Genomic DNA, 144,179 nt, shown 5'->3' with positions numbered 1-144,179 from the left:
GAACAAGGTAAAATAATAACAGAATACAGAATGAAGTCTAACAGCTGCAGAGAAAGTGCAGTGTGGGTAGACAAAGAAGTGCAAGATCATAGTGAGGTAGATTGTGAGGTCAAGAGTCCATCTTATCATAATAGTTTCATAACAGTGGGGTAAAAATCATCTTTGAGCCTGGTGATATATGCTTTCAAGTTTTGTATCTTCTGCCTGATGGAACAGGGGGAGAAAGAGGTTTTGTGCCAAGTCCCTAATGAAATTCTTGATGAAGAGCCTAGGTCCAAAACATTGGTTCTTTATTCCTCTCCATAGGTGCATGACCTGCTGAGTTCCTCCAGAATTTTGTGTCAGTTACACTGACTCAACACATCATTGTCAATAGAATACTTAAATTCTGGAGTTTAAAACCTCACCTTCCTACCTTCAAATCAAGAATGTGACCCCTCTCAAACATCTGACCTCAAATAATTATACTCCTCCACTGTGGCCCTACCACTGTGCCTTCATCCTCAGAAGTAATTTTGTCAACAGAGGCACTGAGACTGAAATAAGTCATTCCTACTTTTTTTAAAAGCAGCATTTGCTACTTGGGTTTAAGAGATCAATACTAAGTTGAACATTAAGTAATAGCAGCAGCTTCTCTCCGAATATAATGATTGTCTTTAATACTCATGATGGCAGTGGTTTAATTCACAGCGAGTCCTGGGAGCATTAGGCAATCATGCTGTCAATGTAATGACTATTGACGATGGGGGCAAAAGGTAGATCAATAAAATATTGACTTGGATGTTAACTTTGCTTTTTGTGCGGAATGGGTTTCTATTCTAGTGCTGAGGTGAAATCAGCCATGAGAAACAGTTGCAAAGTCAGAGGTATCTGCCCCGATGCTGAGAATACAGAACCACTTTCACAATTTCTGCACCACTTCAGTAAATCCATTCTGTACGCAGAGGTGCAATTTTAGCTTTTAAGCTTTCAGTGGGTGAGCACTCTGTAAAGCAAGGAGGCAAATTGCAATGTGCACCACATTTAAAGTGTCTAATTCTCTGATTGATATATTGATTTGAAAATGGTGGCTTAACGTCAATAGCTCAGCTTTTAACCAACAGCAGGAGGTTCGAAATGGACACTCTGCAAATTAGAGGTGATTGTCTTGTTGTCAAAGTGACTGAGGAGCTGGAATCCATGCTGCTGCTGACAGCACTGTCTAACCACTAAGTAGCAGGTCCGTGGGTTAGTCTTAATTTAGAGCCTTGAAGACACAATCTATGGCTGACTTTGCAGAGTAATGCAGAAGGATTCTTTCATTGTCCTGTGTAACGTCCTTCAAGTTTCAAGAGATGATAGACACAGAAAGAGAGAGGAGACATACAGATACAAAGGGTGTCAAAGAGAGAGACACACAGAATGAGATTTAGAGAGACAGCAAAGGAAAAAAAAAGATACAGAGGAATGATACAAATTGATAGAGGAAGAAAGAGAAAGACAGAGAGATGTGAGAAATAGAGAAAGGGAGGCAAACAAGCAGACAGAGAGAAATTGTTTCTGAAATAGAGTAGAGTCATAGATAAGTACAACACAGAAGCAGGCTATTCAGCCCATCTAGTCCATGCCAGAAGCATTTAAACTGCCTAGTCCCGTCGACCTTCACCAGGACCATAGCCCTCCATGCCTCTACTATCCACGTAGCTATCCAAACTTGTCTTAATCTTTGAATTTAAGCTTGCATGCACCACTTTTGCTGGTAGCTCATTCCACACTCTCATGACCCTCTGAAGATGTTTCCCCTCATGTTTCCCTTAATCTTCTCATCTTTCACCCTTAAACCATGACCTCTGGTTGTAATCCCAGCCAACCTCAGAGGAAAAAGCCTGCTTGTATTTGCCCTAACTATACCCCTCATAATTTTGTATACCTCTGTCAAATCTCCTCTTGACCTCTATATTCTAAAGAATACAACCCTAACCTACTAAATCTTTTCTTATAACTCAGGTCAACCAGACCCGACAACATCCTTGTAAATTTGCTCTGCACTCTTTCAATTTTGTTTACATCCTTCCTGTAGGTATGTGACCAAAACTGCACACAATATACCAAATCAGGCATCTCCAAGGTCTTATACAACTTCAACATAGTATTCATTTCCTGTACTCAATGATTTATGAAGGCCAATGTGCCAAAAGCTTTCTTTATGACCCTATCAACCTGTGATACCACTTTCAATGTACCTGAATTCCAAGATCTCTTTATTCTACCACACTCCTCTATGCCCTACTGTTCACCATGTAAAACCTACACTAGCAGGTCCTATCAGAGTGCAAAACCTCACACTTGTCTGTATTAAATTCTATCTGCCATTTTTCAGCTTATTTTGCCAGCTCATGTAGATCCTGCTGCAAACCACGATAGCCTTCCTTGCTGTCCGCTACCACAAATCCCCTTCCCTCCCGTTCTTGGTGCCATTTGCAAAGTTGCTGATCCAGTTAACCACATTATCATCCAGATCATTGATACAGATGACAGTACCAATCCCTGTGGCACTGCACCAGTCCAAGGCCTCCAGTCAGAGAGGCAACCCTCTACAACCACTCTCTGGGTTCTCCCACAAAGCCAATGCCTAATCTAATTTATTACCTCATCCTGAATGCTGAGCAACCGAACCTTCTTGACCAGCCTCCTATGTGGAACCTTGTCAAATGTCTTACTAATATCCATGTAAGTAACATCCACTGCCTTGCCTTCATCCACTTTCCTGGTAACTTCCTCAAAAACCTTGATAAGATTGGTTAGACATGAACTGCCCTGCATTAAGCCATGCATACTACCCGACTACTCAGTCACCATCTATCCAAATACTGAGCAGTTTGGGTGAGTGTTTTAAAACGAGGATCTTGGACACAATAAACTTTTGTCAGGCTTCTAGCGGGTATCATGACAAAATCCGCCAAAATTTGGCAGAGTTTGTCATCAAGATGTCGATTAAAATTGATACTTGTACCCAGTTGGAAGCTCGGGAAGAGTTTCCTCATCATATATGCTGGGAAAACACTAAATCCTTTTTAATCTTGGACACATATTGCTCTGTGATTTATGGCTTATCTACAAAGTACCTTACCTGTGACCAGAGTAAGTGTTCCTCTCCATAGATACTGCCTAACCCACTGAGTTCTTCTATCATTTTGCATGCTACATCTGCAGAATCTCTTCTACTTATCTATGACCATCCACCTTATCTATTCCCACTGTGACTTTTTAAACCTCTGTAGGGTCTCATTTTTAGCCTCCTTCACTCTAGAGAAAACAGTCCCAGCATATCCAGTCTCTCCTCATAGCTCAAACTCTGCAGTCTTGGCAATATCCCTGGAACCTTTCCTGCCCTAAATTGGTTAATCACATCCTGCCTATGGTATAGTGACCAGAACTGCACACAGTATTCCAGTAGGGTCTCACCAATGTTCATAAAGCTAAAATTTTGGGCCATTACAAAGAAGACACACAAGGCCCTAAATCACTTAGAAGTTTCTGTAAATTTGTCATATCATTTAAAAGTTTGACAAACTTCTATAGATGCACAATCAAGAATATCCTGACTGGTTGGTCACAGCCTGGTATAGAAACAAATCAATCAAATCAAATTTAATTGTCACTCAAACCATACATGGATGAGGCAGTGTTCCTCTGGTGCTAAGGTGCAAAAAGATACATGCACATTCAAAGTAACTAGAAAGGAAAAACAAAGAACATAGTCACGTAAGAAATAAAAAAAAATAGACCAAGTTCCTGAGTGACAAACCTGCAAATTGATTGTTTCTGGTAGTACAGCCTGAAGTTCTGCCAATCCACCACTGGGGGCAGCACCGACAGGAGAGGCCACCCCCAGCCGAGCCCCAGCACCACTCTACAATGCAAGCCTGAGGACTGAGGCCTAGTCCTAGCTACAACCAAGATTGACACGGCTACCTTGCCGCCTGTCTCCCCACCAAACAAGGCAAGCTGGCCTGTGGCAATCAATGTCCAATGGGGTCCAGGAGTAAAAAAAAGTCTACAGAAAGTGGTGGGCATCACCCAGACCATCACAGGCAAAGACCTCACCACCATTAAGCAGGTCTACCAGGAGCACTGCCACAAGAAAGCAACATAAATCATCATGGACCCTTACCATACAGGCCATGTTCTCTTCTCACTATGACTATTGGGCAAGAGGTACAGGAACTTTGGCCCAACACTATCAGATTCAGGAACAGTTATTACCCCTTCAACCACAAGGCTCCTGAACTGGCATGGATAACTACACTCATCTCAATTCTTAACCTATAGACTCAATTTTAATGTGTCTACAACTCTTGTTCTCTAGTATTTTTATTTTTCTATTTACACGATTTGTCTTCTTATGCAAATGATTGTTTTCCAGTCTTTGTTTATGTAGTTTTCTTAATAAATTCATAAACTCTATTGTATGTCTTTATTTTCCTGTAAATTCTCACAAGAAAATGAATCTCAAGGTTGTATATGGTGATATATATGTACTTTGATCATATACGTACTTTGATTTTGACTTTGACTTTTGCCTGATTTCCTGATCCCCTCTAATCAGATTTTTTTCCTCTCATTTTCTGTGTCTACTGTGGATGAATTGCTTGTAATCGATTGTTGTAATTAATCAACAAACCCATTATCAATACATCATATGACTAACAGAATGGTGGAACCAAACTAGAGAGGATGCTGGATCAATTTTCAGTCGACCTCCACCTGAAACCAGTGCTGACTGAGCTCTGTATTGAAGGACAGGAGGAAAGAACAGTGGACTGTGGCTAACTTGACTGTTCTACACATTACTGGATCAAGTATCCTCAGAACCAGATTTAATATCATTGATATATACTTATTAGCTACACCTGCTCATTAATGAAAAATATCTAATCAGCCAATCATGTGGCAGCAACTGAATGCTTAAAAACATTCAGACATGGTCAAGAGGTCCAGTTGTTGTACAGACCAAACATTGGAATGCAGAAGAAATGTGATCTAAGTGATTTTCACTGTGGAATGATCATTCTGGGTGGTTTGAAGTGATGGGCTACAGCAACAGAAGACTACATCAGGATCCACTCCTGTACCTGATAAAATGGCCACTCAGTGTATAGAAAATGATAATCAGTGCAAAAGGAGAGCAAAATTAGTGTGAAGATACTCAAGAGTTTATTGTCCATTCAGAAATCTGTTAGTGGTCGGGAAGAAGTTGTTACTAAAATGTTGTTTATCTTGAGGCTCTTGATTGGAGTAATGAAGGGAGGACGTATCTTGGTAATGCTGACCCTTAATGAATAACGATGCCTTTTTGAGGAGTTACTATTTGAAGATGTGCTCAATAATAGGGAGGCTAGTGCTCATGACAGAGCTGGCCTCTGTGAGAAAGTCACGTGTGATTCCGATTTGATAAATGAGAGCACACGGCACAGAGAGCACCAAGTTTTCTGACCAGCTATTTCCCAGGCATTCAACACAAAGCATCTCATTTGTACCATGTCCCCTTTGGCTCCTGGTCCTTGCTGTGAGCTCTGGATTGTCTCCTGTATCCCATCAGAGTGCTGACGTACAACAAATGACCTACTTTAGCTGAACAAATGGCAGAGGTTAGAATCCATAAATCACAGAGTAATATATGACCAATGCCCTCATTTTAAAACACTCACCCAGCCTGCCATTAGTTCAGAAACAATCTCTTTGTCTGCTTGTCTCTCTTTCTCCCTTTCTGTGTCTTTTTCTTTCTGCCTCTCTCAATTTGAGTCATCCCTCAGTCTTTCATTGCTTCATTTTGTCTCTGAATCTCATTCCCTGAATGTGCCTGTGTGTCTCTGCCTCCCTTTGTAATATCTCTACATCATCTCCCTTTCTGTCTCACTATCATCTCCCTCGCCTTTCTGTTTGAATCCATCTTCCTCTCCATCTGTATAATCTCCCTTTCTTTGTGTGTCCTCTCTTTCTCCCCCCTTACTGTCTCCGACTCTCTCTCACACACTCACTCTCTTTCCCATGCTGTATCATTTATTTCTGTTTGTCTGTCTGTTTGCTGTTTCCTCTCTAGTTCTGTATCTCCTCTGTTTTTCTCTCTCTGCACCATTTCTGCCTATCATAATCTTCATGTTTCACTCACACATACACACACATTCTCTCTCTCTCGCTCTCTCTCTCTCACACACACACATACTCCCTCACTCTCTCCATCTCACAGTCTTTCACTCTCTCTCTCTCATTCACACACAAACTTGCTTTCTCTCTCTCTCTCTCATTCTATTTACCTGTTTATTACTCCGTCCTATCTGTGTGTGTGTGTGTCTGTCATTCTCTCACTCTTTCATACACACAACTCTTTCTCTCTCTCTAATTCAATTAGCCTGTTTATTACTCCATCCTGTGTGTGTGCGTGAGTGTGAGATTCTTTGCTTCTCTCTCACAGTTATCTCTCTCTTTCATCTACATTTCACTTCATTCTATGCTACCTCTCTCCATCTGTGAGTGATGTCTCTCTCAGTATAAGGCACCATTCAGTAGATGGTGGCAGACTCAGTGTCAATACAATGAGGTCGTTTCACCATCCACCACTCCCACTTATCTGGTCAGCTCGTCACTGCCGTCACATTTCCTACCTATCCTCTTCAGTCATTCATGGTGTGAAGTTCTCATCCATTTCCTGACAGCCGGTACTGGATTAATGAGAGTACATGTTCATCAATGAACCAGAGGTCTGTCCACCCAAGGTCTGCTTAGACAGACTTCCAACTCCAACCAGCTGTACAACAATGGGGCAGCAATCTTCTGGAGGGATACATAAACAAGAGAGATTCTGCAGATGCTGGAAGTCCAAAGTAACACAGATGAAATGCTGGAGGAACTCAGCAGGTCAGGCAGCATCAATGGAGAGGAATAAAGAGTTGATGTGTTGGATTGAGGGCCTTCATCAGGACTCATGAAAGGTCTGGGCTCCAAACTGACTCTTTATTCCTCTCCATAGATGCTGCCTGACCTGTTGAGTTCCTCCAGCATTTTACGTGTGTTTGACCGTGGGCACCACAGTAATGTCGCAGTCAACAAGAACACTGTTATAGCTCAGGACATCAGAGTACGTAGTTCAATCCCAGCGTCATTGGTAAGGAGTCTGTAATGGCTTCCAATGTGGAATGTGAGAGTTTTCCCCGGGTGCTCTCATTTCCTCCCACACTCCAAAGATGTACCTGGTAGATTAATTGGTCACTGTAATTTATCCCATGATTAGGACAGGGTTTAATATGGGTTGTTGGGGGTTTCAGAGAGCTGGATTGGCCTAACTTTGGCTGTATCGCAATAAAATAAAGTAACCTAATTCCGGAGGGACTCAGCAGGTCAAGAGGCATCTGTGGGGGAGAGGAATTGTCAATATATTGGGGCAAAGTCCTGGGTCAGGATGATGATGGAGTATTGATGGGGGGAGGGGGAAGCATACTAACACTAATGTTCAAGCTACTGCTCAGGACTTAAGGAACTGTGCAAAACTCTTAAGTACATACAGTGGCTATAAAAAGTATTCAACCCTTTGGAAGTTTTCATGTTTTATTGTTTTACAACATTGACTTATAGTGGATTTAATTTGGCATTTGTTATACTGATCAACAGTAGAAGACTTGTTCGTATCAAAGTAAAAACAGATCTCTACAAAGTGATCTAAATTAATTATAAATATAAAACAGTAAATAATTGATAGCATAATTATTCACCTCCATCAAGTCAGTATTTAGTAGATGCACCTTTGGCAGCAATTACAGCCTTGAGTCTGTGTGGATAGGTCTCTATTGGCTTTGCACATCTGGACACTGCAATTTTTCCCCATTCTTCTTTGCAAAACTGTTCAAGCTCTGTCAGATTGCATGGGGATTGTGAGTGAACAGCCCTTTTCAAGTCCAGCCACAAATTCTCAATTGGATTGAGGTCTGGACTCTGACTTGGACACTCTAAGACATTAACTTTGTTGTTTTTAAGCCATACCTATGTAACTTTGGCTTTATTATTGGGGTCATTGTCTTGCTGGAAAGCAAATCTTCTCTCAAGTCACAGTTCTCTTGCAAACTGCATCAGGTTTTCCTCCAGGATTTCCCTGCACTTTGCTTCATTCATTTTACTCTCTACCTTCACAAGCCTTCCAGGGCCTGCTTCAGTGAAGCATCCTACAGCATGATGGAGCCATCACAATGATTCACGGTAGGGATGATGTGTTTTTGATAATGTGCGGTGTTTGCCTTACACTGAACAACATTTAGTCTATTGGTCAAAAGTTCAATTTTGGTTTCATTAGACCATAGAACTTTCTTCCAATTGACTTCAGAGTCTCCCACATGCCTTCCGGCAAACACTAGCTGAGATTTAATGTGCTTTTTTCAACAGTGGCTTTCTCTTTGCCACTCTCCCATAAAGCTGCAAACGGTGACACACCCGGGCAACAGTTGTTGTAATCATCTCAGCCACTGAAGCGTGTAACTCCTCCAGAGTAGTCTGAGGTCTCTTGGTGGTCTCCCTCACTAGTCCCTTTCTTGCACAGTCACTCGGGTTTTTGAAGATGGCCTGCCCTAGGCAGTTTTACAGCTGTGCCATTTTCTTTTCATTCCTTGATGATTGACTTAACTGTACTCAAGGGATATTCAGTGACTTGGAAATTTTCTTGTATCCATCTCCTGACTTGTGCTTTTCAATAACCTTTTTGCAGAGTTGCTTAGAGGTTCCTTTGTCTTTATGGTGTAGCTTTGCCAGGAGACTAATGCACCAGCTGTTGGACCTTCCAGATACAGGTGTATTTTTTACTATCATCAGTTGAAACACCTTGACAGCACACAGGTCTCCAAAAACAGATCTCCATTTAACTAATTATGTAACTGCTAAAACCAATTGGTTGCACCAGTATGTCATAATCAAGGGGAGGGGGTGATTATTTATGCAATCAATTATTTTGTGTTTTATATTTGTAATTAATTTAAATCACTTGTTAGAGATATGTTTTCACTTTGACAAGAAAGTCTTTTTCTGTTGATCAGTTTAAAAAACGTCAAATTAAATCACTATTAATCAATGTTGCAAAATAATAAAACATGAAAACTTCCAAGGGGGAGTGAATACTTTTCAGAGGTAGTGTATATATAGCCAGTGTGTGTAAGACTTTTGGACAGTACTGTTGTAATTTTATGTATTGACCTTAACTGCTGCCACCCAAAAATCAAATTTCATGACATATGTGACTGATGACACACTTGATTCTAATATTGGTCTTTATTATGGACTGAGAGTGGGAAGAGGGCAGGGAGAGGGGAATCATGGTTGGGAAAAGTGGAAAGCAGAAGGGAGGGAGTGGAAGGCACCAGAGAGACATTCTGTAATGATCAATAAACTAGTTGATTGGAATCAGTGACCTTGCCTGGTGTCTCAGGACTGGGTGGGTCTGCACTCACGCCAACCCCCATCCCTGGTATTAGTTCTCTGTACCCATTCCCCACCCCCCCCAACAGCGTTCCACCCTTGCCATTCCCAGCATTCCACCCTTGCCATTCCCAGCATTCCTTGCTCCTGCCATGCTTACAGACTCACTCTTCGCTCCACGTGACAAAGACAGTACTGTTCAAAAGTCTTCGGCATCTAAGCTATATACAGTATACGTTATAGACTTTGGTACTGCACGTACATACACAATTACATGTTCTTGATATCACATTCTCATAGAGAGCTGTCAAGTTTGTTAATTTATCTTTTGCAAGCATCATTGTTTAATAGCAAATGAAACATCTCCTACAAAGCCCCAGAGGAACTCAGCAGGCCAGGCAGCATCTATGGCGAAGATAGAGAGTCAGTATTTCAGACCGAGACCCTTCATCAGGACTGGAAAAGAAGCCAGAAGAGGGAAGTGGGCAAGGGCAAGAAGTACAAAGTGGCAGGTGATAGATGAGACCTGGCGAGGGGGAAGGTGAGTGGCTGGAGGAGGGAGGCTGAAGTGAGAAGATGGGAGGCCACAGATGGAGGAGGTAAAGTGCTAAAGAAGAAGAAGGAATCTGATAGGAGAGAACAATGGACCATTGGTAAAAGGGAAGGAGGAGGACACCAACTGGAGATGATGGGCAGGTGTCCAGAAGGTTCCTCCTTCTTCAGCCCTTTACCTCTTTCAATTACTATCTCCCAGCTTCTTACTTTATCCCCTTCTCCCACCCATCCATACATCCACCCCCTCACGCGGTCTCACAAATCACCTGCCAGCTTGTACTCCTTCCACTCCCCCACCTTCTTCCCCTTTCCTTTCCAGTCCTGATGAGGGGTTTCAGCTCAAAATATCGACGTTTATCCCTTTCCATTGATGCTACCTGACCAGCTGATTTCCTCCAGCATTCTGTGTGCACTGCTTTGGATTTTCAGCATCTGCACGATTCCGTAAGTTTATGAAACATAGAAATCTACAACACATCACAGGCTCTTTGGCCCACAATGTTGTGCCGACCATGTAACCTACTCTAGAAGTTGTCTGGAATTTCCCTATCACATAGCCCTCTACTTTTTTTACAAGCTCCATGCACCTATCTACTAGTTTCCTAAATGACCCTATTGTATCTGCTTCCACCAGCTTCACTGGCAGTGCATTCCACACACCCACCACTCTCTGTGTGAAAAACTTACCTCTGACATCCCTTCTGTACCTACTTCCAAGCATCTTAAAACTATGTCCTCTCATGTTAGCCGCTTCAGTCTGGGAAAAAGCCTCCGGCTATCCACACAATCAATGCTTCTCATTATCTATCTACCATACCTCTCATTCTCCGTCTCTCCAATGAGAAAAGGCAAAGTTCACTCAACCTATTCTCATAAGACATGCTCTCGAATCCAGGCACCATCCTTGTAAATCATCTCTGCACTCTCTCCATGGTATCCACATCCTTCCTGGAGTGAGGTGACCAGAACTGAGCACAGGACTCCAAATCTTATATAGCTGTAAGACAGAAGAACTGTAATATGCAATTTCTTTTCCCAAGAGTTTGTGCACTGTGAGTAGGCATGAAATGAATGATACATAATGAATAAAATAATGTTTTCTATATATAAATAACCGGGGGCCTTTAGGGAAGAAATGGAACGAGAGTATGGAAGAAAACATTTCAGCAGAAGTGAATATCAGGTGGATGTGATTTACAAGGAATTTCCATTTACAGCAATTGATCACCACTGGTTCATCAGAATGGTCCAAGTTAACCAGAGACCATAAGACATAGGAGCAGAATTTAGCTATTTGGCCCATCAAGTCTGTGCTGCTTAAAGCAGATGCTTGAACAGTATAATGATGACTTTGATTTGTTGACAGCAATGTACTTGTATTGAATTATTGATTACACCTGAACAGAGCCCTGCACTGCCCATCGCTAGAAAACATTTCTGGACATAGAAAATAGGCCACTTGACCCTTCAAGCCTGTCCCAGCGTTCAATCAAAGTTCAAAGTGAAACTATTATCAAAGTATGTATACCATATACATCCTTGAGATTCATCTTCTTGCAGGCAGCCACAAAACAAAGAAACACAATAGAATCTACAAGAAAACCCACACAACAAAGGTGGACGAACACCTAAAGTGTGAATAAAAAAGTAAACAAATAACACACAGGTCATGAATCGCAGATTCCCCAGAAGTGAGTTCACAGCTATGGAGCCGGGTCAGTGCTGGGGTGAGAGAAGGGGAGCCCAGTGGCTGCAGGCCACAGCTGCAGAGACTCAGGACCCACACTACCAGGTCCAGCAACAGTCATTAGCTCTCAACCATCAGGCTCTTGAACCATAGGAGGTAACTTCATCCAACTCCACTTGCCCCATCATTGAAATGTTCTCTCAACCTTGTGGACTCACTTTCAAGGACTCTTCACCCCATGTTCTCAATACTTACTAAGTATTTTTTTTCTTTTGTATTTGCACAGTTTGCTGTATTTGGCACATTGGTTGTTTGTCCATCCTATTTGTCTTTCAATGATTCTATTGTGTTTCTTGGATTTACTGTGTATGCCCACATGAAAACGAATCTTAGGGTTGTATATGGAGACATATATGTATTTTGAGAGTAAACCTACTTTGAACTTTGTGTCTCTTTAATCCTGAGTGGGTGAAGCCGGCTCAGGAGCCCATCGGATAATATGATCATCGTTTTCCCAAACCAAACCTTAGGGCCTCCTTGATGTCTGTCCCACAGTGACAATCCTCCAGTCTTTCAAAACCCAGTAATATTACTGAAAGCAGGACATGTTCAAGGGTATTTATCCCACTGTTAAAAGTCTATTGAATGGTTCCCCAGTACACTTGATCTCATGATCTACCTCTTTGACTGCACCATACTGTCGGCCTGTACTGCACCCTCTCTGTATCTGTAACATTTTACTCTGCACACTGTTATTTCTTGTTGCTGGTACGACCTCAATGCACTGATGTGTTGAAATGATCAGTATGGATGACCAAGGTGCAAAGTTTTTCACCGTACCTTGGTACATGTGACAATTATAAGCCAATTTACGAATGTACACATTGGCTCAGATGAATCATCTTACACAGAAGAGATAAATTTTTAGAATAGACCAGTCAGAAAATGTACAGCTGCTGATGGTGATGGACATTTAAGGCCATGTCCTGTTTTGGACCAACTTGATTTCCTCTTTCTCTGTCCCTGGTTTTGTGGGTGGAGGTGAGGCCAACCTCAAAACAGAAGCAAAAACAGAAAATGCTGGGGTGGGGGTTGGGGGTGTGGTGAAACTCAGCAGGCCAGGCAACAACTGTGGAAGGAATGGTTCTTTCTCCACAGATGTGGCATGACTTGCTGAATGTTCCTTGGATTTCCAGAAGCTGCCGATATTTTGGACTGAGCTGTTCCACGGGCAGGTGAGCTTTCTTCTCAGAGGAAGACTTTGCCCTGACTGGAGGTTGTTGACAATTTCATTTCATATTAGAAAGGTTGAGAAGGTTGAGGACCAAGTACTGGCAAAAAATATTGGCTTTGATAGTATTGGTTTACCATTGTCACGTGTAACAAGGTACTGTTTCCTTAAGGTTGTTATAGCCAGGGTTAGTAATGGGGGTAAGCTCCCACTACATATTAAATGTTCCCAATGGTATGCACCTCAAATAGCTTCTGACAACCAAGTCCAGCTCCTTCACGTGTGGCATAGTTAACAAGCCCAGGAGAACCCTTTCTACTGACAGGAGGTGGGGCAAAGGCGGATTACTGACACCCTAAAATGAGTTGCTTCAGACAGATTGGGCTTGTCAGCCATGGTTGGCAGCTCATCTAGGAGAAGGAAAACTTTGATCTCAAATCTCCACGCCTTGCATCTGTACCCACTCCTGGGAAAGGACTTGGTAGTAAACCCAAAGGGGAAATTTGAACCTAGTATCCGTAAGGCAGTCCTACATTGAGATCAACACTGACTGGCAACTCTTGTGATGCCTCTGGTGCCAATCTGCATCGGTCTTTTCCGTTCCTTTGGATTCATCAGATGCGTGGAGATCTAGTGAAATGGGCAATAGCTTGCTCTCTACAAGGTACTCCCTAGGCTTGCTTATCCAGACAGCTAGGACACAACAGCCATGGTCAACCCTGACTGACGGTGGCCTCAACTCAACAACCAAGATACAGTGAAAAGCTCATCTTGCATACTGTTTATACAGATCAAACCATTACACAGTGCACTAAAGTATTTCCATGGTTCCAAAAGTAAAATTATAAGGATCAGACTGGAAAAGTAGAGAGTATGAGGTGGCTAGGCTAGAATCACTGAAGTTGTAGAGAGAGTTGATAGAGTAGAGATAGGGTAGACATACCTGTGACGTGGGAAGATAAACTTGCGCCTGAGCATTCAGCAAAGATTAAGAAACCATTATTGTTGGTATCAGTTTATTACTGATACACCTACCAAGATACAGTGAAGGTCTTGAGTCATAAAATTAGTTATTTTGTGGCAACAGTACATTGCAATGTATAATAATAACAACTATAAATTATCATAAGTATATATAAAATAAAGAAAATTAGATTAAATAAGTAGTACAAAAAGAGATGGAAAAGTTCTAAGGTAGTATTCATGGGTTCATTGTCCATTCAAAATCTGATGGCAGAGGAGAAAAAGCTGTTTCTGAAACATCGTGTGCGTGTGTTCTGGCTCCTGTACCTCCTACGTTCTTATACGTTTGCAAAGATATGGGATGACACCTAATACTTTAACAATCCTCTATAGATGTGTAGTGAATAGTATACTGACAAGCTGCTTCACAGCCTGGTATGGAAACACCCCAACGTCCTTGAACGGAAAATCTGACAAAAAGTAATGGATATGGGCCAGACCATCATGGGCAAAACCCTCCCCACCAATGAGCACATCTACATAAAGTGTTATCTTCTTGTTTTTGCCATCAGGAAGAAGGTACAAGAGCCTCAGAACTCACACCACTGGTTTAACAACAGTTACTACCCCTCAACCATCAGGCTCTAGAAATAAAGGGGATAACTTCACTCAACATTGAGTGTTCCCACAACCTTTGGACTCACTTTCAAGGACTCTTCACCTCAAGTTCTCAATAGTCATTGTTTACTTTTCTTTATTATTAAAAGAGCTTTGATGGGCAGCCAATCTGGACATCGGACGGTTTGAGAGGAGGGTCTTCATTCAGAACCACTGCCCACGGATAAAAGGCAGCAACATAATAGAATGTTGACCAGTGGCCAATCGGTGTTTGGGATTGATTAGTAAGAGAAAATTAAAGGAAGGCAGGAGCGAGTGCAGCAGCCATCGTCTGAGTGGACATCGTCAAGGTGGTGATCTTGAGGATTTAGCTCTTTGAGGCTGTAGTGAACAGAGGCTTCATCCAGAGAAACCAAAGGAAAGAAAGTTTTTTCATTAAAAACACAAAATGCTGGCAGAACTCAGCAAGCCAGACAGCATCTATAGGAGGAGGTAGTGATGACGTTTTGGGCCAAAACCCTTCATCAGGAGTGAAGTAACATGGGATGTTCGAGGGAGGATAAGAAGTAGGGGGAGGGATGAAGTAGAGAGCTGGGAAGTGATAGGCTGAAGGGAAATGGGCTGGGGGAAGGTGAAGAATTCTGGGAAATAAAAGAGAAAGAAAGGTAGTGAGGGGGGAAAAAGAGACAATTTCCTTCTCTTCTTTACATCTGCACAGTTTGGACAGTGGAGGTGCCAGGCAGGATAGTGAAATGTTTCTCTTGCAATCTGTGGGAAGGCAGGGGGAACTCCATGCTCCTTGTCGACCACAACTGTGAGAAGTACATCCAGCTGCAGCTTCTAACAAACCACGTTAAGGAGGACATGGGAAACTCAGTGACAGTCAGGAAGCAGAAAGGGGTTAAGGAGCCAGTGAAGAGTACTCCTGTGGCCATCGACCTCAACAACAGGCATATCACTTTAGATACCGTCAGGGGGAGGACCAAACAGAGGAAAGTCATAATGGGCGAGTCTCTGGCACTGAGTCTGCCTTTGTGATTCAGAAGGGAAGAGGGAGAAGAGGCACACTGTGGAGATATGGCATTAGTTAGTTAGAAGAACAGACAAGAGATTCTGTGGGCAAAAACGAGATTCCCAATTGGTATGTACCTTCTGGGTACTAGGGTCCGGGCTATATCAGAATCAGAATCAGAATCAGACTTTAATCGCCAAGTACCTGTGCACATCCAAGGAATTTACTTCTGGCAGATGTTGTCTCTCTGCTCATAACAATAATAATGATAAATATAAATGAAAATATAGATTATACATACAAGTAGTGCAATCCAAGTAATAGTTAGCCGACAGTTAACCGGCAGTTAACTGTTCAGCAAAGTGACCGCAGTAGGGAAAAAACTTCTACAGTGCCTATTAGTCTTAGTCTGGAGGGATCTGAAGTGCCTACCAGACGGAAGCAGTTCAAACAGTCCGTGCGCAGGATGGAAGGAATCCTTTATGATGTTCCCCGCCCTCTTCTTCAACCTGGAAGAGTACAGGTCCACAATAAAGGGCAGGGAGGCTCCAATGATGCGCTCGGCAGTCCTCACTGTGCGCTGTAGTCTGGTTCTATCCTGCTTGGTGGCATTCTTAAGTGGCAGGGTGAACAGCCAGAAGTCATGTTCCATGCCGGTACCAATGACGTGGGTAATATTAGTGATGAGGTTCTCATTGGGTGTTAAGGGAATTAGGTGCTAAGTTAAAGGGCAGGACCTCCAGGATTGTGATCTCAGGATTGCTACTCGTGCCACGTGCTAGTGAGGCCAGAACTAGGAAGATTACACAGTTTAATATGTGGCTAAGAAGTTGGTGTAGGAGGGAGGGCAGAAGATTTTTAGATCATTGGGCTTTCTTCTAGGGGAGGGCTTGTACCTGAACTGGAGGGAGACTAATATGATAGTGGGAAGATTTACTAATGCTGCACGATAGGGTTTAAACTAGAGTTGCAGGGCAATGGGAACCAGAGTGGAGAACAGTTAGTGGAGAGGTTGTGGAAGCAGGTGTTGCTAAGACTGAAGACAAAGTTAAGAATCAAAAGCATGGTGTGACTAATGCCCTGAGCTGCCTGTATTTCACTACAAGAAGTATTGTAGGAAAGGCAGATAATAGTGCTGAAGATGAAGTAACTGGTTTACAAATGGTGAGGAGAGGCTGTTGATAGGGGAAAATTACAGCCAACAGGATGAGTTGTAACGTTAAAGCAGGACAAATCAAAAAGGGTGAATACAGGGCAGAAGATATTGTATTTGAACGCATGCAAGATATGGAATACGGTTGGTGAACTTGTTGCACAGTTACGGATTGGCAGGAATGATGTTGTAGGCATCATTGATTCATGGCTGAAAGATGATTATAATTGGGAGCTTAATATCCAGGATACACAGTGTATCAAAAGGACAGGCAGGAAGGCAGAGGGGGCGGCATTGCTCTGTCAGTAAAAAATGAAATGAAATCATGACTTAAAGGTGACATAGCATCAGAAGGCGTTGAATCATTGTGGATAGAGCTAAGGAAAAGGGTAAAAAGACCCTGAAAGGAGTTATATACAGATCCCAAAAAAGTAGGAAGAATGTGGCCTAGAAATTAAATGGGAGATAGAAAATGCAAAAATAGTCATGGGAGACTTTGATATGCAGGTAGATTTGGAAAATCATGTTGGTGCTAGATTATAGGAGAGAGAATTCCTAGAGTGCCTACAAGATGGTTTTTTTTAGAGCAGCTCATGGTTGAGCCCACAAGAGGATCAGCTATTCTGAACTGGGTGTTGTGCAATGAACCGGAATGAATTAGAGAGCTTCAGGGAAAAAATTCCTTCAGGGCAAGTGATGATAATATGATCAGATTCACCCTGAGATTGGAGAAGGAGAAGGAGAAGCGGAGTAAAGAGAATTTTAAAGACATGAGAGAAGAGCTGGACAGAACTAATTGGAAAAGAACACTGGCAGTGATGATGGCAGAGCAGTAATGGCTGGAATTTCTGGAAACAATTTGGAAGGCACAGGATATATACATCCTAAAGAGGAAGAAGTATTCTGAAGGCAAGATAACACAACCATGGCCAGCAAGAGAAATCAAAGCCAACATAAAGGCTAAAAAGAAGGCAGGCAATAGAGCAAAAATTAGTGGGATGTTACAGGATTGGGAAGCTTTTAAAGATCAACAGAAGGCAACTAAAAAGTCATTAGTAAGGTTAAATTGGAAAATGAAAATAAGCTATCCAATAATATTAAAGAAGATATCAAAAGTTTCTTCAGATATATAAAGTGTGAAAAAGAGGCAAGAGTTGATATTGGGTTTCTGGAAAATGATGCTGGAGAGGTAGCAATAGAGGACAAAGAAATGGTGGACAAACTGGATTAGTATTTTTCATCAGTCTTCATGGTGGAAGACTATAACAGTATGGTGGACGTTTCTGGTGTCAGAGGTCATGAAGTATTTGAAGTTACCATAACTAGGGAGAAAGTTCTTGGGAAACTGAATGGTCTGAAGGCGCATAAGTCACCTGGACCAGAGTTCTGAAAGAGGTGGTTGAAGAGATCGTGGAGGCATTAGTAATGATCTTTCAAGAAACAGAATCTGGAATGGTTTCAGAAGATTGGAAAAATGCAAAGTCACTCCACTCTTCAAGAAGGAAGAGAGGCAGAAGAAAGGAATCTTTGGGTCAGTTATTCTGACATCAATGGTTGGGAAGATGTTGGAGTCAATTATTCAGGATGAGGTTTCAGGGTTCTTGGAGGCACAGGATAAAATCTGCTGTATAGACAAAGAAGATTCAATTGTGTACTGGGATTTTCAGAAGTCTTTTGACATAGTGCGGCACATGGGGCTGATGACAAGTTATGAGTCGATGGGATTGCAGGAAAGATTCTAGCATGGATAAAGCAGTGGCTGATGGACAGGAGGCAAAGAGTGGAAATAAATAGAGATTTTTCTGGCTGACTGTTGATGACTAGTGGTGATCCACAGAGAACCAATTCCTTTTAAGTTACGTTGATGTTTTGGATGATGGAATTACAAACAGGAGAAACTCTGCAGATGCCGGAAATCCAAGCAACACACACAAAATGCTGGAGGAACTCAGCAGGCCAGGCAGGCAACCCGAAGTGTCAACTTTACTCTTTTCCATAGATGCTGCCTGGCCTACTGAGTTCCTCCACCAGTTTGTGTGTGTTGCTTGGATTTCAAACATCAGCAGATTTTCTCTTGTTTGTGAATCATGGAATTGACGGCTTTTGTTGCAAAGTTTGCAGATGCTATGAAGATAGGTGGAGGGGTAGGTAGATTTGAGGAAGTAGAGAGACTACAGAAGGTTTTAGACAGATTAGGAAAATAGACTACGAAACAGCAGATGGAAAGCAGTGTCGGGAAGTGCATGGTCATGCACTTCAATAGAAGAAATGAAAGGGTTGAGTATTGCTAAATGCAGAGAAGACACAAAGAAAAAACTGAGGTGCAATCAAACTTGGAGTTCTTGTGCAAGACTCCCTAAAGGTTAATTTGCAGGTTGAGTCTTTGGTAAGGAAGGCAAATGTAACATTCGTGTTCACTTCAAGAGGACTTAAATATAAAAGCAAGGATGTAATGTTGAGACATTATAAAGCACTGGTCAGGCTTCACTTGGAGTATGGAGAGCAGTTTTTTGGTCTCTAACCTTAGAATGGATGTGCTGAAACTGGAGATAGTTCAAAGGAGTTTCACGAATATGACTCCAGGATTGAAAGACTTGTGATATGAAGAGTGTTGGCTACAGGCCTGTATTTGCTGGAATTCAGAAGATTGAGGGGTGACCTCATTGAAACCTATCAATGGTGAAAGTCTTGAAGAAGTGGATGTGGTGAGGATGTTTTCTATAGGGGGAGAGTCTAAGACCAGAAGACACAGCCTCAGAACAGAGGGCGTCTTTTAGAATGGAGATGAGGAGAGGGTTGTGGATCTATGGAATGCTTCACCACAGGCAGTGATGGAGGCCAAGTCTTTGTGTATGTTTAGGGCAAAAGGTTGATGTATTCTTGATAGGTCAGGGCACGAAGGGATACTGGGAGAAGGCAGGAGATTGGTGCTAAGAGGAAAATTGGATCAGCCATGGTGAAGTGGTGGACCAGACTCAAGGGGCCAACTGGCCTAATCCTAGCTCTGAACCTGTATCTTATGGTCTCATTATTATTTATTTATTTGTGTATTTGCAGTTTTTTTTTGTCTTTTGCACACTTCTTGATCACTCAGGTTAGTGCGGTCTTTCATTAATTATGTTATGGTTATTATTCTATTATGGATTTGTTTTTTGATGCCCACAAGGGGATGAATCTCATGGTTGTATATTGTGATATATATGTACTTTGATAATAAACTTACTTTGAACTTTGATGAGAAAAGGGCATGGTGATGGGATCCTTAAATTAGGCAACCCCATTTTGGTATCAATGTCTCTCATGGCCTAAATGATATGCAATTCATTCATTCATCCATTTATCTATCTATCCATCTATCTATCTATCTATCTATCTATCTATCTATCTATTTATTTATCTTTCTATCTACCTATCAATCAATTAATATATTGATGTAGAGTACAGAATATACCCTTTCAGCCCTTCAAGACACAGTGCCCAACAATCCCCCGATTTAATCCTAGCCTAATTATGGGACCATTTACAATGACCATATAATCTACCAACTGGGACATTTTTGGACTGTGAGAGGAAACCAGAGCACTCAGAAGAAACCCGCAGGGAGAACGTATAAACTCCTTACAGGCAGCAGTGAAACATGTTGAGCGCCAGACTTAATGAAACATTGACTCTTTCTGCACAGATGCTGTCTGACCCACTGGCATTTCTAATATATTCTGTTTTTATGCTTGATGTGAAACTCTGTCATCGAACTTCTGACACTTCAGCCTATTCCTCCTGAGGTGACTATCTGTCCTGCTGGGACAGCCTAATCCACAATAATCCAATCCTCATTCCAGGTTGAAAAATTCTGGTGTAAAGCACAGCACACGTGGTCTCCATTTTCTCTGACTCAGATATTGTGTTCATTTCAGAGTGCTCGGGCAAGCACGTAGCTTGGGATCTGCAGTCAGAAGCTGCTTTGGACGTTCAAAATAAATTCAATCTTGCCGCTGTGCAACCCTCTCAGTGGGAAGTTACAGAACCCTCTCAGAGGAACTCTTCAAAAGAAGCCAAAAAAAAACCCCACTCAAGTCCCACCTTGGCCAGCTGCCAAATACCTAAAACACTCTGAATAGTCCCCAGATACTAAAAATAGGCAAGATGTTAATAGGCAAATAAATTAAGAACTTAATATCTTTAAAAAGTCACCAAGCAGTTTAAAAATGTAATTGAATAATCCACAAGAGATTTAATATTTTGAAAAAATAATGAATTATTTTACATCAAAAATTGAAAATTAATAAACAAGTATTTGCAGATGAATTTTGCCAAGACCTGAGGGCCTGAGTTTCAGGGAGGGGCTGGGTAGGCTATCACTTTATTTTTTGAAGCTGTAGAATATCATGAGGGGAATTGATTAGGTGAAAGCATGCAGTCTTTTTCTCAAGGAAATGAAATCAAAAACTGAAGGGTTGGAGGAGAAAGATTTAAAAGGGATCCTTTGTGTACAAAGGATGTAGAAAATCTAGTTAAGAAGAAAAGAAAAGCTTATGAAAGGTTCAAAAAACTAGATACTGTTAGAGCTCTACTAAATTACATTGTTGCCAGGAAGAGGCTTAAGACTGGAGTTAGGAGGGCCAGAGGGACCATGAAAAGGCCTTGGTGAGCAGGATGAATGAAAATCCAAGATATTCTACAAGTATGTGAAGAGCAAGAGGATGAGCCATGTGAAAATAGGTCTAATCAGGTGCGATAGTGAAAACGTGTGCATGGAGTCGGAGGTGGTAGTGGAGGTACTTAATGAATACTTTGCTTCAGTATTCAGCAGAGAAAAAGACCTTAGCAATTGTGGGGATGACTTACAGCAGACTGAAACATTTGAGCATATAGACATTAAGAATGTGGATCTGCTGGAGCTTTTGAAGAACATTAAGTTAGATATGTCACCAGGACCAGATGAGATATACTCCAGACTACTGTGGGAAGTGAGGGATGAGATTACTGAGCCTCTGGCGATAATCTTTGCATCATCAATAGGGATGGAAGAAATACCGGAGGATTGGAGGGTTGCAAATGTTGTTCCCTTGTTCAAGAAAAGTAGTAGAGATTACCCAGGAAGTTATAGACCAGTGAGTCTGGCTTCATGGTGGGCAAGTTGTTGGAGAAGATCCTGAGAGGCAGGTTTTATGAGCATTTGGAGAGACATAATCTGATTAGGAATAGTCATCAATGGCTTTGTCTAGGGCAGATTGTGCCTTATGAGCCTGATTGAATTCTTTGAGGATGTAACAAAACACATTGATGAAGGTAGAGCAGTGGATGTCGTGTATATGGATTTCAGTAAGGCATTTCATAAGGCTTCCCATGCAAGGCTCCTTCAGAAAGTAAGGAGGCATGGGATCCAAGGAGACCTTGCTTTTTGGATCCAGAATTGGCTTGCCAACAGGAAAAGTGTGGTTATAAATTTTTCATATTTAGCATGGAGGTCAGTGACCAGTGGTTTTCTGCAAGGATCTGTTCTGGGACCCCTCCTCCGTGATTTTTATAAATGACCTGGATGAAGAAGTAAAAGGGTTGATTAGTAAATTTGCTGAAGACTTGTGTTGGGGGTGTTGTGGATAATCAGGGGGGTTGTCGGAGTTTACAGCAAGACATTGATAAGATGCAGAACTGGGCTGTGAAGTGGCAGATGGAGTTCAACCCAGACAAGTGTGAAGTTGTTCATTTTGGTAGGTCAAATTTGAAGATAGAATATAATATTTGTGGTAAGGTTTGGCAGTGTGGAGGATCTGAGAGTTCTTGGGGTTTGTGAGCATAGGACACTCAAAGCAGCTGAGCAGGTTGACAGTGTTGTTAAGAAGGTGTATGGTGTGATGGCATTTATCAACCATGGGACTGAGTTCAAGAGCCGTGAGGTAATGTTACAGCTATATAAGACCTTGGTCAGACTCCACTTGGAATACTGTGCTCATTTCTGATCACCCCACTACAGGAAGGATGTGGATACCATAGAGACAGTGCAAAGGAGATTTACAAGAATGTTTCCTGGATTGGAGGGAGTACGTTATGAGAGTAGATTGAGTGAACTTGGTCTATTCTTCTTGAAGCGACAGAGGATGAGAGTTGACCTGATAGAGGTGTTTAAGATGATGAGAGACATTGATGGTATGGATAGCCAGAAGCTTTTCCCCAGGGCTGAAATGGCTAACATGAGGGGGCATGGTTTTAAGGTGCTTGGAAGTAGGTACTGACGGGAATGTCAAGGGTAAGTTTTTCACACAGAGAGTGGTGGGTGAATGGAATGCACTGCCGGTGGTGATGGTGGAAGCAGATACAATAGGATCTTTTAAGAGCCTCTTCGGTAGGTACATGGAGCTTAGAAAAATAGAGGGCTATGTGCTAGGGAAATTCTAGGCAGTTTCTAGAGTAGGTTACATGGTCAGCACAACATTGTGGGCCAAAGGGCCTGTAATGTGCTGTAGATTTCTATGTTCTAGACCCAGGGTTTGATGAGTATATTGAACCATCTGCCAGAGGAAGTTTTTAATATTAAATGACATTTAGATAGGCACATTGAAGACAAATTTGGGCAAACAGGACTGCTAGATGGCCTTCTTGGTCAGAATGAACCAGATAAGGCCATGGCCTCCTCTGCAGCCACAATGAAGCCACTCTCAGGTTGGGGGAGCAACACCTCATTTTCAGTTCTCTAACTTCTGGTAATTATCCCCCTTCCTCCTTCTCTTTGACCTTCCACCTTATCTACATTCCCAAATCTGGATAAAGTCACCCCTCATCCTCCTTTGTTCCAGGGAAAACACGGGAGATTCTACAGATGCTGGAAATCTTAAATAATACACAAAATGCTGGAGGAACTCAACATGTCAGGCAGGATCTATGAGAGGAATAAACCGTACATATTTCGGGCACCTCTTCATCAGGACTCCCAATTCATTCTCTCTTTATAACTCAAGCTCTCAGGTCCCGGTGACCTCCCTGATGAATCTTTTCTGCACCTCCTCCAGCATTATGACATCGTTCCGAGAGATGGGCAATCGGAACATGTGCGAGGAGGTTAAGATGCTGGGGAGCGTTCCCGCATCCTTCCTGATTACTTCAGCCACTCGCCGCTCTGTATACGAATCTCTTGAGAAGAAGTTTCCCTCTGTTCATTCCGTAGTGAGAGCAACAGCGATGGGGGAGGAGGGCGGTGCTTGCAGGAGGGGCGATGACTTTCAGGGTTGGGAGGGTTGGAGTTCGTGTGTGGGGAGGGGGTGGAGAGAAGGGTCTGTCACGGCTCGGCTATAAAACAGAGCGCCCCAGATACATTGGTGTTTGTGCTCGCGGGGTGGAGGAAGGCGGTGCGACACTGGCCCAGAGACGAGGGGTGCGAGGGGAAGCTACCCACCAGGGAGACCGGACCGAGACCCATTTCTCTGTCACCCGGAGGCTGGGGCGCTTTCTCGCCGGCGGCAGCTACTTCTTAGCTCGATCCGCTCTCGCTCTCACGGGGACCGCCAGCTCTAAATTATATATATTTTTCCAAATAGTAACTTTAACGTAAAATGTCATTATCATTGGGCGAACTCTGTATTCCGTGCCGTGTCTGTGCATAAGTTTATTGCGCTTGGTTTGGGAAAATTGCGTTGCCTTGTCCTTTTTTTCAAACGGAATTCGCAAATTGCATTAATATTTGTTTTGCTGAGTTCTCTGGTTTTCATTGCTTCCTCTTTGCTAAATTATCCCGTTTGTGCTTTTGCCCTTTTTTTACGGATTTCAATAGTTGGCATTACGCCTCTTTAACGCAATCTCCAGTTTGCCTTTATCAGCATTATCTGATCTTGCATAGCCCCATTTTTTTTTTTTTTTTTGCGTAGAAATCTCGGACTGACTTTTCTTTTGCGGATTTCTCTGATTTGTTTTGCCTCCTATTTTTGCGGGTTACTCTGATTTGCATCGAGGCCACTTTTCTTGTGCCTCCGCGCGGTGGTTCGATGCTTCCTATCCGGTCGCTGGCCAGTGCGATGCTGGTGCTGAATGTGATCGTGAGCGGGATTCTGGGCAGCGGCTCCGCAAATCGGGTGCTGAGCGGTGAGTACACTCCTGTGTGTGTGTGTGTGTGTGTGTGTGTGTGTGTGTGTGTGTGTCCTGTGGGCACCTTTGAGACTGCAGAAGTCTCAAGATTACAAAGACCCGGGATTGTCATATAGTCATAGTGTACTACAGCTTAGAAACAGGCCCTTCGGCCCATCTAGTTTATGCTAACTCTTATGCTGCCTAGTCTCATCTACCCTGCACCTGGACCATGCCCACCGGCATACGTGCAACTATTCAGTCTTCTCTTAAATGTTGAAACTGAACCGGCATCCGCCACTTCAGCTGTCAGCTCATACAGCACTCTCACCAGCCTCCGGGTGAAGAAGGTCCCCTCATGTTCCCCGAAAACGATTCTTCTCTAACCCTTAACCCATGACTTCTAGTTCTAGGCTTACCCAACCCCAGAGGAAAAAGCCTGCTTGTATTTACCAAATCTATACCTTTCATAATTTTGCATGCCTCTACCAAATCTCCTCTCATTTTCCTGCACTCCTAAGTCCTAACCTATTCAACCTTTCTCTATAACTCAGGGTCTCAAGAAGTCCTAGCTCTGGTCCTCGTGTTGCATAAAGGGAGATCGTCACTTTTACTGCCCTGTCTGTATCAGGGTTAGATATTCAGACAAACCTGTCCGTGCCTGCCCACGAAGAGCTGCCAAGGTAGATCCCACCCCCCAGATGTCTGTCAGGACTGTCCTCATCCTCTGACAGATAATATACATAGATATATGGGAGAGGTTTCTGTCTCTATCACTCATCCAGATAGAGTGGTGATACATATGTACTTTGATAATAAATTTAATATGAACTTTGAACGTTGATATGCCCGCTATTAAAGAAAGCAGCTGTCCTTACTGAGTTACTCAGCCCTTGGTAACTGTGAGTCGCTGCTGCTGCCTTTGTGAAGTTTACATGTTCTCCCTGTGGCTGCATGAATTTCTCTTGGAGTGTTCTGGCTTCCTCCCGCTTGTTGGGATGGGATTGGTTTGTAAATTTGCCTCCCAGTGTGTGTGTGTGTGTGTGTGGGGGGGGGGGGGAGGTAATGTGAAATGTGAGAGAGTTATATGAATGGTTAATGGTCAGTACGGACTCATCGGGCCAAAGGGACTGTCTCCATGTGGTGTGACTCTAAATCTCCCTTTAGTCAGCTCCACCAGAAAGAACACTACATTCTCGCTAACTTCGGGATTTTTAAAATTTTCGCACTTAATAACTGCCTCATAATCACCCCTGTGTTGCCGCCAATATGACCTGACCCACAAGGGGGTAAATGTCAGTTGTGTAGTGTATCATGTGTTATTTGTGCTTACATGTTTGTATTTTTGCCGGTGTGACTTGCGAAAGTGTGATGATGTGAGGGTCCCAGTCAGTGTAAGAACCTCAAAACCCACCGTCAATCATTTAGAAACAGCTTCCCCCCCTCCACCATCAGATTTCAGAACGGTCCATGAACACGTAAACATTATCTTGTTATTCCTTTTTATTTGAACTATTTATGTATTTATTTTGTAATTTTATGTCTTTGCGCTGTACTGCTGCCACGAAACAGCAGATCTCATACAACAGAAGTCAGTGATAATAAAGCTGATTCTGAATCTTGTGCTGATGCCTGCCGCTAACTGGGTGATCCTCTCACCACGCTAATATGAGGGGGAATAATCTTAAGGTGGGGCGGGATGGTAACATAGTGGTTAGCTTAACACTTTACAGTACCAGTGACCTGGGTTACATTTCCACCACCGTCTGTAAGGAATTTGTATGTTCTCCCTGTGTCTGCATGAATTTCCTCCCAGTCCTCAGGTTTTTTTTCCCCACACTCCAAAGACATACCAGTTGGTAGGTTAATTAGTCATAGCAAATTGCTTCTGATTATGCTTGGATTAAACGGGTGGGTTGCTGGGTTCTGCCAGGTGAAGGGCCGAAACAGGGTGCTGTATCTCAATGAATAAGCAAATATATAAATTTTGGAAGACTGTATAGGCGGGATGTCAGAGGTGAGTTTTTTACCCAGAGAGTGGTGGGTGCCTGGATACCCTGCCGGGGTGGTGGTAAAGGTAAATATATTAGATGCATTTAAGAAACTCTTAGATAGGCACGTCAATGAAAGAAAATGGAGAGCTTAACAGGAGGAAGGGTTAGATTGATAGGTTGAAAGGCTAGCACAACATTGTGGGCTGAAGGGCCTGCACTGTGCTATGTTCTAAGGTTTAAGCCCTGTTCTGGAACTTCTTCCCTGTTTGACACCAGTGGGGATTGTGGGTTCAATTTCAACATTTATGAGAAATTTGGATCGGCACATGGATGGGAGGGGTATGGAGTGTGCTGAGTGAGTTCTGCACAATGACGCTGGCTTTCAAATGGGCTGTTAAACAACAGTGTGGTCAGATGTGAACGTCCTGTAGGTGGGTTTTGGGAAAAGAGGTGAGCTCCAATGAATGCCCTGGGAATTACTGTAGATCGAGTCATAGAATCATAGAACTCCACCACAGAGAAACAGACCTTTTGGCCCATCTAGTCCATGCCAAACTCTTAATCTGCCTATTCCCATTGATATACACCCGGACCAGACTATAGCCCTCCACACCCCTCCCATCCATGTACATATCCAAGTTTCTCCTAAATGTTGAAATTGAACCCTGAACCACCACTTCTGCTGGCAGCTCGTTCCACACTCTCACCACCCTCAAAGGGAGTGAAGAAATTCCCATTCATGTTCCCCTTAAATATTTCACCTTTCTCTCTTAACCCACGACCTCTGGTTGTAGTCTCACCTAACCTCAGTGAGAAAAGCCTGCTTGCATACTCCATCTGTACCCCTCAGAATTTTGTATACCTCTATCAAACCTCCTTCTGTGCTCTAGAGAATAAAGTCTGGAGCTATTCAGCCTTTCGCTATAACTCAGGGAATTACTTATTCCCCAGTCAGCATCACCCAGAACAGATGCACCCAGCCATGCTGACACAGAGAATGCTCACCATGCACAAATTGCTGCTGTCTTCTGTAAATTACAATGGTGGCTGCAGTTTGAAATTTACTGTGAATTGCTGGGGTAGCGAAAAAGGATTGGATGTATGCGAGTTCTTACATTAATGGTCCAAAGTTATTGCTGAGGCATCAAAACTCACTGGTTAAGTCAATTAGAAATCTGCAGGCAGATAAATGTTCCCTGTAAAACTCTGTGTGTATCATATATATGTACGTGAATAATATCATGTGTGTGTTCATGCCTAAATATATATGCAAGTATATAAAGAATATTTTGTGTATATGTGTGTGTATATACAACTCAGGTGTAAATGTATGTGTGTGTGTGTGTGTGTGTGTGTGTGTGTGTGTGTGTGTGTGTGTGTGTGTGTGTGTGTGTGTATAATGTGTGTATATTATGTATGTGTGATTTCAACTTTTAAGAGAAATTTGGATAAATTCATGAATGTCAGGTGTACAGAGGGGTCTGGTCCAAGTGCATGTTGATGGAACCAGGCAGAATCAAAGTTTGGCAAGGAGTAAATGGTCTGAAAGGCCTGTTTCTGTGCTGTAGTGATCTATGATTCTATCACTGTATAACGTGGGCATGTGTGAGAGAGAGCGACATTTCTCTCTATCACCCTCTATGTCATTCCTTTAGTCTGTGTCTCCCACTTACTATTTGTGAGGACGTATCTGTTACTGTCTGAATATGTGCATTGGCAAATACAGGGGTATGTAAATATGTGGGCATTTCTATCTTAGCCTCCATATAAATATCACACAGTACATATATTTGTTTCTGGCCATGTCTCTATATTACTATTTCACTGTGAGTATATCTGTCACTCTCTGGGTATGTGTATATATGTATATATGTGGGTACTTCTGACTTTTATCAAATATAAATATCTAAGAGCCCTTGTCTATGTGATTTGCTGAGCACCCTCTCCTCTCTCTCTCCCCCATTCTGTCCACCTCTTCCTCACCTCTCTATCTCTCTCTCTTTCTCCCCCTTCATCTCTCCTACTCCTTCTCGCTTTCCCGCTCTATCTGTCTGTCTGTTTCTCCCTCCTTTCTCCCTTTCTCTACCCCCTCTCTCCCTCTCCCCACTCTCCCTCTCCCTCCTGAATGTAGAGAATGATTTGAGTCTCCCATTCCCAAGTCATAGCCATATGGCATTGAAACAGGCACGTTGTCCTGACACATCATGCTGACCATTTTCAACTAAGCTAGTCCCATTTCTCTGTGTTTGTCCCATAATCTCCTCTACACCTCTCCTGTCTATAAAACTGTCCAAATATTGGTTAAACCTTGTCATTGTTTCCACGTCAACAGCTCATTCCATATGCCCATTACCGTCTATGTGAAAAGGTTTCCCCTCTGGCCCCCTTTAAATCTTTCTTCTCTCATGTTAAACCATTTCTCTCTCGTTTTAGATATCCCTGCCCTGTCACCTTGCCTACAACCTTGTCTAGCCCCACACCTTTTCAGAAACATCCACAGTTTCATTAGCTCTTGCTCGTTTAGACTGCGATGAGGAGAAATTTGCTTTGAACCAGTGGACTTTTCTAGCACAGAGGGCCGGCTCACTGATTCCATTAAAGAATGAGGTGGAGAGATTTCTAGACACTTGGAGGGTATGGGAAGAGAAAAAAATGATGCAATGGAAGATCAGCCAGGACAACATGGAAAGGCAAACAGAATCGAAGAGCTGAGTGGTGTACTCAGGCTAATTTTTATGTGTCTTCGCTTTGGGAATAGCAGGATGCTCTGCTAAGATTCACAAGCTGCACCTCTGCCCCACATCTCTATTTTGAGACCTTTAAAACGTTCTACAACTCATATCTTGGTGCTATTTATTTGTTTGTTTGTTTATTTATTATTTGCACAATTTGTCTTCTTGGTTGTTTATCAGTCTTTATTTATGTGTAATTTTCATTACTTATGTTGTATTTCTTTATTTTCCTACAAATGGCTGAAAGAAAATGAATCTAAACTTAGTATATGGTGACATACACTGTATGTACTTTGATAACCCTATAGCCAGCAGGCTCCTGAACCTTCATGGATAACTTCACTCACCTCAACTCTGAAATGATTCCATAGTCTTCAAGCTCACTCTCCAGAACTCCACAACTCATGTTCTCAGTATGATTTATTTTTTATTTGCACCATTTGTCTTCTTTTGCACGCTGGTTGTTTCTCAGTCTTTGTGCATGGTTTTCATAAATCCTATTGTATTTCTTTACTTTCCTGGAAATGCCTGCAAGAAAATGAATGTCAAGATAGTGTATGGTGACTTTGGTAATAAATTTACTTTGACTTTGATGGGGAACAGATGACATTTGGATTAGGACGTATGAGGGACGATCACAGGGTGGGGCTGGTACTTACACTCCTGTCCATTACAAACCAACAGTGCACCAAGACTGACAGGAAAATAAATATGTTCCCAGCTGTCAGTGTGACCTGGGGGCAAAATAATTTTGGCTTTAAAGGTTTGTAATCTGACACAAGTTAATTTCTCGCTGTGCTACTTTGTGCCGGCAAAATTCTTATCACTGCCCAAGGCACTTTAACAATCTGACATTTATATCGCAGGATTCCTGACTCCACAGTGCTTCTCTGGCTGGTTTTGTGTGTGAACACGATAGTAATGAGGTTGGCTGTGGTACATAAAATAATTCCTTGGGAAATAAGGCATGTCATATTTGCCAGTAATGGGATGTTAAGGAGCTGGGCCAGGACCACACAGACTGATGGTACAAGAGACTGCAGAAGCTGGACCCCACAGCAAAGGAAAAGCAAACAAAATGCTGGAGGAACTCAGAGTGTAAGGAAGGAAATGGACAGTCAATGTTTCAAGCCTGAAAAATAGGCCTGGTGACTTTACACCACTCTCACCCTGTGATTGTCCCTCATACATCCTAATCCAAATGTCATCTGTTCCCCATCAAAGTCAAAGTAAGTTAATTATCAAAGTCACCATATCTTCAGCCTGATGGGAGAGGAGAAGAAAAGAGACACTCCGGGGTGGGTGTGGGTATTGATTGTGCTGGCTGCTTTCCTGAGGCAGTGAGAAGTCTAGACAGAGTCCATGGAGGGGAGGTTGATTTCTGTGATAATTCTAAGGTGTGGCCAAAATTGTCTGGGGTTTCTTGCGATCATGGGCAGATCAGTTGCCGTGGCAAACTGTGATAAAAACTGGGAAGAGTTCTGGGGACATGCCACGTTTCTGTAGTGTCTGGAAGAAGGAGAGGTGCTGGTCGTGACATCAGAACATGCTATTGGTCATGTTAAATCCTAAGAACGTTAAACTCTCAAACCTCTTGAGCTCAGCATTGATTTTTTAAAAATTAAGCTGTAAGATATAGGAGCAGAATTAGGCCATTCGGTCCATGAAGTCTGCTCCACGATCAATCACGGCTGAATTTTTCTTTCAACACCGATCACACACCTTCTCCTTCTAGCTCTCGTCTCCCTTACTAATCAAGAACCTATCAACCTCCGCTTTAACTATCCCCAATGATTTGGCCTCCACAACCACATATGGCAATGAATTTCACAGATTCACTACCCTCTAGTTAAAGAAATTCCTCCTCATCCTAATTCTAAAAGGGCTGAGGTTGTCCCCTCAGATCCTAGACTCTCCTAATGGAAACACCCTCTCCATGTCTGTTCTATCCAAGCCTTTCAGTGACAAGTAGATTTCAATTGGATCACTCCTCTTACCCTTCTAAACTCCAGTGAGTACAGGTCCAGAGACATCAAATACTCCTCATTTGTTAATGCTCTCATTCTCGGAATCGTTCCTGTAAACCCCCTCTGGACTCTCTCCAATGCCAGCACGTTCTTCCTAGGAGGCCCAAAACTGCTCACAATACTCCAAGTACAGTCTGACCAATGCCTTATAAAGCCTCAGCAAGAAAATAGTCTATGTCTTTATTTCTTCTACCAAAGTACATGACTGTAGGCTTCCTTACACTATATACCATCTACTACTTCTTTGCCCATTTCCCCAATCTATACGTCCTTCTGCAGACACTCTGCTCACTCAACACTACCTGCCCCTTCACCTATCTTCATATCATCCACAAACTTGGAGGCATAGCCATGATTTCTGTCATCCAAATCATTGACATATAACATGAAAAGAAACTAACCTAATGCGGACTCCTGTGGAACATCACTACTCACTGGCAGCCAACCAGAAAAGGCCCCCATTATTCCCAATCTTTGCCTCCTGTCAGTCAGCTAATCTTCTATCCATGCTAATAATGTTCTTGTAGTATAACGGGCTCGAATCTTGTTTAGCAGCCTCATGAAGAACACCTTGTCAAAGGCCTTCTGAAAATCTGAGTAAACACTATCCAAGTAAACTCCTGCCTGTTATTTCCTCAAAGAATTTTGACAGATTTGTCAGGAAAGAGTTCCCCTTTAGGAAACAATTCCTTTTTATCTCTGTTCTGTAGAGACATCTTTGTATTCTAAGGCTATGCCCTTTGGTACTTTGGCCCTTTGTAAGACTGTGCACATTGATTGTTCTGCAGGTCAGACAGTTTGTTATGGAGGCCCAGAGCACCCGTGCTACAAGATTGCCTACTTCCAAGACCTGAGTAGGCGCATCGGCTTCAAGGAGGCAAGCCAGGCATGCGAGATGGACCAGGGAGCACTGCTCAGCATCAGGTCTCCTGACGAGCAGAAGCTGATAGAGAACCTCCTGCAGGACCTAACCAAGTCCGGCTCGACCCTCTCGGATGGAGATTTCTGGATTGGCCTGAGACGCAGTGGGGGGGGACAGACCCACAGCACCTTCAGTGGGTGTCCCGACCTTTATGAGTGGACCGATGGCAGTCCTGAAAAGTACAGGTAAGTGCACCAGCTCTGAACTGGAATTGGAATTGGACTGGTTTACAGTGCCTAAAAAAGTATTCACCCCCTTGGAAGTAATCACGTTTTATTGTTTTACAACACTGAATCACAGTGAAATTAATTTGGCTTTTTTTGACAGTGATCAACAAAAAAAGAACTTTTCCTGTCAAAGTGAAAACAAATCTCTACAAAGTGATCTAAATTAATTACAAATAATTAATATGACATTCCAAATCATTGCTGATTCAGCCAATTCGTTAAATGGCGTCAAGGTGTTTCAATTGATTGTAATTGGAAGGTCTTACTGCCAGTGAGTCAGTATCCTGGCAAAAACTGCACCATGAAGACAAAAGAACACTCCAAGCAACTCCGTGAAAATTTTATTGAAAAACACATGAGGAGATGGATACAAGAATAGTTCCAAGTCACTGAATATCCCTTGAAGTACAGTCAAGTCAATCATTAAGAAATAGAAGGAATATGGCACAGCTCTAAATCTGCCTAGAGCAGGCAGTCCTCAATGACCCCAATAATAAAGCCCAAGTTACACAGGAATGGCTTAAAAACAACAAAGTTAATGTCCTGGAGTGTCCAAGTCAGAGTCCAGACCTCAATCCAATTGAGAATTTGTGGCTGGACTTGAAAAGGGCTGTTTATTCACAATCCCCATGCAATCTGACAGAGCTTGAGCAGTTTTGTAAAGAAGAATGGGAAAAATTGTAGTGTCCAGATGTGCAAAGCTGATAGAGACCTATCCACACAGACTCAAGGATGTAATTGCTGCCAAAGGTGCATCTACTAAATACTGACTTAAAGGGGGTAATTACTTATGCAATCAATTATTTTGTGTTTTATATTTGTAATTTATTTAGATCTCTTTATAGAGATCTGTTTTCACTTTGACATGAAAGAGTCTTTTTCTGTTGATCAGTGTCAAAAAAGCCAAATTAAATCCATTGTGATTCAATGCTGCAAAACAAGAAAACATTAAAACTTCCATGTGGGGTATATAGTTTTTATTGGCATTGTATAACTGTCTTACTGACACTTCCTGATGGTAGTAGGTCAAAGAGATGGTGGGTTTGGTGGCAGGGATCCTCAACAAGCTTCAGGCTCTTTGTCTGCAATATTCCTGGTAAATGTTACAAATAGTGGGGAGAGAGACTTCAGTGATCCTCTCGGCAGGAGGAACCATTAATTCCCTTAAGCCATTCTGCTTTGAGCCAACTTGTAAAGCCCTAATCACTGAAGTTTAGTAACACTCTGGCCACTTCTATCACTTTGTAGTACAGAGACTTTGGCATGGGTTATCGGTACTTCAGATTTACCTCTGGCCTTCCCTCGTTGCTAGGAACTGGTATGCAGATGAACCATCGTGTGGCAGCGAAGCATGCGTGGTGATGTACCACCAACTGACTGCTCAGCCCGGCCTGGGTGGACCATACCTCTATCAGTGGAATGATGACAGGTGTAACATGAAGCACAACTTCATCTGCAAGTATGCAGCAGGTATGTACAGTTGACCTTCGAGCTGGGTCTCCACATCACTGAACCTGTTAACTTAAGGCTCCCCTTTTATACTTTTGCCTCTCCAAACCTGCCTACCACCTGGTGTCCCTCCTCCTTCCCTCTCCCCCATGGTCCACTCTCCACTCCTATCAGATTCCTTCTTCTTCAGCCTTTCACCTTTTCCATCCATTGCCTGCCAACTTTTCACTTCAACCTCTCCTCCCCCATCCAGCTACCTTCTCCCTCACACAGCTTCAGTTATCATCTTCCCGCTTGTGTTCCTTCCCATTCAAGTTCCAAGTTCAAGTTTAATTGTCATTTAACTGTACTCAAATACCTATGAATGAAAAAGCATTACTCCAGGGCTAAGGTTCAAAACACAGTACCGACAATCATGCACAACACAAGGCTCTCTCCTGGTCAGCTGTAAACAGGACACCGTGGCCAGAGGCTCAGTCCTCGCTACAACCAAGACCATGCACCATCTAAATCAATATTCTGCTCCCTTCATTTCCAGTCCTGATGTAGGTTCTAGGCCTGAAACATCAAATCTTTATTCCTCTCTATAGATGCTGCAGGACCTGCTGAGTTACCCAGTATTTTGAATGCATTGTTTGTCTACATCTACTGTGCGGGGTGCTGCAATCTCATTCCTGCTGAATAATTAGAATCGTCTATTATCAGTATTCTTTGTAGTGAATGTTTGGTAAGATGGCAGTGCGTTCGGTGCAGCAGCCTCTTGGGGGCCAACCAAAGGTGTATTTGTCTTTTATAAATGTCTTTTTTACAATTGCAAGACCATACAAGCCATTGAGAACTTCTACTGCAGGTCTACTCATTGACAGAAGAGTTGGACTTGATGTAGACTGTGCTACAGGAAAGTATCAGAGTTGGTGCGTGAGGGTGGCAAGCAGTCTAACAGTGAATGATTTTCTTGGACACTTCTCTTCTGATTGCAAGACCCTGTTGGGCACAGATAATATAAAACGCTGAAAGTCCATTTCCCTTTTTTATTGGAGTGACCGATGGTAGAGGAGCTGTGTGTCTTCAGATGTAGCATGCATTAGGCCTCCAGCCGCGGGCTTGCCTGTTGCTGTACTCCAGGAAAGGAGACACTAGAAGCAGTCTAGCACATCATCCACGCTTGGTTGGGGGCTGGCCTCTGCCATTGGTGCTTCCCTCTAGAGTTTGATCAGTGGAATGGCAAGCTGAATTGTGTCCACACATTTCTATGTTCATCTGTGGACTGTCAAGATGGCTTTATCATTGACAATAGCACCATCAATTTATAGGACTTGTCATTCAGGGACTTGGGCTACCATGTTCCTCCAGTTGTCAGCATTTGTCTCATAACCTTCTAAGCTGTTCCCATTCCAAGACAGTTATCTCTCAAGATAGCTTTCTCAGTGAAAATTGTGATTGGTTGTCCTGCATTAATAAGCAATTATCAAAATGTACATGATTGACCAAATTTTGTTTGACAGTACTGCCTTGGGTATACATTTGCATGAAGATTTATAAATGCAAGATATTCATCATTTTCTTTCTCTGATGACAGGAAGCACCCTAACGAATGAATTACTGGACCGCTCTGGGTTAGATTACGGTAAACAAATTAACAATATATTTGTATTACAATATCCTGCATGATTGGCAGTTCTCAGTCAGTGATGGGATAGTATACACCCTCTGGAGGGCACAGAGACACAGCTAGTAGAGCCACTGTTCCTCGGTGACAGAGACCCCGTTTCAGTTCCGTGTGGAGTTTACCTGCTCTGTTTGCTCTGGATGCTCTGGTTTCCTCCCACATCCCACAGATTTACAAGTGGCTAAACTGCCTTGGACATCTCAGTCGAAGAATCCATGGCAAATTGATTGGAATTTGTGGAGAATGAGGTCAATGTAACATTAGTGTAAATGAGAACGTGGGGTGTAATGCCCTTGAAAGTGAGTCTGTAGGTTGTGAAACAGATCAGAGTTGAGTTAAGTGAAACACTCACAAGATCACAAGACAAAGTAGCAGACGTAGGTCATTCGCCCCATTGAGTCTGCTCCACCACTCCACCTTGAGCTAAACTATTCTCCCAGCTAGTTCCAATTTCCAGCTTTTTCCACATATCCCTTGATACTCTGACTAATTAGATACCTATCAATCTCCTCCTTAAACACCATCAATGATCAGGCCTCCACAGCCTCATGTGGCAACAAATTCCATAAATCCATGACCCTCTGGCTAAAAAAAATTTTCCTCATCTCTGTTTTAAATGGGTACCCTCTAATTCTAAGACTGTGGCCTCTTGTCCTGGATTCACCCACGAGGGAAACAGCCTTTCCACATCTACTCTGTCCAACCCTTTCAACAAATGTTTCTATTAAATCCCCTCTCATTCTTCTATACTCTAATGAATACAGTCCAAGAGGCGACAAACGCTCCTCATATGTTAGCCCCTGCATTCCAGGAATCATCCTCGTAAAACTTCTTTGAACTCTCTCCAACATCAGTACTTCCCTTCTAAGATAGGGGGCCCAAAACTGCAAAGAGTATTCCAAATAAGGTCTCACCAGTGCCCCATAGAGCCTCATCAACACCTCCTTACTCTTATACACTATTCTTCTTGGAACGGATGCCAACATAGCATTCGCTTTCCTTACTGCCGATCCAACCTGGTGGTTAACCTTTAGGGTATCCTGCACGAGGACCCCCAAGTCCCTTTGCACTTCTGATTTTTGAATTTTCTTCCCATCTAAATAATAATTTGCCCAATTATTTCTTCTTCCAAAATGCAAAACTGGTACAGTTCTCAACATAGTATCTCATCTGCCATTTCTTTGCCCACTCTCCTAAACTGACCAAGTCTCTCTGTAACCTTTCCATTTCTTCAACATTTCCTGCTGCTTCACCTATCTTGGTGTCATCTGCAGACTTAGCCACAAAACCATTTAATCCATAATCTAAATCATTGATATACATTATAAAAAGAAGCGGCCCCAACACTGACCCTTGTGGAACACCACTAGTAACCGGCAACCAATCAGAATAGGATCCCTTTATTCCCACTCTTTGCTCTCTGCCTATGAGCCAATGCTCCACCTACTCCAACATCTTTCTTATAATTTTATGGGCTCTCATCTTATTAAGCAGCCTCTTATGTGGCACTTTATCGAAGGCCTTTTGAAAATCCAAATACACAACATCCACAGCTTCTCCCTTGTCAATCTTATTTGAGATTACCTCAAAAAATTCCAATAGGTTGGTGAGGCAGGATCTTCCCTTCATGAAACCTTGCTGTTTTGGGCCTATCTTGTCATGCACCTCAAGGTATTTCATAACTTCGTCCTTGAGGATCAACTCCAATAACTTTCTAACTACCAATGTCAGACTAATAGGTCTATAGTTTTCTTTTTGCTGCCTCCCTCCTTTCTTAAACAGTGGAACTACATTTGCGACCTTCCAGTCCTCCAGAACCATACCAGAGTCTACTGATTCCTGGAAGATCATTTCCAATGGCTCCACAATCTCCAAAGCCACCTCCTTCAGAACCCATTATTAACATTGGTTCAAGTGCCTATAGGATAATAACTTTTCCTGAGTGCTATGTGACCTAAGGCTCCAAGTAGTGAGAAGAGTGCATGGCTTGGATGGAGGGAATCCTTGATGATGGATGCTGATTTCTTGAGACAGCACTCCATGTAAATGTGCTCACTGCTGGGGAGGGCTTTGTCTGTGATGGACTGAGCTGCATCCGTCACTTTCTGTAGGCTTTTCCATTCCTGGGCATTGATGTTTACAAACCAGGCTGTAATGCAACTGGTCAGAATACTCTCCACTGTACATCTATAGAAATTTGTCAGAGTTTAAGATGACATGCCAATCTAAGCAAACCTCTAGAGGTGCTGGCGTGTCTTCTTTGTCATGCCACTTACGTGCTGGTCCCAAGACAGATCCTCTGGTGTAGAAATGTCCGAGGATTCTCTTTATCTCCAATCCCCTAATGGGGGCTGACTCATGGATCTCCTTTTTCCTCCTCCTGTATAGTTTTTTTTTCAAAAATTCTATAGTATTGCTTTATTTTTCTTTAACTGTCTGCAAGAAAGTAAATCACAAGGCAGTATATTTTGGTATATACATACATTGATAATAAACTTGCCTTGACATTGAATATTTCAATGTGCATGTGACAAGTAAAGATAATTTAATCTAAAATTCTGCCCCGTAGAATATCACTGAACAAATTGTTTTTTCTTCTCATCATTACTGAGATTAATTGCTTCTCCTTGAAAACTTAAACTGATTTAAATTCAATAGATGAAGTGACTGGATTTGAGATCAAGTCCTTAGACAGTTAGAACAAGCCCAAGATTACCAGTCCAGTTATGAATTAACTAACTCAATGTACATGTGACAACAAAAGTAAATTTTCCTTTCTGCTCTATCAGAAATGCACACAGGAAACAAAATAGTAGATGATACCTCATTTCCATCAGGAGAGAAATATCTTCAATGCCACAGATCTGCTCCCTCCTTAGCCCTTTTGTGCACATTCATCTCTAGAGTGACGCACAATAAAAATTTGTGCATTCCAATTACACACTGAAACCCACATCCCTGATTGCAGTTCTGCTAACTTTGAACATCCTTCTAGAGGCTTCACCTCATGACTTCACACCTCCAATCAGGGGCTGTTGACCCATCTCACCCTTATACGCTCCCTTGCCTAATTGGGCTCTGCTTAGTGGTTATTTTCCCCAAAACTTAATACCCGTAAACCCAATCTGCCCGTTAATTTTCTCTTTAATGCTTCTATGATTGTTATTGAATCATGATCTGAACTGGTTTTAAAAGATAAACATTAGGTTTATTTGTTACATCAAGTTCAGGTTTAGTGACATTGAACCCTGCACATGTATGCTGTCAAATGCTTTGCTGCTGCCTCTGCATGGGAGGGGCATGTAGGGGAGAGAGCTTTGGGGTTCTAATGTTTTTTGCTGTCATTCATTCTTTGGGGCTTCTGTTTTTGTGGATGTCTGCAACGAACAAGAATTTCAAGTTGTATATTGTATACATGTCTCTGATTAAGTGAAACTATTGAACTATTGAAATAAAACAATGTTTGTCAGGACCAAGTGTGCAACACAGTACATATAGCTCTCACATAAAAACACATAACTCTTGGTTCGGCAAGCAGCTTAATTTAGGGGAGGCCAGCACTCGGCTCGGCCAAACTTAAGAACTCTTGTTTGGTGTATGCTGTGCGATGTGTCCCCTGTTATAAATCAGTATCACGAAATAACAAACAGTACACAGTATGCAATTAAACAATTGAGCTTTATAATTCTTAATTTGACTATATGGTTAATAAAGGAACAAAAAAAAGATAAAAAGCCTATTCTCATGAAACAGTCTAATATGCAATGTTGGAACTCACTGATAAGGCCATTCGTCCACCATCAACTTTCTCCGAGCGTCGCTGACCTTTGGACCTTCGCTCCAAGTCCACTCCGTATGGCAGTCTACCAACTCTCTCCATTCCCATCTTCTCTCCTTATCTCTTCCCAGCAAAAGACTGCAAAATCCCTGCTCCCAGACCCACAAGAAAGAACAACATGCCTCTCATTGGATAGCACACATTCCAAAGCCCCATTATCTCCAGTCATAACCCAAACATTGCTGCTACAGGGAAACCATTACATTAGCAGTGAAAGCTTTATGTTACACACATAAAGTAATATTACTGTAAATAAATTAACACATATTAAACTATATTGCATAAGATTGACCTTTAGCATAAGGTGTATTTATGGCACAAATGAACAATATAACTCTACTTGTTCTTCATGTGTGATGAGACCTGGGCAGTGGCAGGGACTTCAGAAGTCTATTTCAAAATGTACATTGAAACATACAGTGCAATGTACTATTTATGGCAATGAGCAACACAGTCCAAGGGCTGTGCTGGGTTCAGCTTGCAAGTGACGCCAGGCTTCTTGCACCAACATAGTATGCTCACGATCTACTATGCCTAACCCTGTCTTTGGAGGTAGGAGGAAACTGAGCACACAGTCACAGGGGGAAGTACAATTTCTTCACAGAACAGAATTTAACCCTAATCACTGGTGCTGTAATGTTGTTGCACTAACTACGACACTACCGTACTACTCTTAGATTGCTTTTAGGTAATTGGGAGTATTTGCTTGGAACTCAAATGAATGGAATGAAAGCTTGCATGATTCTTATCTTGACCAGTTTCAGAAAATGCCTCCACGGAGCCAGAAGTCAAAGTTGGTGCGCCCAGTAATTCAGGGGATGGCCAGAAAGTGATTGTGACAGAGTCATCAGGTAACTTATTCCATCTTTAATAAAGATCAGCACACAAAATGGCGTAATAACTCAGCAGGTCAGACAGGTGCTGTTGAAGGGTTTTGGCCTGAAACTTTAACTGTTTATTCCTTTCCATAGATCAGAATCGGAATCAGGTTTATTATCACCGGCATGTGACGTGAAATTTATTAACTTAGTAGCAGCAGTTCAATGCAATACGTAATCTAGCAGAGAGAGTGAAAAAATGATAATAAATAAAATGAAGCATAGTAATAAACAAGTAAATTAATTATGTATATTGAATAGATTTAAAAGAATGTGCAAAAACAGAAATACTGTATATTAAAAAAAGTGAGATAGTGTCCAAGGGTTCAATGTCCATTTAGGAATCGGATGACAGAGAGGAAGAAGCTGTTCCTGAATCGCCGAGTGTGTGCCTTCAGGCTTCTGTACCTCCTACCTGATGGTAACAGTGAGAAAAGGGCATGCCCTGAGTGCTGGAGGTCCTTAATAATGGACGCTGCCTGACTTACTGTGTTCCTTTAGCATTGTGTGTGTGTTACTCTGCATTTCTAGCATCTGCAGAATCTCGTGCACTTTATGAAAATACTTCTTTCTTCCCTCCCTGCGATTGAAGCTTGGTATCGAATAATCTAACAACTTCTTCAAGCTCAGACATTTTCGCAGTAAGTTTATTTTCCAGACTTGCAAGTTTAGTATCCAGTTTAGTATCCAGAAGATTGGAGATTGCATCAAGAGATATAGGGTCTTTAGACGATTTCTTAGATACAGACATTTTAAGTTTGAAAAAATTAAATCAAGTATTATTTTAAAAAAGAAATAAATCATAAATATCAACCCATGTAATTAAGTACGAAAAGATTTGATTAAAGGGTGATTATAGCTTAAAAAATGAAGAGTGCCTAAAAGGCAGATGTCTACGTCGCCATCTTGAAACTCCTCCCCCTCTTCCCTCCCTTAAGATTAGCTTTTGATGTGACTACATTTCTATAGCACCATTGCATGATGTCATAATGCCTCTCAGCCAATTGTCTTTCTTGAAGCATGGATGCTACTGTAATGTTGAAATAAGGCAAATAATTGACACTCATTAAGCAATAACCAATTACTTCTGTGCTACTGAGAAGTCATTATTAGTCAATCACCATGGAGAATGCTCCTCCGAATTAAGTTGACCAAAGTGAACATCTGAGACCTTTTACCTTACTCATGAGAAACCATCACTGACAAGACTCCTAAGTTCCTAATGCGAATCATGTTTATTAGCATTGACTTAGAGACATAGAGTCATAGGAAAGCACAGCACAGAAACAGTCCTTTCAGCCCATCTAATCTATGCCAAACAATTTAAAATGATTAGGCTAGGGTTAAATCGGGAGATTGCTGGGTGGTGCGACTGAAAGGATGAAAAGGGCCTGTACCACACTATATCTCAATAAAATTTAAAAAAAATCCTCAGTGCAGACTCTCTGGAGTAGAGCTTAAATCTCCTCATTCAGAAGTGAGAACACCAGCAAAGAAGATGGCATATTGGAGAATTAGTACAAAATTCATCAGAATTTGTCATTTTACCTTGACCTGACTCCTAACTCCCCTCTCTGTCCTCAGAAACCAAAACTTAAAAAAATAACTAAATCTGACCCATGATCTTATTGGAGTCTGCAGCTCAGTATCATCTTGACCAGAGTGCAGCTCCAATATTTTCTGTTTTTATTTCAAGACGAGCCCCAGACTAGCTGTTCTCTACAGGTAAGCAATTTCTCTCCAAGCTCAGCAGGTGAAACCAGATTTCAAGTGATTTTGATGATGATTTTCGTACATTCTCTCAGCCGTGGCCATCAATGGAGATTGGCAGGGAGTGAGAAGTTGGGTCAGTTCCACTGCGGTGGTCCAAGGGAAGTTATTGACCTTGTGCTCTTGTGTTGTTTTCCAGGGATAATGCCCAATGTGGTGTACGTCATCATTCCCACAATCCCCCTGCTGCTGTTGCTGGTCGTTGCCATGGCAACTTGCTGCATCCAGATGCTGAGCAGAAGGTACATAAGGTATGTTGAATTCAGAAACAGAAACGAAAAAGGTAACAGGCAGACAAGTTGTCAGGACGCAGTGGGCTACATTTAAGATTTTTAAAAGGAAAGGCTGCAGAGATGATGGCTGTAAGTTTTGTCCAAAGTTACTAGACTCCTGGAACGGTATCTTAAAGTCATAAGACAAAAAGCAGTCCATGGTGGAAGATACTGAAAATATCCAAAAGAAAACATATAAAATAGCTTCAATTAGTACAGTAGAAAATGTGATAATCTCTATCATGAGAGCTAAGGTAATGGAAAAGCTACTGTGATTAATGTGTCGGGATAGGACTGGGAATTTGTATTGAAATGGATGCTGTAGATTAGGAGACCGCTTCCTTGAGTACCTATGCTCCATCTGCCAGAAAAAAGCAGGATTTCCTAGTAACCACACATTTTAATTCAACTTCCCAAACCCATTCCAACATGACAGTCCATGGCCTCCTCTACTGCTTCATCGAGGCCACCCTCAGGTTGGAGGAGAAACACCTTATATTCCATTTGGGTAGCCTCAAACCTGATGGCATGAACATTGATTTCTCAAACTTCAGTAACTGCCACTTCACCATTCTCCATTCCTGTTTTCCTTTCTCACCTTATCTCCTTGCCTCCCTATCACCTCCCTCCAGTACTCCTCCTCCTTCCCTTTCTTCCATGCTCTTCTATCCATCCTTTCAGATTCCGTCTTCTCCAGTCCTTTATCTCTTTCACCAATCAACTTCCTAGCTCTTTTCTTCACCCTCTCCCCTTCTAGTTTCACTTATCAACTACCACCTTGTACTTCTTCCTCCCCTCTCCCACCTTCTTCCTTTGACCTCTCATCTTTTTTTTCAGTCCTGATGAAGGATCTTGGCCCAAATCATCAACTGTTTATTCCTTTCCATTGATATTGCCTGACCTGCTGCGTTCCTTCAGCATTTTGTGTAGCTAGTTGTCAGAAGGTGGCATGACCGAGATGGTGGGGATCTTTGTTGCTGGAAGTTACTTTCTTGAGATAGCAGCACCTGTAGATACTGCCAATGCTTGGGCAGAGTCAACTCATCTCTGCAGCTTCTTGTATTCTTATACATTTGAATTGAAATATCAGACAAGGATACAACCAGTCGGGACAGAGTAGACCAGGGGTTCCCAACCTTTTTAATGCCACGGATCAAATACCATTATGCAGGGAGTCCGTGGATCCCAGGTAAGAATGACTTGTGCAATCTGACTAATGAAGGCTTTGCTGTTTCTCATTGTTTCCAGTAAAGACCGATCAAAGACCAGCCCCAATGAGTCAACATTCTGGATATCTCCAGCTCCAAAGAAGGATGATCAGGCTGATGTGTAGACTCACACAGGCTGGACTCAGCCATTGGATGGAGGCAAGGAGTGACCATCATACCATTCAGCCAATCCCAATCCATCCGACAAGCTCCCAGAGAACATCAAGCCAAGCTTGTCCTGGGGAATAAGGAACAATCACCCTGCCTTCAAAGAAAATGGACAGAACCATCTCCTTCCTTCCTACTGATGTTCCTTTTGGTTTCAAATTTAGGAATATATTGAGGAAACAATGGAAGAGATATAGTCGTTGACCCACACCACTGGAAGTGGGCAGGGAGCACTGATAACTCACAGATTTTGTATGCATATTGCACTGACTAAGGAAACTGGGGGCAGACCTAAGTTCAAGACTGATAGTTTTGGCAGAGCACACACCCTGAGAAGTTTGTATGAAGGGCGGTTGTGGGGATGGGAGAAGAAATGTGTTCTAAAGGCATGGCTGTGGATGGCTTTCAGAAGAGCTCGTATGTACACCTTAGGAGTATTTCCATATCCAGCCCCTAATGACCATCTTGTTAATGACCTACACCACAAGAAACAACAGTGACATCTAGAAAGATATGAGCAGAGGTCTGAATGCCTACACTATGAGGAAAAATTGTCCTCATAGGATGTGTTGGAACAGGCCATTCAACCCTTGAAACTTGTTCCACCATTCAATAAGATTATGGTTGATCGGTGACCTTACTTCATATACCCATCTTCTCCCAAATATTTTAATTAATGAGATTTATAAATCTGAGATTTAATAGTGATCATAATTGTGATCTGGGGAAGACAGTTTCAAACCTCCAACATCTTTGATGTGCATAGCTGTTTCCAAGTCCCACTTCAGAAAGGATTAGCTGGAATTTGTAGACTCCGCCTTCTAGGGGCAGTAGGTTCCATAGTGGTTAGCACAGTGCTTTACAGTACCTGCAACCCAGGTTCAATTCCCATCGTTACCTCTAAAGAGTTCATATGTTCTCTCTGTGACAGGTGGCTTTCCTCACAGTGCTCCAGTTTCCTCCCACAGTCCAAAGACACACCGGTTGGTAGATTCATTAGTCATTGTAAAATTGTTCCGTGATTAGGCTAGGGTTAAATTGGGGGATTGCTGGGCAGTGTGGTTTCAAGGGCCAGAAGGGGCCTATTCCATGCTATGTCTCAATTAAAAAATTAAAATAGTTCCAGACTCCCCTAAACAATTGAAATAATGTCTGCCCATAAACCCCATCAGTTCCTCTCACCAAATTGAAAACTTTAATTCTATTATCCTCAATTTATAAATTTAATTTGATAAAATTGTTTTATTATTGTTACATGTACATTAAAACACTTGGCTTGACAAACTGTTCATACAAATCAATTCATGAAGAGTGCATTGAAGAAATGCAAGAGATAACAGTAACAGATAGCAGAATAAAGTGTTACAGAAAGTGTAGTGTGTGTAGATAATAAGGTGCAAGGCCATAACAAGGCAGACAGTGAGGTCAAGAGTCCTCTTTGTTGTACTAGGGGACTGTTCAATAGTCTTATAACAATAGGATAGAAGCTGTCCTTCAGCCTGGTGGTGCGAGCTTTCAGGGCTTTGTATCTTGCCTGATGTGAGGATGAAGAAGAGAGAATGACTGAGATGGATGGGGTTTTTGATTATGCTGGTTGCTTTACCAAAGCATGGACATCTACAGCCAAAGATACTACAGCACAGAAACAAGCCCTTCAGCCCATCTAGTCTGTGCCAAACTGTTATTCTGCCTAGTCCTGTTGACCTACACCTGGATCACAGTCTTCCATACACCTCCCATCCATGTACTTATCCAAACTTCTTTTAAATGTTGAGATTGAACCCACATTCACCTCCTAAGATGAACTTGTTGCAGATTTTACCACACCTCCTAAGGGATGCAATACCTCAATCTTCCCAGACCTGATGAAGGGTGTTGGCTTGGAACATTGACTATTCATTTATTTCCATAGATGCTGACTGGCCTGCTGAGGTTCTCTTGCATTTTTTCTCCTGCATTTTGTGTGTGTTGCTCTGGATTTCCACAATCAGCAGAATCCCCTGGGTTTTCAATTTTCCTTGGCTAGGCTGCTTTAATTTTACTCTATTTGTCATTCCTTGGTTGTTACAGATTTCCCCTCATGGTAATTGAAAAAAAAAGGGACAAAAATAAAATGAGGTTTTTGCTTTGTCAGTCTCCTTGGGAGGAGCAGTGGACAAGATGATGTGGGCTGTGGTTAAGGGCTTGACAGCTCTCTGGAAGTTTTTAACCAATTACTCACCTAATCCTACTCAGTGATCTGATCCCAGGCATAGACAGCTCTGTTGCAGTCTCAGGCAAAGCTGTAGCGATCAATCATCTAAATTAGTTAAGTAGCCTTCTTGCAATCCCTTGGGACTGAGCATGACTTCACTGATCAGTAATTGGTCCTGAGGTTTCTGTGTACCTTGAGATAGAACAAGGTAGCGATGGGGCGGCATAGTATACCAGTTAGTGTAATGCTATTATGGTTCAATTCCCGCTGCTGTCTGTTCTTTTCATGATAACGTGGGTTTCCTTTGGATGGTCCAGGTTCCTCCCACATTCCAAAGTCGAACGGGTTAGTAGGTTATTTGGTCATAGAGTGTAATTGGATGTAATCTCATTGGGATGGAAGGGACTATTACTGTGCTGTATCTCTAAAACATTAAATTTAAAAGAGATGGTAATGAGAGAATTTTAAACAAAATTCTCTGAAGGATATTAAAGGTATAAGGAGTGTTATGAAAAGCTTAAGGGTGGTATTGGGTTTTTTGGGATTGGGAATTATTTTAGGAAAACTGGAGGAAGAGAAGAATTAGGGCAATGATATGGAGATTTGAGGTGGTGAGACTGGAGATGATTATGGAGATAGGGAAGGGGAGCAAGGACAAGCAGTGAGGTAATTATGAAATGAATAGTTTTAACTGTGAGGTCTTGGTGGTTTTGGAAGCAGAATTGGCATTGAGTGCAGCATAGTGGTAGTGTGGGGTGGAGGAGGACAGAGAAACATTGAAACAGGTAGGTGTTGAAGACGGTGTCATGAGCAAATAGAGTGAGGCTGACGTAGAAGTGAGCATGTCTACACATGGAGAGAACTGGGCCCTGGGATGAACTGAGGTGGAGAAGTTGTGGACATTCTGAAAAGAGTCTTGCCCCAAAACCTCGACTATCTATTCATATGCATAGATGGTGCCTGACCTGTTCAGTGCTCTCCAGCATTTTGTGTGTGTTGCTTTGGATTTCCAGCAACTGTAGACTTCCTTATGTTTACAGTCTGAGTAGTGGCCTTGGATTGGAAAAGAATTCTTGGGAAGGGTGTGGACCACCCACCATTGACACTGGTCTTCTTGATTTAATTGGGGTTCATAGGTTGAATGAGTCATTTTCTTATCCAGCAGCAGTAGATGGACCATCCAGGTCTTATCAGTGCACATCTGAGAGGTGGCCTCATGGAAAAGCATGGGAGGGAGAAAGGTTCTTCCAGGAATATAGATGGAGATAGTCTGACCAGTAATCAGAGTAAGAATGGAGCCAAGCAATAGTTACAGAAATGTGTTAGAGGACCACAAAATGTTGAGGTAGTAGTTACATCCTGTAGAATCAATAAAGAATTCTATAACCTGCTCACACCTTTCCATTCTGCTTATTTTCTTTTCCTTATGTTTCTATCTATGACCTACCTGTCTCTATCTCAACCTTCTTGTCTCACCTTTTTCCTTCATCTCTTTATAGAATATAGAACATAGAAAATTTACAGTACATTACATACCTTTTGGCCCACAATGTTGTGACAACCATGTAACCTATTCTAGAAGCTGCTTAGAATTTCCCTACCGCGTAGTTTTTTCTAAGTTCCGTGTACCTATCTAAGAGGCTCTTAAAAGACTCTATTGTATTCACCTCTACTACCTTTGCTGGCAGTGCATTCCATGCACCCAGCACTCTGTGTGAAAAAACTTACCTCTGAAATCCCCCTTTTTATATCGACTATCTTCTCTTAGTCTTGATTCAGGGACTCGGCCTGAGCCTTGACCAACCTCCATGGATAGAACATAGATCAGAACAGCTCTTGAACTAGCCCTATGACCCACAATATTGTATCAAGCTAATTAAGCTAATGATACTTTATTCCCTCTTCCTACTCATTGTCCTTTTCCCTCTATTCTCTGTATATTCATGTGCTGATCATATCTGTCCCCATCAAACCATTGATTTCTACCAGCAGTTTATTATTTTGTTTTCTATGTGTTGCATTACAAAGGAATTTGCAAGGACATAGCTTCTAAATTAATTGGACGCTGATGTCACTCAGTGTCCACACCATTTTATTAGGTACATCTGTACACCAGTTCCTTAATGCTAATATCTACTCAGTCAAACATGTGGCTGTAATTTGATGCATAAAAGCATGCAGATGTGGTCAAGAGGTTAGTTGTTGTTAGACCAAACATCAGAATGACTGTGGAATGATTGTTGGCACCAGATAGGGTGGTTTGAGTATCTTAGAAATTGCTGATCTCCTGGGATCTTCATGAGCAACAATTGTTAGAGTGTACAGAGAATGGTGTGTAAAACAAAAAAAAAAATCCAGTGAGCTGCAGTTCTGTGGGTGAAAATCCCGTGTTAATGAGAGAGGTCAGAGGAGAATGGCCCTACTGGTTTGAGCTGATAGCAAAGTGACAGTACTCAAATAACCACACGTTACAACAGTTGTACACAGAAGAGCATCTTTTAAGGCACAACCTTGAAGTGAATGAGCCACAGTAGCAGAAGACCATGAACATACACTGAGTGGCCACTTTCTTAGATATAGGAGATAACTAATGGACTGGTCACTGAGTTTATAACTTATCAATTCAGCATGAAACAGTTTGAAAAGAAAGAAATACCCTTTGAATTAATTACTATTTGTCCAACTGTGCTAAGGCCCACTTCCACCATTTAGCACATTCCTGTAAAATTCCTATTGCTGCTGTTATGATGTGTTTTAAATAACAGCTTCAAGTTAGTAGTTCGAAGGGGTAGTGCAATTACATTCACCAATGAAGATTAAAATGCGTCAGCATTCAGGCAAGCTCTGAACTTTCTCCACAGTATTCAGAGGTGAGCTAAAATAAGGAACTCCTGTATCCAGTCAATGAATTCTGTGACTCGGGCATAGACCCCTGGACTCTGGGGCAGCCCACATCCGTGCCCAAATGACGTCACTCCAGCCAGAAACCACTGATTGTCTTGTTTACAGATGAGGGGTCCTCCAGAATCTCCCTAAATGGAAAAGACTTGTATTTATATAGAGCCTTGCCAAGTCTCTCAGCCTGAACCTCAACTGCTTTGCCTACAGCAAGTTAGTTTTGATATGTCACTATTGTTATACTGACAAACAGTAAATTTATTAATTGATAAGAACAGTGATGGTTGACCTGTTTTGTAAATGATGGGACGTTGCCCCCAATAAAAGGAATTTCTTGCATTACTATGCTGTTTTCACGTAACTTTGTATGCTTTTCCACAGTCACAGAACAGAGAGGTACAGCACAGGAATAGGCCCTTCAGCCCACAATGTTGTGCCAAAATAAATTACTAATCAAATGGCCAACTAAACTAATCTCTTCATATCTTTTCATTTTCCTCACATTGATGAGTCTATCTAAACATCTCTTAAAAGTCATTAATGTATCTGGCTGTACCGCACATCCCAGACTCCCACCACTCTCTGTGACCCTCACATCTCCTTTGAAATTATCCCCCTCTCACCTTAAGTGCATGCCTTCTGGTTTAGACATGTCAAAACCTGGGAAAAAGATACTCCCTATCTACTCCCTCTGATAATCTCATAAACCTCTATCAGATTTCCCCTTAGCCTCCGCTGCTCCAGAGAAAACAACCCACGTTTGTCCCACTTCTCATTATAACACGTGCCCTCTAATCCAAGCAACATCCTGGTAAACCTCTTCTGCACCTGCTTCAAAGCCTCGACATCCTTCCTACAGTGGAATGGCCTGAACTGAATGCAATACACCTAGAGTTCTCTAATTGCCTCAGAGCTGGCCAGCACAGAAACAGGCCAATCAGTTCAGCAGGCCCAGTCTAACCATCTCACTTATCTACACTTGTCCCATGTATCTGCATTTGGTCACAGAGTCCCCACACTAATCACGCTTGCCTATATTAGGACCATATCTTTTTAAAGCCTTGCAAATTAAGTGTCTGCCTAAATGCCTCTTAAGCATAGCCAAGTCCGCACCTTCACTCCATCCGTCACAACTGGCAGGATTTCCTGGTGGCCACCCATTCTAATTTTCTTCCCATTCCCTCTCCAACATGTTGGTATATGGCCTCCTCTGCTGCTATGATAAGGCCACTGACAGGTAGGACAAGCAACACCTCATATTTCATTTGTGTAGCCTCCAACCTGATGGCATGAACATTGGTTTTTCTAATTTCCAGTAACTTCTCCCCCCTCTTCTTTTTGTATTTTTTCATTCCCCTTCTGGCTCCCCTCTTCCCCCTTATCTTCTCTTCACCTGCCTATCACCCTCCTCCAGTGCCCTTTCTCTTTTCCTTTCTCCCATGGTCCAGTCTCCTCTCTTTTAACATTCCTTCTTCTTCAGCCCTTTACCTTTTCCACCTATCACTTCCCAGCTTTTCACTTCATCCCCCTCCCCCAGCCTCCTACCTTCCCCCTTACCTGGCTTCACCTGTCATCTGCCAGCTTGTACTCCTTCCCTCTCCTCAACCTTCTTATCCTGGCTTCTTCCTCCTTTCTTTCCAGCTCAAATGAAGGGTCCTGGCCTGAAATGTCAACATTTTATCCCTTATGTCTGAGACACACCCACCAAGGACGCCAAATTTGTTGCTGCAGAAGCAAATTATTGTGACTGTGTTGAGTTGGGGGAGCTGCGAAATGGGATTTGAAAGTAAAAGTCACAACTGATGAAGGGTCTCAGATGACTGTTTATTCCTTTCCATAGATGCTGCCTGATCTGCTGAGTTCTTCCACCATTTTGTGTGCGTTCCTCTGGATTTCCAACATCTGCAGAATCTCTCATGTTTGGGACTTGAAAACACATTCCTTTGGCATTCAGATTTGGAATCCTTTTAAAATCTCCACATAGTAGACTATTGTGTACATAGTATTGTGTGCAACATAGTAGGTCATGATTATGGACACACTTTGCAGAGATTATCTGGGGTGGTAATTTTCCAGTGTTAAGGCCATACAACAAAGGAGCAGAATAAGGCCATTTGACCCATTGTGTCTGTTCTGTCAATTGATCATGACTGATTTATTTCCTTCTCTTTCTCATTCGCTTGCCTTCTTCCTGTAATGTTTGACACCCTAATGAATCAAGATCCAATCAGTCTCCACTTTAAATATGCCCAATGATGTTGCCTCCACAACTGTCTGTGGTAATAAATTCCACAGATTCGCCACCTTTTACCTAAAGGAATTTCTTCTCGTCTCTGTTCTAAAGGGACATCTTTGCATTCTGAAACTGTGCTCTCTGGTCCTAGACTCGCCCACTACTAGAAACATACTCTCTACATCTACTCTATCTAGGCCTTTTCAATATTTGATAGGTTTCAATGTGATTTCTCCCCTTTCTTCAGAAACTCAGAGAATGTCTCTCAAGGAATGAGTACAGAAAAAGAGTTGGGGCCTGCATTGATCAGCCAATCTAATTAATCCCATCTGCTTGCACATGGTCCATATTCCCTCAGTTTCTTACTTACTCCTTGCCTACACCTGCTCCTTTCCTCTTGGGTCTACTTTCTCACCAGCGGCTGATGTTGAGCACATTTACCTGGCACGTGTCTGTACCTCCTTCAGAATAACCAGCACACATCATGTTTGGTGTAATGTTATACTGCGGCAAATTTTCCTGGCACTTTTCATTGGCTACGAGAGGAATCTTCGCCTGCTGAAGGATAGGTGCAGATGGACCTGATGGAAAGAGCAATTAAATACATATGGTTAAGAAAGGAAAGAAATTCAAGCATGCGCAGAATCATGAAATGATCAAGAATAGGCCATATTGGTCTTTAAGTGTTTCTAGCCATTTATCTGTTTAACCACGCTCTCCTGTATGGTATTTACATTGTAGCCATTGAGTGTATGTTCATGGTCTTCTGCTGTTGTAGCCCATCTATTTCAAGGTTCAATGTGTTGTGCATTCAGAGAGATTCTTCTGCACAGCACTATTGCAATGTGTGGTTATTTCTTCCTGTCAACTTGAACCAGTCTGCTCTGACTTCTTTCATTAACAAAACAATGTAGCGATGTGCTACACATAGCGCTGAAATAACGACACACAGTCGGTAGGCTGTTTCGAGACTAATTTTTTCAAATTTCGCGGCGCTGGCATTTAATCCCAAGCGCCCGCCCTCTCCGGGTGGAAATGACGTCAGAGGTGCATTACCAAAGTCTCTCCCCGCATGCTGGCTATTTGTGAGCTGGTTCGCCTGCGCAGAAAGTGGGTCGCCACAACAACCGCTGCTCACTGGATGTTCTGTTTCTCACACAATTCTCTGTAAAGTCTAGAGACTTTTGTGTGTGAAAAGCCCAGGAAATCTGCAGTTTTTGATATTCAAAACACCCTGTCTGGCGCCAGCAATCATTTCACTTAGTCCACATTAGTTTCCCATTGTGATGTATGGTCTTAACCTCTTGACCCTGACTGCATGCTTCTACATGATTAGTGAGCTAGATATTTGCATTCATGAGCTGTGGTACAGGTTAACCTAATAAAATGGCCAATGAGTGTATACACCAAAAGTCTTCTGCTAACACAAGTAACTGATCAATTTTTTTTTCTGGGGTCTGGTTTGAATGTTACTTTGGGATAGTCTGCAAATTCTATTTTCTCATCATCCTCTTCACAAGAGGTCTCTCAACGTTAGCTTAATTTTTGTTGCATATTGCCTGTCAACAACATTGTGAGTGAGAGCAATTGAAATTCAATGGGGTGAAGTTCAGGTTCAAATCCAGTTTATTGCCATTCAACCATGCACAGATATACCACCATATACCACCAAAAAAAAACAATAATCCTCTGGGACCAAGGTGCACAACACAGTACATATAACTCACATAACATATAAAGTTACATTACCATGAATAAATTAACAAATAATAAGATGCATACATGATACACATAAAAAGTACAATGCTTCTGGTGCCTCACACATGATGAATCCCGGTGGTGACAGGGAGATCAGTAGTCTCACAGCATGGGGGAAGGAGTTGTTTCCCATCCAATCAATTCCTGTTCTAATGCTACAGTACAGCCTATGCGATGGTAGGGGTCAAAGAGATTGTTGGGCAGATGGGAGGGATCATTGACAATGCTAAAGGCCCTGCATATACAGTGGTCCTGATACTATAAGTATCTTTGATGGGTGGAAGACAGACTCTGATGATCCTACCAGCTGTCCTTGTAATCCTTTGTAAGGACCTGCGGTCGGATGTCTTGCATACCAGACAGTGATACAGCTGGTCAGGATACTCAATGGTGCTCCTGTAAAAATTAGTTAGAATGGGAGGTAGTGTTGAGAGATTCGGTGGAATCGCCCATTATGCACACTCCCGTAAACTTGGTGCTCCTAACTCTCTCCACAGAGAAACCATGTATGTGCTGGGAGGAGTGGTCAGCCTGCCCCTTCCTGAAGTCCACAGTCATCTCTTTGGTCTTGTCCATGTTGCAACTCAAGTTGTGCTCACACCTTTCCAGCAGCCATTCCACCTCCTGTCTGCATGCTGTCTCAGCATCATCTTTAATGAGGCCATCCACTGTGGTGTCATCAGTGAACAATGTTTATTTACTTAGAGATGTAGCATGGAGTAGACCCTTTCAGCTCTTCGAACCACTAGCTCTAGCAACCTCTGACAAACCTGATTAAACCTCTCCTAATCATGGGACAATTTACAGCGATGAATTAACCTGCTCCGTACTTCCTTGGACCGTGAGAGGAAACCGGAGTACCTGGAGAAAGCCCATGACTTCCACGGGGAGGACAAAGAGACTCCATTACAGATTGCATCAAAATTGAACTCTGAAATATGGAATGACCGGAGCTGTAGCAGCGTGACTCAGCGGTGTTACATAAACAATATGCTTCTGAGGTCAGTATGTTCTGGGGTTCAACCAAACAGGAACGCCATGATGTTCTGATTAAGGGAACCTTGATTTCAGGGAGTGCTGTTAATACTGCCCACACACAATTTCTGGCCGGCAGTAAGCAAAAGATCGTACCTTGCCTAAAGTTATAAAGAAAGTATATTTACCAGTTTCAGATTTATCAAACAGTTAATGAGATAAAGAAAAGGAAAGGGCCCATTACAGTTAAATCAGTCCAATGTGCTCATAACATTGGATCTCAAACTGGAGAATTTGGGGGTGTATCCCTTACTCATGGACTGGAGCCCCAGTCAGTGTGAAAGTACCCACCACAAATCAAACTTCCGTCAAAGTCCGTCTCAAACAACCTTGCTCTCAGTCAGGAGTACTGGCCTTTCCTCCTTTGAGTCATTAATCTACACAAAACACTCCTTCCAAAAGCATTTTGCCCAATCTTCCCTTGTGTACTGCTCTGCAGCACCACCAAAAATGGCAAACCAGATGAATGTCCATCCCAAATCTCTCTCCACCCAGCTCTCTCTAGAAACTTCTCCCATCCCACCACACTGATTGGCTGGCACAACGTTCCTAACTTGAACAACATGGCTTCTTATTTTCAACTGAAACCAAAACATTCTACCAGCAGGACACACTGCTTTTTCAGAAAACTGTAAAGATGAAATATCTACAGCAGAGCTGCAAAAATCTTAAATGGGGCATTACAACGAGATACCGTCTTGTAATAAATATATGATACAATGACCAAGATACTTCACAGGGTAAATAAAATTATTTAACCACTTTAATAACTTCCTGGTATAGCGCTTGATCTTACTCTAGTACCAATCTTTTCTGATGCAAGGTCTTTACTGAAACGTTGGCAATGTTTGCTCGTGGGAGACAAGCTGGGTGGTATTCATCTGTGGCTGCGCTTGCATGAGATGAGGAACTGCTGCATACTTGCTCTTGCAGAAACCTGGCTCCAGGACAATATCCTTGCACCATCAATCCACATGCTATGCCACTCGCAGACTTGGGCTACATTATCATATCTTCTAATATTTTTGTAACTGTATGTTTTTCTGCACTCTAGGTGCTGTGAGTCATGTGTGACTGTTGGTACTGTGTTTTTCACCTTTACCCCAGAGGAACGCTGTTTCATTTGGCCATATTCATTAGTATGGCTGAGTGACAATTAAACTTGAACTTGACAATTCCTTTCCTCCCACAGGATCTGATGAGTTCCGCCAGCAGACTGATTGTTACACTTCATCAGAGATCTCTGCCTGATCTCTACGGCACAGCCCTCTCTTGCCTCGGCTTACTCAGTCTATGCACTTACCACCTTGTATCATTGCACCCCAGCCAGCGATGGAGCATATCTGCCCCGGGGGGAAATGTTGCTTCCTGTCTGGGAGGCAAGCGGGTTGGATGTACTCTGGAAAAAAAAAAGTCTTGTTAGCAATCATAGCCTCTGCTGTTGCGACTGAAGATTTCCAGGCTTGCAGTACCTACTGGAGTTAGGTTCCTCACCTGCTATCAAAGTTGGCCTTAAGTCTTGGACATCTTCCACTTTAACCCCAGTTAAAATATTAACTCTTTTACTTTCTCCACTGTTTCCAAGAGTTTCTTTTTTTAATATTTTTGTAAAGATTAACTTTATGTACATCAAAATATACAGTGACAGGTATCATTTTCTAAGAATGAAAGGTTTATTGTATGAGCTGTGACTGAAGGCTTTTGGCCTGTAATCACTGAAATTTAGAAGAATAAGGGGGAATCTCATTGAAACCTATCGAATGTTGAAAGGCCTAGATAGAGTGGATGTGAAGACAATGTTTCCTTTTTTATGAGAGTCTAGGACTAGAAGGAACAGCCTCAGAATAGAGAGATGTCTGTTTAGAACAGAGGTGACGAGGAATTTCTTTAGCCGGGGGTACTGCTCTATGGAATTTGTTACCACAAGCAGCTGTAGAGATCAGGTTAGGGTAGAGGTTAATAGCTTCTTGAATAGTCAGGGCATGAAAGGTTATGAGGAGAAGGCAGGGTAATGGGGTTGAGAAGGAAATGGGTCAGCCATGATGAAGTGGTGGAGCAGATTCAATGGGCTTAATTCTGCTCCTATGTCTCGTGGTCTTATGGTTTTATTTGCATTGACCACCAACTCAGTCGGATATACGCTGGGGCCAGACCGCAAGTGTTGCCTTGCTTCAGGTCTACAACTAAACAAGCCTAAACCATACGTCTTTGGAATGTGGGAGGAAACTGGAGCACCCAGAGGAAACCCCCACTCGGTCACGGGGAGAACATACAAACTCCTTACAGACAACAGAGGAGCTGAACCTGGACCACTGGTGCTGTAATCGCGTTATGCTAACCATTATGTTATCGTGTTGCCCATCCAAATAGCTCCCTCAGTCCCTGTCTGTAGCTCTTACAGAGGTCTGAATGCAGGAGTTTACCTGTGTAGTTTACGGGGGATTCCAAGTGCAACAAGACAATGTCACTGTCCTTAGTTCTTTTATTGTAATGAGGGTTTATCAGGATACGATCAATCAGTTGGACCCGGGTCTGGGGGTAGGTGAGATTCATTTGGTTGTGGAGACCCAACACTGCCTTCCACTGTGAGGGTATGAGATTCCTCCTGAAAAACAGTAAGAAACTTGGAGTCAGTTATCAATTCCAGTCAATATGGCGCCTGGCTGCAACGTCCGTTGATCTTGTGGCCATGGGAGGAAATGGTGCATATCAGAAGTCCTGGTTGTGTCACCACTGACACCAGGAAGACAATTTCTGAAGAGTACTGTGGTCCATGAGGACAGATGAGAGAGAAGGTCATTTAGCTCAATGGCTGGTTTAATTGTGACAACAGAGTGGAGCTATGACCTGGGGAGAGTCACATACCGATGGGGTGGTGATTAGTACACACCTTGGTTACAGTCACGGTGCAAATAACTGTTTAACCCGAGCTAAAATGCAACAATAAAAGAATTTAAACATCCCACCATAATCCCTTGAAAGCATTTAAAAGCAAAAACAATGCATAGTGCTGGCCACTAGGAATGCTGGGGCAGGAAGTCAACCATGCCAGAGTCCAATGATTTTGGAATGATCATTTCTAATGCTGCCACAATCTACAACTCTACCTCTTTCAGAACCCTAGGGTGCAGTTCATCTAGTCTAACTGATTTATGTACCTTTAGGTCTTTCAGCTTTTTGAACACCTTCTCCCTTGTAACAGTAACTGCACCCACTTCTCTTCCTTCACACACTACAACATCTGGCACACTGCTAGTGTCTTCCACAATGAAGACTGATTCAAAATACTCATTTAGTTCATCAGCCATCTCATTGTCCCGTTATTATTTCTCCTGCCTCATTTTCTAGCGGTCCTGTATCCACTCTCATCTGTCTTTTATATTTTACATGCTTGAAATACTTTTACTATCCACTTTGATATTATTTGCTCGCTTGCTTTCATATTTCATCTTTTCCCTACTAATGATTCTTTTAGTTGCTCTCTGTAGGTTTTTAAAAACTTCCCAATCTCCTATCTTCCCACTATTTTTTGCCTTGTTCTCTCTTTTGTTTTTATATTAGCTTTGTCTCCCCTTGTCAGCCACAATTCTACTACTTTGCCATTTGAGTATTTCTTCTCTTTTGGAATACATCTATCCTGGACCTTCCTCAGTTTTCCCAGAAACTCAAGCCATTGCTGCTCTGCTGTCATCCCTGCCAGCAGCTCCTTCCAATTTACTTTGACCAACTCCTCTCTCATACCACTGCAATTTCCCTTACTCCACTGAAATGCTGCTAAGTCAGAATTTACTTTCTCCCTATCAAATTTCAAGTTGAACTCAATCATATTGTGATCACTGGTTCCTACAGGTTCTTATACCTTAAGCACCTTAATCACCTCCAGTTTATTACATAACACCCAATCCAGTATAGCTGATCCCCTAGTAGGCTCAATGACAAACTGCTCTAAAAAGCCATCTCTTAGGCATTCAACAAGCTCACTCTCTTGAGATCCATTACCAGGCTGATTTTCCCAATCAATTTGCATGTTAAAATCTCCCATTACTATCATAACATTTTGTTTACGTGTGGCCAAGTGGTTAAGGCATTGGTTTAGTCATCCAAAGGTCACTAGTTCGAGCCTCAGCTAAGGCAATGTGTTGCGTCCCTGAGCAAGACATTTTCCCACACATTGTTCTGTAACAACAAGCTATATCGGCCCTTGCCCTTCCCTTGGACAACATTGGTGGCATGGAGAGGGGAGATCTGTAGCATGGGCAACTGCTGGTCTTCCATAGCACCCTGCTCAGGCCTGTGCCCTGGAAACTTTCCAAGGCGCAAATCCCAGCCACTGTTGGGAGGCCTGTATTTAACAGCCAATAGGGTACTTCTACAGTTTCTTAACTCAACCCACAATGATTCAACATTTACTGATCCTATGTCACATCTTTCTACTGAGTTGATGCCATTCTTTTTCAGTAGAGCCATGTCTCCCCCTCTGCCTACCTTCCTATCCCTCCGCTACAACGTGTAACCTTGGACGTTCTGCTCCCAACTACAACCATCCTTCAGTCACGGTTCAGTGATGGCCACAACATCATACCTGACGATTTGTAACACAGCAACAGGATCATCCACCTTATTTCTTATACCCTGCGCATTGAGATACAACACCTTGAGTGCTGTATGCGCTACTCTTTTATATTTTGTCATCCCTAATGTACTGATATTAACCCTGCTGGTTACGACTAAGTCCCATCGCCTGCCTGCCCTTCCTGACAGTCTGACTGCATGCTCTCTTTACTTTTTTACCATCTGTCCTGTCCTGAGTCCCATCACTCTGGTTCTCCCCGCCCCCGCCAAATTAATTTAAACCCTCCCCAACAGCTCTAACAAATCTGCCCACGAGAATATTGGTCCTCCTCAGGTTCAGGTGCAACCAATCACTTTTGGACAGGTCATCCCTCCCCCAGAAGAGATTTCAATGATCCAAGAATCTGAAGCCCTGCCCCCTGCACCAGCTTCTCTCAGCCACACACTTATCTGCTAAATCATCTGTTTGTACCCTCAATGGCGTGTGGCACAGGCAGCAATCCAGAAATTACTACCCTGGAGGTTCTGCTTCTCAGCTTTCTACCCAGCTCTCTAAAATCTCCTTTCAGGACCTCTTTGCTTTTCCTTCCTTTGCACCAATATGTACCAAGACATCTGGCTGCTCTCCCCCCCACCCCCCTCCAAAACATTATGGACATGATCTGAGACATTCCTGACCCTGGCACCTGGGAAGCAACATACCATCCAGATGTCCCATCTGTGTCCACAGAATCTCCTGTCTGTTCCCCTCACTGTTGAATCCCCTATCACTACCGTTCTCTTCTCTCTCTTTCCCTTCTGCATCACGGACCCATGCTCACTGCCTTTTTTCCAGCCTTCTGTTGGTTTTTAGCTTCCCAGTACTCTAGTTTCTCACTAGTTTTTGGTCTATTACATGCTCTTTGGCTTTTATCTTGGCTTTGACTTCTCTTGTTAGCCTTAGTTGTGTCATCTTTCCTTTAGAATACATCTTCCTCTTTGGGATGTATATATCCTGTGCCTTCAGAATTGCTTTCAGAAATTCCAGCCATTGCTACTTTGTTGTCATACCTTCCAATGTTCTTTTCCAGTCAATTCTGGCCAACTCCTCTCTTATGCCTGTGTAATTCCCTTTTCTCCACTGTAATATTGATGCATCTGACTTTAGCTTCTCCCTCTCAAATTTCAGGGAGAATTCGATCATATTATGATCACTTGCCCCGAAGAGATCTTTTACTTTAAACTCTCCAATCAATTCCCATTCATTGCACAACACCCGATCCAGAATATCAGATCCCCTAGTAATCTCAACCATGAGCTGCTCTAGGAATCTATCTCATAGGCACACTAGAAATGACCCCTTTTGGAAACCGCCATCAACCTGATTTTCTTAATCTACCTGCATATTTAATTCCCCCATGACTATTGTAACGTTGCCCTTTTGGCAGGCAGTTTCTATTCCCTGTTGTAATTTGTAGGCCACATCGGTACTACTGTTTAGGGGTCTGTATACAACTCCCATCAGGGTCTTTTTACCCTTCCAGTTCCTTAGCTCTATCCACAATGAATAATCACCTTCTATCCCTATGTCACCTCTTTCTAATGATTTAATTTCATTTTTTAGCAACAGAGCAACACTGCCCCCTCTGCCTATCTGTCTGTCCTTTTGATACACTGTGTATCCTTGGACATTAAGCTCCCAGGGATAATCTTCTTTCAGCCATGATTCAGTGATGCCGACAACATCATACATACCAATCTGTAACTGTGCTGTCAGTTCATGGACCTTACTCTGCATACTGTGCACATTCAAATATAACACCTTCAGCCCTGATTTAGTCTACCTTTTACATTGCAACTCATCCTATTGACTGCTCTGTCAACATCCTTTCCTCACTATACATTGGCTCACTTCAAACCATCTACTTCATCTTCAGCACTATTATCCACAGTTTCTATACTTCTTCCATTGGAATATGATGAGGATTGTACCAGGGTGACTGGGGCTCTGAGACAAAGGCTCTATCTATTGCATAGACCAGTGGATTATTCAGTCTGCACTCTGATTTTGCTTTTCTTTGTACTAGCTCAGTGTACTGATGGTAAGTCGGTAAATTGGTTTATTTTTTTCCGTGAAAGTCTTGTCTCACATATTGTCCGGACAGATCAATTCATTACACAGTGTGTTGAGAAGGTACAAGGTAAAACAGTAACAGAATGCAGAATAAAGTGTAATAGTTACAGAGAAAATTCAGTTTAGCTTGACAATAAGATACAAGATCTTAACGAGGTAGATTGTGAGACTGAAACCCTATCTCATCATACTAGGAGACCATTATATATTTTTATAACAGTGGGGTGGAAGCTTCCCTTTAACCTGGCTGTACGTGTTTTCTTGATTTTACATCTCCTGCCCAATGGAAGATGTCACAACTATGGACGCTGCTTCAGGGTCCAGGTGGCTGAGCAGACAAGCTGCGTGACAGATTTGACAGTTGCGCTCGTGAGTATGTAGGTTCTAGCTAATTACGGTTTCATTGTGCTAGTATTTAACTCCTTTACTTTTGAGACTTGACCAAAAGCACAGTGATGTTTATGCTTCCTGCCTACCTTCATTCTTGTTCGGAAAAGAAGTCGACCATTTTGACTGTTGATGTAAAGGAACGTTATTCATTTAGTATTTAGTTATTGCTTCCAGCCAGAGTGTTGGTGTTAGCTTTCAGTTTGAGGACTGTAGTTAATGGCCTAGTGTTTATTGTTTTTCTTTTCCTTTCAATTCTTCAACAGGCCTCATTAAAGTCAAAGAAATGTCAACCCGCTTCAGTGTCTCTCTGTCTCTCTGCACTTGGGTCTTATCCAAGTGCTTCGACAAGAGGGGGAATGTAGAGAGAAAATTATGATTTGATCTGCATGGATAGTACACCAAGGAGTTTTTCACTGTACCTCAGTACACGTGACAATAATAAACGATTCACTCTTTCATCCTTGTTCTTGCTTCGTGCGCTAGTGTTTCAGTTTCTGTATGAAGAATGGGTTTCTCTGCAATCCTTTCTCACTGATAACGTGCATCAGCCCTTTCAAGCACCTGCTTACAGAGTTGGCTGATTGATTACATCAACCGTGGTCAATCCAGGAAGGGATGCCTTACCCGTACATGCAGTGGGCTGCAGAAACAACCCACTGCCTGCTGATCAGAGTGGCTCCACACAAGTGTCTACCGACAAACTGGAGGGACACAATCCATGGCCAAGAGCCTTCTGTCGCGTTGTTACCACCGACGATCCTACCGGCATTAGCCAGTGGCACCAGCACCCTCCCACAAGCTGAAGGGGAAAAATTACAGAATCAGGGCACCAGCACTCTCTGTAACTGGAATCATTGTGTATTACAGCATAGAAGCATGAACTTCAGCCCAACCCAAAGATCATCGAACATAATGTACAGCATAGGTGCAGAATTTGGCTATTCGGTCCATTGTGAGGGCTGCACTATACAATCATGACTGATTTTTTTTTTAACTCCATTCTCCAGTTTTCTCTCTATAACCCTTAATCCCCCTTATCAATCAAGAAACAATTAATCTTTAACTTAAATACACTCAGTGACAAACCTCCACGGCAACAAATATATCAGATTCACAACCGTCTGCTTGAAGAATTGCTAACCGAGCTACCCTTCTAACCTAGTCCCATTAGCCTGTGTTTGGTCCCTTTCCCTCCAAACATTTCCTATATAAGAAGTAATGGATACAACCCAGTCCATCATGGGTAAAGCCCTCCCAGCCACTGAGAACATTTATATAAAGCATTGTCACAGGAAAGCAGCATCCATATTCAGGGACCCCCACCACCCAGGACATGCTCTCTTCTCACTGCTGCCATCAGGAAGAAGGTACAGGAGCCTCAGGACCCTCACCACCCTGTTCAGGAACAATTATTACCATTCAATCATCAGGGGATAATCTCACTCAACTTCACTTTCCCCGTCATCGAAATGTTCCCCTAAACTATGGACTCACTTTCAAGGACTCTTCATCTCATGTTCTCAATGTTTATTGCTTATTTATTTATATTATTATTTAATCTTTTCACTTTTGCACAGTTTGTTGTCTTCTGCACTCTGGTTGAAAGCCCTAGTCTGGTGGTTGTTCATTGATCCTGTTATAGTTACTATTCTATAGATTAGTTGTATATGCCCACAAGAAAATGAATCTCAAGGTTGTAAATGGTGACAGGCATGTACTTTGATAAGAAATCGAATTTTAACTTTGGACTTTGAACAAGTGACTTTTAATTATTGGTATTGTAAGTACCTAGCTCAACTACTTCCTCTGGCAGCTTGTTCCATCTCCCTACAATCATCTATTTGAAGAATTTGCCCCTCAAGCCCCTTTTAAATCTTTATCTTCTCACCTTAAACTTAGGTTTTCTGGGTTTTGATTCTCTTTCCCTGAGAATAAGACTGTGTACAGTCATCCTATCTGTGCCCCTCATGATTTTATGCACCTATTAGGTCTTCCCTCAGTATCCTGTTCTCCAAGAAAACCAGTGCCAGCCTGTCCAACCTCTCTCTATAATGTATGCCCAAAAGCCCTGGCAATGTTCTTATAACTCTTCCTATGGCCTCAGCTGAAAAGCACAAGAGATGTTCCCAGCAAAATAAGATTCTGAAGAAATTTAACAAGGTAAATCCTGAGGAATTATTTTCTACTATCAATAACAATATGTACCATGACTTCTGGCTGCTCACACACCCCCTTTACACTGCTGTGGATCTGATCTGAAACATTCCTGAGCCTGGCACCTGGAAGGCAACATACCTTCTCTTTCACATCACAGAATCAGCTCTCCTAACTGTGAAATCCCCTCTGCACTTGTCTCCTCCCCTCACTTCCTTTCTGAGTCAGAGACCCAGTCACTGCGCTTCCCCTGGGAGATTCCCCTGGGAGATTCAACATCAAAGTGGTATACATTATACAGAATGCCTCTTGATAGGGGTGTGGCCCTTCAGAACGTCATATCCTGAGGAGCAGTAGAGGCCAAGTCACAGAACAATACAGAACCAGGCACTTCAGCCCATCAAGGCTGTGTTGACCATGATACCAATTGGAACTACAAATTTTCTGCCTGTATTCTTGTATTCTCTGCCTGGGATTCTGAAGTTGCTGGAAAGTCAAAACCAACATTCACAAAATGCTGGAGGAACTCAGTAGAAGTTAGTAGAATACGGTGTGGGATAAACAATCACTGTTTTGGGCTGATACCCTTCATCAGGACTGGAAAGGAAGGGGAATGAAGCCAGAGTAGGAAAGCTGTGGCAGGGAAAGAAGTACAAACTGGCAGGTGATAGGTGAGACCAGAAGGGGAAGGTGAGAGGGTGGGAAGGGGAGAAGCTGGAAGGTGATTGATGGAAGAGGTAGAGGGCTAAAGCTAGAGGCTGAAACCTATCAGATTCCTTCTTTTTCTTTAGCCCTTTACTTCTTCCACATGGCCAATCAAGTCTGCTCTGCCATTCCATCATGGCTGATTCATTACCGTTCTCAACCATGTAACCTCTGACTCCCTCACTAATCAAGAACCTGTCAACCTGTCAACCTCCAGTTTAAATACACCCAATGACTTGGCCTTCTGAGCCATCCTCGGGCTAAAGGAAATTCTCCTCTGCTCTGAGACTGTGCCCTCCGGTCCTAGAATTACCCGCTAAAGGAAACATCCTCTTCACATCCACTCTATATAGGCCTTTCAATATTTGATAGATTTCAATGAGATCCCCCCCCCCACATTTTTCTTAACTCCAGTGAGTAAACACCAGTACATGCTCCTCATACATTAACCCTTTTATTCCCAGGATCATTTTCCTGAACCCTTCTCTGGACCCTCTCCAACACTCACATCCCTTCATTGATAAGGGCCCCAGAACTGCTCAGAGTGATAGAATCATGGAAATATATAGCATGGCAACAGGCTATTCAGCCCCCCTTGTCCGTGCCAACCAACAGGGCTGTATTAATCCCATCTCCCAGCACCTTGCTTGCACCATTCCAATCCTAAGGGATTCAAGACTTCTTTAAGATTCAGTGACACAACTTCAACCACTCTCTCAGGTATTGCATTCAGGGTTCTCAACACGCTCAGGGTGAATAAGGTCCCTTTCTTACATACCAGATGATCCAAAACATAAATCAGGTGCATAATCAGAGACTTTTTCCAGGGCAGTAAAGTCATATATAAAGATATGTACTACCTGGGGGCATACTTTTAAAGTGAGTGGAAGAAAGTATGGGGGCAATGTCAGAGATAGCTTTTTTTTAAACGCACAGAGAGTGGTGAACGCAAGGAGCACCTTATAGGTTTATAGAGGTAGATACATTGGGGACATTTAAAAACTCTTAGACAGGCACGTGGATGATAGTGAAATGGAGGGCTATGTGGGAGGGAAGAATAAGATTGACCTTAGAGTAGGTTAAATGGATCAGCACAGCATTGCAGGCTGAGTGGCCTGTACTATCCTGTAGTGCTCTATGTTCTATGTTGTATATCCCTTCTAAATCTTTTCCTCCTTAGTCTAAACAGATGTCCTCTAATACTGATGTCTGTAATACCTATAGCTCTCATCACTAAATTAAATTAATTTATTTATTTAGAGATACAGCACAATAACTGGTCCTTCTGGCCCAATGAACCTGTGCCACTCAGTTAAACCCTCATGTAATTCCTGTACCTCAACCGTAACCTGTCCAAATTTCCTGCGTTCCAGAGACAGCCAGTCCCACTTCTCTGGTCTTTCCTTGTAACTAAACTGTTCCATGCCAGCATCTCCTCTGTGTTACATCCTCCCATAACACAGTGATCAGAATTGAACACAATACTCCAGTTGTAATCTGACCAAGCTTTTATAATGTTGCAGCTTAGCTTCCCAAATCTAACTAATCAAGATCCGTATGCCAAATGCCTCCCTGACCACCTTATCTGCTGTATCTGCACACAAAATACTGGAAGAACACAGCAAATCAGGCAGCATCTATGGAGGGGAGTAAACAGTTGCCATTTTGGGCCAAGACCCTTCATCAGAACTCGGCTTGTAACATTAACTCTTTATTCCTCTCCATAGATGCTGCCTGACTTGCCATGTTCCTCCGATATTTTGTCTGTGTCGGTCTGGATTTCCAGCATCTGAGAAATTTATGTTATCTAACTATATTGCCATCTTCAAGGATCTATGAACTTATATGCCAAGGACTCTCAGTTCTTCAGTATTCCCTATACCTTATCATTGCCTTAGCCTCTTTAATAATACTCCAACAATGCACCTCAAACTTGTCTAGATTAATCTGCCATCCTTCAACTCAGTTCACCAACACATCAATATCTTTTTGTAGCAGAAGATCGCCATCCAGACTATCATTACCCTTAAGAACGAGCCCTGCTCTGAACCTGAATCTCTCAATGGGGCGGTTTTACTTACGTTTCCTATTGCACTTCTGGTAAACAGTATAATTCGGGCACTTCTCACTGGAAGATAAAGAGACTTAATCACTTAATGCATCGTCACTTTTATTCTGTGCAAGCTAAGGGGAATTTAACTTCAGTCAATTAATTAACTTAGAATAAAAAGCCACGATCAATATCGGTGACCATAAAACAACTGAATTGAGCTTTGTAAACGCATCTGCTGTTTTAGACAGGGAAATATAATCCTTAGTCAGATAAAACAAAATTGGAGCAATTTCAGAGCAATGTGGTTGCATCTTACCAGTGGTGGTAGTGCGATCACTCAAATCAAGTATGACATTTTCCTAAGGGGTTATTTCCTTAAAGGAGAATGCCTGTGCATGACTTTGTTTAATGTGGGGAGGCGGCCACCACACGGTCCTTAACAGATTGGGGTCAGGGTCCAGTGGCGTGGAGTGCAAGATGACTGGGGACTCTTCACTGTTGTAACCTTCCTCCTCCTTCACTGCCATTGTGATGTGTCATCATCTTCTGCCAGCTCCACCACGGAGGCTTTGGTTGGATCATTCTTTGTCTGGAGCCTCCCATTGGACTATACCGCCATGAGTGACCCTACCAGGACCTAAGCTCCAGATGGGATCTCAGGAACTCACAAGCTTCTCCATCACGAGAAAGTGACGATCATTGGACAAGGACTCTTACCAGCCTCTGCTGTGACTTAGTTCAGTGCCCATTCCAGAGGGAGAGTTAATGCCGGCCTTGTCTGCGACATCTACAAAATATCCTGTGTTGTTCTGGGTTTAGAGAACTGGTTGATACATCTGAGTGGGTAATTGGGTGTATGAGTGAGTAAAGGGGCTTGTTTAGCTGTTTTCGCTCTGTTGCCTTTGTTCTGTTGTTGTTGCTGCTGCTGTTACTTGTGTTGTTCTGCTGAACATTGCGGACATGCTATGTTGGTGTCGGAAGGTGTAGAAATACTTGTGGGCTGCCGCCAGCACATCGTTAGGTTGTATTGGTTGTTAATGCAAATGACTCATTTCCCTGTATGTTCTGATATACATGTGATAAATATATGAGTCTGTATCTGAGTAGATAAAAAGTGAGAAAATTGGACATATCTCAACCATTAATTCATTATCAATAAATCAGCACATCCACCCCACAACAGTTCGCCACCTAGAACAATTACACATGGGCAATAAATTTGATTCCCTCATCCCCTTGAAGATTTAAAAGTATCTGAAATACCTTGGTGTAAGATCTATAACTCCACTTGTATTAACCACCAGTACAAAGGACCCGTTGCCCGGGTCACGAATTGTTGCTGTTTCATTGCTGTTTCTGTCGGCATGAAAAAGAAGCTTAAAGTTAATGCTTCATATTTCCTACGACATAGGAAGAAGCTGCTTGGCTCAGATTGATCCCTTTAAAAACATTCCCCACATATTTTTCTACAATAAACTCTCTCACATGCCTGTCAAATCCTAACCACAAGAGATACTGCAATGCTGGAAATCCCGAGCAACACACACACACACAATACTGGAGGAAACTCGGCGTCAGGCTGCATCTATGGAAGTGATTGAACAGTCGATGCTTCAGGCCGAGACCCTTCATCTTGAGTCCTGATGAAGGGTCTCAACCTGAAACATCAACTGTTCATTCATTATCCTAGATGCAGCCTGGCCTGTTAATTTCTTCCAGGATTTGTGGGAGATTCTGCAGATGCTGAAAATCTTGGGCAACCCACACAAAATGCTGAAGGAACTCAGCAGGTCAGGTGGCATCTAAGGAAAAGAATAAACAGTTGATGTTTCGGCTGAGACCTTTGTTCCAGTCCTTATGCTGGAAGTCATAGATGCTGCCTGACCTGCTGAGTTCCTCCAGCCCTTCGTGTGTGTTGTTACGGAGGGAATAAACAGTCAATGTTTCAGTCCAATTCCTCATGAAGGGTCCTGAGAGTCTTATGCTTGCGGAATAGAATACTTGACCTGGTGAACTTTAAAGAAGCTGTAAGAAGCAAATCATTTTTGTTGTATAGGAAAGCTACTAAGATAATTCCAAAAAACAAGGTATTAATGAGGGGAAGGTGTGTCTTACCTGTAACCTAACAGCTGACATATGGAGTTTGACAATGTTTCTGTCCAATGACCTGAACACACTGAGCACCATTCATTGTTTGTCTTGAACTGCACCAACCCTTCACTGCTCTGAGATCCATTGAACAGGCGCACTGCAGTAGTGAACAAAAAGCCTTGTCTGTCATACAGGACAATGACCATTTTCAAAATCCTCCGGATGTTCTTCAATGTAGAAGACATTCCCTCTGGCCATTGGGATAGGAGAACCATGAGAACAGACAATTCTTGATGGAAACCGGACAAGTTCTCATTTCTCTCATCCTATATGAGGTACTCTCAAGACCACAAGAAATTGTACCATTGAACACATCTACAGGAGTGCTATCGCAGGAAAGCAGCATCCATCATCAAGGATCCACACCATCCAGGCCATGCTCTCCTTTCACTGCTGCCATGATGAAGGACTCACACCACCAGGTTCAGGAACAGTTAGTACCCCTCAACTATCAGGCTCTTGAATAAAAGGGGATAACTTCACCCAACTTCACTTGCCCCATTACTGTAATGTTCCTCACTGTAATGAACTCACTTTCAAGGACTTTTCATCTCATGATATTTATGGCTTATTTATTTATTGTTATTATTGCCTTCTTTTTGTATTTGTACAGTTTGTTGTCTTTTGCACATTTGTTGAACTCCCTAGTTGGCACGGTCTTTCATCAATTAATTGATTCTATTATGATTATTATTCTATTATGGATTTATTGAGTTTGCCCACAAGAAATTGAATCTCTGGGCTGTATATGGTGACATATATGTACTTTGATAATACATTTAATTTGAACTTTGGATTATGCCTGTTTTAGAGAGCATGTCATTTGAGGAAAGGTTGAGCAGTCTAGGGCCTTTCTGTTTGAAGTGAAAGAGGATGAGATGTGATAGAGGTAATAAGATGATTTATTTATTTATTTGTTTGTTTGTTGAGAGATATAGCATGGAATAGGCCTTTCCAGCTCTTCAAATCATGCTGCCATTAAGAAGTATTGTTAGAGTGGACAGCCAGCGTTTTTTTTCTTCCTGGGTTGAAATAACTAGTACTGGAGGGTATAACTTTAATGTGATTGGAGGAACGTATAAGAGGGAGGTCAGCAGTAAGCTTTTTACACTAAGAGTGGTGCATGCGTGGAACACACTGCTAGGGGTGGTGGTAGAGGCAGATACATTAAAGGTTTTTAAGATATGTAGTTGGGCTTATTTTTACTGTTGGTGTTTGCTCCTTGTAGTGTTCTGTGTTTTCCTACTGAGAATTGTGGGAACGCTATGTTGGCGCTGGAAAGTGTGGTGACACTTGAGGGCTGCCCCCAGCACATCCTTACGGTAGGTTGTTTATTAAAACAAACGACGCATTTCACTGTGTGTTTTGATGTACATGAGGGAAATAAATCTAAATCTGATCCTGAGTCCCAATGACACAGATGTTTTTGCAGATGCTGGAAATCCAGAGCAGAGCACACAAAATGCCGGAGGAACTCTGCAGGTCAGGCAGCATTTACGGAGGGGAACATGGAGCAAACGTTTTGGGCTTGGAACCCCTCTGAAGAGGAATTTCTGTAGCTGGAGGGCAGAGGATCTGTGGGATTCATTTCCACAGATGGCTGTGGAGGCCACGTCATTGGGTTGATAGGTTCTTGATTAATCAGGGTGTCAAGAGTTAAGGAGAGAAGGCTGGAGGATGGGATTGAGAGGGATAATAAATCCACCATGATGCAATGGTAGAGCAGACTTGATGGGCTGAATGACCTAATTCTGCTCCTATGTCTTATGGTCTGAGTTCCAATGAAGCTCTTAGATCTGAAACATTAACTCTCCTTTTCTTCCTGCAGGTGTTTTTGACCTGCTCAATATTTCCAGCATGTTCTGCTTCCCTAACATGAAACGCACTGGCTGTAAGCTTGGTGCAAGTAGAGAAAGTTTTCAGGAGGAATTGACAAATAGAATGTTGAGGGAGAACAAAAGAAATAAGGAAGAGAAGCAGGAGTAATCCACTCGGCCGATTACTCCTGTTCTTCTGTCCAGTCGCCAGAATCAGAATCAGCTCTATTATCACAGCATAAATCATGAAATTTGTTATTACATGGCAGCCGTACAGTGCAATAGGTAAAAGTAAAAACTGTAAATTACAATAAGTATATATAAAAGAGAAAATTAAATTGAATTAGTAGTACAAAAAGAGAGGTGAAGCAATACTGAGGAAGTGTTCATGGGTTCATTGTCCATTCAGAAATCTGATGACAGAGGAGACGAAGCTGTTCCTGAAATGTTGTGTATGTATCTTCAGGCTCTTGTATCTCCTCCTTGATGGTAGCAATAAGAAGAGGGCATGTCATGGGGGTCTTTTATGATGGATAGGATCATGGCCGATCTTCTACCTAGGCATGGTCTTCCTAAAATAACCCCATCTATCTCTCGATACAGTCTGGGGCGGTGGAGAAAGAGCTGGGCAGTAAGATTGGCCAGAGAATGGGGTTGTTCTCACAGAGTGCTGGCATGGGCTTAATGGGCCAAATGGTTTCTTTCAATCCGGTAATTACCTTACAATTATTAGATTCTGGAATTTAGATGCATAGGAATTCCGCCCCTTGATCTGACAAGTCAAGGTATCTGAGAGAACTCTAGGTCCTCTTACCACAGTGGTCCTCATCAGACCCATCTTCACAGTCTCGCGGGCCATCACATCGCTTTCGCATGGTGAGACATTGACCATTCCTACACCGATATTCAGCTGGAGAACAGGGAGCTACAAAGACATATTAGGATGGGAAACATATTAGCAGAGATATTAGGATGGGAAACACCAGCTCAAAACCAAAATTTCCCTTTGGTTAAAATTGTCTGCCTTGATGAGTAGATGTGTTGAAAGCACAAACCCACATAGAGAGGTCAACCAAGTCACACTGAGCCTGCTAGTTAGCAGATTGGAGAGCTTAGTCATTTGGAGATACAGCACAGTAACGGGCCATTCTGGCCCAATGAGCCTGCACTGCCTAATTGCACTCACAGGAGATTGCTGTAGGAACTTGTCAAATTGGCTGCATTTCCTACATTACAGTAGTGCCTACACTTCCAAAGTTGTTTTGCCCCAGGATGTGTTTTGGGACATAATATGTTCCCCATTCTAGCTCCCCTCTGAATCGTTCTCTTCTCAGCAGCCCATCACCTGCCTCTGATGCTCATCCTCCTTCCATTTTCCCATACTCTCCTGTCCTGTCAGATTCCTTCCTCTTTTGCCCTTTTCCTCTTCCACCTATAACTCCCCAGCCTTTCACTTCATCCACCATCCCCAAAACCACTTTCACCTCTTGGCCCCCACCTCCCCCCATCCCTCCCCATCAAGATGAAAAAGAAGATAGAATATAGAACAATACAGCACAGGAACAGGTCCTTCAGCCCACAATGTTGCACTGAATCAACTAAATTAGTAATCACATGAGTAACTAAACTAATTCCTACCCTACACAATGTCTATATCTTTCCATTTTACTCACATTCATGTGCCTATGTAAACATCTATTAAAAGTCCCTCATGTATCTGCTTCTACCACCACCCCAGGCAGTGCATTTCAGGCACCCGCTACTCTCCGTGTAAAAAATTGCCCCTTCCATCTCCTTTGAACATACTCCCTCTCACTTTAAATGCATGCCCTCTGGTATTTGACATCTCACCACTAGGAAAGAGATACTTTCTCTATCTGGGCCTCTTTCCCACATCCTCTGCATCCAGGCTAATATTTCCTGTTGCAAGTTGAGTCTGTGGTGAGGAAGGCAAATGCAATGTTAGCATTCATATCAAGAGGACAAGTATATAATCGAAAGGGTGTAATGTTGAGGCATTATAAAGCACTGGTGAGGCCTCATTTAGAGTACCGTGAGCAATTTTGGGGCCCTTATCTAAGAAAAGATGTGCTGACATTGGAGAAGGTTCAGGGGAGGTTCACAAAATGATTCCAGGAATGAAAGGGTTACCAGATGAGCACCAATTGATGGCTCTGGGATTGTGCTCACTGGAATTCATAAGAATGAGGGGGAAATCTCACTGAAACATGGCCTCAAATGTGCCCAGTTTGACTCCTATAACAGAGCCAGCCTTTCTAATCAGTTCAGTGAGCCTGTTGGCATCACCCATGTTGATGCCATTGCCCCAGCACACCACTGCATTGAAGATTGTACTGGTGACAACAGACTGGTAGAGTATGTGAAAGAGAGGCTTACACACTCCAAAGGACCTCAGTCTCCTCAGAGGCGACTTTGGCCTTCTTGTACACAGCCTCTGTGTTAGTACCCCACTGAAGTCTGTCATCCAGGTGCTCCCCCAGGTACCTGCAGGTCCTAACCATCAATAGTAACATGGATCACTACAGGCTTAGTCTTTGTAAAGTCCATCACCATCTCCTTTGTTTTACTGATGTTGAGCTGCAGATGATTCAGCTTGCACCATTTGTCAAAGTCCTCCACCAGGATCCTGTATTCATTCTCCCGTCTTCCCTTTATAGACCCAACTATTAGGTGGAGATGGGTGGAAGAGCAGGCAGTGTAAGGAAGTAGGATGGATGTAGAAGGACAGACAGATTGGGAGAATGGATGAGGAAGTGGCAGATGGAATATAGTGTAGGGAAATGTATGGTCATGCATTTTGGTAATAGGGGTAAAGGTGCAAATTATTTTCTAAATGGGGAGAAAATTCAGAAGTTGAAAGTGCAAAGGGACTTGAGAGTCCTTGTACAGGATTCCCCAAAGATTAATCTTTGGGTGGAGTTGGTGGTAAGGAAAACAAATGCAATTATAGCATTCACTTTGAGAGGACTAGAATATAAAAGCAAGAATGTAATTCTGAGGCTTTATGAAGCATTGGTCAGAACAGATGGAGTATTGTGTGCAGTTTTGGACCCACTATCAAGAAAGGAAATGCTGACATTGGAGAGTGTCCAGAGCATGTTCACAAGAATGATCCCAGAAATGAAGTAGTTAACATATGAGGAGTATTTGATGACTCAGGTCCAGTACTCACTGGTGTCTGGAAGAATGAGGGAGGGATCTCATTAAAACTTAATAAAAGGCTTATAAAACCTAATAAGAGTGTTCCAGTAGTGGGAGAGTTTAGGACCAGAGGGCACAGTCCAAAATACAAGGGTGACCCATTAGAACAGAGATGAGGAGAAATTCCTTTAGCCAAAGAATAGTGGATCCTCCATGGACAATGAATTCTACTTGGCTGTGGAGGCCATGTCATTGGATATATTCAAAGCAGAGGTTGATTAGTCCTTGATTAGTAAGATTATGGGGTGAAGGCAGGAGAATAGGGTTGAAAGGGATAATGAATCAGCCATGACAGAATGGTGGAGTTGACTTGATGGCCCAAATGGCCTAATACTGCTCCTATATCTTATGGTTTCAGAGAGATAACGTATAATAAGCACAGGGAGTCAGAATCATTTTCCCATGGAAGGAGCATCAAAAGCAGAGGAGGGTGATTTAAGTTGAGAGGAAAGAGTTTCAAAGATGATCTGAAGGGAATGTTTATGACACAGACGTTGGCTGATATCTGGAATGTATTACTAGAGGAGGTGGTGGATTGCAATACAACTACTATGAGATGTTTAGTCAGGCACAAATAAACATGGAAGGTCCTGGCCTTGGTATGGACAAGTGGTATTCATGAAGGAGGCCGTAAAGGTCGGACTGGACAAATTGGACCGTAGGGTCTGTTTCTGTGTTGTACAACGCCTGGGCTCAGTGACCATCTGAGCCCCGTGTCATGCTGTGCACTGCCACCAGACCACATGTGCGATACCTTCACATAGAGAACCCACCACTCCCAGAACCAATCGCACGAATCATCGTTGCAATGCCTCGCAAGGAGGCAGAAATGTATACAGAGCCTCAAGTCTGAATTCACCATGCCCCTGCAGAAATGAGTGAGAAAGGGACAGTTGTTCCCACTAACACAGGAGTACAATGAGCAGTGGTTTACCTGGCTGCCCTAATCGATACCCCGTGGTGAAGTTTGCCTGGAATCCTCTTCTAGTTACTGACTTGTCTGAGGTGAAGAGAACTGTCATCTCATTCTTGGTGGAGAAGAGATCATCAAATGGCCCTTCACCGGTGAATACACCTGGAATCAGAGGCAGAAAAGAAGCTGAATGTCATGTTTAGCAGCAGAGAGTTCGAATCTTCATTGGGGAAATGATCTCATTGCTGTTTGGGAGATTTCTGAATGTGGTACTGCAGAGACATCTAGTGGCCAGTGGGAATACTGACACCGTGTAAATGAGAGCTATTTTACAGCTGGCGCGCTGTAACCACTATGCTATGTCAAGGAGAATGGCCAACTCTGATCTTACAGCCGGTGTGCTGCTAACAGTTGTTGCTGAGCTAATTCTATGACAGTTCAGGCGCTACTAGTTCAAAAGGATCCAAGAAACAATGGTTAGGTTGCTTTTACCCATCAGGAGAGAATCTGTTCCGCTTCCGTCTCGGACTTCTACCACATCAAGAATATTTTCCAAACTGAAATCTTCGAAGTGGAGCTGAATATTTTTCCCCTTGTCTGCAATTAAATTCCAGGTACCTGCGATGAGGAATGAAATACTGTAACTTGAAGGGTGTCTCACTTGGGTTGCCAGAGAATTCAGTGAACGAAGACTAGTACAGTGCGAGACGAGGGTAAGACAAGGGAACACACACTAGTTCTTATTGAGGAAAGGGTGAATAATTTCAAGTTCCATCATCTCTGAGAATCTATCCTGGGCCCAATTTGTTGATGCAGTTACAAAAAATGCACGACAGTGCCCTGGGAAAACATCTCTGTCTGTCCACTTGATCTAGGCCTTGTATTATTATATACACCTCAATCAAGTCACCTCTCATCCTCCGTTGCTTCAAAGAAAAATGCACTAGCCTACCCAGCCTTCCAAAGGCTGTGGACGCTGTTACAATATCAGAATACCCCTGTGGGATGCCGATTATTTCTGTGTATTAGACGGCAGTTTCCAAATGAGGCTGAGACATTAACCCTGCTTTCTCTCTCTACCGTTGCTTCTGGACCTGCTGAGTATATTTAACAATTACTGCTTTTTCTTCCATGGACATGAGAGATTCTGCAGATTCTGGAAATCCGGAGCAACACACACACACACACACACACACACACACACAAAACCCAGGAGGAACTCAGCAGGTCAGGCAGCATGTGTGTAGATGAATAAATATTTGACATTTTGGACCGAGGAGCAACACTTCATATTCTGTCTGGCTAGCCTCCAACCTGATGACAGTAGCAGTGCACGTTTTCCCATGACTGCGTGGGTTTCCTTCATAAAAAATGAGAAATTCTGCTGATGCTGGAAATCCAGAGCAGCACACACAAAATACTGGGGAAACTCAGTAGGTCAGATCGCATCCATAGAAATGAATAAACAGTCAACCTTTTGGGATGAGGCGCTTCTTCAGAACCAAGGGAAGGAGGATAGCTCGAAGGTGAAAGATGAAGCCAGGTCGGAATCTGATAGGAGAGGACAGTGGACCGTAGGAGAATGGGAAGGAGGAGAGGCACTAGGGGAAGGAGATAGGCAAATAAGAAGAGGTATGTGGCCAGAGTGGGGAATAGAAGAACGGAGGAGGAGGGAAAATTTTTTACCAGAAGAAGAAATCGATTTTCATGCATCAGATTGGAGGCTACCCAGATGGAATATCAGGTGTTGCTCCTCCACCCCGAGGGTGGCCTCATCTTGGCACAAGAGGAGGCCGTGAGCTGACAGGTTGGGATGGGAACGGGAAGCGGAATTAAAATCTTCGGCCACTGGAAAGCACCACTTTTTGCTAATGGAGTGGAGGTGCTTATTCTCAAGCTGCTCCCACGTTCTAAAGATGTTGAGGTTGGTAGGTTAATTAATAACATGTGTGTTGTTGGGCTTGTTGGGCCAGAAGAGCCTGCTGTATCTCTAAAAAACTGCACGTAACACTATTACAGTGTTGGCGCGTGGCTAAGTGGGTAAGGCGTTCGTCTAGTGATCTGAAGGTGGCTAGTTCAAGCCTTGGCTGAGACTGTGTGTGTGCCCTTGACCACACATTGCTCTGCAACGACACTGGTGCCAAGCTGTATGGGTCCTAATGCCCTTCCCTCGGACAATATTGGAGAGGGCCATAAAAAAAAACCAAGGCACAAATCCATGGTCTATCAAGACTAACAGAGGCCTACCTACCTACCTATTACAGTGCCACTGATTAGTGTTCGGGGTTCAATTCCTGCTGCTGACTGTAAGGAGTTTGCTTGTGAGTTTCCTCAGAGTGCTCTGGTTTCCTCCCATATTTCAAAGGCATACAGGTTAGTAGGTGAATCAGTCAGAGAAAAGTATGGCACAGAAATGGAATCTTCGGCCTGACGGTTGTAATTGGCTGGTATGGGTTCCTTGGGCCAGTAGGGCCATTTACAATGCTGTATCTCTAAACAATATGTGTGTGGTTAGTGTAACACCATTACAACACCAGTGATCAGTGACCTGGTTCAATTCCCCACTACCTGTAAAAAGTTTGTATGCTCTTCCCTCTGGGAGTTCTAATCACCTCCCGCATTCTAAACACACGTGTTTGTATAAGATATAGGAGCAGAAATAGGCCGTATGGCCCACAAAGTCTGTTCCATCATTGCAACATGGCTGATCCTCTCAGTCCCAATCTCCTGACCAATCAAGAATCTATCAACCTTTGCCTTAAATATATAACGCCTCCTTACCTCTGTTTTAAAAGGATGCCCCCCTATTCTGAGGCTATGTCCTTTTGTCCTAGGTGCTCCCACCATACGGTGCTTCCACTGAGGCCTTTCAACATTTGATAGGTTTCAATCAGGTCACCCTTCATTCTTCCGAATTCCAGTGAATACAGGCCCAGAACCATCAAATCATCTTCATATTACAAACTGTTCAATCCTGGAATCATTTTTGTGAACTACCTTTGAACCCTCTCCAGTTTCAGTACAGCCTTTCTAAGAGACCCAAACCTGTTCCCAATACAAGTGAATCCTCACCAGTCCTTTATAGAGTCTCAACATTACATCCCTGCTTTTATATTCTCGTCCTCTTGAAATGAATGATAACGTTGCATTAGCTTTCCTCACCACAGACTCAATCTGCTAAGTAACCTTTAGGGAATCCTGCACGAGGATTCCCAAGTCCCTTTGTGCCTCAGACTTTTGAATTTTGTCTCCATTTAGAAAATAGTCAACTCTTTCACTTCTATCAAAGTGCATGACCACACACTTCCTGACACTGCATTCCACCTGCCACTTGTTTGCCCATTTTTCTAATCTGTCTAAATCCTTCCATAGTCTCTCTACTTCCTCAAAAACCACCTCCCCCTCCCCCTAACTTTGTCCCACACCAACCCCTGTAGAACACCAGAGGTCAGCAGCATCAAACCAGAAACGGCTCCCTTTATTCCCATTTTTTTGCCTCCTACCAATCAGCCACTACTTTCTCCATGCTAGACTCTTTCCCGTAATACCACAGGCTCGTAGCTTGTTAAACAGCCTGATGTGTGGCCCCATTTTCAAGGGCATTCTGAAAGTCCATGCAAAAGCGTAGGAGTAATTGGTCACATGATTTAATTGGGCAGTGAGCACATGGGGCCAGAAGGGTCTGTTACTGAGCTGTAACTCAAACAAAATAAAATATCCCTGGTCAAAGTGAGTAAGTGGCAAAGCCAGCAGAGACAGAAGCAGAATCATACTTACAAAATGCCCTATTCACGTAGTTCCTGGGGTAATAGACAGAACTGAAGGTGGTGTTTGGTTCGCGCAGTTCCAGTGGACCGCCACAGTCAGCTGTAGGGAGGAGAACTCATTTGTAAAAGTCAGTGCACATCGCATTACCGAGAGATTGTCAGTATATCCACAGCCATTCCAGAGACACCAAGCCCCAAAAATGAATTAGGTTCAGATTCAGATTTACTGTGTACCTGGAAACATACAGCGACGTACATCAACAACCAGCACAACCGAGGATTGCAGTGGGCAGCCCGCAAGCATTGTCACAAATTCCGACTGCAGCTTAGAACACAATTCGTAGACGTTGGGCATTTGTCTTCCTCAGTGGACACTGGATTCTCCAGTGGACAGGATTGGCAGACATTGGCCCCTCGACTTCTCCAGCAGACTCACAGAAATTTGTAGACTTGGAGTTCTGGCCATTGGTCCTAGCCATAGTAGCAGCAAACCTTTAGCTTTCCCTCAAAAGGTGTCTGCTCTCAAATCCCTCTCAGACTCCTGGGGATTCTAATTTGATGGGCATATGATTCCACTTGCCATATGCTAATTGCAGTGTCTCTCCTGGTAGCACATACACAATGCTAGAGGATCTCAACATGTCAGGCAGCATCTTACTTTTCTCCAGCATTTTGTGTGTGTTGTCCTGGATTTCCAGCATCTGCAGAATCTCTTGTGTTTTTGACTTGCTCTCTGGGTTATCACTTGTCTCTGAACTAGATGGCTGAAAGTTTAAGTCCCATGCCACTAGCGAATACAATAGTCTAGGGCCACTCCAGTGCATTACCGAGGGGTGAGGATGAGGAGTACATTGAAACTCTCTCCACTCTCTCAGTTCAATGTGTCTGGTTTCATTGGATGAACAAGAGAATAAAGAGAACTGTGTACGAAACATGGGGAGGCTGTGCATGATGTGCTGTGTATAGCTTTGGGCATCCTGTACTAGGGAAGACATGATTAAGCTGGAAAGATTGTGAAAAGATTTCTGAGAATGGCTAATATGAGGGGCGGATATTTTAAGCTGATTGGAGGGGCATAGTGGGTTGTGGGAGGTAAGTTATTTAACTCAGAGAGTGGTAGGTGTGTGGATGCCCAGCCAGGGGTGGTAGTAGAGGGAAAGCCTGTAACTCCTCCCTGATGCTCCCGTCAGGTAGGAGGTCGAGGAGTCTGAAGGCGCACACTCAACAATACAGGACCAGCTTCTTCCCCTCCACCATCAGATATCTGACTGGACATTGAACCCATCAATACCACCTCACTACTCTGTTATCCTTTGTGCACCACTTAATTAAATTAACAATATACATGTATTTACTGTAATTTACCATTTTTATTATTATGTATTGAAATGAACTGCTGCCACATAATGACAAATTTCACAATATATACCAATGATATCAACCTGATTCTTATTTGGGAAAACGGAGGACTCTGTAAGGAAGGAGGTTTAGATTGATCTTAGAGTAGGTTGAAAAGGTTGGAACAACACTAATGGGCTGAAGGGCCTGTACTGTCTACGTCCTACTTTCTAATGTTGTCAGAACTTGTACGTACTGAGTTATGAGGACAGGTTGGGCAGGCTAGGACTTTATTCTGAGAGCTGACGTTATGGATGTATGTAAAATCATGAGGATGCTGATAGGATGAATACACACAGTCCTACTCCCAGCAATAGGGAATCCAAAACTAGATGGCATAGGTCTCAGTTGAGAGGGGAGGGGAGTAGATTCAAAAGGACCTTCAGGAGCAAATTCTTCATGAAGAGGGTGGTGCTTATTTGGAACAAGCTGCCAGGAGAAAATGTTCAGATTGATATTGGAGTAGTTCAAGAAGCTGGCACAACATTGTGGGCTGAAGGGCCTGTAATATGCTGTTACATTCTATGTTCTAAAATTAGTAGATATTTTCGATAGAGAAGAAAGATGAAAAGTTGCTGAGATTGTGCGGGTAGCAAGAGACTTTTTCCAGGGCAGGACTGTTCTTGGGGCCAGGGTGCGTGGTGACACATGTGGACTGCCCCCAGCATGTCATTCATTGTTAGCACAAACGACACATTTCGCTGTAAGTTTCAATGTACATGCGATAAATAAAATTAAATCTGAATCTGAATCTAAACTCCAGTTGACCTGGCCATTATCACAGCACAATTATAGACATAAATTGCTGATAGACAGAGAGATAGATAGATAGATACTTTATTCATCCCCAAGGGGAAATTCAACATTTTTCCAGTGTCCCATACACTTATTGTAGCAAAACTGATTACATACAGTATTTAACTCAGTATAAATATGATATGCATCTAAAATCACCCTCCCAAAAAGCATTAATAAATAGCTTTTAAAAAGTTCTTAAATAGTTTACTAAAGTGCATTGAGTGGTAACTTAAGCTCAGTCCTAACCCCGGCACTTTAACATGTCTTGCCCCTGGTGGTTGAATTGTAGAGCCGAATGGCGTTGGGCAGTAATGATCTCTTCATCCTGTCTGAGGAGCATTGCATTGACAGCAACCTGCCGCTGAAGCTGCTTCTCTGTCTCTGGATGGTGCTGTGCAGAGGATGTTCAGGGTTTTCCATGATTGACCGTAGCCGACTCAGCGCCCTCCGCTCTGCCACCGATGTCATACTCTCCAGTTCTGTGCCCACGACAGAGCCCGCCTTCCTTACCAGCTTATTAAGACGTGAGGCATCCCTCTTCTTAATGCTGCCTCCCCAGCACGCCACCACAAAGAAGAGGGCGCTCTCCACAACTGACCGATAGAACATCTTCAGCATCTCACTACAAACATTGAATGACGCCAGCCTTCTGAGGAAGTACAGTCAACTCTGTGCTTTCCTGCACCACCATTGTGAATAAGACCATAAGATATAAGAGCAGAATTAGGCCATTTGGCCCATTGAGACTGTTCCACCATTTCATCATGGCTGATCCATTTTCCCTCTCAGCTCCAATCTCCTGCCTTCTCCCTGTATCCCTAAATGTTCTGATAGGTCAATAATCTATTAACCACTGCCTTAAATATACTCAGAGTTTTGGGCTCCACAGCTGCCTGTGGCAACGAATTCCACAGATTCACCACTCTCTGGCTAAAGAAATTCCTCCTCATTTCCGTTCTAAAAGGACGGCCCTATATTCTGAGGCAGTATTTCTGGACTTAGACTCCCACATCACAGGAAACATCCTCCCCATACCCACTCTGTCGAGACTTCAAAATTCAATAGGTTTCAATGCGAACACCCCTCATTTTTCTGAATTCTGGTGAATACAGGCCCAGAACCATCAAATCCTCTTCATATGACAAACCGTTCAATCCTGGAATCATTTTTGTGAACCTCCTTTGAACCCTCTCCAACGTCAGCACATCCTTTCTTAGACAAGGGGCATAAAACTGCTCATAATAATCTAAGTGAGGCCTGACCAGTGCTTTATAAAACCTCAACATTGCAGCCTTGCTTTTATATTCTAGTCCTCTTGAAACGAATGCTAACATCACATTTGCCGTCCTCACCACAGACTCAACCTGCAAATTAACCTTTAGGGAATCCTGCACGAGGACTCCCAAGTCCCTTTGCACCACAGATTTCTGAAATTCCTCACCATTTAGGAAATAGTCTACACTTTTATCTCTTCTACCAAAGTGCATGGCCATACACTTCCTGGCACTGTATTCAATCTTAAACAAGAGAGAATTTGCAGATGCTGGAAATCCAAGCAACACTCACATAATGCTGGAGCAACTCAGCAGGCCAGGTAGCATCTGTGGAAAGGAGTTGACATTTTGGGCCGAGACCCTTCAGCAGGACTGGAGAAAAAAGACAAGGTGTCAGAGTAAGAAGGTGGAGGGAGGGGAGGAAGAAATACAAGGTGGTAGGTGATAGATGAAACTGGAAGGGTGAAGTAAAGAGCTGGGAAGTCAATTTGTGAAAAAAAGGTAAAAGGCTGGAGTACAGGGAATCTGATAGGGGAGGACAGAAGGGAAGGGGGAGGAGCACCAGAGGAAAGTGATAGGCAGGTTAGCAGATAAGATGAGAGAGGGAAATGGGAATGGGGAATGATGGGGATGGGTGTTCTGCCTTTCTTCACCTCAACCTTCCTCCACCCCAGCAGGCATAGGGTTCCTCTTGTCCTTACCTACCACTCCACCGGCCTCCGCATCCAGCACATAATTCTCCATAACTTCCTCCATCTCCAGCAGGATCCCACTACCAAGCACATCTTCCCCTCCCTCCCACTCTTTGCTTTCTGCAGGGATCACTCCCTATGCAACTCCTTTGTCCATTCGTCCCTCCCCACTGATCTCTCTCCTGGCACTTATCTTTGCAAGCAGAGCAAGTGTGACACCTGCTTCACTGTGACTTCCTCCTTCACTAACATTCAGGTGCCCAAACAGTCCTTCCAGGTGAGGCAACACCTCACCTGGGAGTCTACTGGGGTCATCTACTATATCCTTTGCTCCTGGAGTGGCTCCAACGTAGATTGGGTGACCACTTCCCCAAGCATCTACACTTCAACTGCCAGAAAAAGTGAGATTTCCCAGTGGCCACCCATTAAAATTCTGCTTCCCATTCCCATTCTGACAAGTCAGTCCATGGCCTCCTCTGCTGCTGCGATGAAGCCATACTCAGGTTGAAGGAGGAACACCTTATATTCTCTCTGAGTAGCCTCCAACCTGATGGCATCGATTTCTCAAACTTCCAGTAAAGGAGCCCCTTTTCACTAATCCCCATTCCCATTTTGCTCTCTTACCCCATCTCCTTGCCTGCCCATCACCTCCCTTGTGTTCCTCCCCATTTCTTTTCTTCCATTGCCTTCTGTCCTCTCCTATCAAATTCCCCATTCCCTAGTCCTTTATCTCTTTCACCAATCAACTTCCCAGGTCTTAATTTCACCACTCCCCCATCTCCTGGTTTCACCTATTACCTACTACCTTGTACTTCTTCCTTCGCTCCCCCCACCTTCTTACTCTATCTTCTCATAATTTTTCTCCAGTCCTGATGAAGGGTCTTGGCCCAAAACATTGACTGTTTACTCTTTTCCAAAGATAAAACCTAGCCTGCTGAGTTCCTCGATCATTTTGTGTCTGTTGCCTGTTTTCAGTCTGCCACTTCTTTGCCTATTTTTCTTAGAGGTCTAGGTCTTTCTGTGACCTTGCTACTTCCCCAAAACTACCTCTTCCTCAACCTATCTGCATATTATCCACAAACTTGGCCACAAAGCCATCAATTGTATCATTCAAGTCATCGACATATGACGTACAAAGAAGTGGTCCCAACACAGACCCTTGTGGAACACCGCAAGTCACAAGCAGCCAAGCAGAAAAGGTTCCCTTTATTCCCACACCTTTCCTCCTGTCAATTAGCCAATGTTTTATCCATGCTAGTATGGACTCCGTTGGGACAGAGCAGAGCTCCATGTGGACATCTTCAAGAAGTGATGCCTCAAATAGGTGGCATCCATCATTAAGGACCCCATCACCCAGGACATGTTCTCCTTTCATTGCTACCATTAGGGAGGAAGTACAGGGATCTGAAGGCACACACTCAATGATTCAGGAACTGCTTGTTCCCCTCTACCATCTGATTTCTAAATGGAGAAACCTCACTACTGTTTATTCTCTCTTTTTTGCATTATTTATTTAATTTAACTTTATATACTTACTGTAAATTACAGGTATTTTATTAACGTATATTGCTACATACTGCTCTGCAAAAGAACAAATTTCACAAAATATGCCGGTGATATTAAATCTGATTATGATTCTTAAAGAACAAAACCTTGTCTGTGAAAGACATCCCATAGAAATAACATTCGCACTCACTTGGCCCGGCTGGGGGCTGCGTGGGCTTTGGTTTTGCTGTTGGTTCTAGGTATCCACTATCATTGCAGGCCCCGGTTGTGAGGGAAATGTCATCCAGTGCAATGTCAGACTGGATCCAATAACGCTTTGCAACCTCGAAGACAACCTGGGCAATGAGCAAACAGGAAGACTCATTATAATTGAAGGTTGGTGGAGTAGAAGGTTGTCACATATTGACGGTATACAGTGATGGGATGAGAAATGGCAGATATGGAGATGAACCCAGAAAAGTGTGAGGCGATTGACAATGGGAAGTCAAATTTGACAGCAGAGTTAATGGCAGGACTCCTAACAATGTAAAGGGATTTTGGGGTCCATGTCTATAGATTCCTCAAAATGCTGCTCAAGTTGATATGGTTGTTGAGAAGGCATATGGCAGTCTTGAGGAATGCTGTGATACTTATGAATGGGATAGTGAAATGGGACAACTATTAATCATGATTTATTACGTGAGAAACCGGATCAAGAGAAAGATTAGCTTTATCTTTGTTTCATTTATCTTTTCTGAGATAAAAATAATCTCTCTGAATCTACTGCAGGACGTCAGATTCAGGTTCAGTTTATTGTCATTTATAAACCACAAATACAATGCAGTAAAAAAAATGAGACAACGTTCTCCGGAATGATTATCATGAGAAAAGCACAAAACAGACCACACAAGAAAAACCACATAACATTTGTTAATCCCCAATCCAGAGTCCGGAGAGGCTGCTGCGTATCGATATCGTGCTACCGTCTTAGCACGTTCCTCGGAAAGGAACTACAAACCCATCAGACGAAACTAAATTTACAGGACCTACACAAAACCATATAGTTACATATAGTTATAGTTAACATATAGTTTCAACAGTGCAGACAATACCATAATTGATAAAAGACTGACAAAGACCACATAATTATAACAGTGTAAAGCAATAACGTAATCTGATAAAGAGCAGTCCTTGGCACGGTTTAAAAGAGAGTCTCAAAGTCCCGACAGCCCATCATCTCACGCAGACGATAGAAGGAAGAAAAACTCTTCCTGCCATGAACCTCCAGCACCGCAGCTTGCCGATACAGCACTTTGGGAGCTCCACATCAAGCTCTGACCTAGTCTTATAGCCAGTTTATTGAAGTGACCGGTGAAAATTAATTTCTGGTCAATAGAACCCCCCCCACCCCATTCCACTTCTACTTGGTGGGAGATTTGATAATTGTACAGTCGTTAAGGATAAAGATTAACTTTATGTATTATATGTAGATCAAAACATTGGAACATACTGTGAAATGCAGCACTTGTGTCAATCAACACAGTCCGAGGATGTGCTGAGGGCAGCCTGCAAGTGTCACTGTGCTTCCAACGTCAACATAGTATGCTCACCACTCAAAAATTTCAAAGATTTCTAAGTACATTTATTATCAAAGAATGTATAAAGTATACAACCTTGAGATTTGTTTGCTTACAAGCAGCCACAAAGCAAGGAAGCGGAAAGAGCCCAATTAATAAAAAAAAACAACACATGCTGTACAGATAAAGGGAAAATAAACACAAATCATGCAAATAACAGAAGCAAGCAACAAGATTCCGAACCAAAATGAGTCCTTAGGTGCAAACCCTGGAGCAGCCCAGAGTAGGCCCAAGCCTCCATGTGAGTCCATATTATCAGTGGGCATGGAGCACAGCAGTTGGGGCCGTCTTCATTGCCTCAGCGCCCATGTAGAGAGGAGTGAATATAGCGGGAGAGCAAGCAAGATTGGCTCTTGCCTCCGATCCCAATTCTCTGCCTTTCCAGTATATCGTTTAAATCGTCCAAACAGCATATTGTACCTTGCATTAGGACTTAGGCACCGGTGCAGCAAAAGGGTCCGGGCCTAGAAAAATCCACCCAATGACTCGCTCTGGGCCCAGATTTCACTGCCCAGCACGAAGCCGCTCTCGAATTCTCCAAATCGGCTCAGCACCAAGAGCGATCCAACCTTGCATCTGGAACAAATGTATGGGCATCGAAATTTCTCTGCCTCAGTTTATCCTCACCAGATGGCTTACTTCTTTACTTTCTCTCACCTCTTCATTGTTTGCTGTGTGTGGTGAACTACATATACCTGTCTGGACACGCCCTCTGCTGACTGCTCCTGTGGCTCCTCCCACAGACTCCTGTGTAAAGGTGATCGAGGCCTGAGCCCGGCCTCTCAGTCTCCACGATGTAGTACGATGGTCACTCACTGCTTGTTCCTTCTTCCAGTCAATAAAACCCGATATCTCGCCTTACGTCTCAGAGTGAGTTATTGATGGTGCATCACTGTGATAACTTACTTTATAAAAGGTGCTATTAGTGACATTTTCAGTTGTATTTCTTGCCTCTTGAACTACCTGTGAGCTGTCGCAAGCGTTTGGTAGCGATATTTTAAACTGGAATCGGAATCAGAATCAGGTTTGTTATCAGAGGCATGTGTTGTGAAATTTGTTAACTTAGCAGCAGCAATGCAATACATATTATAAAAGAAAGTAATAAACAAACAAATAAATAAATAAATAAATTCCAGTATACATACGTATGTTGAAGAGATTAAAAATTGTGCAAAACACAGAAATAATATATATTAAAGAAGTGAGTTAGTGTTCAAGGGTTCAATGTCCATTTACAAATCAGATGGCAGAGCGGATGAAACATCGAAACATAGAAAACCAACAGCACAATACAGGCCCTTCGGTCCACAAAGCTGTGCCGAATATGACCTTACCTTAGAACTACCTAGGGCTACTCATAGCCCTCTATATTTCTAAGATCCATGTACCGATCTAAAAGTCTTTTAAAAGACCCTATCATATCCGCCTCCACCACCATTGCCGGCAGCCCATTCCACGCACTTACCACTCTCTACATAAAAAACTTACCATAATCACCTCCTCTGTACCTACTACCAAGCACCTTAAAACCTCTTAGCCCTGGGAGAAAGTCTCTAACTATCCACACGATCAATGCTTCTCATCATCTTTTACACCTCTATCAGGTCACCTCTCATCCTCCGTCACTCTAAGGAGAAAAGGTTGAGTTCACTCAACCCATTCTCATAAGGCATGCTCCCCAATCCAGGCAACATCCTTGTAAATCTCTTCTGTACCGTTTCTATGGCTTTCACATCCTTCCTGTAGTGAGGTGACCACAGTTGAGCAGAGTACTCCAAGTGGGGTCTGACCAGGGTCCTATGTAACTGCAACATTACCTCTCGGCTCTTAAACGCAATCCCACGATTGATGAAGGCCAATGCACCGTATGCCTTCTTAACCACAGAGTCAACCTGCGCAGCAGATTTGTGTATCCTATGGACTCGAACCCTAAGATCCCTCTGATCCTCCCCACTGTCTTGAGTCTTACCATTAATATTCTGCCATCATATTTGACCTAGAAAATGAACTACTTCACACTTATCTGGGTTGAACTCCATCTGCCTGTTCTCAGCCCAGTTTTGCATCCTATCAATGTCCCACTGTAACCTCAGACAGCCCTTCACACTATCCACAACACCCCAACCTTTGTGGCATCAGCAAATTTACTAACCCATCCCTCCACTTCCTCATCCAGATCATTTATAAAAATCACAAAGAGTAGGGGTCCCAGACAGATCCCTGAGGCACACCACTGGCTACCGACCTCCATGCAGAATATGACCCGTCTACAACCACTCTTTGCCTTCTGTGGGCAAACCAATTCTGGATCCACAAAGCAATGTCCCCTTGGATCCCATGCTTCCTTACTTTCTCAATAAGCCTTGCATGGGGTACCTTATCAAATGCATTTCTAAAATCCATATACACTACATCTACTGCTCTACCTTCATCAATGTGTTTAGTCACATCCTCAAAAAATTCAATCAGGCTCGTAAGGCACAACTGCCTTTGACAAAGCCATGCTAACTATTATACCTCTCGAAATGTTCATAAATCCTGCCTCTCAGGATCTTCTCCGTCAACTTACCAACCACTGAAGTAAAACTCACTGGTCAATAATATCCTGCGCTATCTCTACTCCCTTTCTTGAATAAGGGAACAATATTCATTACCCTCTAATCCTCCAGAACCTCTCCCATCCTCATTGATGATGCAAAGATCATCACCAGAGGCTCAGCAATCTCCTCCCTCACTTCCCACAGTAGCCTGGGGTACATCCCGTCCAGTCCCGGTGACTTATCCAACTTGATGCTTTCCAAAAGCTCCAGCATACCCTCTTCATTAATATCTACATGCTCAAGCTTTCCAGTGTGCTGCAAGTCATCCCTACAATCACCAAGATCTTTATCCGTAGTGAATACTGAAGCAAAATATTCATTAAGTACCTATGCTATCTCCTCCAGTTATATACACACTTTTCCACTGTCACACTTGATAGGTCCTATTCTTTCACGTTTTTTTCCTCTTGCTGTTCACATACTTGTAGAATGCCTTGGGGTTTTCCATAATCCTGTCTGTCAAGGCCTTCTCATGGCCCCTTCTGGCTCTCCTAATTTCATTCTTGAGTTCTTTCTTGCTAGCCTTATTTTCCTCTAGATCTCTATCATCATCTAGTTTTTTGAACCTTTCGTATGTTCTTCTTTTCTTCTTGAATAGATTTACAACAGCCTTTGTACACCATGGTGCCTGTACCCTACCATCCTTTCCCTGTCTCATTGAAATGTAGCTAGTCAGAACCCCACACAAATATCCCCAGAACATTTGCTACTTTTCTTCCGTACGTTTCCCTGAGAACATCTGTTTCAAATTTATGCTTCCAGGTTCCTGCCTGATAGCCTCATATTTCCCCTAACTCCAATTAAACATGTTTCTAACTTGTCTGTTCCTATCTCTCTCCAATGCTTTGGTAAAGGAGATAGAATTGTGTTCACTATCTCCAAAATCCCCCCCCCCCCACCCCAACTGAGAGATCTGACTCCTGACCAGGTTCATTTCCCAATATCAGATTATGTACAGCCTCTGCTCTTGTAGGCTTATCTACTTATTGTGTCAAGAAACCTTCCCGAACACACCCAACCAACTCCATCCCATCTGAACCTCTCACTCTAGGGAACTGGCAATCAATATTTGGGAAATTAATATCTCCCACCACAACAACCCTGTTATTATCAGTCCTTTCCAGACTCTGTCTCCCTATTTGATGTCCCTGATGTCCCTGTTACTATTGAGTGGTCTGTAAAAAATGCCCAGTAGAGTTATTGACCCCTTCCTATTCCTAATCTCCACCCACAGAGACTCCATAGACAATCCCTCCATGACTCCCTCCTTTTCTGCAGCCGTGACACTATCCCTGATCAAGAGTGCCAAGCCCCCACCTCTTTTGCCTCCTTCCCTGTCATTTCTGAAACATCTAAAGCTTGGCACTTCAAATAGCTACTCCTGCCCCTGCACCATCCAAGTCTCTGTAATGGCCACAACAACATAGCTCCGAGTGCTGATCCACGCTTTAAGCTCATCTGCTTTGTTCATAATACTCTTCACCTTAAAATAGACATATCTCAAACCATCGGTCTGAGTGCGTCCCATCCCTATCATCAGCCTATCCTCACTTTCGCACTGTCTCCAAGCTTTCTCTATTTGTAGACTAACCTCCCTTTCCTCCGTCACTTCAGTTTGGAAGCTGTTCCTGAATCGCTGAGTTGGTACTTTCAGGCTTCTGTATCTCCTACCTGATGGTAACAGTGAGAAAAGGGCATGCCCTGGGTGCTGGAGGTCCTTAATAATGGACACTGTCTTCCTAAGACACTGCTCCCTGAAAATGTCCTAGGTACTTTGTAGGCTAGTACCTAAAATGAAGATGACTAGTTTTACAACCCTCTGCATCTTCTTTCAGTCCTGTGCATTAGCCCCTCCATACCAGACAGTGATGCAGTCTGTCAGAATGCTCTTCACAGTACATCTATATCAGTTTTTGAGTGTATTTGTTGAATTGCCAAATCTCTTCAAAGTCCTAATCAAGTAGAGCCGCTGTCTTGCCTTCTTTATGACTACATTTTTATGTGTGGACCAGGTTAGATCCTCAGAGATCTTGACACCCAGGAGCTTGAAACTGCTCACTCTCTCCACTTCTGATCCCTCTATGATTGGTATGTGTTCCTTCGTCATACCCTATTCCTTGAAAGAGACACTACTCCTTGAAGATGTCCTAGTATGCTAGTACCCAAGATGGAGCTGACTAAATTTACAACCTTCTGCAGCTTTTCTCGGTCCTGTGCTGTATCCCCCCCACCTCTCCCCCACCATACCAGACAATGCGCAACCTGTCAGAATGCTCTCCACGGTACATCTATTAGAAGTTTTTGAATGTATTTGTTGACATAGTAAATCTCTTCAAACTCCTAATCAAGTATAGTCGCTGTCTTGCCTTCTTTATAACTACATCAATATGTTGGGACCAGGTTAGGTCTTCAGAGATCTTGACTCCCAGGAACTTTGAACTGCTTAATTTCTCCACTTTTGATCCCTCTATGAGGATTGGTATGTGTTCCTCTGTCTTACCCTTCCTGAAGTCCACAATCAGCTCTTTCGTCTCACTGACATTGAGTGCCAGGTTTTTGCTGCACTCCACTAGTTGGCATATCTCACTTCTGTATGCCCTCTCATCACCACCTGAGATTCTGCCAACAATATCATCAGCAAATTTATAGATATTATTTGTGCTATGCCCAGCCACACAATCATGGGTATACAGAAAGTAGAGCAATGGGCTTAGCACACACCCCTGAGGTGCACCAGTGTTGATTGTCAGTGAGGAGGAGATGTTATCACCAATCCGCACAGACTGTGGTCTTCCAGTTAGGATACTAAGGATTCAATTGCAGAGGGAGGTACAGAGGCCCAGGTTCTGCAACTTGTCAATCAGGATTGTGGGTATTAAATGCTGAGCTATAACAGTATCCTAACGATATCGATGAACAGTATCCTAAAGTAGGTGTTTGTGTTCTCCCTAATCCATATGTCTTTGGAATGTGGGAGGGAACCACAGTGCCCAAAGGAAATGCACATGGTGACAGGGAGAATGTACAGACTGTGGCACGAATGGAAACCTGATCACTAATTGTTAGCATGGTAAAGGGTTACGCTAACTGCAATGCAACGATGCTTCTCGATATGCTAGTGACCATTACGGTACATCCATGGAGGAGACTGACCCTGACTGATGTAGTTTCATTTATTGTCAGCTGCCCGTAGTTCCACTGATCCCCATAATTTCCATCCTTCTCGAACACTACAAACCCCTCGACCTCATCGAGGGTGATGTAAACCCGCAGGGTGGCGACATTCCTTCCATACATGTGGTACCTGGGGTATGGAGACAATGAGAAGGTGTCAGGAGGATGTGTGGAATATTCCCCCAACACAATGAGCTTGAGAACTAATCACAGGTTCAGTCATCACTCGAGCAGGCCATTCATTCTGTTACACTCATGATAGCTCTTTAAAATCCAATCGTTTTCCACCATTTTGCTGCAAATTTCTCTCAAATTGACACATGCATTCCATTTCGGAATCTGCTTCCAGGCAGGTTCAATATAATGGCCTGTTCCTCTGCTGTGCTGTCTGTCATGTGTTCTGTCTATGCTCTATAAATGACTCCTACATTATAACAAGCTCACTAGTGCCTCTACTTCCTCAGGAGGCTAAAAGAATTTTGCATGACCCCTTTGACACTCACCAATTTTTATCAATGCACTACAAAGAGCATCCTACCCAGATACATCATGGCTCTACATGACAACTGTTCTGCCTGTGACCAGAAAGGTTGTGGACACTGGTCAGCACACCTCAGAAACCAGCCTGCCCTCCATGGATTCTTTCTCTGTCAAGCAACCAGCATAATCAAAGGCCCCATGCATCCTGGGCATTCTCTCCTCTCTACCCATCAAATTGGGCAGAAGATACAAAAGTCAGAAGGCACATACCATCAGGCTCAAGGTCAGGTACTATCCCACTGTTACAAAACTATTGAGTAGACCCCTAGTACGACAAGATGGACTCTTGACCTCACTTTTAATCACATTATGACCTTGCACCTTATTGTATATCTGCAGTGCACTGTAACACTTCATTCTGCATTCTGTTAACATTTTCCCTTGCAATGAAATGACCTGTTTGAACAGCACTCAAAACCAAGTTTTCCCTGCACATGTGACAATAGTAAACCCATTTACCTACTTATGATGAAGAATGGGGTGAGCTTGAATAAGGTAAAAAGTTATCTTCCTTTGTTTTTTGTGTAGTTTTGGTAATCTCGTTGACTATCAACCGAAGGTGCTTAGACTCTTTCTTGTTGGATACAGTTATTGTAAGCACTATAGTGGTGTGGCTGTTCAAAGTTCAGACTAACTTGATTATCAAAATATGTATACATCATCATGCGCTACCCTGAGATTCACTTGCTTGCGGGCATTCACAGAGAACAGAGAATTACAATAGAATCAATGAGAAACTACACACAAAGGCAGACAAGCAACCAATGTGCAAAAGAAGATACGCTGTGCAAATACAAATAAATAAAGATAAGATAAAACTTTATTATGCTGAAGGAAATTATTGTTTCAAGGTTGCTCAGTCAGGAATATACACTTAAAAAAAAAACAAAATGAGGGCATTGACCGATAATGCTGAGAACATGAGCTGCAGAGTCTTTGAAATTGGGTCTCTAGAATGTGGAATCAGTTCAGAGTTGAAGTGAATGAAGTTATCCGCACTAGTTTAGGAGTCTGATGGTTGAAGAGTAATAATTATTCCTGAACATGGTGGTGTGGCTTCCAAGGCTCCTGTACCCCCTTCTTGCTGGCAGCAGTAAGACAAGAGCATGGCCTGGATGGTGGGGGTCTTTGATAATGGATATATCCATGGTAGAGATCACCCCGTCCCTGAAAGCCACCTCACTCCTGTTTCATGAGACCATGGACAGCTACATTTACCAACATTGTGTGACTGGAATTAAAATGATTGCAAACATCAATAGTCATCTCCACTGACCTTATGATCAAAGAAGGACACGGAAGGTGTTTTTTCCCTCCCAGGGTGGAAAAGTCCACTACTTGAGGAGGTATATTCAAAGTGAGAGGGAGAGAGAGATGTGCGGTCCAAGTTTTTTTTTACACATGGAGTGGTGGAATGGGTGGTCAGGGTTGGTGGTGGAAGTTAATACAATATAGGTGTATAAGGAATTGTTAGACAGAGACGTGGATATGCAGGGAATGTAGGGATATGGAGCAGGTGCACCCAGAAGAGATTTAGTGTTGTTTAATATTATAGCTGACATACATGTTGTGGGCCAAAGGGCCTGTTGCTGCGTTACATATTTCAATGTTCTGGATGTGGGTCTGAGTATAGGTGCATCTAAGCAATCTGCCCATTAGGGATTTGTCACAGTGAGACCTGATCCTATCCGTAATGTTGACACACATGGGCACACACTACTCTGAGGTATCTCAATGAAAACACAAATGCACACAGGCTCGTATTTTCACATGGACACTCGATTATCTGCTCAGATACATACCTATTCATATGTCTACACCCAATCAGTCAGACACACACACACACACTCACACTCTCTCTCTCTCACACACACACACACACACACTCACAGACACACACACTCTCACACACACACACACACACACACACAGACACAGACACACACACTCTCACACACACACTCACACACACACACACACACACACACACTCACAGACACACACACTCACAGACACACACACACATTGGGCTTCCCTTCAGTTTAGAGATACACCATGGTAGCAGGTATTTTCAATCCAAAAAGGCTCCATTTCACTGGCCCAATTCATCCCTTTCTTTAATTCTCCTTACCCCATTCCCAATTTCACTCAAACTCTTCATTACATTCCTTATATTTTAAAAATCCAGCAGAGAGTTTTAGTTTACACTTTCTCATTATCACCTCTTTTAACTTCTAAATTGTTTATTTCGAGACAGAACTCAGTAACAAGCCCCTCCAGCTCAACAAGCCCAATTACACCAATGGAACCAACTAATCTAACATATAGAGTATGTGTAGAGAATGTGGGAGGAAACCAAAGCCCATGTGTATAAACTCCTGACAGACAGTTGCAGAACTGAACCCAGGTCACTGGTGCTATAAGGCATTACGCTAACCACTATGTTACCATGTCACCACCTGCACCCCATTACATCCCCATTGCATCCCTGAGATCTTTTCAGCATCTGAAGGAAAAACAGTTTAGACTGTCACTTCATTGTTTAATAAAATGCAACTCTAAGGTTCCCTACTCACCAGAAACTGAGACACGAAGGGTTGGTATCAGTGGATAACACAGGACTGTAGAGCCGGATCTTATCAAAAGGCCTATTGGGTACCACAACATAAAACCCTGGAATTAAAGAACAGTTATCAATATTGTATTACAGGAACAAAAGCATGCATTTATATGGAACCAATACAATGCTGGAGGAACTCAGCAGGTCAGGCAGCATCTGTGGAGGGGAATAAATAGTCAACTTTTCAGGCCGAAACCCTTCTTCAGGACTGGAAAGGAAGGGGGAAGAAGCTGGAATAAGAAGGTGGAAGCAGGGGAAGGAGTACAGAGTGGCAGATAATAGGTGAATTGTCCCCAACACTGAGCACATTTACACAGAGAACTGCATAAGGAAGCAGCATCCTTTAGAGAGTCATAGAACTCTACAACACAGAAACAGACCCTTTGGCCCATCTAATCCATGTCAAAACATTAATTTGCCTAGTCCCATTGACTTGTACTTGGACTCTAAACTCCATCCATCCATATATATATCCAAACTTTTCATAAATGTTGAAATTGAACCCACATCTACCATTCCACACTCTCACCACCTTCTGAGTGAAGAAGTTCTCTCTCATGTTCTCTTTAAACATTTCACCTTTTAACACATGGTCTCTAATTCTAGTCTTACACAACCTCAGTGGAAAAAGCCTGCTTGCATTTATCCTGTCTATACTCCTCATAATTTTACATACATCAAATCTGCCCTCAATCTTCTACATTCCAGGGAATAATGACTTAACTTACTCTATCTTTCACCTATAATTCAAGTCCTCAAGTCCCAAAAACAGCTTTGTAAATTTTCTCTGTACTCTTTCAATCTTATTTACATCTTTCCTATAGGTAGGTGGCCAGAACTGCACACAATACTCCAAATTAGGCCTCACCAATGTCTTATACAATTTCAACATAATATCCCAACTCCTATACTTAATACATTGATTAATAAAGGCCAATGTGCCAAAATGGTTTCTTTATGACCGAATCTTTCAAGGACTGAACCTTCCTGACTAACCTCCCATGTGAGACCTTGTCAAAGGCCTTGCTAAAGTCCATGAAGGCAAACTCCACTGTCTTGCTTTCATCAATTTTCCTGGTAACTTCTTTGAAAAACTATAAAATCGGATAGACATAAATTACTGCTCACAAAGCCATGTTTACTATCCCTAATCAGTTCCTCTCTATCCAAGTATTTGTATACATCTGATCCTTTAGAATACTTTCCCACTATTGAGATCCGGCTCATTGGCCTATAATTTCCTGGCCGATTCTTAGAACCTTTCTTAAACAACAGAACAACAATAGCTATCCACCAATCTTCTAGCACATCACCTGTGCTTAAGGATGTTTTAAGTATTTCTTCTAGGGTCCCTACAATTTCTGCACCTGCCTGCCCCAAGGTCTGAGAGAATACCTTGTCATACCCTGGGGATTTAGCCTCAAGGCAACAAATACCTCCTTCTCTATAATCTGTATAGGGTCCACGGCCTCGTTGCCACTTTGCCTCATTTCTGTAGACACTGCGTACATCTCCCGAGTAAATATAGATTCAAAAATTCCATTTAAGATCTCCCCCATCTCTTTCAGATCCATGGATAGATTACAGGTCCTCAGATCATCCAGAGGACCAATTTGCCCCTTGAAATTTTTTTGCTCTTAACATATCTGTAGAATCACTTGGGATTCTCCTTCATCTTGTCTGCTAGAAGAACCTCATGCCTTCTTTTAGCCCTCCTGACTTCTTTCTTAAGGGTTCTCTTGCATTTTTATACTCCTCAAGTACCTCATTTATTCCTAGCTGCACCTACCTGTTATGCACCTCATTCTTTTTCTGAACCAAGACCTCAGTATCTCTCAAAAACTAAGGTTCCCTAAACCTGTTATCCTTGTCTTCTATTCTGAGAGGCACATACAACAATCGTACACTCAAAATTTCACTTTTGAAGGCCTTCCACTTACCAAGTACATCTTTGCCAGAAAACATCCTGTCCCAATCTACACTTGCCAGATTATTTCTGATGCCATCAAAATTGGCCTTTCTCCAATTCAGAATCTTTACCCAAGAACCAGACCTATCCTTTTCCATAATTTCCTCCAAACGAATAGTATTATCATCACTGGATGCAAACTGTTCCACTACACAAACTGTCACCTGCCCTGTCTCATTCCCTAATAGGAGATCCAGTATCACACTCCCTCTAGTTGGGACTTGTATGTACTGATTAAGGAAACTTTCCTGAACACATTTGACAAACTCCTTCCCATCCAATCCTTTTACAGTATGGGAGTCCCAATCTATATGTGGAAAATTACAATCACCTACTATAACAAGCATACGTTTTTGCAACAGTCTGCAATCTCTTTACAAATTTGTTCCTCTAAACCCCACAGTCTGTTGGGTGGTCTATAATATAATTAACATGGTTATACCTTTCCAAGAAAACCTCACTAGATGAGCCCTTCAGGTTGGCCTGACGGAGCACTGCCATAACATTTTCTCTGACTAGTAATGCCTCCCTTCCTCCTTCAATCACTCCCATTCTATCACGTGTTAAACAATGGAACTTCAGAATACTGAGCTGCCAGTCCTGCTACTCCTGCAACCAAGCCTCACTAATGTCTACAATTCCATGTGCTGATCCATGCCTGATGCTCATCTGCCTTTCCTATGATACTTCTTACATTGCAATATATGCAGCTCAAAACATTAACCCCACCATGCTTGACATTTTGATTCCTTATTTTGTTTGTAAGTGTTGTAATGTGAGTATTATTAAAAGTAAGTTATTACTAATCGGGGAGCTGTTGGTAGCAAGAGGCGGGATCCGGGGTTGGCATGGTCTTTACTTCTGCTCTTTTACTCCCAGAATGCATTGTATACCGTTCCTCCACCCAGGCCGCACGAGGTACCGGGAAGCCTCTGTATTGTGAATATCATTTGCCGTCCCAGATAAAGATGCTCTTTTGGCCATCAAGTTGTCGAGTGGTTTTTTTGTAAAGTAGAAGTTACCACATATTTTTGGCGATGAGGTAAACTGGTTTTGTGGACGGGTTGGCCCCGTTTTTGATCAGGAGCTGTGAGCGGGCAAGGAGCCTCATGATTGGATGGTTATGTTTGGAACGATTGGTGTGTTTGATGAGTAAATCAAGGAGTGGCCGGAGTACGAGGAAAGGTTGGGCCACTTTTTCTGTGCTAATGGAATTACTGCGGAGGCTAAGCAGCGCTCTATTCTCCTGAGTGTGTGTGGGGCAGGGAAGTACAAGCTGATACGGAACTTAGCTACGCCATGGAAACCGGGAGAAAATCCATATGGTAAACTGGTCAAACTCGTGGGGAACCACCGCAATCTGCAGCCTTTGGTGATAGTTCAACGGTTCAGGTTTCACAGCTGTGTCCGGAAGCCAGCTCAGTCTGAGGGCGATTTTGTGGCCGAGCTTCTGCAGCTGTTGGAGCATGGCGATTTCGGAGCCACGTTGGATGACATGCTCCGTGATAGATTAGTACGTGGCATTAATAATGTCAGCGTACAACACCGCTTGTTGGGGGAAACCCCACCGTTGACTTTCAAGACAGCCCTAGAGATTGCTCAAGGCATGGAGTTGGCTGCTGATAATGCCAAGGATATCCAGAAAGGATATGGGCAGGTCGCAGTCGACGGCAGTGCTCCAAGTCGGGAGGGAGACTGGTAGACAGGAAAAGCAGGTCGAATGTTTTTGGTGTGGAGGAATGCACTATGCAAATGTTTGTAAATTCAAAGATACTGTCTGCCATGCTTGTAGCAAGAAGGGACATTTAGTTTAAAAAGTGCAGGAGCATAAAGGGTGAGGTTAAGCCTGGGCAGGGGAAAGCTCAGCAGACTCACAGCCACACACCGCCTAGGGGAAGCAGACGAGGAGTCAGCGTGTGCCTACAACATGTTTGGGGTGCAAACGGATGAGGGACCACCTGAACCATATTATGCCACAGTCACTGTCAAGGGAAAGGACATTAAGTTCGAGATTGATTCAGAGGCTACTGCACCGGTCATTAGTGAAGAGACCTACAGGAGGACATGGGGATCCAACCTGCCGCCCATCAGAGCATCTAAGCTCCAACTCAGGACCTATACGGGGCAGCCCATACCTCATTTAGGGGTTTTATAATGTGGATATTTCAGCCGGGGGCCAGAAAGCTGAAGCCAGGCTGGTGATAGCTAAGGGCAGTGGGCCCAGTCTTCTAGGCCGTGATTGGCTTCACAAAATCCGGCTCAACTGGCGTGAATTTAAATATGCACACATGACGGAAGAGCACGAGGTGCAGCGTGCAAATGAAGTCGCTGATGGCAATGTGAGTGACAGACGTAATCTGGACACGTTTGAGAGTGAGCTCGCAGCGCAGCTTACAGCTCTTCAGCCTATCACAGGAGCAATTGAAATTACCCCCTTGGCACTGACAGCCAGCACGCCACTTCTAGTACGGCGAAGCAGTCACCCAGCTCCTGTACCACTTGCCCAGTTACAGCAAGGTGCATCTCAGCTTGATGATCTCACTAACAGGAACCTGCATGTGAAGCCAATTGTAACTGTAGCAAATGGGGCACCCATGGACAATGTAAGAACAGAGCCTCCAGGACCACCAGACGAGCATTCAGAAAGCACTCTATGTGATTTGACAAAGAAAGTAGAATTTTCTGGAGGCAGCGGCCCCCTGGGAATCCATGTGGTGCCTTTTAACTCTACGCTGAGCAGAAGATTCCTTGGCCCGAGTATTCGTGGTATTGAAGAGAACAGCCGTTCAAGAAAAGAGAACCTGCTCCAGGAGAATGAATGTATCATCAAAATCAATGACTGTGATTTAACAGACAAGACCTTTGTTCAAGCACAAGAGGTTTTCTGAAACGCATTGCGATTTCCTGCTGTTGAACTCCAGATAGTTCCAAGTTATAACAAGGAACTCTATGAAAAATTTGCAATTGGGTCTATTCTGAGCCACGGTCATGACAGTGATTCAAAAACCAAAGTTCCCGCTTCAGTGAGTTCCAAGCCAGGTGGCAAACCTGCAGATGCCATTTATCCCAATAATGCTGAGAATAGCTTGCCACGATTTCCAAGAAGCTCAGTAGTCGAAAACAGTTAAGGAGCAATGACTGCTTAATGCATACCAGGAAAGCATGTCCACCAGTGACTTTGCCAGAGGGAGAGACGTTGGCAGAGGGGGCAGAGTCCCCTGAAGAGGATGGACATTCTCACGCGGACACACAGACCCCTCTCAGGTCCCAACACTAGATCCACCCAAAACATCCTCACCAGCGGTGCCTGCTTGGTCACCGGGGGTAGTGCGTAGATATCAGCATCCTCGCAAACCTCCTGACAGACTGAATCTTTGATTGGATTGTTGCTTTTGTTGTTCGATTGAATGGTGAATTTGCCATTTTTTTTAGGTGTTTTTGTATTGGTAACCCGTTGCTAATGATACCACTGTTTTTATTTCCCAGTTCTTCTATATTTGGGGAATGTTGGATTTTAAAGGGGGAGAAGTGTTGTAATGTGAGTGTTATTAAAAGTAAGTTAATACTAATCAGGGAGCTGTTGGCAGCAAGAGGCGGGATCCGGGGTTGGCGGGGTCTTTACTTCCGCTCTTTTTACTCCCAGAATGCATTGTATATCGTTCCTCCACCCAGGCCGCACGAGCTACCTGGAAGCCTCTGTATTGTAAATATCATTTGTTGTCCCAGATAAAGATGCTCTTTTGGCCATCAAGTTGTCAAGTGGTCTTTTTGTAAAGCAGAAGTTACCACAGCAGGCTGAACAACATCTTTCTCCACTATCTGTTCTGGCACTCCTAATCCCCTGCAACTCCAGTTTAAACCACCCCCATGTCCCGCTAGAATATCCCTCCAGTTTACATCCAAACCACCCCTTCATACAGGTCCCACCTCCCCTGAAAGAGTCCAACAATCCAAAAATCTGAAGCCCTCCCTCCTGCACTATCTCCTTAGCCACATATTAAACTGTATGAACTTCATATTCCTGGCTTCACCAGCACATGGCATGGGTAACAGTCCTGCTATCACAGCCCTGGAAGACCCGGCACCTAACTCTCTGAACTCATTATGCAGGACCTCGTTACACCTCCTAACCTTGTGATTGGTACCAAAGTGGACCACATCCTCTGGCTGCTCATGTTCCCATTTAAGAATACTCACCAAGGACCTCCATTATCTTCGCCATGCTCTCTTCTCACCACTGCCACCAGAAGGAGGTACAGGAGCCTCAGGCCCTGCACCACTAGGTACAGAAACATTTATTCCCTACAATCATCAGGGTCTTGAATCAGCGTGGATAATTTCATTCATCACCACACTGAACTGATTCCATGTCCTACAGGCTCACTTCCAAAGACTCATATTCTCAGTATTATTTATTTGCACAATTTGTCTTCTCTTTCATATCGGCATGTCAGACTTCGTTTATGTATAGTTTTTAAATAAAATTTGTTATTATATTTCTTTGTTTTTGTGTAAATGCTTGCAAGAAAATAAATCTCAGCATAGTCTGTGCTTGGCTGTCAGTCTTTTTTTATTTCTATTTAGTCCTGTTGTTGTATTTTTTAATTTTTCTGTGAACATTTGCAAGAAAATGAATCTCAAAGTTGTATGTGGTGACTAATGCATACTTAGAGTCATAAAGTCATAGAAATGTATAGCACAGAACTGGCCCCTTTGGCCTTTCTAGCCAATACCAATCCATTTAAGCTGCCTACTACCATCAACCTGCACCAGGACCATAGACCTCCATACCCCTACCTTCCTGGTACCTATCCAAACTTCTCTCAAATGCACTTGGGCTGGCAGTGCATTCCACATACTCATCTCGTGACCCTCTGAGTGAAGAAATTTCCCATAATGTTCCCCTTAAACTTTTCACCTTTCAACCTTAACTTCTGACCTCTAGTTGTAGTCCCACCCAACCTCAATGGAAAAAGTCTTGCTTTTACCTCATTTATATCCCTCATAATATTTATTATCACTTTGATAATAAATTTGTGTTGACTTTGAAATTTGCTTTGACTTCAAGGCATGATCAAAGTTGCAGAACTGAACTTCCCCAACTCTCAAGGAAAAAGAGCTGGATTTTTATTTGAGGATAATGAGAGCAAAGGGCAAATAAACACAGTCCTTTGCAGACAATTTTCCAATCACATACTAAAGGTAGCAAGTCATGCATTCAACATCCACCTGTCCTTGCCATCAGCTGTTGGCGTTTTATAAGGCTGACCTCCTGAATTGTGCGCTTTGTGGGGAAGGATTGTTTGAAACTGATAAATAGCAGATGTTATTTGTGCTGAGACCCATCCACTCATCACCTGTTAATTCCCGGGACTTTACTCTTCCTGTTTAGGTGACAACTTCAATCATTACCTGAGCTGGCCAATGGCTGAATGTGAGGTGCGGAGAACTCAATGTAAATTCATTATCAAAGTAAGTATTTGCCACTATATATTACCCTGACATTTATTTTCTTGTAGGCATTTACAGAAAATAAAGAAATAAAATGGAATTTATGAAAAACTATATATAACAAAGCCTGACAAATAACCAGTGTGCAAAAGAAGATGAATTGTGCATATTAAAAATGGTAATACTGAGAACGAGTTGTAAAGTTGAAAGTGAGTCTGTAGGCTCTGCAATCAGTCCAATGTTGAGGTAAGACAATCTACAACTCTTGATGCCTATGGCACTCATAACATCATTAACAACCCATCTGATCCAGGACACCGTCTATTCGATTTCGCATCATCTGTACAGAATGAGTAGGACGAGGAAACACAAACCAATCCTCATAGAGGGATCAGAAAGCAAACAATCCTGGCCGTCAATATCTCTGAGGACTTAACCTGGTTGCAACATATTGGTGCCGCTATAAAGAAGACAAGACAATGGCTGTTTTTCACTTGGAATTTGAGAAGATTTGGTTTGTCACTTAAAACACTGAAAAACTTCTACAGATGTACCAAGGAGAGCATTTTGATAGGCTGCAGCACTGTCTGGTACTGTGGGGCTACGACACAGGATCTGAAGAAGCTACAGAAAAATGTAAAATTAGTCAGCTCCATCATGGTACTAGCCTCCGTCATACCCAAGACATCTTCAGAGAGTGGTGCCTCAGGAAGGCGGTGTCCATCGTTAAGTACCCCAACCACCCAGGACATGCCCTCTTACCATAGAGAAGGAGGTACAGAAGCCTGAAGGCACACACTCAGCAATTCAGGAACAGTTTTTTCTCCTCTCTGCCATCTGCTTTCTGAATGGACATTGAACCCATGAACACTAGCTCTCTATTTTTTATTTAATTTTTGTCCTACTTATTTAATAATGTAACAGTTATATTAAAACTGATTCTGATTCTGGTAGGAGATATAAAACCATCTTAGCCAAGACAGTAAGACTGAAAAACAGATTCCTCCTGAGGATTGTTGTGCAGCTGAATAATGCTACACCCTAGCTTGCTAATGACCTTTGAGTGTTACGAAGTAAATATGGGAATATTTTTAAATTAAGCTGTACCACATTCATTGTAGATACCTATTTTGCATGGATTGGATCAGTTGTATTGAGCAATGTTATTAAGGTTCTATTCTATTCTATCCACACTGGCTCAGAAGCCTGATGGTTGACGGGTAATAACTGTTCCTGAACCTGGTGGTGTGGGACCTCAAGCTCCTGTACTTCCTATCCGATGGTGTAGCAAGAAGCGAGTTTGGCCTGGGTGATGGGATCTGTGATGATGACTGCACCTTTCTTGTTACAGTGCTCCTTGTGAATGTGCTCAATTGTCAGGAAGGATTTGACTGTGATGGACAGAGCTTTATCTGCCTTCTTTGGTAAACCTTTGCATTCCTGGCCATTAGTGTTTGCATACCAGGCAGTGGCACAACCAGTTAGGGTACTCTTCACTGTGCATCTATAGAGAGGGCAATGATGTTTGGTGTGAGAGCACTTTGTTGTGAATTTCAGTGGAACAGAAAGGTAAGGTGTCTGGTACAAAGGAAGAGGCCCTGTAAACTTCAATCCAGACCACCCAAAATACCACCCAGAAAGCTGAAATGAAAACAGAAACTTGGTAAGTCAAACAACGTATATTTGGTGAAGGAAGTGCGAGAGTCTAGGACCGGGGGCACAGCTCAGAGTAGAAGGACATCCCCTTAGAAGAGAGATAAGGAAGAATTTCTTCAGCCACAGGTTGGTGAATCTGTAGAATTTGCTGCCACTGATGGATGCTAAATTATTGGGTATACTTAAAACAGAGTTTGATAGATTCTTGATTAATAAAGCTGGCAACAGTTTTGGGGAGAAGGCTAAATAATGGTGTTGAGAGGGAAAATAAATCAGCCATGATGGGACAGAAGAACAGATTCAAGCCAAATGGCCTAATTCTGTTCCTATGTCTTGTGGTCTGATGGCTACTGGAACCTGCATCTTGGGCAAGGTTTAATCAACGCGGCTTGTGGATTGGACTCTGGTGTTCACGTTATGATGTCTCTGGTTTCTGTCTGCTCCCTCTTGGTTGCTACTTTGAATAATTTTTGAATGAGGCAAATGGGCTCTGTGGCCGGGAGTTAATGAACAAAACGGAGCTGGACTGAACTGAACTGAGCTTAACTGAATATGCCTGCTTTAGTGTTTTATGTGGTGCTCTTGTTCGTTATTTTTGCTGTTTGAATGATTTGTTCTCTTTTTTGCATTTTTGGTTTTCGTTGTTTTCTTTTGAACAGGTTCTATGGTGTTTCTTTATTTCACGGCTGTCTGTAGGAAGATGACTCTCAGAATATGCTGCATACATGCTTTGATAATAAATGTGCATTGAATCGATTAATTATGCATTAGCTTGCTTATTGTTTAAATACAGCACAACTCCACACTCTACTGATGCCGTTACTCCAACAGAGGTGTACTTTATTTTTACTTATTTATTTTATTTTGGGATAAAACATGGTAATAAGACCTTCTAGCCAATGAGCCTGTACCACATATGTGCACCCATTTGATCAATTAACATACTAACCTGGACATCCTTGGAATGCGAGGAGAAACTGTCACAGTCATGGAGAGAATGTAGGAACTTGTGACGGACAGCAGTGGGAAGTGAACCCAGGTGCTGGCACTATAAAGTAACGTTACACTAACCGCTGTGCTACCATGCCACCATAACACAGTTTTTCTGCATTGTTACTTTTACACATGATGAACTTAGCAAAATCTGTCAGGCAGAGTTCAAAGGAAGAGGACAATACATTTTGAACTGAGTGAGAACATTGTATGTAAATGCTTGGTTCAAGAGAGAAGTTTCCAGGATTATTTTAAGGAAGAAACAAAAATGGGGCCGAGAGGGTTAGGGAGGAAATTGCAACCTCATGGTCTTGGCAGCTGAAGACATGGCCGTCAATGGTGGAGGAATTTCATTTGGCGTTTGTAAGAGACAAGTCAAGGAGGGTGACAGAAATGTAGGAGATCCTGTCGTCTGCTCTGTTTACCAAGTGATTGCTTATTTATTTAATTTATTTATTGACATACAGCACTGAGTATGTAGTAGGTCTTTCTGGCCCTTCAGGTTGTGCCACCAACAACCCCTGATTTTAACCCTAGCTTAATCACAGAACATTTACAATGACCAATTAAACTACTAACCAGTATATCTTTGAACTGTGGGAGGAAACCGGAGCACCCAAAGGAAACCCACATGGTCACAGGGAGAACGCACAGACTCCTTACATAGGAGAGTGGGATTGAACTCCAAACTCCAAACTGTAATAGCGTTTTTCTAACCAGTACGCGAGTTCACTCATCATACCTGATTGGTTCCCAAATGTATGATCATCAGTCGGCCCAGAGAATGGCGGGTAGGAAGGGCCACTCATTATCTCCCAATCAACTGTATTTGTTGGATCTTGTCTCCAATAGCAAAATCCATCTTGAAAATCGCAGTCTATTTTCTCCTGATCTGTAGGCAAATATCACAAGAATGCAAGTTAGGCACCAATGTTTAGGATCCAATACCAAATTCCTTCATTTTCTTAATAATATAAGCCCACAGTTAATTTGTTATCGGTGATTCGGTCAGTCACATGATAGACAATATTTATTACAGGACATGGAATGGACAATGCCAAAACTAATGGGATGGATGTCCCTATCAGTCAATATGGAGAAACACTGCAGATAATAACAAACACCGAAATATTCAAGTGGTGCATCTTAGTGTTCAAGATGTTTGATAGAACTCCTAAGCACCAAGAGGTGATAGGGTGATGGATATTAATTGGGAGTTGTTTTTGCTCATAGCTGGGCTGTGGTAGACTATACCTGTCTCACAGTCCGTCTTTGAACCTGAGTATTAGGAGTTAGAGGAGATTTGGTATGTCAGCATTCAAGTCTCAAGATTATTTGTCACGTGTACATTGAAACATGCGGTGGAAATGCTTCACTTGCCAACACACCGAAGGATGTGCTGGGGGCAGCCCACAAGCGTTGCCATACATTCCAGCACCAACACAGCAATCCCACAATGCCTGCCAGCACAACATAGAACACAACAAGCAACAAACCAACACAGCAAAAACAGCCCCCTCCCACCCATACACGTGCAGTCCTTTAATCCCAGGGTAGGTCTCCAGCCTCCAATGGACATAGTCTTGGCTGGACTTCTACCTCCCTACAGGAATTGCAGATATTTGCAGACTTGGCTCTGGCCAACAAGCCTCACCTTTCAATTCAACCCTCAGTCTCTGGCATCAGTCTTAGACACACCAAAGACTCTAGCAAATTTCTACATATGTGCCATCAAAAGCATTCTGATTGCTTGCATCATCACCTGGTATGGAGGTTCCAATGCACAGGGTTGTAAGAGGCATCGGAGATAAATTTAACCAGCTCCAGGACACTGGTCTCTCTATTATTACCCTTTAACCATCAGTCTCTTGATCCAAAGGGGATAACTTCACTCAACCCCACTCATCCTAACACTAAACCCCCCCCTAGTGGGGGGTAAAGAAGTTGCTCTAACTTCTCATCTTTTTTTCTCCAGTCCAGATTAAGGGTCTCAGCTTGAAACATTGACTGTTTACTCTTTTCCATAGATACTACCTGATCTGCTAGGTTCCTCCAGCATTTTGTGTGTGTTGCTTGGATTTCCCACATCTGTAGATTTTCTCTTGTTTGTGTCTGAACAGTTCCCACAACCTATAGACTCACTTTCATGGACTCTTATCTCATATTTTTCAATATTTATTGCTTATTTATTTATTATTATCTTTTATTTGCACATTCTATTGTCTTTTGCATATTGGTTTGTCTATTTTGTTGTCTGTAATTTTTCATGGATTCTATTGTATTTGTACTTACTGTGAATGCCCACAAGAAAATGGATTTCAGGCTTTTATATAGTGACATATATGTACTTTAATTATAGACTAACTTTGAACTTTGAACTAAAAGTGGTGCCTGAAGAAGATGGCATCCATCATCAAGGATGCTCACCACTTGGGACATGCTCTATTCGCATTGCTACCATCAGAGAGGAGATACAGGAGCCTGAAGACCCACATTCAACTCAAAAGCTTCTTCTCTCTGCTATCAGATATCTGGATGATCCATAAACGCTGCCCACTACTTCTCTTTTCCATTAAAAAAAATATTGTAGCTTATAGAGATTTGTTATGCCTGTGCTGTACAGTTCCCACAAAACAACAAATTTCATTCCCTAGTTGGTGTGATTTTTCAGTGATTTAATTGTAGTTATTGTTTCACTATTGGATTTATTGAGTATGCCCATAAGAAAATAAATATCAGTGTTATATGTGGTGACATACGTGTACTTCGGCAATAAATTTTTAAAAAACATAGAAACATAGAAAACCTATAGCACAATACAAGCCCTTTGGCCCACAAAGTTGTGCCGAACATGTCCCTACCTTAGAAATTACTAGGATTACCCATAGTTTTCTATTTTTCTAAATTCCATGTTCCTATCCAAAAGTCTCTTAAAAGACCCTATCATTTTCGCCTCCACCACCACCGCCAGCAGCCCATTCCACACACTCTGCATAAAAAACTTACCCCTGAAACATCTCCTCTGTACCTACTCCCAAGCACCTTAAACCTGTGCCCTCTTGTGGCAGCCATTTCTGCCCTGGGAAAAAGCCTTCACACAATCAATGCCTTTCATAATCTTATACACATCTCACCCTCTATTGCTCCAAGGAGAAAAGGCTGAGTTCACTCAACCTGTTTTCATAAGGCATGATCCTCTATCCAGGCAACATACTTGTAAATCTTCTCTGCACACTTTCTATGGTTTCTCATCAAAGTTTACTTTGAACTTTGAACTTTGAACTTCATCAACAAACCAAATTCTGATTCTGAGTTTTTTTGGGGAAAAAACTTCAATTTTGTATGAAACATATCCCAACTTTTATTCACACGTTTGCAATCTAATTTTACATTGAGTCCTAATTGATGATAGTTGCTTTAACATAATGGATCACCCCAGTGATGATGGTACAGACATTCCCCAGGTTACCACAAGGTCCTACTCATGAGAATTGTTCATAACTTTTCAATATCTTTTTCCCATTCATATCGATGCAGGTTTGGAACCTGTTTGAAATGTTTAGTACCAGAGGACATGTATTTACGGTGAGAGTGGGTAATTTCATAGGAGATGTGAAGGACAAGTTTTTTTTACACAGGAAGTGGTGGGTGCCTGGAATGGTAAAGGCAGAAACAGTAGGGACTTTTAAGAGACTTTTAGATAGACACATGAATGTAAGGAAAATTGAAGGATATGGGTATTGTGTAGGCAGAAGAGATTGGTTAGTCAGTTGATTATTAATTTATTTGGATTGGCACAACGTTGTTTACTGAAGGACCTGTCTCTGTGCTGTTCTGTTCTATGTTCTTACGTGAAGAGTTTGTGGGTTGGAAAAGAACAAAGTACATGAGAAAGGATCATTAGAAATGGTGATGGGAGAGTGAGCAGCCAGCTACTCTCAGTGAGTGAACGAATAGGACTGCTCAGTGATCTTGGCTTGGCTCAGCACCACCCAGCACCCAATTGTTGTGTGCAGTGGGGAGGATGAGGTGGATGGTGGGGGAGGTAGGTAGAACTGAGAGAAGGCACACAGAACTGACCCTTTTCCACCCGGCAGAAGATGCCAGCAAACCCACTCCCCATCCTTCCTGCCGATAATTTGTATATGCATGGCTGTCCTTAAGTTGGGTGTTGGTAATCGAGGGAGGACCAGAACTGGAGATACTTCATCATGACATCAAGCACTTAGGCTCAAACCTGATCTCTGTTGCTATCCGTGTGAATTTCCCACAGTCTCATTATGATTTTATTTTATTTAGAGATACAGTCCCTTCCAGTCTAATGGGGTTGTGTCATCCCATTATTCTCACATGATCAAATAACCTACGTCTTTGAGATGTGATAGAAATACAGCACAACCCTCCCTTTCACTGATCATGATACTTACTGCTGACTGCAGAGATGTTGAACACGGTGAATTTTGCATCAAAACCAAAATCACGGCAATTCCGAAAAGAAGAGATCTCTGCCGTAGCCTGGTTGGAAAAAATCCTTACTGAGCCAGGATTGGTACCTGAAAGTGAGGCTAAGAGAAGCACATCAGAGTTAGGATTGAGTGATGTTATCCAGAAACACCAGATCAAAACCCAAATCTTGAACTATCGAATGTTGAAAGGTCTCGATGACGTGGAGAGGATGTTTCCTATCGTGGAGGAGTCTAAGACCAGAGGACACAGATAGAGTGGATGTGGAGAGGATGTTCCCTATAGTGGGGGAGTCTAGGACTAGGGGACACAGATAGAGTGGATGTGGAGAGGATGTTTCCTATAGTGGGGGAGTCTAGGACCAGAGGACACAGATAGAGTGGATGTGGAGAGGATGTTCCCTATAGTGGGGGAGTCTAGGACCAGGGGACACAGATAGAGTGAATGTGGAGAGGATGTTCCCTATAGTGGGGGAGTCCAGGACCACAGGACACAGATAGAGTGGATGTGGAGAGGATGTTTCCTATAGTGGGGGAGTCCAGGACCAGAGGACACAGATAGAGTGGATGTGGAGAGGATGTTTCCTATAGTGGGGGAGTCCAGGACCAGAGGACACAGATAGAGTGGATGTGGAGAGGATGTTTCCTATAGTGGGGGAGTCCAGAACCAGAGGACACAGATAGAGTGGATGTGGAGAGGATGTTTCCTATAGTGGGGGAGTCCAGGACCAGAGGACACAGATAGAGTGGATGTGGAGAGGATGTTTCCTATACTGGGGGAGTCTAGGATCAGAGGACACCGATAGAGTGGATGTGGAGAGGATGTTTCCTGTAGTGCGGGAGTCTAGGACCAGAGGACTCAGATAGAGTGGATGTGGAGAGGATGTTCCCTATAGTGGGGGAGTCAAGGACCAGAGGACACAGATAGAGTGGATGTGGAGAGGATGTTTCCTATAGTGGGGAGTCTAGGACCAGAGGACACACTTTCAGAATAAGGGGTGTCCTTTTAGAACAGGGATGAGGAGAAATTATTTTAGCCAGAGAGTTGTGAATCGGTGGAATTTGTTGCTACAGGCAGCTGTGGAGGCCAAGTCTTTATGTATCTTTAAGGCAGAGGTTGATAGATTCTTGGTTAGTCAGGCCACAAAGGGATATATGGAGAAAGCAGGAGATTGGAGCTGAGGGGGAAAATGAATCAGCCATGATGAAATGGTGGAGCAGACTAGATGAGACAAAAGGCCTAATTCTGCTCCTAGATCTTTGGGTCTTATAGTCTTTCTAATATTCTTTCCACAGTTTTGCACCTTTCCTCATTCTCACCCTACCTTGAAAGAAAAATGGAAGGCAATGTGGGAGGGAAAGGTTAGACTGGTGTTAGGGTAGATTAAAGGTCGGTGCAACATCATAGGCTGAAGGATTTGTTCTGTGCTGTATGTGCTCTATGTTCTATGATCTGAACCCTGGGCCTCTGTACTTCTTTCTGCAGCTGGATTCTTCATTTAATCATCAGGAAACCACAGTTATAAGGATTGTTGATAACATCTCGTTGACAATCAACACAAGTGCACCTTAAAGGTACGTGCTTAGCTCTCTCTGTACTCAGGTGACGTGGCTAGGGACAGGTCAAATGTCATCTATAAATTCATCAATGAAAATACAGTTGGCAGAATCTCATTTTGTAACGAGGAGGTGTACAGGCACGATATGAACAATGTTATTCTGTTCTGAGTTCTATATTCTGTTTTATATACTTTCCTCTCCAATTTCCTCTCATGACTTCATGGGATTTGCCTTTACCCTTTGGCAAGAAAGGAGGAGGTGAGATTTAATTGAGCTAGAGTTAGTAAGGTGAGGAAGCATCAACACATAAAGAATGTTTAGGTTGCCGTGGAGAGACGGCTTTTAACCATCACAGCTCATTTACATCTTACCAGACAGGTGTTCCATAATGCAAATACATGGGCAACAAGGGAGGCCATTCTGCCCTTCAACCTTGTTACCAACGGAATAAGAAATAAGAGGAGATGGTGATAAGTTTATTAAACAAACCCCACAAATAACCAATTCCATGGTTGCTCTAATCACCATTTTCCAACCTGGTTCCAATAACCCTTGACTCCTCCCGTAGACCGAAAATCTAATTCAATTGCATTCAGTTCCGCTCGCCTCCCATTATAGGAAGAACATGGATGCTTTGGGAACATGAAGAAGGAATTTATCAGGATTTTGAATGGATTAGAGGGCATGGGCTACAGGGAGATGTTGGCCAGACAAGCGTTGCTTTCCCTTGAGCATCAGAGGCTGAAGGAAGATCTGATAGAGGTTTATAAGATTGTAAGAGGCAGAGGCAGTCAACAGTCGGTAGCTTTTATTCCCAGGTTCAAATTTTGATGGGCTGAATGGCCTAATTCTGCATCTACATCTTATGGATATCCTATCATGAAATGGTATAATACTTGTCTCATACTCGCCTAATGTTTGTTGAAATGTCTAAAACAAGATGAGAGGGGGAAAGTTCAAAGGAGAGCAAGCTCTTATTACACAGAGTGCTAGAATGTGTTATCAAGGGTTGAGGTGGAGGTAAACAAGATAGAGATGTTTATGAGGCTTTTAGACAGATACATGAATATTCGGGGAATGGAGAGATGTGGATATTGTATAAGCAGAAGGGATTAGTTTACTTAGGCATTTAATTAATAGTTTAATTAGATCAACACAACAGCATGGCCTGAAGGACATATTCCTTTGCTGTATTGTTCGATATTCTATGTTCTCTGTTCTCTCTCAAGTATCTTCCATTACTTATGTTCTCTGGAGTAAAGTATTCTCAAGCTTCAAAGACATTCAAAAAAAAAGCCTCTTCATCTGCATCTTAAATCTTCCATTATTCAATGCAGCCAGCAGCCTCTGATCCCATATTCTCTAGACCCTTAAGCTAACAAAAGTCTTTCAATGTCAGATTTAAAATGTACAGTTCATGGGTGGATTTGAACCCTTTTAGAATTCACAATATAGACTTACAGCTATTCAGTGCTTACCTATCTGAATTTAGGTGGTTGCCACATTGCCTAATGATGGATGCATCTACTATAAGATCATAAAATCATAAACCATAAGATATAGGAGCAGAAGTAAGCCATTGGCCGATTGTATCAGGATACAATCTTGATAAATAAACTGAAGCATTGACTCTGCTCCACCATTCAATCATGGGCTGATCCAATTCTTGCAGTCAACACCACTCCCTGCCTTCTCCCCATACCGTTTGATGCCCTGGCTAATCAAGATCCTATCTCTCTCTGCCTTAATACACCCAATGACTTGGCCTCCACAACTGCTCATGGCAACAAATTCCACAGATTTACTACCCTCTGACTAAAGTAATTTCTCTGCACCTCTGTTCTAAATGGACATCCTTCAATCCTGCAGTTGTGCCCTCTTGTCCTAGACTCCCCGACCATAGGAAATAACTTTGCCATATCTAAACTGTTCAGGCTTTTTAACATTTGGAATGTTTCTATGAAAACTCCCCCTCATTCTCCTGAACTCCAGGGAATACAGCCCAAGAGCTGCCAGATGTTCCTCATACAATATCCCTTTCATTCCTGGAATCATTCTCGTGAATCTTCTCTGAACCCTCTCCAATGTCAGTATATCTTTTCTAAAATAAGAAGCCCAAAACTACACACAATAAAACTACTGTAAATTCAGATTTATCTTCAATTCATATATATTGAAAATAGAGCAGTTTACAGAGAAAATTTCCAACTTCTACCACTATCTATCTGCAGGGATGGTTCCTAACTTTACTCTTACAATGCCTGGCACTAATTACTCTACTCTAGCCCTAGGGATTCCCAACCAGGGGTCTACGGTCCCCTTGGTTAATGGTAGAGGTCCTTGGGGTTCCTGACCCCTGCAGTCTAGCTTGAGTTATTCACTGCCCAGCCAATGCCCAGGAACTCAAGAGGTTTCAGAGAGGCACAGCCTCATTCATCACTCCCCACCATTGACAACATCTACAGGAGGTTCGTTCGGTATGTGCCATGTCGTATGACATGACCGATCATGGTCTTTTCATGACCATGACTGTTCTTGGCAAACTTTTCTGCAGAAGTGGCTTGGCATTGCCTTCATCTACTGGAGGTGCTGCGACAATAAGGTGACATCTATCCATCAAAGATCTCCACCATTCAGATCATGCACTCTCTTGCTGCTACTATTGGGCAGGAGATGCAGAAATTCCCTGCTGCCGGGTTCAGGAACATCTCCTTTAAGACAACAATCAAGTTTTTGTGAGCAATCCTGCATAACTCACACCCTACCTCCACATTGGAACACTGCAGACCACCATTTTCCTTTGTTGCAAGCATTGTACCTCTACCTCACTATCCTTATGCATGTGACTCTACCTCACCAGCCTTGCACACGTGATTCTACCTCACCATCCTTGTGCATGTGATTCTACCTCACCATCCTTGTGCATGTGATTCTACCTCACCAGCCTTGTGCACGTGATTCTACCTCACCATCCTTGTGCATGTGATTCTACCTCACCATCCTTGTGCATGTGATTCTACCTCACCATTCTTGTGGATGTGACTCCTCATCACCATTCATGTGTATATGACTCCACCTCACCATCTTTGTGCATGTGACTCTCCCTCGACATCCTTGTGCACGTGACTCCACCTCACCATCCTTGTGTACATGACTCTACCTCACCACCCTTGTGCATATGACTCTACCTCACCTTTCTTGTGCACGTGACTCCACCTCACCATCCTTGGGTACGTGACTCTACCTCACCACCATTGTGCACATGACTCTACCTCACCATCCTTGTGCACGTGACTCCACCTCACCATCCTTGTGCACATGACTCTATCTCACCATCCTTGGGTACGTGACTCGACCTCACCTTCAAGCTGCTTGGAAGTTGGTACAGAGGAGATGTCAGGGGTAAGTTTTTTATGCAGAGAGTGGTGAGTGTGTGGAATGGGCTGCTGGCAGTGGTGGTGGAGGCGGAAACAATAGGGTCTTTTAAGAGACTCCTGGATGGATACATGGAGTTTAGAAAAATAGAGGGCTATGGGTAAGCCTAGGTAGTTCTCACTTTACACCACACGCTGTCAGAGCAGTGCTGCCAGAATAATCAAGGACAAGACCCACCCAGCCAACACACTTTTTGTCCCTCTTCCCTCTGGGAGAAGGTTCAGGAGCATGAAGATTCGTATGGCCAGATTTGGGAACAGCTTCTTTCCAACTGTGATAAGACTGTTGAACGGATCCTGACCCGGATCTGGGCTGTACCTTCCAAATATCCGGACCTGACTTGCACTACCTTACTTTCCCTTTTCTATTTTCTAATTATGATTTATAATTTAAATTTTTATTATAGTTACTTCGATTTGTACTTCAGGGAGTATGAAGCGCAGAAACAAATATCACTGTGATAATTGTACGCTCTAGTATCAATTGTTTGGTGACAATAAAATAAAGTATAGTAAGTATAGTTCTACAGTAAGGAAATGTTCGGCATAGCTTTGTGGGCTGAAGGGCCTGTATTGCGCTGTAGATTTTCGTTGTTTCTATATTTCTATGTTTATTAACATGCTTTGATCAAATAATCTTTTCAACAAAACTGGGGGAAAATGAACATGTTGTGGTTTAATCTCTGACTCCAGGAGGACCACAAGGTTGTTGTGGGTTGGAGGCTTGTGCATCTCAATGACCCGGTGCATGATATTGGCTGGTTTGGCTCTTGGTGGGGTCACCCATGCCAAATAGATCAAAGCATAGAGGCCAGACTAAGAGTGGTCCACTGGTCCTCCAGGTTCAGGGTTCAGCTCAGAGCTAACAGCCCTGACTGGTAAAACAAAGTTGCTACAGAAACAGCAGTGAAGAATTCCCCTACATTTGACTGTGACGGCATTCCTGAGACATGCATGACTGACAGTTGTGAAAACCAAGAGAAACTACTGACATGATGAAGGAAGCCCTGAACTCTAGAGATGGAGGAGCTTTATTACTGCCCTAAATGCCAGCAGCATTATGGGTAATGCTGCTGGTTTGATCCCTGGGTAAGAAGGGGCCAGCTGGACATTTTGGAAAGGTCAAGATCACAGAATGTGGAGGCTTACCACTGGTAAATCACAGAGAGAGGGGACAGGATAATGGAGGCCAGTCTATATGTGGGATGAGAGAAAAATGTTCACAGTTTTCCCATTGCTTTTGATTTATTTGTGGTGAGCTACATATTGTATTTAGTTTCAATAATATAAGGCAATGGACCCAGATTGGACATTAGTCGGCGTAGTCCATTCAGGCTCAGGCTCCCCACCACTGAAATCATCTTCAAGAGGTTTCTACCTCGAGAAGGTAGCATCTACCATCAGGAATCCCCACTATTCGAGTCATGCCCTCTCTTGCCACTACCATCAGCCAGAAAACACAGAAGTCTGAAGTCCCACATCACCAGGTTCAGGAACAGCTACTTTCCAACAACTATCAAGTTCTTGAACTGACCTGTCCAATCCTAACCTTAGTTGTCAGGTAAACATACATCTGAATTTAGGTAGATGCCATACCTGCCAACGTCAGTCAGGTATAGCAGCCACCTCAGTTCAGATGGATGCACAGTAAATAGCAGTAAATCTACATCACAAGTTATAAAATGGTTTAAGTTCACCCCTAGATGCTTGAAATGGGAAAATATATGATTCATTCTCTTTGCATTTACATTAACTCCATGGAGGAGGAGAAAATATATTTACAACCCTAAAAATATTTGGTTACTTACCAACTAATTCTTTCCTTGGGCCCAATCCCTGGTAGAGGTCTAGGAGATAAGTCCATTCACTTGTTTGAAATTCAGTGAAGTTCACTTTTATATAAAGGCCTGGTTCAACTCTAATCACAAGCACATATAAACATAGATAAGACTTTATCAACTGCATAGAAACAGAATCAGAATCTTCATAGCTTTACCAGCCCTCTAGTTTCTGCCCCATTCCACAGCTGACTAACAAACGTCAGGGCTATGGTCGGCTGTTCTTTCACCACTGGGTCAATTTTGCTGGTTGAGGTTTGCTAATACAGATGTGTGATCATGGCCCAAGTGCAGAGGGAGAGATACTGAAGTGGATAGAACTGTTCACTTCATTGTAATAAGAACTATGCAGAACAAAAGGGAAAGTAAGAAATGCTGGGCCAACAGAGCCATTAACTAAAACTGGCTGATCACCAAATTTGGTGCAGTCATTCATTGATTCTATTATGGTTATTAATTTATTATGGATTTATTGTGAATGCCTGCAAAGAAATGGGTTGTATATGGTGATATATATGTTCTTTGATAATAAATTTACTTTGAACTTTGAACTGTGCTAACTGTAGTGTGGACCTGTTTGGTATTCCAGTTGAATATGTTGTCCTTCAGTAAGAAGAAACCGATGCCCTTGTCTCCACACTGGCCATATGACTTTGCTATTGAACTCTTACCTGGTATTAGTTCTACACAGGGTTGGCTCTTTTCCCTCAGTCATCCTGATATGGTGGCCAAGTCATAAGGGACGTGAGACTGGACCCAAATGCAGGATGCAGGCACTGAAGTACTAGTGGCAGGACAGGAACAGCTAAATGATAGAACAACATGTGGAGACCATGGTGTGCGTTAGGGACGTGACATTCAAGTTGGTCCTGGGGTTCAGAGGAGGATCCTAGAGTTCAGAGATGGTCTTGGAGGCTAGACTTGAGGCTGGGGTCTCGAGGATGGGTTCTTGGAACTAGGAATTCTGGGAGGATAGCCCCCCTGGGCAGGGCCCAGAACTCCCAGGCAGGATACAGGGGCCTGAGCTGGTCTCAGGGCACAACCTGTCGGAGGCCAGGGATCAGAAGGGGCAGAATCCTCTGGGCGGGCCGCAGAACTCCTCTATAATGGTGGGTACTCCAAGCCAGGACGAACAGGATGGACAGGACAACCAGGTCGGAACAGGACAACGACGACGATGATTACTACTACTACTACTACTACAACCCCCCCACTACACTCAGAGTTTCTAGTATACACCGCCAACCATATCACCAGATAGGCATCAGGTGCGCCTCCTGAAGCCCAAACAAGCCAAGATGATCCTCAGGTGTGACTATTTGAGCTCAAGGCGAACCGAGGGAAGGTCAAAGGACCCGGAGTCCGGAGTCCGCGGACCGGATCTAGAACTGGAATGCAGGCTCTGGACTGGACCATAACAGGCCATAGTATTCGGGTTTATCCATCCATCAACACCATCAGCGGGGTGTGTTTCTTTTATTGTCAGCAAGAAGGATAGCAAGCTCGATTCTTGCATTGATTATCAGCCCCTCAACAAAATCATGGTGAAGAAACACTACCCTCTTCCTCAGCTTGTCTCTACATTTGTACATCTCCAGGGAGAAAACATTTTTTCCCAGGGAGATTTGTGGTATGCTTACATCCTGGTTAACATCGAGTGGAAGACAGCATTCAGCTCTCCACTAGTCAATATAAGTACCTCATGATGCCATTTGATTTGGCCAATACCCCACCCTGATTTTGAGTTTTTTGGTCGCGTCAAATGGCAACGAGAATATGAAACCCCAAACCCCCCCAACCCCCTACCCGCACAAAAAAAACTTACAGATTGCGTCAAATGGCAACACGAAAATCAAACCCTAAACCCTAAATGCCATCTCTTGCACAAAAAGAAATCTTACAGATTGCGCCACATGGCAACAAGAAAGAATGGTGTAAACACAGAATGCAAAGAAAAATCAGAACTGAAAGAGACCAAGTTGAATTGTAGTTAGTTTAAACTACAGTCCACAGTCCAATCCATAAATTGCTGAGCTTTGGTAACATTCTCCAACACCATGGAGATGGAGAGAGAGAGAGAGAGAGAGAGAGAGAGGCCTCTCGAATGCAGAGACTGAACAGCGAGCTCTGGTAGTTGTGTACTGTTTCTCCAAAGCTGCCAGCTTCAATGCTCTCCCCAAGCTCCTGATGGCTTGTGAAACTACCACCCTCAATGTTCCAGCAATACGGATTCACTCCAAGATATAATGTCTGGGTGAGAACCATAGTTTACGTCCCTTTATTGGAAGGCCTTCTGTTCTCTCGTGGGAGCCAGAGCCAGCCTCTCATCAGATTTCCAGCCCCTGCCTAAGGGCTAGATTGAGAGAATCTATCGGGAGCTGTAGAAAACCCAGTTCTACCACAATCTCAAGCGTCGAACTGACTTGGGCAGAGATTGACCACAATAACCTCCAGTCATCCTCCACTAGCGTGTCTCCCTTTGAATGCCAGTAGTGCTTCCAGCCACCGCTCTTCCCTGATTGAGAGATTGGCGTGGGAGTTGCTGCCGCCCAACTCTCAAAGCATAAATGGAAACAGGCCAGAACTTCTTTGCTGCAGACTCAGAAACAATACGCCCTGTGGGCTGATCAGCAGGTGAGGCTGCTCAAGCCAGGGGTAAAATTCTGGCTGCTGTCTAGAGATCTTCCTTTGGAAGTTGAGAAGTTAGAATTCTCACACTATGTGGGACAATTTGTAGTAGAGAAGGCTCCTATAGACAGTGCACACCATCATTGATGAAGGTTCACCCAGAGTTCCATATTTCCCAGTTCAAGTTAGTGACTTCCTCCCCTCATGGTGGAATGGTCTCAGGTCTATTCTGTGCATTGCCTTCTGGCATCTCACCAGGTATGGGGTACGGTCCAGTATATCATGGACTGAGAGGGGTAAGGGCCTGAGGAATATTTCTGGGTTCTGGCTTGTGACCTCTGGACCAAGTCTGTCATCTGAGGCTTCTAGAGGGCACAGATGTTGAGTGCCTCAGGATCTACACCCAGCGAAGGGAGCCCTGTCACAACCACGGGCTCTGCTGCGAAGTCTGGGTGCCCTTGCAGGAAGGCAGCTGAACAAGGCTGGCAACCACACTCGTGAGATTGCACATTCCAGACAATTAGTGCTTCACAGTGGTTCTATCTTACTCCCTTCCTTACGGTTTGGTCTTGTCGAGCCTTGACCCAAGCACAGTAATGGCTACACTTCTGCCTTCCTGACTCTTCTTTCCGGAAAGAAGATAACAATTTAGATTGCTGCTGCAAAATTAGTTTAGTATTAACTTACTGCTTCCAAGCTGCAGTGTGAGCATTAGTTTTACTTGATGGCCCTGTTGACCTAGTGTTTATTATTTTTCCTTTTGCTCTGCACAGTTCTTAACAAATTTCATTGAACAGTTCTATCTACTTCTGCTTCTCTCCCTCTGCACTTGGACAATCAATGCATGTCTGTCTTACATATCAACTGCAAAACACTTTCTCAGTGACACTTCACTCTGCATTCATTTCATTCCACCACCAAACCCCACCCACTTTCTGACTGTCAAGAAATACTTGGCTCTTGGATAGGCACGTGAGTGTGCAGAGAATAAAGAGATATCGATCTAGGGAAAGATGTGGAGTTATAAATTCACAGAAAAGAACAGCACAGAAACAGGCCCTTCACCCCATCTAGTCCTTGTTGAACCATATAAATTTCCTACTTCCATTGAGCTGCATCGGGACCATAGCCCTCCATACCCCTATCATCCATGTACCTATCCAAACTTCTCTTAAGTGTTGAACTGGAACTTAGAGGTTCCACTTGAGCTGGCAGCCATCCCACTCTCTCACGATCCTCTGAGTGAAGAGGATTCCCTTCATGTTCCCATTAAACTTTACACCTTTCACCCTCAACCCATGCCCTCTAGCGCAGTCCCATCCAACCTCAGTGGAAAAAGACTGCTTGCATTTACCCTATCTATACCCCTCATAATTTTGTATATCTCTATTAACTCTCCCCTCAGTCTTCTGCATTCCAAAGAATAAAGTCCTAAGCTATTCAACCTTTCCTTATAACTCAGGCCCTCCAGTCTGGCAACATCCTGGTAAATTTTTTCTCTGTACTCTTTCAATCTTATTTACATACTTCCTGCAGGTAGATGATCAAAACTGCACACAATACACCAAATTAGGCCGAACCAATGTCTTGTACAACTTCAATCTAACACATGACCATTAAGACCATAAGATACAGGAGCAAAATTAGGCCATTTGGCCCATTGAATCTGTTCCATCATTTCATCATGGTTAACCCATTCTTTTTCCTCTCAGCGCCTTCTCCCCATACCCCTTCATGCCTTACCAATCAAGAATCTATCAACCTCTCCATAAATGTACGTAAAGGCTTGGGGTCCTTTGCTGCCTGTGGCAAAGAATTCCACAGATCCACCACTCTCTGACTAAAGAAATTCCTCCTCATTTCCTTTCTAAAAATAGCCCCCTATAACCTGAGGCTGTATCCACTGGTCCCTGACTCTCCCAACGTAGGACACATCCTCCCCACATCCACTTTATCAAGACCTTTCAAAATTTGATTCTTTTCATTTAGGTCACCCCTTGTTCTGAATTCCAGTGAATATACGCCCAGAACCATCAATCGTTCTTCATATAACAAGTCGTTCAATCCTGGAATTGTTTTTGTGAGCCTTCTTTGAACCCTCTCCAATGCTAGCACATCCTTTCTAAGATAAGGAGCCCAAAACTGCCCACTATACTCCAAATAAGGCCTCACCAGTGCTTTGTAAAGCCCCATCCTTGCTTTTATATTTAAGTCCTCTTGAAATAAATGGCAACATTGCATTTTCTTTCCTCAAATTAACCTTTAAGGAATCCTACAAAAGAACTCCCAACTCACTTTGCACCTCAATTTTTTAATTTTCTCTCCATTTAGAAAATATTCTACCCTTTTATTTTCTTCTACTAAAGTGCATGGCCATGGACTTCCCAACACTGTATTTCATCTGCCACTTCTTTGCCCGTTCTTCTAGTCTGTCTAAGACCTTCTGCAGCCTCTCTTCTTCCTCAAAAATAACTGCCCTCCTACCTACCTTTGTAGCCATCAATTTCGTCATCCATTTTATTAACATATAATGTAAAAAGAAGTGGTCCCAACACAGTCTCCTGTGGAACACAACTTGTCACTGGCAGCCAACCAGAAAATGCTCACTTTATTCCCACTCTTTGCCTCCTGCCAATCAGCCACTGCTTTATCCATGCTAGTATCTTTCCTGTAACACCATGGGCTCTTATCTTGCTAAGCACGTCATATATATCACCTTATCAAAAGCCTCTGAAAATCCAAGTACACAACATCCCATCTCCTGTATTCAATACTTTGATTAATAAAGGCCAATATGTCAAATCCCTTTGTTAAGACCTTGCTACCTGAGATGACACTTTCAATGAGTTACGGACCTTTGTTCCCAGATGCAATTGTTTTACCACACTCCTCAATGCCCTACCGTTCACTGTGTGATACCTACCATGTTTGGCTGTATGGAAATGCAACAACTTGCATTTGTTTGCATTAAGTTCCATCTGCTAATTTTCAGTCTGAACTTCCAGCTGTTCCACATCCCGTTGCAAGTCCTGATAGCTTTCTTCACTGTCCACTGCACCCCCAGTCTTGGAGTCATCCATCGATTTGCCAATCGAGATGACCACATTATCATCCAGATCATTGATGTAGATGAAAAACAATAATAGACCCTGTAGCACTGCACTAGTCACAGTCCACCAGTCAGAGAGGTATATATTTCCATTTTCTGTCTTCTCCCACAAAGCCAATGTCTAATCCAATTTACTACTTCATCCTGAATGCTGAACAACTGAACCTACTTCACTAACCTCTTACTTGTGACTTTGTCAAATACGTTGTTATAGTCCATATGAACACCATCCACTGCCTTGTCTTCATCAATTTTCCTGGTAATTTCCTTGAAAAACTTTATAAGATTGGTTATATGTGACCTAACATTCACAAAACCGTTCTGACTATTCTAATTTATTTCATATCTATACAAATACTCACATGTCAGGTCTTTTAGAATACCTTCCAATAATTTTTCCACTACTAATGTCAGGTTTACCAGCCTATGATTTTCTAGTTTATTTTTAGAGCCTTTTTTAAACAGTAGAATGACACTGGCTGTCCTCCAATCCTCTAGTACCTCACCTGCACTAACAATGATTTAAATATCTCTTCCGGGATATATCTGCACTTGCCTCCTGCAGAGTCCAAGGGAACACCTTGTCAGGCCCCGATCCACTCTAATTTGGCTCAAGACAGCACCTCCTCCTCCTTATGTTCTGGAATTCCAGTATGTGAATAAGTTTGAAACAGTTCACGGAAAATTTACAAGGATGCTGCCCAGTCTGGAGGACCTGAGTTATAAGGAATATCTGGATAGGTTAGGACTTTATTCTTTGGTATAAGATTGAATGAAGATTTAATAGAGGTATACAAGATTATGAGGGATATCAGTAGGGTAAATGCAAGCAGGCTTTTCCACGGAGGTTGTGTGGGACAACAACGAGACATCACGGGTTAAAGGTGAAAGGTGAAATACTTAAGGAGAACATAATGAGGAACTTCTTCACTCAGAGAGTGGTGAGAGTGTGGAACAAGCTACCAGCACAAGTGACGCATGCAATTTCATTTTCAAACTTTAAAAGAAGTTTGGAGAGGTACATAGATGGTAGGGGTATGGAGGGCTATGGTCCCAATGGAGATCGATGGGACTTGGCAGTTTAAATACTTTGGCATGGACTGGATGGGCTGAAGGGCCTGTTTCTGTGATGTACTTTTCTGTGACTCTATGACTCGATGGATATTATGTAGGCAGAAAGGATTAGTTTAGTTATTTTTTTATTACTGATTTAATTGATTCAGCAAAACATTGTGGGCCAGAAAACCTATTAATATGCTGTTCTATGTTCTATAAACTGTACTTATATTGAAAGTTCAAAGTAGATTTATTATCAAAATACATATACATCACCATGTACAATCCTGAGATTCATTCCCAGCAGGACCGAGAAATACAATAGAAACTACACAGAAAATCTGACAACCAACCAACATGTAAAAGAGGTCAAACTGAGCAAATACAAAATAATTTAATACTGAGAACGTAAGTTGTAGAGTCTTTGAAAATGTGTCCATTGGTTGTAGAATCTGTTCAGCATTGATGTGAGTGAAGTTGTGTACAGTCATTTGTTTGGGTAGCTTGTGAACAAAAGACTATCATTGTATTTTGGTGCATTTGACAATAATAAAACTATTAGCAAATTAATTAACAATTAGCAATTGCTAATTTACAGAAAAAGTCGAATCACTCACTTGATGACCCATCTGCAGAAAATTTTCCGACCTTGGGGCTTAGGGTAGTGGAGAGAATGGAACGAGCCAGAGTCGCCAGTCAGTAGAAACTTCCCATCACAGGGTGTAGCTACAGAGGCAAGTGAGCAACGTTCAGTAACTGCCTCCTCCACAGAGTGCAAGCAGCAACTCATAGATGCGTTTGTATTCAGAACACAATGCAAGTTACCAAAGTAACTAATCTACCAATTCTTCTGCAATATTTAGAAATGCTGGAAGGAGGAAAGGCAGCACCAAAAAAACATCATCAGCACTGCCCAGGCAGATGAGGAGGCCAAGTCATTGAGTATATTTAAAACAGCGGTTGGTAGGTTCTTGATTAATCAGGGTGACAGAGGTTACAGAGTGAAGGCAGGAGAATAGGATTGAGAGGGATAATAAATCACCCATTATCAAATGGTGGAGCTGATCCAATTTTACTCTTATGTCTTATGGTCTTCTGTCAGAGATCACATCAACTGGCTAGAATTATTTTCTAAACTGAATTCTGAATTAATGAATTCAAACTTATCTGCTCTTTCTCATTGCTAGTCTGGATCAAGGATCATCTTGATGCCAGATCAGTTCCCCTTTCTCCACAGACCATAGATTTATTGTCTAAAAGTTAACATGGCCCCATTTTAGAGAGAGCTGCTTCAGAGTCAGACCACATTCATATTTTATAAATATATAAAGCAGAAGACAATGGCTAAAGTCAATGTAGGTCCCTTGGAAGATACGAAGGGGAAATTGATATTGGGTGATAAGGAAATGGCTGAGGCATTGAATGACTATTTTGTGCCAGTCTTCACGGTGGAGGACACATCTAATATGCCAAAGAAGGATATTATGGACAAAATGGGAGGTGAGGACCTCAATAAAATCACTGTCACTAAAGAGATAGTGATGAGAAAACTAGAGGGCCTGAAGGTAGATAAGTCCCCTGGTCCTGATGGGATGCATCCCAGGGTGCTGAAGGAATTGGCGGAGGTTATAGTAGACACGTTGGTAATAATTTATCAAAACTCTCCAGACTCTGGGCAGGTCCCAGCGGATTGGAAGACAGCAAATGTCATGCCACTTTATAAAAAAGGATGTAGGCAAAAGACGGGCAACTACAGGCCTGTTAGCTTAACATCTGTAGTTGGAAAAATGGTTGAAGCTGTCATTAAGGAAGAAATAGCAACACATTTAGAAAGGAGTGGTTCCATTAGACAGACACTGCATGGATTCAGAAATGGCAGGTCCTGTTTGACAAACTTACTGGAGTTCTTTGAGGACATAATGAGTGTGGTGGATAGAGGGGAACCGGTGGATGTTGTATACTTGGATTTCCAGAAGGCGTTAGGTAAGGTGCCGCACAAGAGATTATAAATAGGATATGGATGCATGGAGTCAGAGAGACTGTATTGACATGGATATTGGATTGGTTAACCAATAGAAGGCAGAGAGTTGGTATAAGTGGGTGTTTCTCCGGTTGGCAGTCAGTGGCAAGTGGAGTGCCATAGGGGTTGGTACTGGGGTCGCAGCTGTTTACCATTTACATTGATGATTTGGAAGAGGGGACTGACTGTAGCCTAGCAAAATTTGCTGATGACACTAAACTGAGTAGAAAAGCAAATTGTACTGAGGATGTGGTGGGTCTGCAGAGGGATATAGATAGGTTAAGTGAGTGGGCCAAGGTCTGGCAGATGGAATACAATGTTGGTAAGTGCAAGATCATCCACTTTGGAAGGAATAATAGAAGAGCAGATTATTATTTAAATGGTAAAAGATTGCAGCATGCTGTTGTGCAGAGGGATTCGGGACTTGGGGACTTGTTCATGAATCGCAAAAAGTTGGCTTACAGGTACAACAGGTTATTAAGAAAGCAAAAGGAATGTTGGCCTTCATTGTTAAAGGGACTGAATTCAAGAGCAGGGAGGTCATACTGCAACTATACAGGGTACCAGCGAGGCCACACCTGGAGTACTGTGTGCAGTTCTGGTCTCCGTACTTGAGGAAGGATATAATGGCTTTGGAGGCAGAGCAGAGGAGGTTCACCAGGTTGATTCCAGGGATAAAGGGGTTAACCTATGAGGAGAGATTGAGTTGCCTGGGACCTATACTCTCTGAAATTCCGAAGAATGAGAGGGGATCTTATAGAAACATACAAAATTTTGAAAGGGATGGATAAGATAGTAGGAAGGTTGTTTTCCATTCGTAAGGTGAGACTAGAATGAGGGGACATTGCCTCATGTTTCAGGGGAAATTATTTAGGATGAAAATGAGGAGAAACTGTTTTTCCCAGAGAGTGGTGAATCTGTGGAATTCTTTGCCCAGGGAAGCAGTTGAGGCTTCTTCACTAAATATATTTAATATACAGTTAGATAGGTTTTTACATAGTAAGGGAATTAAGGTTTATGGGGGAAAAGCAGGTGGAGCTGAGTTTATGGACAGATCAGCCATGATCTTATTGAATGGTGGGGCAGACTCGATGGGCTGGATGGCCTACTCCTGCTCCTATTTCTTATGTTCTTATGTATTATGCAAAGGTTATTCATAAGTGGCATTGTGGAGAGGGTACACAAAAGATTACTGCAGGGAAATTGCAAATCACACTTCAGCCCTTAGAGTCATTGAAGCATACAGTTATACAGCATGGAACCAGGCCCAACTCATCCATGCCAACCAAAATGCCCATCTGAGTGGTACAGGATGCCATGATAACATAATGGATAGTGTGAGTTTGTACATCCTCCCCAAGAACATGTGAATTTCCTTCAGGTGCTCCAGATTCCCCCACAGTCCAAAGATGTACCAGGTAAAAGATTAACTGGTCATTGTAAATTGTCTTGTGACTATTCTAGGGTTAAATAGATGGGTTGCTGGGCTGTATGGCTTGTTGGAACAGAAGAGCCTGTTTCATGCTGTATCTCTAAATAAATAAAATAATTAAAATAAAATAGGTCATTTCCATTGCTCTAGTTTGTTCCATATCCCTCTGAACCTTTCCTATCTGTGTACTATGGTGATGGCCAAGATGAGGGGCAGAATTTTGTCCAATTGAAGCCCTGGTACTGAAGGGCTGAATGGCTTGATGTGAAATTCTACAACTCCCACGTTGACTATAAAAGTTTGGATGACATGTTGCAGCTGTACAGGATGTGAGTGAGAACGCGTTTGGAATCATTGTGTGTAGTTGGGAGGCTGAAACCAACTTGCTATTTAAGCCCTTCGTGACTGCTTGACAACCCTTAATTCTTTACAGCTGATGACAAATGTAACCAGTACATGGGGGGGGGGGGGGAAGGAGGCACAATAGCATAGCAATTAGCATAAAGCTTTTCAGTGACAACTGCATTCAATTCCTACCACTCTCTGTGAGAGGTTTGTACGTTCTCCCCTTGACTGTGTGGGTTTCCTCTGTGTGCTCCAATTTCCTCCCACATACGGGGTTAGTAAGTTGTGGGCATGCTATATTGGTACTTAATGCATGGTGAGATGGGTTGACCACAGTATATCCTCAGACAGTGTTGATTGCTGGTGCAAAATGATGCATTTTACTCCATGTTGATGTTTTGATGTGCATTTGGCAAATGAAGTGAATCTTTATCTACCTCTGTCGGAGTGAAAGAATCAAAAAACAAGGTACAAGTACGCAAAAGGTGATCACAAACTCACAGAACTGGCAAGCATACCACAATATTCTTCGTCTTCATCCTGGGCATCCGGACAATCAGCTTCTCCATCGCACAACAAACTTTGATTTATGCAAGTCTTCCCATCGCCACACATCCAGCTTCCTGGAAAACACTGGTCTTTGGCACAACAGAGGTAAATCAGAAAGAGAAGATCAGTTGGTGTTGAAGTCAAATCAGAATCAGAATCAGGTTTACTATCACCGGCGAATGTCAAGAAATTCGTTAACACTGACATGTATCGTTATATTTGCTGTTTTGTGGCTTAAATTGTGGCTTATTGTAAACTTAAATTTACAATAAGTTAAAAAAAGAAATTCTTTAAAAAATATGTTAAATTGTCTTACCTGCTCTCCTTGATCTGTTGATAATTATTGAATCTATTCATACAGTACTGTGAAAAAGCTTTAGGCACATATACAGTGCCTATAAAAAGTATTTACCCCCACCTCCCTTGGAAATTTTCAGGTTTTATTGTTTTTCAACATTGAATCATAATGGATTTAATCTGACTTTTTTGACACTGATCAAATGAAAAGACTCTCATGTCAAAGTGAAAACAAATTTCTATAAATTGGTATAAATTTATTATAATTATTAAACACAAAATAATTGTTTGCATAATTACTTAACCCTTTCAAGTCAGTAATTAGTAGATGCACCTTGGCAGCAATTATGGCCTTGGGTCTGTGTGGATAGGTCTCTATCAGCTTTGCACATCTGGACACTACAATTTTCCTCCATCCATCTTTATAAAACTGTTTAAGCTCTGCCAGATTGAATGGAGATCATGAGTGAACATCCCTTTGCCAGTCCAGCCATAAATTCTCAATTTGACTGAGGCCTGGACTCTGACTTGGCCACTCCAGGACATTAACTTTGTTGTTTTTAAGCCATTCCTGTGTAGCTTTGGCTTTATGCTTGGGGTAGTTGCCTTGGTGGAAAACAAATCTTCTCCCAAGTTGTAGTTCTTTTGCAGACTGCATCAGGATTTCCCTGTATTTTGCTGCATTCATTTTGCCCTCTACCTTCACAGGCCTTCCAGGGCCTGCTGCAGTGAAGCATCCCCACAACATAAGACCATAAGACCATAAAATATAGGAGCAGGAGTAGGCCATTCAGCCCATCGAGTCTGCTCCACAATTCAAATGGCTGATCCAATTCTTCCAGTCATCCCAACACTCCTTCTCCCCATACCCTTTGATGCCCTGGCTAATCAAGAACCTATCTATCTCTGTCTTAAATGCACCCAATGACTTGGCCTCCAAAGCCACTCATGAAAACAAATTCCACAGATTTACCACCCTCTGACTAAAGTAGTAGCTCCGCACCTCTGTTCTAAATGGACGACCTTCAATCCTGAATTCACGCCCTCTTGTCCTAGACTCCCCTACCATGGGAAATAATTTTGCCATATCTAATCTGTTCACACCTTTTAACATTCAGAATGTTTCTATGAGATCCCCCCCTCATTCTCCTGATCTCCAGGGAATACAACCCAAGAGCCACCAGACGTTCCTCACACGGTAAACCTTTCATTTCCAGAATCATTCTCATCAATCTTCTCGGTCAGTATATCCTTTCTAAATAAGGAGCCCAAAACTGCACACAATTCTCCAAGTGTGGTCTCACAAGAGCCTTATGGAGCCTCAACATCACATCCCTGCTCTTATATTCTAGACCTCTAGAAATGAATGCCAACATTGCATTTGCCTTATTCACCACCAACTCAACCTGGAGGTTAACCTTTAGGGAATCCTGCACAAAGACTCCCAAGTCCCTTAGTATCTCTGTGTTTTGAATTCTCTCTCTATCTAAATAATAGTCTGCCCAATTATTTCTTCCATCAAAGTCTATGACCATACACTTCTCAACATTGTATTTCATTTACCACTTCTTTGCCCATTCCCCTAAACTAGCTAAATTTCTCTGCAGGCTCTCTGTTTCCTCAACACGGCCCGTTTCTCCACCTACCTTTGTATCATCGACAAACTTAGCCACAAATCCATTAATCCCATAGTGCAAATCATTGACATACATTGTAAAAAGCATCGGTCCCTACACTGACCCCTGTGGAACTCCATTGGTAACTGGCAGCCAGCCAGAATAGGATCCCTTTATTCCCACTCTGCTTTCTTCTAATCAACCAATGCTCCACCCATGCTAGTAACTTCCCTGTAATTCCATGGGCGCTTATCTCTCTAAGCAGCCTCCTGTGCAGCACCTTGTCAAAGGCCTTCTGAAAATCCAAGTACACCACATCTACTACATCTCCTTTGTCTACCCTGCTTGTAATTTCCTCAAAAACTTGCAGTGGGTTAGTCAGGCAGGATTTTCCTTTCAGGAAACCATGATGCAGCCACCATCATGCTTGACAGTAGCTATGGTATGCTTTTGATGATGTGTGTGTTTGGCTTATGCCAAACCTAGTGTTTAGCCTGATGGCCAACAAGTTCAATTTTGGTTTCATCAGACCATAGACCCTTCTTCCAGCTGGCTTCAGAGTGTCCTACAAGCCTTCTGGTAAACACTAGCTGAGATTTCATGTGAGTTGTTTTTTCAACAATGGCTTTCACTTTGTGATTCTCCCATTAATCTGCAACTGGTGAAGCACCCGGGCAACATTTTCTATATGCACAGTCTCTCCCATCTCAGCCTCTGAAGCTTGTAACTCCTCCAGAGTTGTCATAGTTCTCTTGGTGGCCTCTCTCACTAGTGCCCTTCTTGCACGGTCACAGTTTTTGAGGACAGCCTGCTCTAAGCAGACTTACAGCCACCATTCAATGTGATCATGGCTGATCATCCACAATCAGTACCCTGTTCCTGACTTCTCCCCATTTCTCTTGACTCTGCTATCTTTAAGAGCTCTATTTAACTCTTTCTTGAAAGCATCCAGAGAATTGGCCTCCACTGCCTTCTGAGGCAGAGCATTCCACAGATCCACAACTCCCTGGTTGAAAAAGTCTTTCCTCAAAAAAACTTTGTGCCAAACTGTAAACAATCCTGGTATGTTTCACATACTGGCAAGAAAGTTGATTCTGGTTCTGATTCTGAAAATGAAAGCAAACTAGTGAGGCAGTGCTCATGGTTCATGGACCATTGAGAAATCTGATGACGGAGGGGAGAAAGCTGTTCCTCAAACACTGAGTGTCTTCAGGCTCCTCTCTGATATCAGTGATGAGAAGAGGGCATGTCCTGGATGATGAGGGTCCTTACTGATGGAAATCCCCCTTCTTGAGGAAGACGTCATGATGGTGGGGAGGCTCATGCCATTGATGGAGGTCAGTGAGTTTGCAGCCCTCTGCAGCTTTTTCTGATCCTGCATATTGGCTCTTGTTTACTAGAAAGGTGATGCAGCCAGCCAGAAAGCTCTCCACACTGCCAGACCTTTCCTGGACACTCCCAACTCTTTGAATTTCACCCCTTCCACTCCCGGTCACTGGCAGCTGTTCAATGTAGTCATATGGCCACTGTTCTCCCCCATGGCCAGTGCTTGAGTTTCAGTTGCAGATTGCATCAGCCAAACTTACACCTGTGGTCCTGAAACAGTATCCCAAGCAGCTAATGAGGTAGGTCCATCTAATATAGTGTTGGTCCAGGCCTGAAACAGATGGGAAGCTCTGTACATTCTGTGTAAGTCAATGGGTAAACATTTTGAGGACTTTGTAGTGCAGCCATTGAAAAGGCTCTGTGGGGAAGGACAACAATTCCATTAACTCACATGGAGGGACTAAGTCCAGTGGAGAAGCCCCTTAAAGAGTGAAAGGGTGTATCACCCCAGGGAGTCACATAGGCTGAGAGGGAAAATGGATCAGCCATGATGAAATGATGAAGCAGATTCAATGGGTCAAATGGCCTAATTCTGCTCCTATATTTTAGGATGTTATAGCCACAGAGTTCTTCTGAGCATTGTGGACACTGGAATGTGTGGCTGCCCCCAGCGCATCCTTAGGTTGTGTTGCTTCTTAATTTAACTGACATAATTCCATGTATGTTTCAATGTAAGTGCGATAAATAAATTAAACTTGAATCTGAATATGCATATACAGTAAGAAAACAGGCTATTCGGCCCTAGTGGTTCACGCTGTCCAAGATCTCTGAGCCAAATTCATCCCATTTGCCTGCGTTATCCACGTTCCTGTCCGACTGTCTTTTAAATTGTTATCATGCGTGCCTCCGGCATCTCGTTCCTTGTACACACTCTGTGCAATGAAGTTGCCCCTCAAGTTCCTGCTTAATCCTTCCCCTCTTTGTTTTGTATTTAATATTTCAGTTATATCTGAGTACGGCATATGGGGCGTAGTGGTTAGCACAAAGCTTTACAGCAGAGGCAACCCACAGCTGCCTGTAAGGAGCCTGTACGTTCTCCCCATCACCACGTGTGTTTTCTCTGGGTTCTCCGGTTTCCTTCCACAGTCCAAAGACAAAGGTTATTTAGTCGTATATTGTTCCGTGATTAGGCTGGGCAGCAAGGCTCAAAGGGCCGGAAGGGCCTATTCTGCGCCGTGTCTCAATAAATAAATAAATATATTGGTTGATTAAGTTTTCCTGTTTGTGAAATAATTTATTACAGATTATATGTATAAGTATGGTAATTGCATACGTCATCACGCTACCATGTGATACGTGTGTGCCTCACTTAAAGTAAAGATGAAGTTACCCTGTGTTTTCTTTTGAATTACTTTAATGTTTTGAAGTTGCAGAATATAACATTCTTACCTTAAACCTGTGTCCTCTGTTCCTTGATTGTTTCCATACTGTATAAGTCTATTCAGATTCAGATTCAGATTCATTTATTTATCACATTTACATTGAGACATGAATTGAAATATGTCATTTACGTTAACAACCAGCACAACCTAAACCTGAAGAAGCCCTATATAGAGTCATTGAGTTCCATGGTGCAGAAACAGGCTCATCGGTCCATTACGTTTGTGCCAAACTATTATTTTGTGGCCATAGTCCTCCAGTAGTGACACAGTATTGTAGCAATTGCTGCAACACTATTACAGCTCGGAGCGTTCCAGAGTTGGGATTTCAATTCCGGTGCCATTCTGTAAGGAGTCTCTGTAATCCTCCCCATGGGATGTGTGGTTTTTCTCTGGCCCCTCTGGTTTCCTCCCACGCTCCAAAGATAGGAAAACATAAACACATAGAAAAACTACAACACAATACAGGCCCTTCGCCCACAGTGCTCCGGGAAGCAGTACTGCTGCATAAAAGCCAGGACCAACAGGCTCCGGGACAGCTTCTTCCACCAGGCCACCAGACTGATGAACTCACACTAACTTGAGCGTACTCTTTATTACATTGGCTGCTCTAGTTATTATAAATTATTATACATTACTATGATACCACATTGCACATTTAGATGGAGACGTAACGGAAGGATTTTTACTCCTCATGTATGTGAAGGATGTAAGAAATAAAGTCAATTCAATTCAATACTTTAGAAATTACTAGGCTTACCCATAGCCCTCGATTTTTCTAAGCTCCATGTATCTATCCATGAGTTTCCTGAAAGACCCTATTGTATCCACCTCCATCACCGTCACCAGCAACCCATTCCAAGCACTCACCACTCTCTGCATAAAAAACTTACCCCTGACATCTCCTCTGTACCTACTTCTAAGCACATTAAAACTCTGCCCTCTCATGTTAGTCACTTCAGCTCTAGGAAAAAGCCTCTGACTATGAGAAGGCCTCTGGGGATGAGAAGGCCTTGGCATGTAGGATTATGGAGAACCCCAAGGCATTCTATGTGTATGTGAAGAATAGGAGGATGACGAGAACGAAGGTGGGACCGCTAAAGGATAAAGAGGGCAACATGTGTCTGGAGGCAGAGGAGGTTGGGGAGGTCCTAAATGAATACTTTGTTTCAGTATGCACAAGTGAAAAGGATCTTGATCAGGATGAGGTCGAAGTAGAGCGGGCCTGTGTGCTGGACAATGTGGAGATTAAGGAAGAAGAAGTGCTGGATTTTCTTAAAAACATTAAGATTGCTGAATCCCCAGGGCCGGACATGATACACCCCAGGTTGTTGTGGGAATTGAGAGGAGAGATCGCAGGAGCATTAGCTATGATCTTTGAATCCTCTTTGGTTGCAGGGGACGTGCCGGAGGACTGGAGAATGGCAAATGTAGTTCCCTTGTTTAAAAAAGGTAATAGGGAGAAACCCGGGAACTATAGACCGGTGAGTCTTACGTCGGTGGTATGCAAACTACTGGAAAGGATTCTTAAGGATAGGATCTACGAGCATTTGGAGAAGTACAGTCTACTCATGGATAGTCAACATGGCTTTGTGAAGGGAAGATCGTGCCTCGCGAGCCTGATTGAGTTTTTTGAAGATGTAAAAAAAAATTGATGAGGGTAGGGCAGTGGATGTGGTCCACATGGACTTTAGCAAAGCATTTGACGAGGTCCCCCACAAGAGACTCATCCAGAAAGTCATGAGGCATGGGATCAGTGGAACCTTGGCTGTTTGGATAAAAAAATTGGCTTAAAGGAAGAAAGCAGAGGGTAGTTGTAGGAAGGAAAGTATTCTGCCTGGATGTTGGTGACTAGTGGAGTGCTGTAGGGATCTGTCCTGGACCCCTGCTTTTTGTGATTCTTATAAATGACCTGGATGTAGAGGCAGAGGATGGGTGAGTAAGTTTGCGGATGACACGAAGATTGGAGGAGTTGTGGATGGAGCTGTAGGTGGTCGAAGGTTACAAGAGGATATAGACAGGCTGCAGAGTTGTGCAGAAAAATGGCAGATGGAGTTCAATCCGGCCAAGTGTGAGGTGATGCATTTTGGAAGGACAAACCAGAAGACTGAATACAGGATTAATGGTCAGTTACCTAAGAGTATGGATGAACAAAGGGACCTTGGGGTTCAAGTCCATACATCCCTCAAAGTCGCTGCACAGGTTGATAGGGTGGTTAAGAAGGCCTATGGGATGCTAGTCTTCATTAACAAGGGGAATTGAGTTCAAGGGTAGAGAGGTCCTGTTGCAACTCTACAAATCTCTGGTGAGACTGCACTTAGAGTATTGTGTTCAATTCTGGGCACCTCATTATAGGAAGGATGTGGAAGCTATGGAGAGGGTGCAGAGGAGATTTACCAGGATATTGCCTGGTTTGGAGAACAAGTCTTATGAAGCAAGGCTAGCAGAGCTGGGACTTTTCTCTTTGGAGCGTAGAAGAATGAGAGGGGACTTGATAGAGGTCTACAAGGTTATGAGAGGCATAGATAGGGTGGACAGTCAGTACCTGTTTCCCAGGGCACCAATAGCAAACACCAGAGGGCATATGTACAAAATTAAGGGAGGGAAGTTTAGGGGAGATATCGGGGTAAGTTTTTTTACACAGAGGGTTGTGAGTGCCTGGAATGACTTGCCAGCGATGGTGGTGGAGGCTAAAACATTAGGAATATTTAAGATCCTCTTGGACAGGCAAATGGATGAAAGAAAAATGGAGGGTTATGGAGTAGTGTGGGTTTAGTACTTTTTTTAAGGATTATATTGGTCAGCATAACATGGAGGGCTGAAGGGCCTGTACTGCACTGTAGTGTTCTATGGGTCTGTGGTTATCCACATGATCAATGCCTCTCATCATCTTGTACACCTCTATCAGGTCAGCTCTCATGCTCCATTGTTCCAAGGAGAAAAGGTCAAGATGTACCAGGCTGGTTAATATGTCAGTGTAAATTGTCCCATTTTCAGAATAGGGTTTATCAGGGTTGTCGGCGATTGATGGGGCAGTGTGGTTCAAAGAACTGAAAGGGCCTTCTCAGTGTTGCATTGCTAAAATTTTTTTAAAAGCTTCTCCATCCATATGCCTGTCCAAATTACTTACAAATGTTGAAATCAAACCTGCATACAACAGTTCTGCTGGCAGTTTGTTCCTCACTCTCACCACATTGTGAGTGAAGTCATCCTCCCTTTAAATATTTCACCATTCACCCTAAACCTCCAACCTCTAGCTATAGGGCTGTGTTCTTTAGTTCCTCTAGTTCTAAGCACTTCCTGATTTTAGAAAATAGAGCTGTGTTCTCCAAGTCCTCCAGTTCTAAGCACTTCCTGATTTTACACAACTACTCTATGTAAGGTTACTCTTTGGATTCTTACACTTAAAAGTAAAAGAGTAATCTGTTCATCCCTGTAATTGATCTCCTTGAGTCCTGACTACAACCTCATAAATCTTTTATGCGTTTCTTCCAGTTTAGTAACATTGTCCCCACAGCAAAATGAACACAATGTACACTCACCATTCACCTAACTTAAAGCCTCAACCTTACCTGTGATCTGAATACTGTCCAGGTCTACTCGAAAGTTTCCCAGAAATGACCCCTCATTTGCATTGATGGTTGCCACCATCTCGTTCCTTACAGTGGTGTTTGACACAGCGGTGGCGAAGTAGAGCTCGAAAAATGCAACTACACTGCCATTCCTGGAAAAAAAACACAACCAAGGCTGAAATATAGTCCCTGTCTTGTCTTCCTTATAGCTGCATCAATATGATGGGACCAGGTTATACCCTCAGAGATCTTGACACCCAGAAACTTGGAATTGCTCACTGCCTCCATTTCTGATCCCTCTGTGAGGATTGGAATGTGTTTGCTTCTATTACCCTTCCTGAAGTCCACAATCATCTCTTTGCTCTTACTGACATTGACTGCAATATTATTGCTGCGACACCACTCAAGTAGCTGGTATATCTCACTCCTGTACGCACTCTCATCTTCACCTGAAATTCTACCAACAATGGTTGTATCATCAGCAAATTTATTGATGGTACTTGAGCTATTCCTAGCCACACAGTCATGGGTATAGAGAGAGTAGATGAATGGGCTAAACATGCACACCTGAGGTGCACCAGTGTTGATTGTCAATGTGGAGGAGATATTATCACCAATTCACACAGATTGTGGTCTTCCAGATAGGAAGACAAGGATCCATTTGCAGAGGGGATACAGAAGCCCAGGTTCTGTAGCTTATCGATCAGGACTGTGGGAGTGATAGTGTTAAACGCTGAGCTATAGTCAATGAACCACATCCTGACATAGGTGTTTGTATTGTCCAGGTGACCTAAGGCCCTGTGAAGAACAAATGAGATTGTGTCTGCTGTAGATCTACTGTGGTGATAAAGCAAATTGCACTGGGTGCAGGTCCTTCCTGAGGCAGAAGTTCATTTTAGCTGTGACCAAACTGTCAAAGCATTTCGTCACCGTAGATGAGAGTATGTCACCATATACTACCCTGACATCCATTTCCTTGCAGGCATTCACAGTAGAAAAATAAAAACAATGGAATCAATGAAAAACTACTCACTAACAAAGACAGTCAATCAATGTACATAGAAGATGAACTGTGTAAATAATAATTATTAAAAAACAAACAAAAAATTGTACTGTGAGTTGTAGAGTCCTTGTGAGTCCATAGGTTGTGGAATTAATTCAGTGTTCAACTGAGTGAGGTTATCTTCTCTGATTCAGGAACCTGACAGATGAGGAGTAAAAACTGTTCCTGAAACTGGTAGGGTGGAATCTAAGGCTCCTGTACCTCCTGCCCAATGGCAACTGTAAGACGAGAGCGTGGCCTGGATGGTGGTGGTCCTTGATGATGGATACTGCTCCCTCATGGCAGGGCTTCTTATTGGTCTGCTCTATGGTAGGGAGGACATAGCAAGCAAACTCCGTGGAGGGATAACAGACAATTTGCTGGAGGAACCCTATGGGTTAACCAGCAGTACTGAGACGAATGAATCATGGAATATTCAGGTCAAAACCCTGCACCTATGGGCAGATAAAAAGGATTAGCTTTTTTAAGCAAATGAGCTTTGCCCAAAACTGGAATAATTTTGATTATAATCCATTTCAAACAAATGTATATAAAAGAGAATGGAGGTTATAACAAAACTAAAGGTCAGGAGGGTGGTGGGAAGTTAAATTAAATGAGAGGAGGTGTAGTGATGGGAAGCAGAAGATAAAAATAGGATATTGTGAACTAGTTCATTACAAACAATGGCCTTCGCTAAATTATCATCAGCAATATGTCTATAAGCAGTGCCTCAGGTATTGCTATTGAGCTGAGTGTTGAGGCAGGAAAGCTGTGAGAGAGGGTAAAGGAAGGGTAAGGTGCTATTCACTGAGTCTGCCCAAGAACTCACCGAAACTCCAGAATCTCACAGTTTTTGTACTGATCTTGGAGTTGTCCCAGCATATACATTTCCTGGAGCTAGAGAAACAAACAATCACCTTGTCAACACGAGTGAATCTGCAGATGCTGGAAATAAATAAAAACACAAAATACTGACAGAACTCAGCAGGCCAGACAAAATCCATGGAAGGAGGTAGTGACGGCGTTTCAGGCCGAACCCCTTCATCACGAGTGAAGTAACATGGGATGGTCGGGGAGGGGGGGGGGAGAGATAAGAAGTGGGGGGAGGGATAAGCTGGGAAGTGATAGGCTGGAGGGAAATCGGCTAGAGGGAAGGTGGAGAATTATGGGAAATAAAAGAGAAAGAAAGTTAGGGCTGGGGGGAGATTATAGTGGGGGGGAGAAAGAGAGAGAAAGGCAACCAGACTAAAATATTAGATAGGGATGGGGTAAGGGTGGGGGGAGGACAGGGGTATCAATGGAGGAAATCACTGTGTCAGCTGATTTCATCGGCATTCAGTTCCTGCATGGAGTATGCTGGAAAATTGTGTATAAGCATTCTATATCTATTTAATCACTAGTGTGAACACGGCTTTGGGAAGGGGGAAGGGTAGGCTAAGGAGAAAATGAGCAGTTTTATCTGAATCATAAGGCAGGCATATTTAAAGGGAACCTGAGGGGAAAACTCTTTCCTTAGAGGGTGATAAGAGTATGGAATTAGCTGCCAACAGAAGTGGTGGATGCAGGTTTGAGTTCAACATTTAAGAGAAATTTGGATAGGTACACGGTTGGGAGGGGAATGGAGGGCTATGGACCCAGTACAGGTCGATGGGAGTAGGTAATATAATAGTTCAACATGGAGTAGATGGGCTGAAGAGCCTGTTCCTGTGCTATAGTACTGTACTCAATTACTCTATGGCTTTTCAGTTCTACCAACGTTTGACAAATAAAACCAAAAACACAAGAAATTCTGCAGATGCTGGTAATCCAAAGCACCACACAAAAATGGCTGGAGGAACTCAGCAGGTTAGGCAGCATCTATGGACATAAACAGAAAGTTGACATTTCAGGCCAAGGCCTTTCTTCAGGACTGGAAAGGAAGTGGGGAGACAACAAAAAATGATGGGCGAGGGGCGGGAAGATGCAGTAGCTAGAGAGTGATAGCTGAAGCCAGGTGGGTAGGAAAGGTAAAGGGCTGGAGAAGAAGAAATTTGATAAGAGAGGAGAGTGGACCATAGGAGAAAGAGAAGGAGGGGACCCAGGGGGAAATGATAGGTAAGTGAGAAGAGGTAAGAGGCCAAAGTGGGGGAATACAAGAAGAGGGGAGGGTGAGGGGAATTTTTTTTTAACTGGAAGGAGAAATAGATATTCATGCCCTCAGCTTGGAGGCTACCTAGACAGAATATAAGGTGTTACTCCTCATACCTGAGGGCGGTCACATCGTGGCACAAAAGGAGGCCATGGACCGACATAAAACCAAAGTTCACCCAATCTATTTGTAACACCCCAGAGTCACGAAAGACAAGCAAGATGGAATTGCTGACTAATTATGCCAAATTACCATTATTGATTTCATCCAGGTGCCCCATTAGAACAGAGTTTTAGGAACCAAAAGTCCAAAGGTTACTGTTCCTGCCAGAATGAGTCATTTCTCAGGTACTTGCACTGATACTTGTCCTAATATTCAAGCACAAGGTCGTTTCTCTCAGCAAAGCACTATCAAAGTCAATGTAACTTGGATTAACCATGTTTGAAATCACTTCCAGTTTAAATCACGGCAATCATGGAACCTGACTGGACACATGCTTATAGCAAGCATCCAATATGTAGAAGTCCCTGAGCCCACTGGAGACTAAAGACCTGGAGGCGGCCTGTACTGGGGATGGAGGACTATTTGTATGTCTGAGTGGGGAAGGGGCATGTTTTGCTGTTGTTGTGTCATGTTGGTGCTTGTGTTCTTCTGAACATTGTGGTCATGCTAAGTTGGCACTGGAATGTGTGGTGTTGGCCATTGAAGCAAACGGCACCTTTCAATGTAAATTTAAATAATTAGATCGAAATCTGAATCTGCCAGCCCAAAACAATACCCTTGTGAGAGTCTCCCAGGATGGTGTCATTCCCCTTTGCAACACTCCACTGGGAATGCCGTATGGCAGTAAGCTAGGTCACCCAACACAAATCAAATATTCCTAGTTCAAATCCAGCCATTTGCATCCTCTAATGTTCTGTTCACTGTCAACACTAGGTTCCACATGATCAAAGTCTCTTCTCTGAATCCCCACTAAACCTTACAATGAACACAACCGAGAGGCATTGAAAGAGGAATCACACATACCAAATTTGTGATATCAAATGCGAGAGCCTTGAATTGGAGTGATGATTTGTTCTGTAACTGAGCTGTGTACAAGGCTCCTTGAGTTATCTTGAAGGAGCCTCTTAGAATATGAGAAGTCTGGTTGATTGTGTTGTGGTGGTCTGCAGAATAAAGGAAAATCAAAGAATCATAAACAAGTTTAATATCACATGCATTTGTCGTGAAATTTGTTGGCACTTTTCATTCTTATTGAGAGGCACAGCATGGAGCAGGCTCTCACTGGCACCTTGAGTCATTATGCCCAGCAAACTCCAATTTAACTATAGTTAATCACAGAACAATTTACAATGACCAATTAACCTATTAACCCGTATATCTTTGGACTGTGGGAGGCAATTGGAGCACACTGAGGAAATCCACACCTTCCACATAGAGGACTTGCAAGCTTCTTACGGGATTGAAGTCTGATTTCCAATGCCCAAGCTGTAATAGCATCATGCTTAGAAACTATAAACTGCAATAAGAGGTATATATTAAAAATTAAATAAGTCATGCAAATAGAAAGCAAAAGTAAATAGTGAGGTAGTGTTTGTGGGTTCATTGTGTATTCAAAAATCTGATGGCAGAGGGAAAATGTTGTTGCTGAAATATAGAGTGTGTGCCTTCAGGATCCTGTACCTCCTCCTTGATGTTAGCAATGAGAATACTGCACATCCTGGGTGATCAGCAACCTTAACAATGGATGCTACCTTCTTGAGTTATCACCTTTCGAAGGTGTCCTTGTTGCTGAGGAGGCTAGTGCTCTTGATGGAGCTGGTTGAGTTTGCAACTTTCTGCAGCTTTTTCTGATCCTGTGCAATGGCTCCTTCATACCAGATGGTGATGTAACCAGTTCGAATGGTCTCCATGGAACACTCGTAGACATTTGTGAGTACCTTTGGTGACATACCAAATCTCCTCAAACTCCCAATGAAATATAGCCGCTTTCATACCTTCTTTGTAATTTCATCAACATGTAGTGTTCAGAAATGTTAACGCCCAAGAACTTAAAACTGCTCAGCTGATTCCTCAATGAGAACTGGTTAGTGTTCTTTCAAATGAAGTCCATTATCAATTCCTTGGTCCAATACCACAAGGAAATGGTTAAATGCATTCAAAGGTCAGCTTTATTTTTCACACGTACATCGAAACGTGTAGTGCAATTTGCATCAGATCAAATCAGCAAGTACTGGTGGTGGGCCACAAGTGTACTAACCCTGATCATATGTCTTTGGAACGTGGGTAGCATCACAGTTAGCACAATCGTCTTGCAGCGCCAGCGATCACCAAATGAGGTTTGATTCCCACTGCTTCTGTAGGCAGTTTGTACACTCTCTCCATGACTGCATATCTCCCTACTTTGCAAAGACTTACGGTTCGGGTTGGCGTGTTGTGGGATGCTGCACCGTAGACTGAGATGTCCTCGGACTGTAATGGCCATTCAGCCAGAAATGACACATTTCAGTAACAAGAGAAAATCTGCAGATGCTGGAAATCTAAGCAACACAAACAAAATGCTGGTGGTCACTGCAAGTTAGAATTTAAAATTTACTTAAAATCTTACATCCATCCCACAACATGAGGGAGTAAAAATCTTTGCATTGTTTCTCCATTGCAATATACAGACAAGGGAATTTAGAAGTCTAATGGCTTGTTGAAAGAAGCTGTCCTGTAGCCTGCTGGTCCTGGCTTTAATGCTGCGGTAGTGTTTGCCAGACAGAAGCAGCTGAAACAGTTTATGGTTGGGGTGACTGGCGTCCCCAATGAGCTTCCAGGCCTTCATTCTGCACCTGCTGCTATAAATTTACTCAGTGGAGGGAAGTTCACATCCACAGATGCACTGGGCTGACCGTACACTCTCTGAAGTGTCCAGCAATGAAGGTTGGTGCAGTTCCTGAACCATGCGGTGATACAGCCAAGAAAGTATGTTCTCAGTGGTGCCCCTGTACTAGGTCTTGAGGATTTGAATCATCGGTAATGTGTATACTGAGGTACTTAAAATTACTCACCCTCTCAACTGCAGACCCATTGATTTGAGTGAGCTGAGCCTGTCTCCATTCCTCCTGTAATCCACAATCAGCTCTTTTTTTTTGGACATTGAGGGAGAGGTTGTTATCCTGGCACCATTGTGTCAGGGTGTCAACCTCTCCTCTGTAGGCTGTCTCATCACCACTAGAAATTAGGCTGATCAAAGTTGTGTCATTTGCAAATTTAATCAGCAGATTGGAGCTATGTGTGGCAGTGCAGCTGTGGGTGTAAATGGAGTAGAGAAGGAGACTCAGGACACAACCCTGGGGGAACCTGTGTTCAGGAGCAGAGGAGCAGAGGTGAGGGAGCCCATCCTTGCCACCTAATGGCAATCTGATAAGTACAAGGTGAGGTGTAGGCCGAGGTCTCTGAGCTTGCTGTCAAGTCTGGAGGGAATTGTGGTGTTGTAGACCATGAACAGCTTTCTAATATATGCATCCCTCTTCTCTAGGTAAGTGAGGATGCTGTGTAGTGCTGTGGCAATGGTATCATTGGTAGACCGGTACTATTGGTAGGCGAATCGTAGAGGGTCCATTGCGGGTGGTAGCTTGCTGCAGATATAGTCTTTAACCAGCCTCTCAAAGCATTTGCTTATAATTGTTGTGAGTGCGACAGGGTACCTGGCCTGCTACCTTGGTTCTCTTAGGTGCAGAGACAATGACAGACAATTTAAAACAGGAGGGCACTACACGCAGGCAGAGGGAGAGATTAAAAATGTCTATAAACACACCAGACAGCTGTTCAGCACACACTTTGAGGACCCGCCCTGGGATCCCGTCCGGCCCCACTGCCTTCTGGCTGTTGGCACGTCGGAATGTTCTATGTACCTCAGCCTCGGAGATGACCAAGGTGCAGGTCTCGTCGGCAGCTCTCCTCGGGGGTTTAATCCTATCAACCTTGAATCGGGCGTAAAAAACATTTAGCTTGTCCAGGAGCGAGGCGGCAATGCTGGCAGTACTGCCACGTTTCCTCTTGAAGTTTGCGCTGGTGTGCAGACCTTGCCATAAGCTGCGTGTGTCATTGTCGCAGAGTTGTGACTGGATTCTGTCCCTGTCTTGCCATTTTGCCACCATGATAGTTCTATGTAAACCACAGGGGCTTCTCTTGAGCTCCTGTAGAGGTGAAAGCTTTACCCCTTGCGCTGAATCCAAGGCGTCTGGTTTGGGTAGAACCGAGCTTTTGGGGAACAGTATCTTCAACGCACCTCCAAATGAAGCTTGTGGCCACTTCTGTGTACTCGGAGATGTTTTCAGCTCGAAATACCCCCCAGGTGATGCTATCAAAGCAGCCTTGTAAAGCTGAGTCCGATTGGTTGGACCAGCAGCGGATGGTTTTCACTATGGCCGCCTCACGCTTCAATTTCTGCCTGTAGGCAGGCAGGAACAAGATGGAGGAATGACCAGACTTTCCAAACAGAGGGCGGACGTAATGCTTTGTAGGCGTTACGGACGGGAGAGTAGCAGAGGTCGAGTATGCTTCCTCCCCGTGTGCTCACCTCAACGTGGTGGGACGATGTAAACTAATCTTTAATATTTAGACACCTGCGCTCCATTAGACAGGAATGCATGTAAAATGTGTGTTTTAAATCTGGCTGATTGAGCCAAATCTGATGAGTTCTTCATTTCCTAATCAATTTCCCACTGGGAGAAATGGAGACTGGAGTACTGTGAAAGTAATAACATAGAGAGATTGTAACAAATATATTTAAGTAGCCACCTACCATCACACTCACCTCCTTAAATATTCCAAGTTCAAGTTTAATTGTCATTCATCTATAAGTGAATACTCATGAATATAGTCAAATGCAACAGTGTTACTCTGGCGTCATGGTGCAAAACATGGTATCAACAGTCACACACAGCACAAAGCATATAGCACATATAAGATAGCAGTAAAATATATAGTCCATGTCACAGGAGACAGACAAGTGGGTAACACTCAGGAGAGGGAATGGGAAGAGTTGGGTACTAGGGAGTATCCCTGTGACTGTTCCCCTGAACAATAAGTACTCCTGTTTGAGTACTGTTGAGGGATACAGCCTACCTGGGGGAAGCAACAGTGGCCGTGCCTCTGGTACAGAGTCTGGCCCTGTAGCTCAGAAGGGTAGGGAAAGGAAGAGGAAGGCAGTAGTGATAGGGGACTCTATAGTTAGGGGGTCAGACAGGCGATTCTGTGGACACAGGAAAGAAACTTGGATGGTAGTTTTCCTCCCAGGTGCCAGGGTCCGGGATATTTCAGATTACGTCCATGATATCCTGAAGTGGGAGGGAGAACAGCCAGAGGTCATGTTACATGTTAGTACCAATTACATAGGTAGGAAAATGGAAGAGGTCCTGAAAACAGACTACAGGGAGTTAGGAAGGAAATTGAGAAACAGGACTACAAAGGTAGTAATCTCGGGATTACTGCCTGTGCCACATGACAGTGAGAATAGGAATAGGGGCAAGTGTGAGCTGTACAAAAAGAATGGGTTGAATGTGAATCCCAGGGAGACCAATACCCTGGTGTGGAGGTTTGCTAAAGCTACAGGGGAGAGTTTAAACTAGAATTGCTAGGGGGTGGGAACTGAACTGAAGAGACTGGGGAAGAGGAGGTTAGCTCACAAATAGAGAAAGCTTGGAGACAGTGTGTGAGGGACGATAGGCAGGTGATAGAGAAGGGATGCGCTCAGACGGACGGTTTTAGATGTGTCTATTATAATGCAAGGAGTATTTTGAACAAAGCAGTTGAGCTTAGAGTGTGGATCAGTACTTGGAGATATGATGTGGTGGCCATTACAGAGACTTGGATGGCTCAGGGACAGGAATGGTTACTTCAAATGCCAGGTTTTAGATTTTTCAGAAAGGACAGGGAGGGAGGGAGGCAAAAGAGGTGGAGGCGTGGCACTGTTGATCAGAGATAGTGTCACGGCTGCAGAAAAGGTGGGTGTCATGGAGGGGTTGTCTACGGAGTCTCTGTGGGTGGAGGTTAGGAACAGGAAGGGGTCAAGGGGTTACTGGGTGTTTTTATAGGCCGCCCAAAAGTAACAGGGATATCGAGGAGCAGATAGGGAAACAGATCCTGAAAAGGTGTAATAATAACAAAGTTGTTGGTATGGTGGGAGATTTTAATTTCCTAAATATCAATTA

General features: G+C 43.0%; 2 protein-coding genes across 2 annotated transcripts; one reads left to right on the top strand and one right to left on the bottom strand.

The window, feature by feature from the left end:
- The first annotated feature begins 24,660 nt into the window (after positions 1-24,660).
- chodl (chondrolectin) lies at positions 24,661-43,820 on the top strand. Its single transcript, XM_059966037.1, has 6 exons — positions 24,661-24,727; positions 32,251-32,569; positions 33,924-34,081; positions 40,326-40,418; positions 42,355-42,457; positions 43,736-43,820. Exons 1-6 carry the CDS (start codon positions 24,661-24,663, stop codon positions 43,818-43,820), a joined length of 825 nt encoding a protein of 274 aa, XP_059822020.1.
- Positions 43,821-48,921: 5,101 nt separating this feature from the next.
- On the bottom strand, positions 48,922-142,124 carry tmprss15 (transmembrane serine protease 15). Its single transcript, XM_059966036.1, has 24 exons — positions 141,782-142,124; positions 139,006-139,145; positions 136,681-136,748; positions 134,810-134,961; positions 126,529-126,648; positions 122,831-122,939; positions 115,391-115,500; positions 108,553-108,690; positions 104,868-105,017; positions 94,013-94,109; positions 90,876-91,026; positions 83,697-83,841; positions 77,849-77,938; positions 74,564-74,689; positions 74,093-74,233; positions 70,751-70,861; positions 68,084-68,216; positions 67,232-67,324; positions 65,997-66,043; positions 61,681-61,855; positions 56,405-56,586; positions 55,285-55,380; positions 51,630-51,769; positions 48,922-49,089 (listed from the first exon to the last, which is right to left on the bottom strand). The coding sequence occupies exons 1-24, from the start codon at positions 142,122-142,124 to the stop codon at positions 48,922-48,924; spliced, it is 3,225 nt and encodes a 1,074-aa protein (XP_059822019.1).
- Between the last annotated feature and the right edge of the window lie 2,055 nt (positions 142,125-144,179).

Source organism: Hypanus sabinus, chromosome 4 (genome assembly GCF_030144855.1).
Source record: "Hypanus sabinus isolate sHypSab1 chromosome 4, sHypSab1.hap1, whole genome shotgun sequence".
NCBI lineage: Eukaryota > Metazoa > Chordata > Chondrichthyes > Myliobatiformes > Dasyatidae > Hypanus > Hypanus sabinus.
The sequence above is the reverse complement of the archived record's forward strand: the minus strand, read 5'-3'. Positions and strand labels throughout refer to the sequence as shown.

Bases quoted from the DNA above. Each gene is read 5' to 3' on its own strand.
- tmprss15 (XM_059966036.1), bottom strand. From the start codon at position 142,124: ATGGTGGCAAAATGGCAAGACAGGGACAGAATCCAGTCACAACTCTGC. The intron at 122,940-126,528 runs GTATGCTTGCCA...TTGCCTCTGTAG, and splicing joins TGAAGACGAAGAATATTGTG to CTACACCCTGTGATGGGAAG. The intron at 68,217-70,750 runs GTAAGAGGACCT...TCACTACTGCAG, and splicing joins GTCTGATGAGGACCACTGTG to TGCGCCTGTTCAATGGATCT.
- chodl (XM_059966037.1), top strand. From the start codon at position 24,661: ATGCTGGTGCTGAATGTGATCGTGAGCGGGATTCTGGGCAGCGGCTCC. The intron at 40,419-42,354 runs GTAACTTATTCC...GTTGTTTTCCAG, and splicing joins GATTGTGACAGAGTCATCAG to GGATAATGCCCAATGTGGTG. The intron at 42,458-43,735 runs GTACATAAGGTA...CATTGTTTCCAG, and splicing joins ATCCAGATGCTGAGCAGAAG to TAAAGACCGATCAAAGACCA.